The sequence below is a fragment of the Lepidochelys kempii genome, chromosome 1, assembly GCF_965140265.1.
Source record: "Lepidochelys kempii isolate rLepKem1 chromosome 1, rLepKem1.hap2, whole genome shotgun sequence".
NCBI lineage: Eukaryota > Metazoa > Chordata > Testudines > Cheloniidae > Lepidochelys > Lepidochelys kempii.
This window is the reverse complement of record NC_133256.1, coordinates 281,978,104-282,089,234: the sequence shown is the minus strand read 5'-3', so window position 1 is coordinate 282,089,234 and position 111,131 is coordinate 281,978,104. Positions and strand designations below refer to the sequence as shown.

At 44.9% G+C, this 111,131-nt stretch overlaps 2 protein-coding genes across 2 annotated transcripts; one reads left to right on the top strand and one right to left on the bottom strand.

The window, feature by feature from the left end:
- Window positions 1-20,076: 20,076 nt before the first annotated feature.
- On the bottom strand, window positions 20,077-38,821 carry CCDC107 (coiled-coil domain containing 107). The gene is made up of 8 exons (XM_073327735.1): window positions 38,567-38,821; window positions 32,251-32,456; window positions 32,110-32,161; window positions 29,596-29,759; window positions 27,548-27,614; window positions 23,145-23,235; window positions 21,560-21,669; window positions 20,077-20,683 (listed from the first exon to the last, which is right to left on the bottom strand). Exons 1-8 carry the CDS (start codon window positions 38,727-38,729, stop codon window positions 20,391-20,393), a joined length of 1,146 nt encoding a protein of 381 aa, XP_073183836.1. The 5' UTR covers window positions 38,730-38,821; the 3' UTR covers window positions 20,077-20,390.
- A 1,931-nt stretch (window positions 38,822-40,752) lies between these two features.
- Window positions 40,753-104,368, top strand: LOC140906735 (glioma pathogenesis-related protein 1-like). The gene is made up of 6 exons (XM_073331276.1): window positions 40,753-40,938; window positions 51,771-52,016; window positions 60,944-61,047; window positions 90,149-90,234; window positions 104,093-104,119; window positions 104,214-104,368. The coding sequence occupies exons 1-6, from the start codon at window positions 40,753-40,755 to the stop codon at window positions 104,366-104,368; spliced, it is 804 nt and encodes a 267-aa protein (XP_073187377.1).
- Window positions 104,369-111,131: the final 6,763 nt, after the last annotated feature.

Here is a 111,131-nt window from a genome sequence, read left to right as displayed (position 1 = left end):
ACATATAGAACAGTGGTGAATATGTGGGTAGGGGGGTTACATGGGGTACAATGTCACAACCACAAACACACCGGGCACTGCACAGTTCCACATAAACATCACCCCCAGTCCTGAAGCACTTACAGCCTAAAGGCTAAAAGCTCGCACACACACGCAGACCACTGTGTGTGTGTGTGTGTGTGTGTGTATTGGGGCAGGGGTGATGACTACACTTAAAAAGATAGTAGCTGTTTAATTTCACTTTAATGAGTAGTTTTATACCATGGCAAAGTTTGTCCACATTTAACAAAAGAGAAACAAGTTTCTGTTCCAAATTCAGTGTTTATTTATTAGCATGCCCCCACTCATCTATGCCCATCCAGGGAATGGTGTGGCCATGAGATAGGGAGACAGCCACAATGCCCAAGTATCCTTGTCCCCTCTGGCACTGGTAGCCACACACAATCACCACCAAAAAGGCATCAAGGCCATCCTACATAGTTCCAAGCCCCCCACCAGATTTCCGGTTCTCTCACTGGAATTTACTAATCTCTGTAGGAGGTGTTGCTTTATTTGAGACTGTTTCTTAATAAACTTCTGTAGCATCCTCTCCTGCTCTACCTGCCAGCCCAAGAGCGCTTGCCTCTCTGCCTGCTGGGCTTCTATATTTCTGTCAGTTGCTCACTAGCCAGCCCAGCATCTCCTTCACTGAGTCCAGATCCCACTACCCTCACACTGGTTACCTCTTCAGTCACCTTCTCTCAGTCAAGTGTGTTAAACTGACAGACAAGCATGTCTCAGGGTATTCTTTCAGCTATTCAGTGTGCTGCACTGTCTAGCCTGTTTCTGCCACCTCATGCTGGACTGTTTTCCTTTCATCACATGTACCTTTTATTCCTCTGCTCATCTACACACAGAACATAACACACACCTTATGAAAGGCACTTTCCACACAACCGTCCCCCTCAGCACATCTTACCTTTAGAGCCTCTGCTTGCTTCCTGTTCCTTCTACTTATATCCTCCAATTATATCATTATCCCAGTAATTACCACACGGGTGCACATGGTACCTGACATCATGTGTTTATTGGTCACAGCTGAGCCTGCAGTCTTCTTTATGCTGCCGCAACATCAGTGATTATGATGCTGCTGATAGCACTCTGTCACAAACACATTTATTGCAAATGGCTTTATTGCCAGAGTGAACAACAGGGGGAATGACAGGAAAACCTGTCTCATACCACCTAGATGAATTAAAAGGAGGGAATTTGATTACCATTAATCAAAGTACATGCCCAAGGATGAGTATATAGGGCAGATATGCCCCTATAAAACTGATTTCCAAAACCAAACCTTATCAAAATCAGTCTGAAGTTCTCCCACTCCAGCCAGTCAAAGCTTTCTTGGCATCTAAAGTAAGTAGCACACAGGAAGAATTACTCGAATTATTATATTATATATCAAATTCAGAATTATTTTGATATTATCAGATAGATCCCTGCCAGCAACAAACCCAGATTGGTCAGGGTGAACATATTTGGACAAGTTGACACTCAATCTGTTTGCCAGCATGTTAGCATAAGTTTTAGCATCCACGTTAATTAAAGAAATAGGTCCACATGATGTACAATTGGTAATATCTTTTCCTTTTTGAGACTGACAACAATTTTTCCCTCTTTTTAGGAATCTGGACTCTCATTCCCCTGCAATATAGCATTAAACAATTCAGTTAAAAAAAGGACCAACTCCTGCTTTAGCGTTCTATAATACTCCCAGAAAACCCATCGGGACCTAGAGCTTTACTGGATTTTAAATTCTTAATTACATCTTCAATTTCCTCTGCAGCAATTTGCCTATCTAGAGCTGCCACATCATCCTCTGAGAGGTGAGGTAGTCTCACACTTCTCAAATATCTATTAATAAATTCTGGATTGGTTTTTTTTTTTTTTTTTGAAGCATACAAAATATAGGAAAAAGTTAGCAAATGCTTCAGAGATTTGTTTGATGCCAATGAATAAATCTCTCTTTTTATTTCTAATCAGAGGCATGACAGATTTATCCTGTTGTTGTTTTTTTTTTTTTTTACTTTCTGGCTAAAAACCTATCAACTTAATTGCCCTTTTCATAATATTTTTGTTTAATATATCTAAGTGTTTGCTCAGCCTTCCTTGTTTGTAATAGGTTAATCTTCCTTCTTTTCTCATACACCCTTTTAGATCCTGTAGATTTATGTCTACCTTCCAAATTAGAAAGTTCTTTAACCAAACACTCTTCTTCAAGAGCTCTCATCTTTTTGAGGTATGATGTTTTATAAGGATCCCCTCATTACTGCCTTTCCAGTGTCCCAGAAAACACTGTTATTGATCCCTTCCTTATCATTTTCTTCTATGTGTTTCTGAAAATTTTCTTCCAGCTCTTGAATTCTAAGATGGTGTCATACAGTAAAGCTCTATTCAACCACCAGGCACTTTGTTTTTCCACTGAATCCCAATTTTTAATGTAATATATGCAGGGGCATGATCAGACCAAGTTATAATTCCCAGATCAGCTTTTTTTGACCAAATTAGCCCAATGTCCTAGAAAAGAAAATCATATCAAGACTGGAATAAGATTTATTAGTAGCAGAATAATAGGCATAATCCCGGACATCCAGATTTATCTCCAGCTAGACATCTGCCAGATCATCATTTTCTAAGTGATGCAACACATTTGTACTTGCTACCCCTGGATGCCGTCTGAGCACAGTCAATCAATTCAAAAGGGGATTAAGCACCTCATTAACACCCGCCACTCCCCCTGGAGTAATATCACCTTCCCTAAAACTTCCTAAACTAGAAACTGCTTTTAAAACAGGAAGTTTGCCCTTGATTGAGAGTATATAATTAGCTATGATGAGAAATTTACCTTTCAAGGACCCCTTAACTAAAATATATCTGCCCTCTGTAACTGTAAATTGTGCTGAAACAAGAAAAGGGAAGTGTTTAGCAAAGAGTACTGCCATCCCTATTCTATTATATTGCCCTGGAGAGACATATGGTAGCTGTATCCAAGAAGCATTCAGGTATTTATCAATATTTTTCTTCCGGTGTATTTACTCTAAATAGATTATCCTAAGATTATACTCTTTCAGTGAGCAGAATACCCTTCTCCATTTTGTTGGATTGTTCATTCCCTTAACATTATCAATCATGACATTATTAAACTCATCCTTGAGTACCAAGGCTACTCTGGCCCAGTATAACACCCTTTGTTAAAAAGGTCCCCATTACATTTGCACCCCCTTCTTTAAATAAGACATTTTTGGTAGAGTTCCCATCATACACACAGTAATTTTAAAACTCCCACATATATTGCTTTTCTTTTTTAATACCTATATTATTGTACCCTCATCCTGAGTCTGATTTGCCATAATTTTTTAATTATTTTTATTAATATAATCATTCTATTAAAACATAAAAGGACATTTAACATCTGGTTTTGGTGTTGGTAAATTTGTACAGTCAATTGCTTGACCACACTTTGGTTCATTATGAAATATACTCAAGAGATCAAATAACCAATAACAGTCACCTTTATTGCTAAAAGTCAATAATATTATAGTACAAGGGGAAAGGTTCTGTACCGTACCAGTGTGCAGGAAACCATCTCTTGGAGCATTGTTCAATACACTTACACAGAAGGCATTCTTCCAAAGTTACACATTTCAGCTAAGAGTATTTATAGGATGATTTTACAAGCTACAAAACTCTTTGCATATCACTAAAATCCAACCCTTCAGTTTGTCCCAGGTCCTTATCTTGTTGTTCTGTACCTTCCTTAGCTTTGGATTGGATACTAGTATTCCAGGTACTGATCTGTGAAGGTATCTCCCTAGCTTGTACCAGGGCAAAACATTAAAGTATTTAGCCTTTGACAAATTTTCTGTTTTCTAATGCCAATGCTAATTTCAGCTTTTTAAACTGTTGTGGGATACTTAGCATAAGAAAACAGGATTATGAAAAGACATATAGCCTGAACTGGCTTATAACTGCTAGAAATAAATAATGGTATATTGATAGTGTGCTGAATATATATTAATATATGGGTATGAATAATACATATTGATATGCTATATATATATATATGGTAGCCCAGCATATATATTGGTCCACAGGTCCCCCGCTTGTTGCTTTGACAGTTGTTATTAACAGGCAACCCTTTTGTCAAATTAATACATGAAGCAGTGGTGAAGGCATTTATATGTGATTTATACCATCTCAACAAACCGCATAAGTGGCAATACATAATTCACACAACTAAAACTAATACTTGTCATACAAGCAAAGCTTTAAATGCAACTTTTATCCAAGTGTGGGAAATCAGCATTTTAAGATTCCCATCACAGTTAAGGTCTTTTGAGGCTTGCTTTGCCTTGTACATGTCCTTGCTAGTCTGAATCATGTGTGTGTCTTTTTGATCTGATAATGTTACTAAATTTAAAGGAAGTGGGTCAATGTGCACATTAAAAATTGTTAGATACTTTTCGAATTCATCTCTGATACTGGGGTTCACTTTGGATCATAGATTCATTTTGAAAATCTGGGATAGGCATTTTTATAGTGTGTTTGTGTTGCTGTGTGATACTCCTGTAGTTGAGATAGATCCAGTCATTACTGTTAGATGCCACTTTCCTGGTAACCTACTGAATGGACTGTAGTTAATGTATTAAATATCGCTGTGTGAGGATCCAATATTGGTAACGGTACCATAAAAGAAATCTACATAGAACCAGACGCAGAGCAAGATTATTTTGAATAACGTGTGCCTCAGCTAGGATGCAATGTCGCTGATCCCAGATTACAAATGGTACTAAAGTGGAATTTATCTACAACGTTCAATACATTGCCAATTCACAATAACTTATATTATGCACTGAGGACAATACCATTTGTCTAATTGCTCATCATTGATAAGATCAAGCAATAAATTTATTTTCTATTTGTCAATACTGTTCTCTGATCCCCATTTCCCTCCTTCCTTGTGCATTTCCCCCATTGTCACTTGATCCCCTCTAGCTATGGGAGCCTGGACTCTCCTTACTTCCCCCATGGGCATGTTAGTTCTCTGTTGGTGGGTTTTGTTTTTGTTTGTTTGTAATATGTATGTATTCTTAAGAACTAAGCCTTACCTAATCTTATCAAACATCTTCATAACATTGGAAATTATGAGACTATTGCACCATATCTGAGTTCACTTATTCTTAAAATTTTCCATGATAGGTGACCTTTCTTCATTTAATATAAATTTTGGAATATTTTTTTCTAAAGTCAAATTTACCTCAATAGGGGAGACCTAGGTCTCTTGCTATTAACTTTGTTTATGTTTATAATACAAATCACAATAAATTAAATGTAATGTTATACCTGTTAAGTATACTTAGACTTGGAAGGATTAGGTTTTTGATTGGTAAATGTTGATTTCACAGTACACAAACTGACAAAAAATATTTCCATCAAAAATAATTGAAATTGCCAGATAGGCAAAGAAAGAAAAATGCTGCTTGAGAACTTATTAGAATTTGATTTAAGGATACTTAGGCTGTGTCTATACTGCCACTTTCAGTGCTAACACTTTAGTTGTTCAGGGGTGTGAAAAAAGCCACACCCCTGAGCAACAAAAGTTTAGTACCGAAAAGCGCTAGTATAGACAGCACTTTATCCCTGGCGATAAAGCTACCACCCCTCAGTCAGGGTGGTGTTTTTTTTTTTAGATCGCCAGGAGAGCTCTCCCCTGGCGCTAAAGTGTGACTACACTGCCCACATCACAGCACTGTAACATGGGCAGTGTAGACATACCCTTACTTTGTATATTTTGACATGCAATGCTGACAATTTGTGTTTTAACAGTTTATAAAGTTTAACTTCTTGAATTTCAATGCCTACTGTTATTAAATAATTACTGTCTGACCTTTCCTCAATTTCCTGAAACTCTAATCATTTTGATTTTTAAATATTGAAAAAATGCTTATAACACATAATTTTGTGCAACTAAAAATTGATAAAATAATGCTTAAAAATAAAGATAGTATGTCAAAGTTATACAAAAAAAAATTCTTCCAAGCCTAAGTATACTGTATCTACATAGAGTGAAATATCCTGGATGGTATACAGCCCAGCTTCCATTTAAGTATATACTTTTATCATTATAATCACATGGATTTATCATCTATTATTTATTGTAATGTCTTATTTTTCCTGGACCTGGATTGTTTCTTCTGCTCTCATATTTGTCCTGTTGTCTTGACGTTGCATCTTTTTGTGCTGTTCTGGCTCTTTGATCTCACTGATTTGTTGGTGACCTATAGGACCAATGCCTTTGATCCCATTCAGATTGTTCTTGACCTGTTTTGCCTGTTCGCATGTCCACAAGTACCCGTTTCACTTCTTTTTGTTTAAGATAGATATCTATCTGCCCTTCCAGTTAAAGAAGTGATTTTTCAACCTTTTTTCATTTATGGACCCCTAAAATATTTCAAATGGCGGTGCAGTCCCCTTTGGAAATCTTAGACATAGTCTACAGGACCCCCACAAGTCCACAGACCACAGGTTGAAAACCACTGTTCTATGATAACAAAAATCTTTTGTGGACCCCTTAGATGTAGTCTGCTGACAAGGGGTCCACAAACCACAGGTTGAAAACCACTGCTTTAAAGGTTTCAGAGTAGCAGCTGTGTTAGTCTGTATTCGCAAAAAGAAAAGGAGTACTTGTGGCACCTTAGAGACTGAGCTGTAGCTCACGAAAGCTTATGCTCAAATAAATTGGTTAGTCTCTAAGGTGCCACAAGTACTCCTTTTCTTACTGCTTTAAAGGACAGTCTAAATGGGAACCCACATTTGTACCTTGTTATTTCTGCGAACTGTGGTAACCTGGTATAGTTCTCTTCACTTTCTAAGGGTTGAGGTTGCCAGATGAGGGAACAGATCACTTGATGATTACCTGTTCGGATGACCCAGCACATGTTGTTCATTTTAAGAACACTTTCACTGCAGATTTGACAAAATGCAAAGAATGTACCAATGTGAAATTTCTAAAGATAGCTACATCACTCGATCCAAGGTTTAAGAATCTGAAATGCCTTCCAAAATCTGAGACAAGGTGTGGAGCATGCTTTCAGAAGTCTTAGAAGAGCAATCCTGTGATGTGGAAACTACAGAACCCAAACCACCAAAAAAGAAAATAAACCTTCTGCTGGTGGCATCTGACTCAGATAACGAAAATGAACATGTGTCGGTCCATACTGCTTTCGATAGTGATCGAGCAGAACCTGTCATCAGCATGGACGCATGTACCCTGGAATGGTGATTGAAGCCTGAAGGGACATATGAATCTTTAGCGCATCTGGCACGTAAATATCTTGTGACGCCGGCTACAACAGTGCCATGAGAATGCCTGTTCTCACTTTCAGGTGGCATTGTAAACAGGAAGTGGGCAGTATTATCTTCTGCAAATGTAAACAAGCTTGTTTGTCTGAGCGATTGGCTGAACAAGAAGTAGGACTGAATGGACTTGTAAACTCTAAAATTTTACATTTTTATTTTTGAATGTAGGGATTGGTATTTTTTTTTACATAATTCTACATTTGTAAGTTCAACTTTCATGATAAAAGATTTCACTACAGTACTTGTATTAAGTGAATTGAAAAATACTATTTCTTTTGTTTTTTTTTACAGTGCAAATACTTGTAATCAAAAATATAAAGTGAGCACTGTACACTTTGTATTGTGTTGTAATTGAAATCAATGTATTTTAAAATGTAGAAAACATCCAAAAATATTTTAAAAGGTATTAACAGTACAATTAATTTTAATAGCTTGACAGCCTTAAAAAAAAAAAAACACCAAAAATCCCCCCAAACCCTGATACACAATCCCTTATTGCAAGTTAAAGAGCATTCAAACTACAATAGCATATCATTCAAATGATTCTAAGCAAAGGGATTTGTTACAAGTGGTCAGTTTGTAACAAATTACTGACAGCAGTTCTAAAATTGCTTTAAAGTTTACATAGATTGTTGCAATTAAAAGCTGAATTTTATGCATTTTTATAAATACACACACACGCTAAATATATCTATCCTACACAATACTTATACTATGATATAATTAAAAGAACAGGTTTACTTTTATAAATCTGTTGGTATTGCTTTATAAATTCTTTAGAATTTTTCCTCTAGTCCCTGTTGCTGTTCAGTTCGTGGTCAGTCAGCTTTGGTCTTCTTTCTTGCTCTCTGGCACAGATTTTCTGACTTCTTTCCACCAGCTTTTCTTTGGCTCCTCTTGCTGGTTTTCATCTTCTCCCGATCATACGACTCTCTCTCTCTCTCGTTGACTCAGGGTCAGACTCAAACTGCCTGCTGGCAGCTGGCCTTTTAAGCTACATTGTCGCTCCCTTCTAATATAGGTTTTTATTTTTTTGAAGCAATTATCTCACTCGCACTTGCCCAGTATTAACTATTACTTCAGAATTCTGAACAACAGTTCTGACCTTTGTTTTAAAGTTGTGACCGGTTTGAGTGGGCTCCAACCAGCTAGCTACTCAGTTAACTGACCTCTCTGTCATCTCTTACTGCACATGCTTAGTAGCCACCAATCTTTCACATGCTCACTGTTGTCATTTGCCTCAGAGCTATGATTCTGCTGATCCACACATACTTGGCTTTTTGCAATGGCACCATTTTAGAAATCCTGGGTTCTCCCTGAGCATGCTCAGGGTCCACAGTGTTCAACTCAAGGTGGAGTGACTTTTGCTTATTTAGAATAGAGAATAGAAAAGCAAAGTGGAGATTGGAGAATTTCTTTAGTAATACAGGAAGCCAGCATCTTGAGCTTCAGGAAGGATTCCATTGTTTTGTTAAGTGCTAGAATACAGCAGTTTTCAAACTTTAGCAACCCTAGAATCCCCATTTTGATTTAAAAATTTTCATGGACCCCTAAGCCAACTTTAATTTTCCCGAGGGGTGCTCAACCCCTGCTTGGCCCCAGGCCCTGCCCCAACTCCACCCTTTCCCCCCCAAGGTCCCACCCCTTCCTGCCCCCTCCGTGCTCCTCCTCTTCCTTGTCTCTTTCCATCCCCTCCCCCAAGCACACCCCTTCCCCGCTCTCCTCTTCCCTCCCAGTGCCTCCTGCATGTCACGGAACAGCTATTCCACTGTGTGCAGGAGGCACTGGGAGGGTGGGAGAGGAGTTGATCAGAGGGGCTGGCAGCACCAGACATGACTCATGGACCCCCTGGAGCCAGACATGACTTGCGGACCCCCTAGAGTACCCTTGCAGACCCCAGTTTGAGAACCACTGCCATAATAGATTCCTGGAAGTAATCTAGTCTTACATCAGACCTACACTTTTAACTTTAGTATTTCCAAGGTCCTGGTGTCTCATTTCCCAACTAGAGACATTTGTTGAGGCTGTGGCTGATGTTCTTCTCTTAGCTTGGTGAAACTTTAGTGTTAAAAAAAAAATCCGGCTTTAGAAAAAAAAATGTAATATTTTAGTGGAAAATGTTTTCCAACACTCTTCTAGAAGAAAAAGGACGAACGCCATGTATATTGCCAACTTACAGGACAAAATAAACCGTACCTAAAATTATTTCTTTGCTTTAGCTCTTGCATATTTAATCCCTCTTTAGATATTTAATGTGAATGTTTGTGCTTTTTTTTTTTAAAGAGATTCAAAGCATTCACACTTGCATATGATTAAATACAATTGATTTCACTTAAAGCAGCTTCTGAGTTATAGAAGTGTGAATAAGGATGAAGCCAATGCACAATTAACGATGATGGAGTCTCCTATTGAGTTTAATGGATGAGCTAGTCAGTCACTTATTGTGGGTCGTGAGATGAGACCCAAGACCAATTTCAGCCCTCCAGCCCTATCCACAAGTGCCACAGGTAAAAACAAATAATTGCAGATAAGTGTGCACTGCTTTTAGTTTTGTGCCCTGCATAGCTCTCCTTGATAGCAGCAATCCATGAGCTCTCAAAGTCTTTCAGTTAGAGATGGCAGAGCTACCGCCATCGGATCTTGTCATGGTCTTAGACTCCTAGGTGTTGACATCAACTTTGCAAGACTGGAGGTTAGCTTTGAGTCTTTGGAATGTTTCCTTAGTCTGCCTCTAAAACAAGTTCCAGCCTGCAATTCTCTGTAGAAGACAGCTTTCGGTATTCTATCATCAGACATACAGACCACACTACCACACCTTCTGAGCTGCACTTCACTATAAAAGATTCAATGCCTGTGATGCTGCAGCACTTGAGAACCTTGGTGTTTGGAATCAAATATGGTCATTTAATTCTCCTTATCCACCATAGACATCTTAGTGGAACTGGTCTAAGAATTTTAGGTGGCATTGATAAGTAATTCATGATTTGCAGCTGTAGAGGAGCATGATGCTGTTGACATCACAGTAAACATCTGTTTGTTTGCAGACTGATAGCATATTTGTCTCAGAGATGATGCTGAAGTTTTCCAAAGACATCCCTGGCTGCACCAAGGTGCTTCATAATGTTGTCATCAAACCATGCATCTCATGAAATGACACTGCCTACATAGCACAATTTGTCACTACCTTGAGTGGTACATTGTGGATGGACAAAACTAGAGTGGTTGCACCACTTCCTGATTGAGGATGTACCATGACTTTGGTCTTCTTTAGGCCGATTGTTAAGTCAAAACATTTTGGTGCATGTGCAAAACAATCTGTAAGCAATGTCAAGGTGAATGTCCCTGAGTATATAGGTCAATGAAGTATCATCATAAATGGAAAGTAATTCATGAATAATTGTTTTCATAACTTTTGTCTTCTCACACAGTGTAGATTCAACACACCACTATCCATACAATACTGGTGACAAAGGGACTTGAGAAGCAGCCTTGGTCAAGGACATGAACCACCATTCCTGCCTGAAAAGATTTAATAATTTTCACAAACTTATCGGGACAACCAAACTTGCAGAGGACGGTCACAGGCCATCTTGATTTACAAAAATCAAAGGCATTAGTAAGATTGACAAAAACTACACATAGGTTTTGATTGTGTTCTCCTGAATTTGCCCGAGTACAAATCATGTATGAAGCACCATGCCCAGAATGGAAGCCACACTGGCTTTCAGGGAGTATCTTGCAATTTAAGAAAAAAAAAGTGATAAAAAGTTAGTCCTGGACAGAGATTTCATATGCCAAAACTCTGTCCAAAGCAAGTGATAGCTGAGTTATAAACTTTCAGAAAAGGTTATTTCTAATAATCTGACACAAACTACATCAGCCCTGAAATACCACTGTAATTATGGGGTTAATCCTGGTTTTTTTCTGGCACACGGTCACCAAACCTGCTCATAACATTTTGAGAAAAGTAAAGTGGAACAGAATTAGAACACTTTAGCTTTTCATCGTAATTGTTAGACATTAACTTTTTAAGCAGCATTTGTTAATGGTGAGTGTGTGTTGCTTAGAAAGCTGTTCATTACTAGATTGAATATTTTACTTTTACATATTTGTTTCCTTGTACTTATTAAATGAGTTTGCCATATGGCATCCATAATTATTTAATCAAGTTCATTTGCTTCTTACCCTGTTTACTATACTCTTATTGTATGACATCAAATGGAGTTCTTTATACTAGTTATGTCCTGAGAAATTATATAGATTAGAAAACAGTAAACTGAGAAGCAATTGCCATATGGAAGATAATTTTGCATTTTTCTATTATTTTGGATTGTTCTTGAAAGTTTGTTTTAAATGAGCATTTTTGCTATAGCTCAACCACTTTTAGAAATATGCTAGATAGACCTTTATCAGACTTCAAGAAATCCAGGTGTTTTCACGTATTGTCTATAGTACAATATTAATATTTAACAATTTATTTGCCAAACATGTATGTGATGGTTTGGACCCCTTAAGGTGTCACCTGATGTGCTGAAATAATGCTGAGCCTGCTTGTTAAGCCAGCCTGGGCACCCCTTTTACCTGTCTTGCTGAGCCAAGCTGTTAAGCCTCTTCCAGCACACGCACAGGCAGGGCCATACCCAACTGCAGAACAAAACAGACTCTGAGATCAGTTCTGGGAAGGCTCAGTGTAAGGGACTTGCCCTCAGCACTCTGGTGTCCACTTTCCTTGAGATGCAGAACCAAAGCTATATTATGAAATCTGCCTCCTCCCTCAATATGGAGGAAGGTATGCACAGCCTCTTTCCCTGCTCCCAATTATTAATTGTACGCACAGGGTTATTATTATAAACAAAACTATAAAAAGTGAATTTGATGTGAATAAAAGCAACAACAGACAGAACAAAGCAGATTACTGAGCAAACAAAACAAAATATGGAAGCTAAGCTCAATATACTTAAACAGGTTACAAAATGCAATTTTACCCTAAATGTTATTTTAGGCAGGTTGCAAAGTCTCTGTGGTTTAGAGTTCCAGTTATATTTCTTTTCAGACTGGATCCCTGTCTCAGTCTGGACTCCCCCTTTGCCTTCCCTTCAGGTGTCTTTAGCAGTCTTTTTTCTTGGGCAGGCAGGCAGGCCATGGAGAGGAGTCCCCCCATTTGCCTTCCTCCCCACCCTTAAATTAGATTTAGATGAGGCGGGAATCCTTTGTTTCCCAAACTTGACTCCCCTTCCCTTTCAATGGAAAGTTACAAGAAGTATCAGTTGACAAGACCACCTGACCTAGTAGTGTCACAGTTAGGTCCCCAGACACCTTCCAGAAGGGACAGAGATTAGTATCTTCATAGTCTTGTTGTTCCTTCCTGATGATCCATCAAATGTGATGGCTGATCATCTCGTGGGTGTCTTCCCAATATACACCCAGTTGTAATTGTAATGTAGTCCATATTCGTAACATTAGATACAGAAATGATACATGCATACAAATTGGATAATCACATTCAGTAAATCATAGTCTTTCCAATGATACTTTACAAGACCCATCTTGCATAATATATCAGTTATGTTATATCCATATTATAAGCATATTTCCATAAAGAATATGGAGTGTAATGCCACAATGTATATTTGTTAACATAGAAGTGTTTTTGTATTTTCCCTACTATATTTATTTTACATGACAAAAATGTATGCAGATTGTCTGTCTGTCTTCACAGGAATTACTATATCAGGAAAGTATCCTGCTTCTACCATTAAGTCACACTACCCAGATGCAACAGAGGAAGGAAAACTGGGTCCTTCAACCATTCAATAATCTTCATGCAAATTTATTCCTGATTGCACCTGGTAATCACCTTATTCCAGAAAGCTAAAGGAATAACAGCCAATCATTTAAAGTCTATCTAGTAGAACCAGTTTTACATTACAAATAATACTTTTTGAGAGTTGATTTATACAGTGTAGATTCTTGTATGTTGGCTAGGCTTATCACTGTGGCTATCCAGTACGAAGCTTCCCATAAGGAAGACCTCAAAGCTTCAACTCTATTGTAATACTCAAACTTATATTGTACCCAGAAAAAAAGCTGAGACTGGAAGAAACAGCTGTTGAATTGCAACTGGATTCAAAACTTGGAGACTAGCCTGGTACAGAATTCTGTGTTTCCGTTAGGTCAGTGTAACAGGAAATATATTATAGCAGTAAAAAACCAACATCTGCAAAGTTTTAAAACTTGGATGCCTAAGGCACTTATGTAGGAGTGTGTATTTCCAGATGTGCTGACCACCTGAAACTACCATTAACTTTAACGGGCTTTGGGGAGGTTAAGTGTTTCTGGAAGTCACACCACTTAGAGGCCTAATGATGGCAACCAAGGTTTGAAAACTTGCCACAATGTAGACTGTTATTCTCCAGCTGGATCTTTGCAGCCAATTTAGAAAGGTTTCTGGTTTTGAATGTGAAGCTGAATTGTGATAAAGATATTACAACTATGTTTTACACAGTGAGAAATGAAAGGCAAACTATCAATTTGAGTATTTTAAGTGCTAATCTGGCTCCTTTAACATAAATTGTTCTCCCATTTTTTGGGTCCCATTTGGTATCTCTGCTTCAGAGGCCTATCCCTGTCATACTTCAAAAGATTTTTAGGTTAGTACTGCACAACATCTAGCTTAATTTTCCTAAGGAGGGGCAACCTGTAAGATTATAGATTTTAAGGCCATAAGGGACCATCATGATGATCTAATCTGATCTCCTGCATATCATAGGCCACAGAAGCTTATCCACCCAGTCGTGTAAAAGACCTATAACTTCTGGCTGAGTTACTGAAGTCTCAAACATTGATTTAAAGACTTCAAGTTACAGAGAATCCACCATTTACACTAGTTTAAACCTGCAAGTGACTCATGCCCCATGTTGCAGAGGAAGGCGAAAAAACCCCCAGGGTCTCTGCCAATCTGACCTGGGTGAAAATTCCTTCCCAACCCCAAATATGACCATCAGTTAGACCATGAGCATGTGGGCAAGACCCAACACCTGGGAAAGAATTCTATGTAGTGTTCCATCACCAGCCATTGGAGATATTTACTGTTAGCAGTTGCAGATCAGCTACATGCTATTGTAGGCAATCATCATACCATCCCCTCCATAAATTTATCAAGCTCCATCTTGAAGCCAGTTAGATTTTTTTGCCCCGTCAAGGTTCCTTCCCCACTCTGAACTCTAGGGTACAGATGTGGGGACCTGCATGAAAACCCCCTAAGCTTATTTTTACCAGCTTAGGTTAAAACTTCCCCAAGGTACAAACTATTTTACCTTTTACTCTTGGACTTTATTGCTGCCACCACCAAGCGTCTAACATACATACAGGTACAGAGAAGGGCTACTAGGATGATCCGAGGAATGGAAAACTTGTCTTATGAAAGGAGACTCAGGGAGCTTGGCTTGTTTAGCCTAACTAAAAGAAGGTTGAGGGGAGATATGATTGCTCTCTATAAATATATCAGAGGGATAAATACCGGAGAGGAATTATTTAAACTCAGTACCAATATGGACACAAGAACAAATGGATATAAACTGGCCACTAGAAAATTTAGATTAGAAATTAGACGAAGGTTTCTAACCATCAGAGGAGTGAAGTTTTGGTATAGCCTTCCAAGGGAAGCAGTGGGGGCAAAAGATCTATCTGGCTTTAAGATTAAACTCGATAAGTTTATGGAGGAAATGGTATGATGGGATAAGATGGTTTTGGTAATTAAATATTCATGGTAAATAGGCCCAATGGCCTGTGATGGGTTATTAGATGGGGTAAGATCTGAGTTACCCAGGAAAGAATTTTCTGTAGTATCTGGCTGATGAATCTTGCCCATATGCTCAGGGTTTAGCTGATCGCCATATTTGGGGTCGGGAAGGAATTTTCCTCCAGGGCAGATTGGAAGGCCCTGGAGGTTTTTCACCTTCCTCTGCAGCATGGGGCACAGGTCACTTGCTGGAGGATTCTCTGCTCCTTGAAGTCTTTAAACTACAATTTGAGGACTTCAATAGCACAGATATAGGTGTGAGGGTTTTTTTTTTTTGTAGGAGTGGTGGGTGAAATTCTGTGGCCTGCGTTGTGCAGGAGGTCAGACTAGATCATAATGGTCCCTTCTGACCTAAATATCTATGGATTGGCTACATAACAGGGAAAGAGCCCGCTTGGAAACTTCTTTCCCCCAACATCCTCCCCAAACCTACACCCCCTTTCCCGGGGAAGGCTTGATAAAAATCCTCATCAATTTGCATAGGTGAACACAGATCCAAACCCTTGGATCTTAAGAACAATGAAAAAGCAATCAGGTTCTTAAAAGAAGAATTTTAATTGAAGAAAAAAAGTAAAAGAATCACCTCTGTAAAATCAGGATGGTGAATACCTTACAGGGTAATCAGATTCAAAACATAGAGAATCCCTCTAGGCAAAACCTTAAGTTACAAAAAGACAGAAAAACAGGAATATACATTCCATTCAGCACAGCTTATTTTATCAGCCATTTAAACAAAACAGAATCTAACGCATATCTAGCTAGATTACTTACTAAGTTCTAAGACTCCATTCCTTTTCTGTTCCCAGCAAAAGCAACACAGACAGAGAGCCTTTTCCCCCCCCCTCTAGCTTTGAAAGTATCTTGTCTCCTCATTGGTCATTTTGGTCAGGTGCCAGCGAGGTTATCCTAGCTTCTTAACCCTTTACAGGTGAAAGGGTTTTTCCTCTGGCCAGGAGGGATTTTAAAGGTGTTTACCCTTCCCTTTGTGACACCCCCCCTTAGTAGATTATTCCAGAACTTCACTCCTCTGATGGTTAGAAACCTTTGTCTAATTTCAAGCCTAAACTTGTTAATGGCCAGTTTATATCCATTTGTTCTTATGTCTACATTGCCATTTAACTTAAGTAACTCCTCTGTAAATACATCAAAGAGATAAATACAAGGGTGGGAGAGAGCAACCATATCTCCCCTCAGCCTTCATTTAGTTAGGCTAAACAAGCCAAGGTCTTTGAATCTCCTCTCATAAGGTAGGTTTTCCATTCCTCAGATCATCCTAGTAGCCCTTCTCTGCACCTGATCCCGTTTGAATTCATTTTTCTTAAACATGGCAGACCAGAACTGCACACAGTATTCAAGGTGTGGTCTCACCAGTGCCTTATACCATGGTACTTACACTTCCCTGTCTCTACTGGAAATACCCTGCCTGATGCATTTTTGGACTGCATGATCCTTTTCACAGCTCAGTCATCCTGTGATCAACTAATTCACCCATGTCTTTCTCCTCCTCCTGTCGCTTCCCACTGATAAATCCTCAGCTTATAGCAAAAATTCTTGTTGTTAGTCCTTAAGTGTATGACATTGTACTCTTCATTATTAAGTTTTATCCCATTTCTATTCCAGTTTTCAAGGTCATCCAGACCTTCTTGTATGGTATTACGGTCCTCCTCCATATTGAACTTCTGAACTTCATGTCATCCACGGATTTTATTAGCACAATCCCAGTTTTTGTGCCAAGATCATTAATGAAGTTAAAATAGGTCCAAAAACCAATCCCTGAAGAACTCCACTCATAACCTCCCTCCATCCTGACAGTTCACCTTTTAGTATGACTCCTTGTAGTCTCCCCTTTAACCAGTTCCTCACCCAACTTTCTGCCAACACAGTAATCCCCCATCTTCTGTAATTTAATAATTTCCCATGTGGAACTGGATCGAATGCCTTACTAAAATCCAGGTAGATGTGAACTGATTTTTGTAGACAAAGAACATGCAGATATCTTAAAGAATGAGATCACATTGGTCTGGCACAATCTACCTTTTGTAAAACCATGTTATATTCTATCCCAATTACCATTTACCTCTATGTCCTTAACTACTTCCTCTTTCAAAATTTGTTCCAAGACCTTACATACAACTGAGGTCAACCTAATGGGCCTGCAGTTTCTTAAAAATAGATACTATATTAGCAATTCTGTAGTCATAGGGTACAACCCCCGAGTTCACGGATTCATTAAAAATCCTTGCTATTGGGCTTGAAATTTCATGTGCCAGTTCCTTTAATATTCTTGGATGGAGATTATCCAGCCCCCTGATTTAGTCCCATTAAGCTGTTTGACTTCCACCTCAGATGTGGAAATTTCCACTTCCATATCCTCATTCCCATTAGCCACCCTTGCACTATCCCGAAGAACCTTATTACCACTTAGACACTTTGCCTCAGTTTAAGTGTTGTCACGCCTAGATTATCTTTAATTTCCACCCCATTCTCAGTGCTCAGCAGTCCCACTTCTTCTTTCCTTAGTTTCTTTCTACTTATATGGCTACAGAACCTTTTATTATTGGTTTTAATCTTCTTTGCAAGGTCCAACTCTGCTTGGCTTTTGACAGCTCTCTTTTCTGACCTCCAAGAGGAATCATCTTTCCTTGCTGATCTAGCCCATTCTGCTTTCTCTTAATACCCTCTTTGAGACGCTTATCCATTCAGCTTGGTCTGCAACCCTTCCCTACAAATGTTTTCCCCTTGCTTGCGATGCAGGCTTCAGACAGTTTTTGCAATGGTGACAAAGTAATTCCAAGCCTCCACCACATTCAGAACCTTGAGTTCAGTCCAGTCCACTTCCCTAACAAATTCCCTTAATTTTTTAAAGTTTGCCCTTTTGTAAATCAAGGACCCTAGAAGCATATCTATTTTTGTTTATCCTTCCATTTAGTTTAAACTGAATTAGCTCATGATGACTTGAACCAAGGTTGTCCCTACAATCAGCTCGTCTGTGAGGTCCTTACGACTCACCAATACCAAATCTAAAATGGCATCACCTTCAGTTGGTGCAGTGATTCACACCCAGGAAAATCTGGGCCCTACTACTAGTAGTAACACTCGTCCTCCAATCTGTGTGTGATTATGGGAAACTAACTTCCCAGATAATTCCCAGTATTTATTTCATTAAAAACATTAAAGAGGTCTCTATCCATATCCAAATTGGATTCTGGGGGTTCTGTAGCATACCCCAAGCACTAGTCCTGGGGAACCTCTGGTAGTTCTTCCTCAGTGATTTTTGACCCAAAACAGACAGTCTTATCCATCACTTCCTTTATTTAGTCTACCTTGTAAAGGTGGTGGAGTAGTATATTAATGACATTTATTTCTGTCTTTCTTGAACAGCACATACCCTTCAATACCTGTACTCCAGTCATGACGACTATTCTACCACATTTGCTATCCTTACAATACCTGGTTTCACTTCCTGCATGAGTAGTTCTAGTTCCTCCATTTTGTTATCCAGGCTCCTTGCATTGGTGTACAAACATTTTAATTGTTTCTGCTTGGCTTTGCCCAGATTCCTCACCCAATTGGGTACAGCCATTTTACTGCCAGTGTCACCTACCTGTTAGCTTAATTGATATGAGCACTCTTTCCTCTTAACGTTCATTCTTCTACCCCCTGCTGTTCCTTTCTCCATTGCTGCATTCTCTTTCTTGATTTTCCTCCATCAACATTAGAATCAGACATGAAGATTACACGATCATCTCCCAACCATCTCCTCTGAGTTCCTAGTTTAAAGCTCTTTTAATCATTTGTGCCAACCTCCAACCCAGATGTCTATTTCCCTCCCTACTCAGGTGGAGTCTGTCCCATGACAACAGTCCTCTGTCCCTGAATACTTCCCAGTGGTCAAACACTCCAAAACCCACCTTATAGCACCACTGCCTGAGCCATCTGTTGATCATCATACCTTTGAGATCTGGATGCACTGGGCTTGGGGGGTGGAGAAGGAGTGCTGTTCCTAGGTGCAGGGGCAACGGGACTCAGCAGGGGATCCCGGTGAAGATGGTTGGAGCTCAGCAGGGAGGTCTGGGTGTGGGGGCTCAGTGGGGAGGTTCGGGTGCTGGGGTAGTGGGGCTTGATAGGGTGGGGATCGAGGCGCAGCAGGTCGGGGATCAGTGGGGTGGAGGGGGCTCAGAGGGGTCCAGGTGTATGGCAGTAGGGATTGTCAGAGTGAGAGTTTGATGGGCCTGCTTAACAGGGGAGCCCCAGCTGCTGCCGAGGGGATACTGCATGCCAGACTCTTGCTTCTCCCCACAATTCCCCTATCCCCTTTCTTCTCTATCCCCCTCCCCTCACTCCCACGTTCCCCTCCCCCTGCTCTATTCCACCCCTTCCTTCCTCACTGCCTCTTCCCCAACCCCCGCTTACCCAGCCCCACCGCAGGCACTCACTGTTGCACAGAAAACAGGAAAGCTCCCAGCACACACAAAGGGAGCACAAATACCACTCGGACTCAGGAGGCGGTGTTCAGCTGCAGAGGCAGCAGAGCGGAAAGCAGCCTCCTTCAGCTGGATAGCTGTGTGCTTGCAGAAATGAGGGCAGGCAGTGGCATAGAACCCTGTGTGTCTCCCCTGTGCCTCACTCTGTTTGGAGGGGGCAATCCCCCCCAAAAAACTGCAGCCATGGTCACCCCACCTCCCTCCTCCAGCGTGGCTTCCCTTTGCTTCCCTGCCATTTTCTGCAGGGAAGCCCAGGAATTCTACAGGAGAGCCATTTTTAGTGGGCATGCAGAATCTCCCAGGCAGTATACTTCCTTCAGTTTGCATGTGAAACTCCAGAAAAAGACCTGTAAATTACTCTACGATTTCTATATTTAAAATAATCACTATGAGTTATATCTATTCCTCTTAGTTTTAATTAGAGTATGAAAACAAATATTGTATTAAGAAACCCTGATGCTTTAGTGAAGCACCATGTGTAATTTCAGTGTATTATATACAGATAGTACAGATATATTTTCTATAGGAAAAATGAACAGAAATATATGTGTAAACATTCTCTGTGAAAGCCTGCCACCCACTGAAGTCAACTGCAGAACTCCCATTGACTTCAGTGGGGCAGGATTTCACCTCTAAAGCATATAGCAGTGACAGAATATTTTAAAAGTGCATACGTTATGTGCAACAATTCTTTAATTTTGAACATTTTATATAAGCATATTTAATTCATATCTATTACGCCTCCTTAATTCAGTCTCTTCTGGTTCCAGTATCTCTCTATTTATTATTTCTTGAACTTCTATCACCTTTGGCTCAATCAGCTGACTAAGTGTGAATTCATCATCACACAGTTCATACTCTTCCTTTCTGTAACAACCATCAGTATCTTCAAGCACATCTTCAATACTATGATCTTCTTTGTCATCTGCTTTTTCCTGAGTGTGTCTGCCAAACGACTGAATGAGATCTTCAAGTTTCTCATTACACGTGTGATTAACATCTTAGTTTACAAAACAAGAAAATGGAGATTTAAGATTAGTGATAGAGTTTTCAGTTTCAGAAGTCATTCTTAGACGTTTCAGTTTGAATTCCTCCAAAAAATCTGACTAATGCATTAGAGACCTATTGAGGCTGAGAACTCATGATGCAGTCAGACAATTCCAGTCTCACTAATAAAGCAGCAGAGGACTTCTGGCTCTAAATGCAGCAGTGTATCCTGGTAGGATTGAACTGTGTTCCCACCTCTAAAGATCCAACATCTCAATTTGTAACTAGGTACCCCACAGGTAAGAAGTGAGCTGCTACTTTTATAGACTACAACAAGTGGCAAAAAATAAGATTTTAAAATACTGTCTGATAATATTCACCAGTATGGAAAGTAAGAACCATATTGCATCCAAGATGTATGAACTGAACATTCAATTATTTACAACTTAAGTAAGCTAAACACTGATTTTACTGTAATAAGGATCTACAACAGGGGTCTCAAACACGCAGTCCGCAGAGCTATTAGCTGTGGCCCGCCAAGTTCTCTGTATCCCCTCCCAGTTATTTCCTGCAGCTACCAAGCTCCCCTCCCCCGCCGCCTCTCCAATGCGCCTCATCCCTGCTCCTCTACCTACCTCCAGGCTCTTCCAGCCGCCAAACAAAGTGCTGTTTGGCAGCACTTAGCGGTTTCCAGGAGGGGCGGCGGGAGCGGGGAGCTGTGTGCTCAGGAGAGGAGGCGGATAAGAGGCGGGGCAGGGATTTGGGGAAGGGGTAGCGGGCAGTGTCAGTGATGCGGCCCACAGGTCAATGTATTAGTCTTCATGTGGCCCTCCTCGTAATTTGAGTTTAAGATCCCTGATCTACAACATTGACTGAAAACTAGAAGTACCTTTTAGTTTCATTTCTGATTTATCCAATCCACTTTCCTTCATCAGCTGTCTAATGGACTGGAGCTGTGTCATTATTTCATCTTTCTGTTCACAAGCCAAAGCATTAACACTGAAATGAAGAAAGACACAAGAAGCTGAAGGTTCACCTGAGCTACAACTGGAAATGAATACTTGTCAAAATTGCATTGAAAATATTATTCTGACTCCAGAATAGATCGAACTATTTTTTCCAGGTGAATTACTACTACCATGGTTGGAGTGACTAAACAGTTTGAAAACTTGTTGGCAACCATCATTACATTTCCTCTGAAGATTGAGGGAGAAAAAAGCAAAACTGAAATATAGCTACTGGCTGATTTCATTACTGAATTTTTATGATGGGTGTTCCAGATTAAGTGCCCAATGAAACATGAAATTAACGATGAAAGCTATTCTAGACAACTTGTCTAAAGACCTCAGAAGGGGAACATTACAGCTTCGATAAGAGTGTTTTATCAAGATGTTTTGTTTTGAAGAGATTGCCGTTAGAGTATTAGCCAATTGCAAGTTTGTCATTTAATTTTCTGGATTTAATAAGTTTCAACACATGCAGTACCTGTTAAATTTAATAATGTATTGAAAGTTAAGTTCAAGAACAGCACTGAGGTAATACATTTGCTTTAATTGAATAATGTAGTTCTCATGAAAGATGTCAAATCAACACCCAGTACTCAGTTCACATGCAGATAGGGACTCTTGATTGCTGATGTACAACACTCCCAATTAGTGTGCCTCAACCCTACTTCAGGGGAGGTACTTTTCTAGAGGTATAGGGAATAACTAACATGAGCTACTTATTTTCTACTGAAACTACCAATGGATCAGAAATTATGATAATTCCCTATGATATACATTCATAGCCACCTAAACCAAATAAGTTAAGTTAATAAAGGCCAAATATGGTTGCTATCAAATGGTAGTTACTTTTGGTCACTACCCATGATCTGGAAGGGGAAGAAACTCCATATTATGTTAAGTCATGAGCCATCCAATCCCCAGCAAAGAATTTCAAATGCTATTTAGGTTTACTTTGTATTTAGAAGAGATTTCACTAAACTATACTTACTTCTCCTTCCTCAGAATCAGTATTAAGTTTCAATTAAGATCAGTTTTTCTACAACTGGGCTTTCCATAATTTTGAAGACAATCTTTAATAAAAATCATTTAAGAAACCAGGAATTTTACTTAGTACTTAAGATAATATTGTTTCTAAAGAACTGAAGCAAAATTGGTGAACGTGTTTTATATGGATGTTTTGAATGTGGCAAGACATGAAAATACCACTTTGCAGTATTATCATCCCATTACTATGCAGCTTACATCTGTATGTCAAAAAGGGAGCTGTCTGTAGGAATGCCTGTTTAAATCTGAAGAGTTGGCTACTGTCTGTACAGCATTATACAAATGCTACATTACAAACAAGGTTTCTCAGTACCTCATAAATAAGATAATCTTGATGTTTGTAACTCCCTAAAAAAGTTAGAAGTCAATTAGTATAACTTTATTTAAGGCATAACCTGTATTCCTTATCCTGGAATTACTCACCAGTTTGACAGTGGGTCTAACTGAGTCAATAAAGAATTTAAAATTTTCTCTGTCTGTGCTAGATGCTGCTCCAGTTCCAAAAGCTGATGTTCTAAAAGAAAAGAGTGTATTAGACATGTGTTCGCACTGCAAAATGGCAGCAAAGAAATAAAAACCAATTATATTTCTGGTTGGGTATATATCAAAGAAATAAAGTAACCCCGTCTCTGTAAAACTTTGGAGTGACTGTGTGTAAAAGTTGCTCAGCTCTTGGCACTATCTTACTAAAAAAAGGAGGAACTGAGTTCAGAAAAAGTAACTCCAGTTATCAGACAAATGCGGGAAAAAATTGACGAATGAAAAAGAAAAACTATACACACAATTATTTTTCTAAGCATGATGGGGAGGACACCCTAATAAGTTATAGGGATTTGAAGGATGTAAACACCAGCAAAGGCACAGGAGTTGGTTAGGGTAGTAAATAAAAAGCAATGTAACTAGGAGCAATAAAGGGGAAATCATGACTACAAAGGCAAAACATCCTGAGAGTAAATATTAAGCTCTCTTGCAGGTTCCCCAAAGGACGTAACAGAAACCACATTACTTGGCATTTAGACTAGGCTCAAAAAGACACTAGAAAGTGTGTTGTGGGAACAATCCTTTATTAATATGCAGTGGTAATGGATTACTCCATTACTCCTTACTACATCTCTTCTATAAAGCTGTTAAACTTTATAGTATAGTTAAAAATCATGACATGCCCAGTCTGACCTACTCTAAAAAATGACATTAGTACACATTGATCTTCTGCTCTAGAGTGCAAGACCCAAGAAAACAGATTGTAATCTACTTAAACTGCCAAACTCCCACTCTCAAAATTACTTTATTGGAGAATATTCAACCAACCATAACGGGTGGGCAAACTATGGCCTGGGGGCCACATCCAGCCCTTCAGATGTTTTAATCTGGCCCTCGAGCTCCCGCTAGGGAGCAGGGTCATGGGCTTGCCCCACTCCGCATGCGTCATGGCTCCCAAAAGCAGCAGCATGTCCCCCCTCCGGCTCCTACGTGACCAATGGGAGCTGCAGGGGTGGTGCCTGCGGACAGGGCAGCGCACAGAGCCGCCTAGCCACTTCTTAATGTGGAAGACAGAGCGGGGTCCCAGCCCAGAGAACTCTCTTGCACCCGCAACCCCATCCCAGAGCCCGCATCCCCAGCCAGAGCTCCCTCCTGTACCCTAAACTCACCATTTCTGGCCCCACCCCAGAGCCTGCACCCCCAGCCGGAGCCCTCACCCTAACCCCCAATTTCGTGAGCAATCATGGCCTGCCACACAATTTCCATACCCAGATGTGGCCCTTGGGCCAAAGAGTTTGCACACCCCTGAACCATAATAATGGCCATCCTGGATCAGACCAATGGTCCATCTAGACCCGTATCCTGTCTTCCAACAGTGGCCAATGTCAGGTGCTTCAGAGGGAATGAACAAAATGGGGCAATTATCAAGTGATTCATCCCCTGACGTCCACTCCCAGCATCTCATAGTCAGAGGCCAGGGACACCCCCTAGAGCACAGGATTGCATCCCTGACCATCTTGGCTAATACCCACTGATGGGTATTATAATAGTATTATAATATCCTCCATGAACTTATTGATCTCATTTTTGAACTGAGTTATACTTTTGGCCTTCACAACATCCCCTGGCAATGAGTTGCACAGGTTGGCTGTGCACTGCGTGAAGAAGTACTTCCATTTGTTTGTTTTAAACCTACTGCCTATTAATTTCATTGGGTTACCCCCTGGTTCTAGTGTTATGTGAAGGAGTAAATACCACTTATTTACTTTCTCCACACCAGTCACAATCATATTCCCCCTTCATCATCATCATCTCCTCTTTTCAAAACTGAGGAGTCACAGTCTTATTAAACTCTCCTCATATGGAAGCTGTTCTATACCCCTAATCATTTTTGTTGCCCTTCTCTGTACTTTTTCCAATTCTAATAGATCTTTGAGATGGGGTGACCAGAACGAGACATAGTATTCAAGGTATGGGCATACCATGGATTTATATAATGGCATCTAATTTACTATCTTATCTTCTATCCTTTTCCTAATTATTCCTAACGTTCGGTTCACTTTTTGGAATGCGACTGTGCATTGAGTGGACGTTTTCACAGAACTATCCATAATGACTCCAAGATCTCTTAAGTGGTAATAGCGAATTTAGATCCCATTGTCTTGTATGTACAATTGGGATTAGGTTTTCCAGTGTGCATTACTTTGCATTTATCAACCAAGAATGTCCTGTTACAGCAAGTTATTCTAAATGTATATTGTGTCCTCATTGCCAAAAAGAACAAGCCAACCAATAAACAAAAGTCATGCCCTTAGCATTTTGAAACCAAAGGCTCACAAATAGCTCCTTTACCTGAAAAATGAAAAAAAGAATTCTATAAATGTAGAAACAGACAAATTGCTAAGGATGGACAGACAAGAACAGCACAAGCATGTAGAGACAAAAATCAGAACGCCTAAGACAAAAATGTGTTACGTCTAGCAAGAAACAAAAGGCAATATGAAGAGGTTCTAGAAATACATTAGGAGGAAGAGAAAGTACTGGACCACAGCTTAGCTGGAGAAGGAGAACTAAGAACACATGACATCAAGAAGGCTGAGGTGTTTAATGCCTGTTTTGCTTAAGTCTTCCATAAAAAGGTTAACACAATATTAACAATAAGAGGGAAGGAACAAGTTAGAGAATATTTAGATAAATTAGATGCATTCAAGATGGCAGGGCCTGACAAAGTTTACCCTAAGGAACTGAAGGAATTAGACATAGCAATCTCAGAATCATTGGGAATTATCTTCAAAAATTCACGGAGGACGGGTACGGTCCCAGAAGCCTGGAAAACAGCAAACATAGTACATATCTTTAAAAAGGCGAACAAAGGACTCAGCTAATTAGAGACCAGTCAGCCTAACTTTGATACTTGTAAAAATACTGGAACAAGTTATTAAAACAATCAATCAGTTTGTAAGTGCCTACAGGATAATAGGGTTTCATGTAATAGTCCACATGGATTCATCAAAAATAAATCCTGACAGGCTCCTTCTTCGATAGGGTTACTGGCCCACTGGCTGGGGTGGAAGTAGCATGTGTGATAGATCTTGATGTTAGTAAAGCTTTTGACACAGTCCCACATGACAGTCTATTAAGCAAACTAGGGAAATGTAGTCTAGAAGAAGTTACTATAGGGTGGATGCACAGCTGGTTGAAAGACCATTCTCAAATAGTAGTTAACAACAGTTCACTTGGAATGAAGTGGAGAATATGCTCGTAAAGTCTAAGGAGGACATCAAGCTGGGAGGGGTTTCAAACACTTTGAAGGACAGGATTAGAATTAAAAACAAAACTGAAGAACTGGTCTGGAATCAACAAGATGAAATTCAATAAAGACAAAAGCAAAGTACTGCACTTTGGAAGGAAAAAAATCAAATGTGTGAACACAAATTGGGAAATAACTTGCTAGGCAGTAGTATTGCAGAAAAGGATGAGGGTGTTATAGTGGATCATAAATTGAAAATGAGCCAACAATGTGAATCAGTTTCAAGAAACTCAAATGTCATTCTGGGACGTATTAAGAAGGGTTGTATGCAACACAGGAGGTAATTGTCCCACTCTAGTTAGCAATGGTAGGCCTCAGCTAAAGTTGTGTGTCCAATTTTGGGCACCACACTTTAAGAAATATGTGGACAAGCTAGAGAGTCCTGGGGAAAGCAACAAAAAGGATAAGAAGTTTAGAAAACCTGAACTATCAGGAAAGGTAAAACAATGGGACATATTTAGTCTTGAGAAAAGAAAGCTGAGGGAGGACTTCAGTCTTCAAATATGTTAAGGGCTGTTATAAAGAAAGACGACAGTGATGAATTGTTCTCCATGTACACTCAAGGCAGGACAAGAAGTCAATTGTTTAATCTGCAGCAACGGAGATTTAGGGTGGATATTAAGAAAAACACTCACTAAAACAATAGGTAAGCTCTGGACTAGGCTTCCAAAGAAGGTTGCGAAATCCCTACCATTGGAGGCTTTTAGGAACAGGTTGGACAAACACCTGTCAGGTATGATCTTGGTATGCTTGGTGCTGCCTCAGCACAGTGGGTGGGCTAGAAAGCTGCTCCGAGTCCCTTCCAGACCCACATTTCTCTGACTGTAAGTATGCCACTACTGAGCACTGCTCTATGCCTATCACATACCCAAGCACCTAATTTTAAATTAACAGTCTTGCTAATGTTCTTCAAAGCATTTTAATAAACTAAGGGATTGGGTTTTGTTCTGCAACATATCAATGAATGCATATGGTTTTATTTTAGAAGGAAAACTATGCATTTTGCAATTATGCAGGTTCTGAACTGATGCCTTGCCTGTTTCTTTTGCCTTATCTTCTGTATTTTTCTGTTTCTTGGAAGAACTTCCTTCTTGAGATTTCATCTAAAAAAAAGTGAAGTTACACTTAACCCAACATAATAGCTTAATATATGTTTTAGAAGATAGAAACCTTATTTAAGCATCTAAATCTATTAAAAGTCTCAGCTACTGTTTACTTTGTGATATTTTCATTCACCCTTGATCCCCCCACTCCTCAAATGCAGCAAAGCTCTCACTGAAACTATCCAAAGCTTTTTGCTAAAGGGACATTTTAACATTTGTGAAATAATATCCATAAAACGTTTGTCCAAATCACTCTAGTTTTGCTAGTGTAGTAGGTGTCCTGTTGCTTTCAGCAGATGCATTATATGAAACAAAATAATTTTATTTGTTTCAGATTATCTCACCAGAAGTACTCACTTCAGAATCAGGCAATTTATTTCAGAAGCTGCCAGAAAACAAGCCAAGGATAACAAAGATGCGTGTATAAAACTACGTTCAAGATCTTACATATGTTCATCGATCCAAAATATTTTGACTTCTACCTCAAATATGTCATTGTAAGCACATAGAAAAAAAACACTGATTTACACTGCTACCTTAAACTAGGTGCCACATTTTTGTCAAAATGGTTTACAGAATTTCTCAAGTCACTGTATGAACAATGCATGAAAATTGCTATACGGCTATTCAATTGTGCAAATACACAAATTGGTCTCAAATTTATTAAGGGGAATTTGTTTTAGCAGACACATTAACACCTTCAATTTACATTTAACCACAAAAATCTTCAGAAATTTAACCTCCTAGACCATATAATTATGCAAGACAATTAAGACTCCATTTCTGATCAATGTATGCTAACTGCCTCAACAACAGTAGGTTAATAAATCTCCAAGTATGTGAAGACTATAAACACCAAGAATGCTGAGGAATGCCAGCATACAGGGTGGTAGGGAGAAATCTCAATGGGAATGATACCTTTATTTAAAAAAAAAAAAAAAAAAAAGTTATGCTGAATGTCAGGAAAATTTTCTTGATAAGGTCTTTCGGGCCCTGGAATTCTCCCCCAAGAAAAGTGGTGGAAGCCCTATCTATATCTAGGGCTTCCGCTATTTTTCTTGGGAAAAATTCCAGGGCCTGAAAGATCTTATCAAGGAAAACAAAAATATATATATAATATAATATCTGGGGCATTTAAAAGGCAAAGGGGGGAGGTTTTGCTTTTAATACTGGATAAGCAACCTCTAGCAATGACCTTTTCTCTCCAACCATACAGTTAAGCCTCTTGTAGCACAGGCCCTCATCCTGAATCTCAATTACCACTACCTTTTCTTCTCCAGCTTTGAGAAATGCAGTCTGCCCTGCTTATATCGCTGCAAAAATAGTTTTCATGGCTCACCACTTTGAGTAGGTCAGCCCCCTTTGCATTCCTCCTTCTCCTCACAGCAAACACGCTACTCATCTTTTCTTTTAAGGCCCTCCGTGATACTTCTGCAGGAATTCTATGCCAAAAAATTCTGCATATTTTGTCAAAATAACACAATATAATCATGCTTATGTCAATTATTTTGGTAATACAGCAAGTATGTCTGTAATAATTGCTGGAAAGGAGCCTGGGAGTGAACCTGGAGGGTTGTTGGGTGTGGGTGGGAGAGTATGGAACAGGGTGTTTGTTTGTTTGTTTTGAGGGGGGTGGATTGTTAGGCAGTTCGGAAGCATCCCCCACACTGACCCTAGCCTCTCACCCTCACTCAGCCACCCTCCCATGCCCCCTGGGGTCCTACAACACCTCCCTCACTCAGCCACCCACCCATACGCCCTGCCTGCCCCATCACCCTGCACCCCCATGTCCCCTGGGGTTCCCCTCATCACCCTGCACCTCCAGTCCTAGTCAGCCCCTAGCTCAATGCTGTCACCCCAGTAGCTCCTGTGCCCCCACCCCAGTCTGTCCCCCACACCCTTCTGAACCCCAGTCTATGTGACCCCCAGCAGCCCTGTGTGCCCTGCTCTGTCCATCCCTCCATATCCTGAGTCTCCTCACCTGGCCCTGTTGGCAGGGCACTGTGAGGAATGCAGTCTCTCCCCTCCTCCCCATCTGCAGCTGGCTGCTCCAGCCTGAGTCAGCTGCCCTCTGTTCTGGCATCACAGCAGCCCCTGGTGGGTAAAATGTGTAACCACAGCACCTCTCCAGCAGAATTCTATTTTCTGCAGAGAAAAAAAAAAAAAAATCTGTGAGGGACATGAATTCTCCACATGTGCAGTGGCACAGAATTCCCCAGAAGTACCTTCGAGGCCTGTCCTCCATTATCTCCTATGCACATGAAGATGTCAACTTCAGCAGCATCCGCTTTGATAATGACACCAACCTTTGTAAATTTAACAAATGTGTTACAAACAAGCACCTTCACGCTCTCTCCCATATTGCTTCTCATGCATGGGAGGAGGTTCCCGATAAACACCCACAAGGCCAACTGATCAGCCTCCTTAAAACTCTCTTCTCTCACGATGTCCATAAAAGAAACTTACACCAGCTGCTGACTGCTGTTAAACGTGACAACTACTTTTCATGCTGACCAGTTTTGACTTATTACCTTATGCTCCTTGTTTGTTGTACTCACCTGTAGTCTCTGGTCTCATTTAGACTGTAATCACTTCAGAAAAGCGACTGTCATTTTATTATGTGTTTGTATAGTGCCCAGAATGGTTTTCTCCAGTTCTAGGACTAGAGATCTTAGTAGCTACCACAATGCAAATAAATATCAGGTCCTCACTACACTAGAAAACTGGATTACCACCTCTCTTTTGGCACTAAAAATACATATGGTGTTCTATTTTTTAAACAAAATTCCCCATTGTTGCTGCATAACTGATGGGAGGAAAAAAGTCTAGACTTTTCTTACCGCTAAAGATTTCAGGGCGTGTCTATACAGTGCTCCTAGCATGCTCTAGAAGGTACCTAGTGACATGAATTAGGTACCTTTAGACCCTGCTGGCATGTTCTAAGACAAGGCAGATAGATTTACTCCTGAGAGAATTTTACAGAAAAAAAATTAAAAATTCTACCTATTTTGTCTGTCAGACCACCACCACCACACCATTTTCAATTATTTGCTGAAAAGTATTTTGAAATAAATTACCTAAATAACTGAAAATGGTGTGGTTCATAGAATCATAGAATATCAGGGTTGGAAGAGACCTCAGGAGGTCATCTAGTCCAACCCCCTGCTGAAAGCAGGACCAATCCCCAATTTTTGCCCCAGATCCCTAAATGGCCCCCTCAGGGATTGAACTCACAACCCTGGGTTTAGCAGGTCAAAGCTCAAACCACTGAGCTATCCTCCATTGTGTTACTGTGTTATTTTGACAAATAAAATAGGCAGCATTTTGCAGAAATTAAAGTTTTTAGGCACAGAATTTTTAATTTTAGGTTCAGCATTCCCTCAAGAGTACCAGGGTTCTGTGTGCTACAATTTAGATGCAGGCAGCTCTGTGGGAAATCCAGGTGCAAGGGGGATCTGTATGCACAGGGACTCGTTGTGGGGTTCTGGGTGCAGGGGAGTCTAGGTGAAGATGGTTAGGGCTCAGTGCTGGGGGGTCCGGATGCTGGGGCAGTGGTTGAGGTTTGAGGGGGTGGAGGGCTCTGGATGCAGGGAAGTCTGAGGGTGGGGGGCTCCTGATGCAAGGGGTGAGGCTTGGCAGGGTGGGAATTCCGGAGGGGGCAGGGGAGCTGGGACTGGTCCAGATGCACAAAGGTTGGGTAGACAGGGGGAACAGCTCCCCATACAGTGACCCCTTTCCTCGCGGAGGAGGAACAGTGGGGCTAAGAAATGGGGGGATGGGTCACTGTACGGGGAGCTGCTCCCCGTCTGACCAACCCCCATGCATCTAGACTCACCCCACATACCCAAACCCCTCACTGAGCCTCACTCTCCCACATGCAGAACTCCCAAACACTGAGCCTCACCCTCTGCACCCACACCCCTCCGCCATTCAGAGCTTCCTGCAGCTTGGGGGAGGTTTCTGGGGGGTTGATCTGACCCAACCCTACTTGCTCCATGTGGGGGAGGGGGAACTTCATCTCCATGTCGTCCTCCTCCCCCATCCCCTGCCCAGCTGGGACTAATGTCCTTGTGCAGCCAGGGCACCTCCAGACACCTCCAGCCCCTTTCCCTCCAGCAGTGAGACTTACCTATCCCCCAGCTGCTCCAGGTGCCTGGACAAATGCATCTGCACTGCCAGGACGTGAGCACTGGTACAGCTTCTCTTTGCTTCACCACAGAAACCATTTTTCTGCAGGGAAGCAAAGAGAATCTGCAGGGGGACACATTTCTATGTGGGAAGAGAGAGAGAGAGAGAGAGTTTGAGCTGCTGCTTAGATTATGAATAGTACTATTATATGAGGCTGTATCTCCAAAGTCTTGCCCAAGACCCAGAGAGGGAAGTTAGGATCTTAGATTTTAAATGTAAAAGACAAGAGGAAAAATGAAGAGTTAGAAAGTCTCCATACACACAAAAAAAAAGCAGTAAACAGCACAGTTTTTACTTTGCAGCTCACCTTTGAAACGACACTGGGCAAAAACCAAAATAGGAGTATTTTGAAGAACAATCTGCATGGACACAGGGGAGGAACAAATGACCTGTTAGGTCTTCACAATCTCTCACTTCTATGGTTAAGATATTTATATTTAATATTTACCTTTAGGAATTTGTATGCTGCAAACACCCCCACACCAATAGCATACAAGGGCATGAGAGTAAAAGCTAAGTCTTTGCCACTTCCTCTAGTTCTCTCACTCTTCCTGTCCTTTTCCCTTACATGCCTCATCTGCTGAAAGCTTTGGTATGCTTTACTTTCAGAACCTCCTGAATTCAGATGAGACTGATGAACTCTCTCAGAGGCACCTGCAAAATGAAATATTTTAAAAGAAAAAGTTTAGCCTTGTAGTTAATTTCAAAATGAGACTGTTCTGAGATTTTCCTCCTTGTAGATTCACCATTTCTTTAATATTGTGTCAACTGAAAGCTATTATAAAACAACCACATACAAGACTACACTAGACCACCCTTTCACATATGCACAGTAAAGGTTATCTTTAAAAAATTCTCAAAGTAAAACACTCTTTCTTCAAAGCTACTAAATTAAACACAGTACAAGATACTAGGCGATTTCTTTCTTACCAATGGAAATAATTTGGCAAAGTAATTGCAAACTGCAGTTAAGTTAGATATAACCAGTAATACACTGACATTAAAATGAAAATGCAAATAGCAATCTGGCATTGAACTTAAACCTACTGGAACTGATTTTTATTATTAGGATCAAACTTTCACTAATTTTTCCCATAAAAAGAGCTTTGATTTCAGTATTATCTATCTTTAGAAACAGAAATTTAATGTCTCCCTGTCTAAGCAAGAGATATTCACTGAAATAACCAGATCAACATATGTAAAATACAGGTTTTAGCTCTAGGTTCAGTGTCATTGTGAATGCTCTTACGCACGTGTAGGAGTGTCATATCTCAGTACAGTTAAATATATAGTATTACACATATGCAGTACACATTTTCCAAACACTTAACTCTATTTCTAAAAAGGCTTTCCATGTGTCTTATTAAGATGTCCTATTGACAACTGAATCAACAAGGAGTCTGAAGTTTCAAAATTAGCGTCTTTGAAATGTGAATTGAGGAGAGCAAGAATTGTATTGAAGCATGAAAAGTCTGCCTCCCACATACCAATATGATCTAGAAAATGGAAAATGAAATTTTAGCAACCTTTATATGGCTAACCAATATATACCCTTAAGATGAAAAGAAGCATGAAGTTTCAGACTACAGTGTAATTCTTCCCCCAGAAATAAGTAACAAATGCATTCTTAGCTCAAGTGGCACCTCCCAGTCACAACTTCTAATATCCTTCAGAACACCAACACAGCTGAGGATTTCTAGTGAGAGTAACGAAGAACATAATTATAGACAGTTCTCATGTGAATCATAGTAAGCTTACTACTTCTGCCAATAGTTGCTAGCCTATGGCCATATTTTGCTGCCTATTGAACAATGTGCCTTAAAGTTTCCAGAGATGTGAGCCTTGTTTCATTTAACACCACTTCACAAGAAGGTGATACTGTACTTGAAAAAAAACACTCCCTGGTATTATCTTACATCAAGATAGCCGTGTCCAGTGAATGTACAACAAGTGGGATTCAAGCCTTAAACAAAAATAGACATTGCAATTTTGTCACAGTCAAAGGAGAAAGATTACTAAAATAGATTCCTCTAGGTGGAGGAGTGGTTTTGATAAAAAAAAAAAATTGTAAGTCAAGAAGTGAAAACATGAACTTAGATGCAGGGAGACTAAATCATGATATTTTGTAAATCTAGAATACAATGTCTAATGTGAGAATAATTCTTAGGGGTTTTAGAATTATCTTAAAATGCCAAAGCCCTCACCAAAAAACATTCAGACCTCTAATGATGAATTGGCAGTATAGTTGAGATTAATATCAGCTCTTCAGTGGAGCGGTTCTCAACAACCCTTCAAGTTCTGTCATATTTAATCAGTTTGCAGCATCTGAAATTTGAGCAAGTTTTACATATCCAATTGTTGTTCCTTGGAACATGAAGTAGAGCCGGGTACCCATATTAAGATATCACATGAGCTACTCCAACTAATGCAGACAGAACTCAAGACAGCACAAACAGCTACCTCAATCAAGTTCATGGATATCCTGACAAAGCTAAAGAGTTTAAAATGACATTGGCAGGTAGCAAACAACGTTTGAATAAAACAGTTAAGTCATTAGGCCATTTTGTATTAACTCAAACCCAGGTAGATTTTGGGTTTAAGGTTCTTATCAAACCTTTGGCATAGCTCTGATTAAGGGATTGGTACTCAAAATTAGAAAGCCTGCTTTTTATAGCGCCGCAGTATTTTTAATATAGTGTCCAAAAGTCACTAGATTCTTTCCTAACATATGAATGACAAAAATTTACAGTCTTAACAAACCAAAAAGGGTAAGGTGACATGGAAGAAATAGCATGCAATAATTATTTTTAAGATATATATTTTCCTTCACCTCGTTATTTTGCCCATTAATAGTTAGTCTTTACTTTCTGTTGCTTTAACTTGTGCTCAGTCATAGCCATTTGTACCTATTTCCAGTTTTGTTCGTTTTCAAAACATTTAAGTTACTTTAATCTCTTATTTCCTTTTTTTTTTTTTAAAGCCATTTATGTAAACATTTCTACACGCTTAAACTTTGTTTAAATCAATCATCTTGTGTAGTCCTCATGACGAAGGCTACGATTTAGTCATGGGTATTTTTAGTAAAAGTCATGAACAGGTCATAGGCAATAAACAAAAATTCATGGCCAGTGACCTTTCTAAGGCTTTTACTAAAAATATCCACGACTAAATGGGTGGGGGCCGGGGGAGGGGGGAGACGCTGATGCGGGGGGGGCCGGCTGCTGCTGCTCAGGGGGAACACCACTTCAGCAGCGGCCAGTGCACCGAGCTGCGGGGCTGCCTGAGCAGCTGGGTGCAGAGCTGGTCCAGCAACTGCTGGTGTGGCTGTCCCCAGAGCCACTGAGCAGCTGGTCCCGGAGTCAGCTGCCTGAGCCACCCTGGGGTCAGCCACACTGGCCGCTGCAGAAGTCACAGAACCTGTGACTTCTGCAACCTTTGAGAAAACACATGGACAAGTTAAAGCACTTTCTTCGGTCTTCTTTCTTTTGCATAAATAACCAATGGGAAAACAGGCAGCATGATTTACTGACCAAACATCCAAGATGTGCAAGGGTCTTACCTAACGTATGAGTCAGAGTCTGGATATCTTCTGAATTGGCACAGGGAACTGAATATGTGGGAACTGCACAGCCAGCTAAAGAGTTTATTTTACTGTGTTACCATACCAAAACACTGGCTCCAGTAGGTAATGCACAGAAATGTGGGCCAAATGCTGGCCTCCAGTCAAACAGGATGAATTGATTTAACTCATTGATTTTGATCATGATTTAAATCAGCAAGCAGGAAATTTTTATTTAAATAAAGAATTTTAATCTCATTTTGCATTTGCACTTTTTAGTCCTTCTAATGAAAAGTTGAATCTCATTGGTTGGTAAATATATTGATTTTTAATTAAATATAGTCTTTACTCTAAGTTTGGTGGTACTTTTTGCTAATAAGGAGGAAATGCTATATCTATTTAATTATATAGCTTAAGACATTTATTCAGATTCTTATTTTTATTATGTTAAAAATGGCCTCTGGCATCTTATTTACTAAATGATTAATATGTTGCGTGTGATGTTTTTCCAGCTGCATGTAGATGGAAAATTAGAATTAAAGATAACTTGAAAATGGCGGGGTTTTGTGTTTTTTGTTAAATACAACCCATCTTAAATTCACTGCATAGGCAAGAAAAAAAGTTTATCAAGATATATTTTATATTTAAAACTAACTTATTTATTAAATAAAAGGAAGTATTAGCTATAGTTCCAATTGTTTCTGGTCTTCATGTACTTCAAGATTTTAAAACTAGTACATCGCATCCCAATTTTATTCATAGATTGGAAGAGAAAAACAAGCTTTCCCGCTTTTTCAGCTGCCAATCAGTATCTCAGTTTTGAACGGATTAGTCAGTGAAATGAAATACATGAATAAACTGAAATGGAGTGTGTTCTCTACACCTGAAGAGACTACTGCTATCAAAAGGTAGTTTAGCGCTCCAGCAAACTCTGATTCCAGGTGCTTAGCCAGTGACTTTCAACATTTCAGCAACATGACTCTTTAAATTTTACCAGCAAATATGTGCTGCTTGAATATTTAATTTAATTTAAATGGTTTTAAATAGATTATAATAAATTCAGGTCTTAACATAGGTTGTCAATCTCAAATTAATTTTGAATAGTTTTTTTTTAAATGTAATTTAAATTTTAAAAATCCATTTTTTAAAGTATTGATTTTTATCCACCCTGCAGCCGAGAACTCATCTTCAGTAATCGGCATGGAACATACTCAGATGTAGAAGGGATCTCTTGTAGTTCAGTGCAAACCCCTGTGACAGTGCCCCCCATAAGGCTTTATGGAAATACGCTTATGCATATATATGACATAACTGGAATATATTCTATGCTACATACGCCATGTAACATGTCTATATAAAGGTTATGATCTACTGCATCTATTAATCCTACTTGGGGGGCAAACAGCTGTGCATATCTCTCTATCAATGTTCTAGAGGGCAAACAATTTATGAGTTTACCCTGTATAAGATTTATTCAGGGTTTGGGCCCCACTGGGAGTTGGGCGTCTGAGTGTCAAGGACAGGAACACTTCTGTAAACTGCTTTCAGTTAAGCCTACAGCTGTTAGGGGACATGGTTCAGACCTGGGTCTGGGTTTGCAGCAGGCTAGCGGGTCTGGCTCAAACCAGGCAGGGCACTGAAGTCCTAAACTGACAGGGCAGGAAAGCAGGAGCAGAAGTAGTCTTGTTATTTCTTCTGGTTTATAACTGCCTTCAATTTATCAAATCCTAAGGCTGTCTCAAGAAGTTAAATTGATCTAATTAATTACAAATATTAAAATGGAGCACTTGCCTTTAGATATATAGGGTCAAATCCTTGGCTGGCATAAATTAGCACAGTTCCATACCAATTTAGACCAGACAAGGATTTGGATTTAGTGAACAGCTCCAATCTCAGCACAGATGAAGATTATTAGTTTTAAACAAACATCACCCCCAATGCCTGTTTGCAGAAGTAAATACTAGCATATTATCCACCAATCAACATTATTTGATTTCCTTATTGAGATTGTAACACTCAGCTTTTTCACACTTCCCTGCATCCTGTTTTTACCATTTATTTGGAATAAAAATAAGACTAAGACCACCAGTTGGTTACAAGCAATACCTCGTTAGCCTAATAAAATGTGTGCTTTTGAGAACAGAGCATCATCTACACTTTTAGGAGAGGGGGAAATGCTCCCAGTTACCTCCTCTCTATTAAATGAAACAAAGTGTGTCTTAGCAATGTCTCTATCTTGTGATTCCTTTATAATCACTTCATTCTGTTGACTGCAAATAGTTATGTTTATTTTATGCACCAGAACACTGGGGGAGTGTAGGAAGTTAGATAGTTTGACTTATTCAGAGTTGATTGTCACAAAACTCTTTTCAAGCTAGCCTCCGATGTGTAACTCTAAACATGAAAACACAAAGCAATTCCAACTATTGGCCACATATAAGTGTTTACAGAGAGGGAGGCAAAGGCCAAAGCCTGGTCTACACTATAGGGTTGCCTTGACACAAGCGGTCTTACATCACCTAGCTGTGGAAGTCTTCACTTACATTTGACTTCAGCTGACATAAGTGCCTCACTACACCAATTTAGTCACATCACCTCCCCAAGCAGCCTAGAATCAGGGTCAATGTAATTAGGTCAGCATCCGTGTAAACACGGAGTTGCTTACATCAACTACTAGATGCTTTCGGGAGCCACCCCACAATGCCCCACACTGGCGATAAAATTGGTAGAAGGGCTCCTGGTGGTGTCGAGGACCCACACCGCCAACACAAGGAGCCAAGCCTGCACAAGAACACAGGAGCGATCTGTGGCTGTATGCCAACATAAGATAGGTCGACATAATTGTGTTGGGTAGACACGGCCTAAAAAGGCTGTGGCTTCACCCCATTCCACAAACCCTCCTGACTGGAGACCAGGGTCACAGATTGCGCCATCTCTCACACCCCCAAGCTAACCCCCCGCGGGGGGAGGGGAATAGCATAAGAGAAATCGCTGCCTGTTACCCTTTCTCCCACCACCTCTCCTCCAGCTAGGGGGACAAGGGGGGGTTCAGCCTGTTACCCAAAGCCGGCCCACCGGCCTAAGGAGGACGCTTAACAACAAGTGGCGCCGCCAGTCTCCGCTGCTGCCGGGACACAAGGGAGGCTCGGGCGGCGGCTCCTCCGGAGACAAGTCGCAGCGCCCGGCGGGAGGGGGCGGTCTGTACCTGTGGGGGGCGGATAGGGACCGTAGCGACCGGGGCCAGCCTTGCCCCCCCGCAAGGCTCTGCCTGCTCCTCCTCCGCCCCCGAACAGCCTGGGCACCGCCACGAAGAGGCAGAGCAGCAGCACGACAGAGACCATGCCCTGCTGCAGCGCAGAGCCCGCCATGGCTGAGCCGCGCGCGCGCGCCCACACGCCCGCTGCGACGCCCTGGCCCGCTGTCGCTTCAGGAGGAAGGAGTCGGACCTGCCGAGGAGCTGCCAGGGAGCCCGGGATGAGAGGCGGCCCCAGCCCTGCTGCGGCTCCTCCTCCCCTGTCGGTATCGCCCCCCTGCGGGCTCCAGCCTCTCCTTGGCTAGCAGCAGGATCTGGTTCAGACAGCGCTGCAGTCACAGACTGTCCCCCAGCCCTGTCATGGGTCCCGCTCCCTCATTGCAAAACAGCCCCCAAACACCCCTGCACAGAGCCAGGGTCGCGCCTTACAGTCCTCCTAATACACCCACCACAGGAACACCACGTGGTGCAGTACAGCCCTGTTACACCCACCCACTGAAACACCACGATAGGAGCTGCTCAGTGCTCCAGTCAGGTCACACAGAAACACCACGATACGGAGCCTTTCAGTGCAGAATTTGTGTGTGTGTGTGTGGGGGGGGGGGGGGTGGAGGGTGAGAAAACCTGGATTTGTGCTGGAAATGGCCCACCTGATGATCACTTTAGATAAGCTATTACCAGCAGGACAGTGGGGTGGGAGGAGGTATTGGTTCATATTCTCTGTGTATATATAAAGTCTGCTGCAGTTTCCACGATATGCATCTGAGGAAGTGAGCTGTAGCTCACGAAAGCTTATGCTCTAATAAATTGGTTAGTCTCTAAGGTGCCACAAGTACTCCTTTTCTTTTTGCAAATACAGACTAACACGGCTGTTACTCTGAAACAGTGCAGTACAGTTATAATAAACACACATTCTTTAATGCAAAATAAAAATTAAGACATTATAAATACGCCTCATCCACAAAAAAGCAAGATTTAGTAATGCCAAATGCCTTTCCCCATGAGTGTTTTAGACTGAGATAGATGAAATCTTTAATAAATAAAATAAAATAAAACACGAATAATTAATTATTATTATTTATTGGACTATTGTAGCTGAATAGACGAGAAATTTCATTCCGTAATGGGAAATATTTACAATTTCAAAATATTTTCTCTCTCTCTCTCTTCACCCCCCCTACACACGCACACACACACTTACTTTTAATTCAGCATATATCCTTCTTATTACTCAACAGTGGAAAATGTAATTAGACAAGAACTCGAACTGTTCAGGTAGTTAGAAAGAATGGGGATGGAAAACCTCTGCGCTATAAGAAGTATATTGGGAATGCTGGAGTGGACTTGACACATTTTTGGAGGCTATGCAAATGTTTCCAGACTGGACCTGTTTCAAACATTTTCCAAGAAAGATCTCCAGAGTCTAAGCCCTCTCTGATCCGAAAGCCACCGCAAATTTAACTCCTCATCCTGACATCTGTTTGTCAGGAGCTATATGTTTTTACCAAGATGCAGGAGGTACCTATGCATTCCAGGGAGGCAAAGATTATTCTCATTCATACGTCTACAGACTTGGTGGCAACCAGGGGGTGACAAATGCACAGGGGACGGGACTCTTTGCTGCTGCAGAGCCTTGCAATTAATATCAGGTTGGAGGAAGGGATGGTTTTCAGGGAGAGCAGTAGAGTTAGTGATGCCATTATGTGTGAGTTCCAGGAAATCTGCAGGTGTCAGAGTGCTGTAGCTCGATGTCAACGGGAGGGAAAGAGGGCTATGTTAGTGCTTCCAGATTACTCTTTCGGAGGGGGATACAGAAAATGCTGCTGGGGAGGAATCCTGATGCGGAGTAGAATCTATACTGTGGACGAGTGGCGGGGACGACTTAGTGGGAGACTGTCAATGCATGCATGTTGTGAGGGGGCCCAGCCAGTGCTGTGTGTGTGGACGGGTCCCCGGAGGCGGAGGGGCTCAGTCAGAGCGGGGGGTCGGGCTCGCCTGGGGGCGGGAGAGTCTCTCTGGGACCGTTGCAGTCACAGCGCGAGCGCGCCCGGGGAGCCGTTTGAGAACTTGACTGGTGCCGCTCCCGGCGCCGGGTAGAGGCCGCCTGCGACCGCTGCCTCGCTCGGACCGGCGGCGCCATGCGGCTGTGGCTGCTGGCCGTGCTGGGGCTGGGAGTGCTGGCGGATGTCTGCCGCGTACAGGGCAGGAGCGCCAGGTCGGTCCTGCCGACCATCACCAACCAAACGTTCATCAACGCGTGCGTGCGGGAGCACAACAAGCACCGCACCGCCGTCCGGCCCGCGGCCGCCAACATGCTATACATGGTAGGGAGGGGCCGCTGGGCCCGGGTGATAAAGGGCGGGCGCAGCTGGGCGGGCTGCGGCCCCCTGGGAGACAAGAGGAGGACTGGTTGGAGGGCGCGCTGCCCCACGGGGGACGTTGGAGGAGGGGCTGGTTGGAGGGGCCGCTGCCCCACGGGGGACGTTGGAGGAGGGGCTGGTTGGAGGGGCCGCTGCCCCACGGGGGACGTTGGAGGAGGGGCTGGTTGGAGGGGCCGCTGTCCCATAGCGCCTATGACAGATCAAGGCTGGAACCAACCTAAGAGTCAGAAATGAAAAATAAAAATATTAATGAATAATTGACACCTAAATGGCTGGTGCTGCGAAAGCATTTTATAAAGGGAATGGTGAAGTGTAATTGTTCCTATTTTACAGATTAGACAAAAAGGCCACATCTACAATGTAGATCCAACAGGTGGGGAGCCATTTACACTACCATTCAATACAGATCAACTGCGTGCCGTGGGCAGGACCAAAACATATTTTAACATTTCCACCGCATAAAGCTTCAGCCTTGAGCTGTGCAGAGTTGCTGCCTATTTCAGGAACACCATTCAACCCTCTCACTGCAAAAGTAAACCATACCGTACCAGGGGCTACCCGGTTCTAACTGGGCCCCCCCGGCCCTGTCGGATTCGCAGTGTACAGAGGACCTTTCTTGTTTAGACCCAGGTATTGGAAAGGGGGCAGGCAATTCTCCTTTACTGCAGTGGAAGCTGCAGCCTCACCTCAGGATCAGTCCCACACGTTACATTCATCAGGTTTGAGTGTGAGGGAGTGATTAATTTATAATTATATTTAATTATTTAAATATCTTATTTAATGGCAGCTAAGGAAACTTGATAAGAGAGATCTTAAGAGAGGGAAATTCAAGCTACCTCTAGGATTGGGAGGTGCCACAGGGCATCATGGGGATTGTAGTCTTTGATGGTCCCTGGGTCTCTCTCTCTCTCTCACAGGTTTCAGAGTAACAGCCTGTTAGTCTGTATTCGCAAAAAGAAAAGGAGTACTTGTGGCACCTTAGAGACTAACCAATTTATTTGAGCATGAGCTTTCGTGAGCTACAGCTCACTTCATCCGATGAAGCTCACGAAAGCTCATGCTCAAATAAATTGGTTAGTCTCTAAGGTGCCACAAGTACTCCTTTTCTCTCTCTCACACACACACACTCTCTCACTCTCTCTCACACACACTCTCTCTATCTCTCCCTCCCTCCCCCTAGGTGATCAGTTCCTTGCCCTCCTCACAGCACAGACAGGCCTTGGAACATCTGTGGCCAGCAAGATAGAAACTAGATAAATCCAACATGAGGGCAGGATCCTATCACGGCGAACAATGGATGTGAAAATAAAAAGTCAAGCTGCTTAACTGGGGAGAAATGTTTAGGGGTCAAACTGTGCATTGTTACTATAGCCATGTTGGTCCCAGCATATTAGAGAGACAAGGTGGGTGAGATAATATCTTTTATTGGATCAACTTCTGTTGGTGAGAGAGACAAGCTTTCAGGGCAAGCTAACACAGAGCTCTTAAGACTTCAGGTCTGGGAAAGGTACTCCCAACATCACAGCTAAGTACAAGGGAACAGATTGTTTAGTATAAGTAGTTAACACAAATTTCAAGGGACTATTCAAAGTGAAGTGGCCAGTTAACACTAGGTCAAATTACAAAGGATGAATATAAACAAACAACAAGCATAAAGGGACAAAATTAGAAAGGCCAAAGCACAAAACAAGATTAAACTAGCTAGAGACATAAAGGGTAACAAGAAAACATTCTACAAATACATTAGAAGCAACAGAAGACCAAGGGCAGGGGAGGCCCTTTGTTCAGTGAGGGGGGAAAAGACAATAACAAAAAATGTGGAAATGTCAGTTTTAAGCAAAAAATTAAGTAGTGATTGGATGTCTAATATAGTGAACGCCAGTGAAAATGAGGTAGGATCTCAGGCTAAAATAGGGAAAGAACAAGTTAAAGATTATTTAGACAAGTTAGATGTCTAGTCAGCAGGGCTTGATGAAATACATCCTAGAATACTGAAGGAGCTGACTGCAGAGATATCCTGAGCCATTAGCAGTTATCTTTAAAAACTCATGGAAAACAGACTAAGTTCTCTGTAAGCTGCACAGCCACGCAGCAGCCTATTTAGTGCCATGCAGGCACTCAGGGAACCTGTCCAGGGACCTGTCAGGGGAGGGGCACCTCTCCCCCGGCCCCAACATAGGCCAGCCCCCAACCTGCCATGGCAGCCCCCTAGCCCCAACTATGCCACAGCCTGGACCTGCTGCGGCTGGGGCAACCCCCCAGCTGCAACTATGCTGCGGCTTGGACCTGCCACGACTGGGGTGCCCCAACTCCGGCCTGGAGCCAGCCGCAGCTGGCGCAGCACGGCCCGAACCTGGGTGGCCCTAGCCACTGCAGCCCAGCCCATACCTGTCGTGGGGCCCCCCTCCCTGAACCCAGCCCCGTCTGGACCATGGGGGCCAGGGGAAGGATGGCTATCTTGCGGCCCCAGCCCTGGAGCTGCCACGGTGGGGAGAGATGCCTCTCCCCCCCAGCCCAGGTGTTGCTATGGGGAGAGAGAGCTGGGGGGAGTCCTCTCTCCCTGCCGTAGCCCCAGAGCACCCTCCTGAACCTCTAACAACCTCATCCTCCGTGTCCCGCCAGAGCCTACACCCCCATCCGGAGCCCTCATGCCCCTGTACCCCAACCCTCTGCCCCAGTTCTGAGCCCCTTCCCACATTCTGAACCCCTTGGCCCCACCTCCACCACATGAATTTTTTTATGTGCATCGATATGAAGGTGATGTGTCACACATCACCTCCATATTGGTGCACATAACAATTCATTCTGCACATGGGTGGGAAAAATTAGAGGGAACACTGATGATGGGAGAGATTCCACAGGACTGGAAGAGGGCACATGGTCAATTTATAAAAAGGGGAATAAGGACAACCCAGGGAATTACAGACCAGTTAGCTTAACATCAGTACCCAGAAAGATAATGGAGCAAATAATCAATTTGCAAACATCTAAAAAATAATAAGGTGATAAGTAACAGTCAACATGGATTTGTCAAGAACATATCATGTCAAACTAACCTAATAGCTTTCTTTGACAGGGTAACAATCCTTGTGGATGGGGGGAAGTGGTAGATGTGGTATATCTTGACTTTAGTAAGGCTTTTGATGCGATCTTCCATGACCTTCTCATAAACAAACTAGGGAAATACAACCTAGATGGAGTTACTATAAGCTGGGTGCATAACTGGTTGTAAAACTGTTCCCAGAGAGCAGTTATCAGTGGTTCACAAGCCAGAAGTTCCTATCAAGTGGGATCCCATAGGGATCAGTTCTGGGTCTGGTTCTGTTCAATATCTTCAGAAATTATTTAGATAGTGCAGGCAATACCAAGCTGGGAGGGGTTGCCAGTACTTTGGAGGATAGGATTAAAACTCAAAATGATCTGGACAAACTGGAGAAATTATCTGAAGTAAATAGGATGAAATTCAATAGAATAAATGCAAAATACTCCACTTAGGAAGGAACTATCAGTTGCACACATACAAAATGGGAAATGACTGCCTAGAAAGGAGTACTGCAGAAAGGGATCTGGATTATAGTGGATCACAAGCTAACTATGAGTCACCAGGGTAACACTGTTGCAAAAAAAAATTTAAAAAAGCAAACATCATTTTGGGATGTATTAGCAAGAATATTGTAAGCAAGACATGAGAAGTAATTCTTCCACTCTACTTCATGCTGATAAGTCCTCAGCTAGAGTATTGAATCCAGTTCTGGGTGCCACATTTCAGGAAAGATGTGGACAAAGTGGAGAAAGTCCAGAGGAGAGCAACAAAAATTGATTAAAGGTCTAGAAATCATGACCCATGAGGACAGATTGAAAAAATTGGGTTTGTTTAGTCTGGAGAAGAGAAGACTGAGGTGGGACATGATAACAATTTTCAAGTACATACAGTACAATTTTCAAGTACATACAGTAAATCTTATACGGCCCTTTACTAACTGGAAAGCTCTATAAACTGGCATTTCTAATCTTCATAGAAAGTCCGGCTTATAGTACGGTTGGTGCGGGGCCAGCAGGCTACCTACCTGGCTCCGCGTGGCTCCCTGGAAGCAGCGACATGTCCCTGCTGCTCCTAGGCTGAGGAACGGCCACGAGGAGTTCGGAGTACAGGAAGGGGTGCAGTGCTGCGAGTTGGGGCGTGGGAGGGGTGCGGGGCATGGGCTGTGGGAGGGAGTTTGGGTGTGGGAGGAGGCTTGGGGGAGGGGGTTGGGGCATGCGGGGGGTGGGGTACTAGATCCGAGGGGGGACTCACCTCCTGCGGCTCCCCGCAAGCAGCGACCTGTCCCCGCTGCTCCTAGGCAGAGGTGTGGCAGGCAGCTCTGCGTGCTGTCTCTGCCCGCAGGCGCCACCTCCCCAGCTCCCATTGGCCGCGGTTCCTGGCCAATGGGAGCTATAGAGCCAGAGCTCGGGGCGGGGTGGGGGCAGTGCGCAGAGCCCCCTCCTGCACCCAACTCCCTCCCAAAGCCCACACCGCACACTCCCTCCTGAACCCCAACCCCCAGCCCTGCACCCCTTCCATACTCAAACTTCCTCCCTCTTAGTTAACCGGAATTTTTCACTTTCCAGCACCCCCCATTTCCCCAACATGCTGTATAAAAAAGCATTTACTTTAAAAGGCTGTTAGAAGGAGGAGGGCAAAAAAATGTTGTCATTAACCTCTGGACAAGAAGCAATGGGCTTAAATTGCAGCAAGGGAGGTTTAGGTTGGACATTAAGAAAAACTTCCTAACTGTCAGGGTAGTTAAGCACTGGAACAAATTTCCAGGGAGGTTATGGAATCTCTGTTATTAGAGGTTTTTAAGAACAGATTAGACAACACCTGTCAGGGATAGTCTAGTTAATACTTAGTCCTGTCTTGAATGCAGTGGACTGGACTAGATGACCTCTTGAGGTCCTTTCTTGTCCTATACTTCTATGATTCTATGTAGGTAGACATGGCTACAGTTTTTGTACTGATTTTTCTAGATTGGTTTAGAAGACGCCACAGTTAAATCAGTGCAACCTGCTAGCATGGCCACAATTATATAGAGGGGCTTATATTGGTAAAGCTGTATAGTAAATTTTCAGAAATAACAATACCAATATAAGCATTATTAGAGCAGTAGAATTGCATCCACACCAGAGGATTGCACTGATTTAACCATAACTGTTTCTAATCCGATAGTTAAAGCAGTGCAAAAACTGAATGTGGACAAGCTCAAGGCTAAGGAAAGCCAAGTATTGCAAAGTATTCAGGTGAGGTATGTTATGTTGTGGGGGGAGTGGGCCTCCCTAGACCCTCCCCAGGTTCCGCTGTCCATTGTTTATCCTTGCTTCCTCCTCCCCCCATTGGCAGCACTGGGGGGGAGCTCTATGACTCTGTGGCAACTGCACACAGGCAGAGGGTCAGGCTCCTCCCCTTCCCTTCCCCTTGCAAGGGATAAGGATCTGCCTGGAAAGAGGGCCAGACAGCCCCAGGATATTCAGTTCTAAGGGCGTAGGCTCCCAGAGACTATTGCCTCTTTGCGGCGTTTACCTTCTACCCCTCTTCCTGGGGTGTATTGCCTCACTATCAGTCAGGGCACTGCTGGGAGTGGTGCATCTTGCAACTGTCTTCTCCTCAGCTGGACTACCTTATGTTACCAGCATGGAGCAGCCTTCTTCCTGTTCATCTCTCCTTCCTGTGGTAAGTTTCCCCCTTTTAAGGTCCTCCTCCTCCAGGCTGAACAAGTCTTGTAGGTACATCTTGTTAGTGTGGAAGTCTTACCTGCACAAAATTCTCTGTTACTCACACTCTCTAGGGGCACCCACCTTTACTCATTTCCTAGGGCTCAAGGAGTAACCCTCTTAATTGAGGCACCCATCCTTACCCCATTCCTAGGGCTCAAGCATAACCTTACACTTTAGGGCACCCACCCTTACCCTGTTTCTGGGGCTCAGGCATAACCCCGTCAATTTAGGTACCCACCCTCACCCTTCTGTGGGCTCAGGAATAACCTTACACTCTGCGGGTTTGCAGGGTCTTTTACCGGTGAAAGAGCCTTACACACTAATATCCTAATTCTCTATTTATTAACAATCACCAAAAACAGAATGCACACACTACACATACAATGCTCACCACTCCCAATAAGACAGGTGAACTTTTCTTGATGGCCAGTCAGGATCAGGTTCATCTGGGGGACTCCAGCTTCTGCACAATGTCATTGGCAGTGTTGAGGTCTGGCAGGTCTATTTGAGGCTGTGTCCTGGAGTTGATTTCCAAAGAACTCCCTTTTGGACCCCAGTTTACATAGTGTAATTTGAGTCCTTTTTAGCTATACCTTAACCAATCATTATTCTAAAATTTTACTAACCAATCCTAACATAGTGTAACAACATTCTCTAACCAGTCCTACCCCACCAACTTAATTAATTTACACCTAGCAAAATTAATTATGTAACAGACAGAAACAATTAAAGAACCAGACTGAGACCATACAGATAAACAATAGGGAAGTGGGGACCATAATGACAAAACAATAAAGAAATGAGGATTTCACAGCCACAACTATTGATAAGTCATTTCTTGACAGACAGAATGCTATCAAACTAAGTTTTGTTTAACCATCTTAAGATCTGTTTCTTTATCTGGTGATAGTGGGTGCTATTAGGAGAGGGTCTCCTTACCAGCCCGATACTACATTGTTTTAATGTAGTTTAGATGGAATGTGAGGATGTGACTTCCTCCTTCTCAGCTAATGGCTGCTGCTCAGCTGCTCTTTTAATCTGGCCGCAGACGAAGGCTTTAGGCCAGTGGTGGGCAACCTGCGGCCCGTCAGGATAATCAGCTGGCAGGCCACGAGACAGTTTGTTTACATTGACCCGCCGCAGGCGTGGCCGCCTGCAGCTCCTAGTGGCCGCGGTTTGCTGTTCCCGGCCAATGGGAGCTGCGGGAAGCGGCAGCTGGCTGTGCCTGCGGACAGTCAATGTAAACAAACTGTCTCGCGGCCCGTAAGTTGGTTAACCTGATGGGCCGCAGGTTGCCCACCAGTGCCTTAGGCCTTACAACATGGTTGCAGACAAAGGCCTTATCCTTACAGAACAGGCCCAGAAGAGCTCATTAGCCTCCTCCATACTAATGTGAGGTCATGCTCCTTCAGATATGCAAACTGTTTCTTTTGTTTTACAACTTACCGTTTTCTCTCTATTAATAAATCTGTTTTTTAAGAAAACTATTGTTGTATGTGTGATTTCACACAGATGGCCCACAAAAATCCCCCACGAATCCCTCATTCCGTAAGGACAAGTGCTGAATAGTAAGAAATTTCAGGAACCTAATCCCTCCTCTCATGGTCTTGGTAACATGGGGCAAGGAGAGGAAAATGTCCTCTCCCTTTAATGCATATCTGGCAACACAGGAGAGAAACCTAGTGTTCAAGGAGATGTGCATTGGTGAGGGCTCAGCTAACATTAATATTCCACTGTGAGAATTATCCCAACCAGAGTCAGTCACTTGTGGTGGAGTCAGTTCTGAATGTGCCTTAATCAACAACATTTATCCCATTAAACAGATACCAGGATATTCTGGCCACAATTTCCTGGTATTTTCATGGTTTCAGTTACAACTAATGGACTGCATTCATTTAAGATAGTTTTCTTCACAGTAAGACTACACAACCAAGCCAATCCTTATTCTCCAAGAAACAAAGGATTAGAGTAGCCAATATAGTGGTGGGGGAATGCAGTGAAGGCAAGCTTGTTTCTACAGTTATCTTCCTTTCGTGGGTGATGGTCCCCAAACTGTGGGGCATTTCCCCCAAGGGCAGCATGGAGAAACATTCGGGGGAGGGAGAGATAGTGGGGCCCAACCCTGCTCTGACCTAAGCTATGTTCCAGTCCCACCTCAGCCCTGGCTGTGGCTTTGCTCCCAGCTGCAGCCGCAGCTCCAGCCCCACTCCCAGGCGTGGCCCCACTCCTGGCCCCTGACCATGGCCCCCGGATCCTGGAGGCAGGATGTGGACTGGTAAGAGGGGGCACAAGCAAAAAAGTTAGGGGACCCCTGGCATGGGGTGACCGTACGTCCTGTTTTGACCCCAGATGTCCCAACTTTTTTGGCAAAACTGGTAATCAGTTGGCAAGAGCAAATGGGACAAATGCCCAGTTTTACCAAAAAGAGGCTTTGGGGGGGTGAGCAGCAGGGCTCGTGGGGGAGGAGTGGGGGGGGGGCTTGGGCCAGCCCTGTGCGAGGGAGGAGGGTGGCTTGGGTGAGTGGCTCAGGCTAGTCCAACATAGGGGTAGGGGAGAGGGGTTTGGGCTAGTGCTGTGCCGAACGGGGAAATGGGGGCCCCCTCAGGCCAGCTGTGTGCCACATGGTGGGGCCCCTCAGGCCAGCTCCACATCGCGCAGGGAAAGGGGGACCCCTCAGCCAGCTCTGTGCGGGGCTTGGGTGAGCAGCTCCACACAAGGGGTCAATATGCTCATCCTACCACAGACTGCACCTGGGCCCAGTCACAGGGTGGGGTTTCAGGGAGAAGAAGAGGAACAGGGCAGTGGGGCACCAGTTAGAGAGGAGGAGCAGGGGCCGGGGCCTGGTTCTGGTGCTCCTGCAGGGCCCCCAAATTGGCCGGGGCCCCTAGGCACAGTGCCCGTTGGCCCATTTGATAATATGCCGCGGGCTGGAGGATTTTATGTTTATTTACCTGTTTCCATAAGCTCTGTTTCAGAAAATGTGTTTTTTAAGAAGTAATAGACACAGAACTGAAACTATGTTATGTATGCAATTTGACATTTCCTTGATTGATATGTAAACACTAAAACTCCCAAATAAACTACTTGACCAAAAACAAAACAAAGAACAAAAGAACAGTTGTGTGTGTAAAGTAATGTAAATTATGTCATTTCTTACTTAAAGATAAAATGCATTTTTAAAATGTTATGCACTGATTAAAAAAAGTTGCCACCACTGGGATACTCAGGATCTCTTTTAATGTCAACAACATCAGGTGCCCAGGCACACAGGTGAGTGTTGCCTGCTCTCAAGTAACCCAGGGAAGAAAGGGGTGGGGGTTTACACACACTTACCCAAGGTTCCTTCCCCTGCATTGGGCTCACTGGTGGGACTGGCTGGACTGCAGTGGGGTCAAAAACAGATCCTGGCTCACTCTGCAGCTGGTTCCCCTGGCTGCCTGTCTTCCATACACCTCCTCCTCCCTGTTCACGGCAGGGGCCTGTGACTCGGGCTCTTTGGAGGTATCCACAGTGCTGTAAGGGTGGTAGTGGAGTCTCTGCCAAGTAGGGCATGCATCTTTTGTAAAAGTGGGCAGGTCTGCAGACCGATTGTTGGCCTCCCTAGCCTTCTGGTATGCCTACCAAAGCTCCTTGGCTTTCACGCAGCATTGCTGGTCCTGTTGTAGCCCCTGTCCTGATTCCCCAAGCAATCTGCTCATAGATATCCACCATTCTATGTCTGGAGATCCAATATTTCCTGTCTGCGCATCTGGAGGCAGAGCATGTAGCTGGCATGGTCAGCTTGGCAGTTGCACTCAACAGTGGAGAGCTGCTAGGTGTCCTCTCTAAGCCAGGCAATCTGGAAAAGGAATTTCAAAAATTAACAGGGCTTTAAAGGGAAGGGTGGGCTTCCAGACTCTGTGACCTTTGGCAGCAGAGTTCACAATGGTGACCAGAGCGGTCAGCACTGGGCATTGTGGAACAGCTGCTGGGGGACAATAAAGGTCGACTTAAGTAATGCAATATCTACACTCACACTGCATTGACCTAAGTACATCAACCTTGGCTCTATGTCACATGGGAACATGGCGTTATTAAGTTGGCGTAATGGGGCTCTTATGTTGGTGGGAGCCAAATTTAAGTGTAGAGTCATGACTAGGTCAACGTAAGGTCAACATAAGCTGCCTTGTGTTGACCTAACTTTGTAGTGTAGACCAGACCTAAGTTTTCTACAGCAACACAAGAAAAAAAAAGAAAATGTTGCAATGAGTCATAGAAGGTGATTCATTCTATAACACAACAACTGTCTTTGTTCTACATCTGCAGAAGTGTTAACTGCCCACTTCACTTTGAATGGTCTCTTGCAACAATCTTTTCCTCTTTGTATTTAGCTGACACACTCTGGATATGTCTACTTAGCAACTGACACTTATGGCTGGCCCATGCCATCCAGCTCAGGCTCACAGGGCTCAGGCTGTGGGGATGTTTCATTCTAGGCTCTGGCTGGTGCCCAGGCTCTAGGACCCTGTGAGCGGGAGGGTCCTAGGGCTGTTGCTGCAGCTCGAACCCGGAAGTCTACACAGCAATGAAACAACCCTGTGGCCCGAGCCCTGCAAGACCGAGTCAGTTGGCATGAACCAGATGGAGGCATCTAGTTGCTGTGTAGTCGTACCCTCTGAGTACCTTTCCCTGACCTAACAAATAGCTCTATGCAGGCTCAAAAGCTTGTCTCTTTCACCTGCAGAAGTTGATTCAATAATCATCAATAATCATTTCTTGTCACTCTTCTATGAGTAAGTCAGTTTACATTTCTATACAGCTACCCTAAAGTTCACTGGTAAGTTAAAGACAGGATTTTGGAGTGCTTGACTGGATGACAGAAGGGGAACAAAATATTTGTATTGTATAATTTTACAGAATTTACAGACAATTTTAGTTAAATTCAATTTATAGCTATTCATTTTCTACTTTAATTTGTCTGATGGATACAAATGCCATTGTAATTTAATTCTCTGCATAGCTTCTTCAACTTTACTGTTTTGCAGACTTGGGATGCAGCTTTAGCACGGACTGCCAGGGCATGGGCAAAAAAATGCCTTTTTAAACATAGTCCATATTTAACAAAAAAATTTATGTCCCATCCTCATTATGGGCATGTTGGAGAAAATATCTGGACTGGACATTACGGGATATTTGGTGTCCCTGAAGCCATCAAATTATGGACCGATGAAGTCCGGCACTACAATCTTCAGACTCACAAGTGTACTAAAACATGTGGTCATTATACTCAGGTAACAATTTTCATTGCTAAAACAGTTTACGCAGCTCAAAGCACAATCCCAAGAATTAGAATTGGTGGACACAATAAATAATTACCAGTTAGTGGCAAATAGCTGTTATAATGAGTGACCCATACCCCACTTTCTTTCAATGTTCCATTTAGATACTTGTACAGCCCCCATCATCATACTGTCTGCTAACTCTTAAGATACAGTTTGAAAACGATCACCCTCGGTTGCACAACAACTGTGAAAGACTTCCTAGCTAATACTGTGATTATGTTAACTGTTGTAAACAGAAATTTTCTCTAACTTGGTGTTCAATCTAGCCAAAGCACCTCACTCCTCTTTTCTAAGTTTTTCAATCTTATAAGAAATAAAGAAAATTCTGTAGCGGAAAATGGGGAGTGTGACGGGGCTCCACTCATCACACTGGTGACTCCTGCTGGCTGTCTTTGGGATTAGCTCCGTAGGTCAGTATGCCCACTCCCGGTGGTGCCTTGTCTGCCGTCACTTTTGCTCCTGGACCCACGTCACCCCAAGGACTGCGGCGTCTTCTTCATGAGCATCTGTATCATGCTCTGTGCTCCCCCCTTCCAGGGGTCAGTACTGCAACCCAACTGTTCCAGCACTTCCCCAGTTGCGATGGGGGAGGGTAGGGGGACCTGGACCCACCCATTACTCCGTGTCCCGGCACAGGGACCCTGTAGATGGCAGCCATGTGCTGCATCCCCTCCAGCTCATCAGTACCTTTCCCTGGACCACTTTCCTGCGGCCCCAGGACCCTCTTCGACCTTGCCTCAGGGCCTCAGCCTGCAAATCCCAGCTGCCAGCCAGAAGCTCTCTCTAGCTCTCCTGGTCCCTGCTAGCAGCACTGCTTTGTCTAGGGTGCTAGCTTCTTTCTGCCTGACTAGGAGCCTGATTTTCCCTCCGTGAACTCCAGGCAGCTACTGAATCCACTCTGCCCTGCAGTCTTCTTCTATATGCCTGCCAGGCCCTGATTGGCTGCTTCTTGCAGCCCCTCTCCTATTGGCTGCTTCTCTCTCAGCCTCCCTAGGGCTCTATTAACCCCTTACAGGCCAGTGTGGGGCAGATGCCCCATCACAGGGGGGAAGAAAAGAGATAACTGGTTATTTGACAGAAATATAACTCTGTTTTATTTGTATCAAAAAGGTAAATAAACTTTATGAAAATCTTAAATGATTGTGAATCCACATGAACTTTGAAACAGAATTGTTTTCCAGTATTGCAGATATAGTCACATTTTACCTCTCTGAAGCAGTAGTTAATTTTGTCAGGCTCAAATTGTTAGCTAACAGCCAATAGAAGTGGGTATTTAAAAGAAAGACTTCATCCTTTATTTTTAATTATGAAACACCAGATTGTGAGTTATGCTTATATGTTGATCTTGCATTTTTTCATGTAGTGAAACCTATTAACAGCCACTGGAGTGACTACCAGTTCATCAAGTGGCTTCTGCACTTATGGGACCAAGGCAGCTGTATTGTGAGCTTCCAGAAGCTTTTACAGAGAAGTAAAGGGCCACTCACCTCTTCCCTTCCCTCATGTAGAGTTCTGAGGTTATAAAAGGGGGAGTTAGTCCCAACTGCCTGTTTCTTCTAATTGCCAAGGGTGCCATATCATCTAATTGCCAGATCACACTCAATATCCTCAGTGCTTACTTTGGTTCCATGGTCCTTTTAAGATCCTGCAACAGGTTAATCCAGTCACTTTTGAACTCCAGAGAGCGGGGTAGTTGAAGATTCATTTGGTGATTCATGTATCACTTTTGAAACCCTACACGGAAACCCTTTCCCTCACAGGACCTAGCCACCTCCTCCATCAGTACAGGTACAGGGTCACAAGAATTATTTATTTAATGAGATCCTGGACTCTAAATGTAAACATGTCAGACTCTGGTATCTTGTTGACTGGGAGGGGTGCAGGCCTGAGGAGCACACCTCGGAATGTGCAGAAAATGTACATGCTACCACACTTGTGCGGGTGTTCCACAGGAATCATCCTGAAAAGCCTGGTTTCACATCACCCTGAGAGTGCTCCTTGGGGAGGTGGTGATGTCATCAGAGACCACAGGGCTATTAGGAGCTTGTACGTTCCAGCCTGCCATCCGGTGACCTACTAACAGTTTTCAGAATTGAAGCTGAACTCCAAAAGAGGTTTACAGTCCTGGAATCTAATTGGCAGAACGCTGAGGGACCTGATTGGTTCACAGCTTCTATATAAATCCAGCACAGGAACAGGAAGTTGTCTTTGCAACTAGAATCTCCCTGCTTAGGACTGCTTCCACTGCAATACCTGTTCTTGCTACTTGCCACTGATCTCCTGGTAACCTGACCCTGCCTGCCTCCTGACACCTGACTCTCAGTTTTGCCCTTTAGCTTGCCTTGAACTCTGTCCTTCTAGTATCTGACCTGGCCTGACTCCTGACTCCCAACGCCTGCTCTGACCACTAGATCAAACTGCCCATGCTCTGGTCGTTACAAAGGCCTCAGTTCCCTTGATTGTATATGCCACAAACGGTACTGAAATCTATGGACCTGAGTGGGTTGACGGAGTCTGGTGCTTATGGTCAAGCTTTGCAAAGAGCTGCTCAGTATCATGGCTCCATATCTGGATGGACTTGGAGGTCTGTGTTGGGGTTTCTCAGTGATCTGACTTTCATCCTAACATTCCTGGCCAGACCACAACTTGGGTTTTATCCTAGAACAGCAGGGTCAAGTCCCCCGTCTCCCAGTCAAGTCTTACTCACAGTCCTGGTCTTTCCCCCATAGTTCACTGTCTCAGCTGCTACAGCGTCTGTCTTCTTGCAGCCAGTCTCTCATCCACTATCCCCCTGCACTTGACTGCCAGAGCTTCCTTTTAAGCAGGTCCTCCATAGGAAGCATACCTGGCAGCTGCTGGGGACAGGGCCTTCTTAGTCCAATACTGCTCCACCACTCCTTTTAACCTTAGTGTGGGGGCTGTAAGCCCCATCACAAGGACACAGAGCTTTCTCAGAAGCTGGTCAAGGACTCAAGGTGCATTTCTTTAACTTTGCCTATAAATAGATAGCAGTGTACATATTTATTTAAAAGAAAAAACAGTTACCAAAACACTCCACTTCACAATACTGGAGTTTAGTGACTGATTTAGTGATAGTCTTCGTCTTGGATCAGCGGCGACTGGGGTCGAAGAGCTTGCCGTCCATTCTGTATTAGATGTGAAGTACAGAGGGGAGCTTGTCAGCGATGAGAAGGAGGATGACAGCAATGAAGATAAAGGGGTTGGAGCGATGACATAGCCTTTCTTTACTCCTGTCTTGACTAGGAAGGGGTCCGTTTTGTATCCATTGTTGGTGTGGAGGAGTTGGAAGACGGCAACAAATTTTGGCGGGCATCCAAATCTAAGGAGAATTCTCTACATAGCCTCATGATTGATGGAGTCAAATGCTTTCTTGAAGTCGATGAAAGCCATGTACAGAGGTTGATGTTGCTCACGGCACTTTTCCTGAAGTTGGCAGGCAGTGAAGATTATGTCAGTGGTACCATAAGGTGGCCTGAATCCACATTGTGACCTTGGGAGGATTTCTTCTGCCAAGGGAAGCAGCTGGTTGAGGAGAATTCTGGCAAAAATCTTTCCGGAAATGAACAACACGGCGATTGCTGGATAGTTTGCACAATCTGATTTGTCTCCTTTCTTGAAGATGGTCATGATCATAACATCCCTAAAATCAACTGGGATTTCTTCTGAATTCCAAATCTTGAGGATTAAGATGTGAGGCTGGTGAGCCAGTTCTTCTGCTCCTTCTTCCATCAGGTCCAGATGCCTTATTGTTCTTCATCTGTTTGATGACTTTTTTTTACCTCGACGAATATTGGTGGGGTTCTGAGGTCATCCTTGATTGACTTAATCCCTTAATATCCTATGATGCTTTCGTCAGCATTGGAGTCATGATTCAGGAGGTCTTTGAAGTATTCCTTCCATCATGCATTGATTGATTCATTGTCCTAAGGAGGTTGGCTCCATCCCTGGATCTGAGACGGGGTTAGCCCTTGGGTCCGAAGAGGGCTTTGATGGCATTGAAGAATCCGCTCATTTCATGGGTGTTGATGAGTTGTTGGATCTCCTTCGCATTGTTCTCCCACCACCTGTTCTTCATTTCCTTTGAACCTCAGCTTTCAGTTGATGGTGGATGTATTGCTTCTGGTTGGAATTGATGTAATTCTGCCAAGCACAGAAGGCCTTGTACTTATGTTTGATCAGGTCTTGGATTTCCTGATTGTTCTTGTCAAACCGATCTTGGTGCTTCCTGTTTGAGAAGCCCAGTGTTCCCTCACACACAACATGGACAGCCAATTTGAGCACTTTCCAGTGATCTTTGGGGTTTTCCATCTTGATTTTGATATTCATCAGTTTCTTGGTGAGGCACTGCTGTAAAAGGTCATGGTATAGTTGGGTCCTTAGGACTCTCGACATTGATCTTCTGTCTGGCTGATTTCTTCTGCATTTTTTGTTTCAGTGCGAGTTTGATGGAAATAATGGAGCAGATAAGGTTATGGTCTATCCAACAATTGCTGCACAAGTCAGCACTTTGTTGATGTAAAGTCTTCACAGTTACGAGCACGGACAATGACATAGTCAATCAGATGCCAATACTTAGATCGTGGGTGTTCCCACAAGGTCTTGTACTTGTTATTTTGGCAGAATGTGGTGTTCGTGAAAATTAGGTCATGTTCTGTGCATATGGTCAGAAGAATTCTGTTGGAATTGGTCTTGCCCACTCCTTTATTTCCAATTGTGCCATTCCAAAGGTCCGAGTCACATCCAACTTTTTTGTTAAAATCACCAAGGAGTATGAGCTTGTCCTCTTTGCAGATGGTGGAGAGAATTTGATCAAGGTTGGTTTAGAATCCCTTTTTGATTTCATTGTCAGCATCAAGGTTGGATCGTATGCACTGTTGAGTGTTGCATGCTGGTTCCTGGCAAGTTTAAGGTGGAGGGTCATGAGTAATTCATTGATGCTAACAGTCATTGAACTCCAGAATGCATATAACTGTGCCCTGTGTGCTCAGTAAGAAGAATATCTTCAAAAAATATTTCACATTTCCTCTGAAGCCTACAACCAACTTGACATCACACTCAACACCAAGAAAATGTAAGTACTCGACCAGCAGGCTCCGAATCACAAGGATGCTGCTCCCATAATTCAGATCAATAAAGAGACCCTGGAGAACATGGAGCACTTTTACCTTGGCAGCTATCTGTCGCAGAAAGCTGACATTGACGAGAAAATTTGACACCACCTTCAATGCGCCAATGCAGTTTTCGGACTCTTGAGAAAATGAGTCTTTGAAAATTGTGATCTCAAGAATCAAACCAAGCTTCTCATGTACCAGGCCATTGTTATCCATGCTTTTTTGTACATGATCGAGGTTTTGGCACCGTACAGTAGATACCTCAAAGTTCTTGAACAATACCATCAACAGTGCATCCGCAAGATCTTCTGAATCAAGTGGGATGACCAATGCACCAACATCAGTGTTTTGTCCCAAGCCAAAACCTCCAGCATTGAAGCGGTGATCATCTGCCACCAACTCCATAGGGGTGGTCACATGCTTTGAATGCCAGAGAATCTACTCCCTAAGCAAGTTGTCACAATGGAGCAATGGCCAGCGGATGAGGGGTGGGCAAAAAAAGCACTTCAAAGACACCCTCAAAGTTAACATGAAGAAGTTCAACACTGACATAAACTCGTGGGAAACGCAAGCCCTCAACCGACCAAAATGGAAAAGGACCTTTTAGCAAGGATCCGAGTATTTTGAGATCCAACGGAGACAACAGGAAATGGAGAAATGGGAAAGGAGGAAAGAATGCACCACAGCCTGACTCAACAATCCAGATCTACCCCTTCCATCGGGAAATGTCTGCCCCAACTACGACAAGATCTGTGGATTGGTCTCATTAGCCGTCTGAAGATCCACCAGTAATAAGTAGCTATCATTTTATGGAAGACAATTATCCTTGAATTCCGAGGGATTGACCACTCCACAAACAGTTTCCCCCCTGAAGAGAGGAAATGTAGTACATGTGACAGATGTTAGCCATGTTGCTTTATGCGTTACTGGAAGAGGTTCAAACACTACAGTGATAAGGTTGGTACAAGAAACTATAGAGAATAGAATAGAATACCTAGTTCTGGTACTGGCTACTACCATCAGTGCTGTTTCGTGTGTTGCTGAGCCCTGCCTTGGTGCTACAGACACCAAAGAACTCTCATCCTGGGTCTTCACTGAGCCCTTCTTTGGATGTGAGGAGTAAACAAGCTTCACATTTGAGAGGGTCTCTGTACTTCAGCTTCAAATCCCCCCATCTTGGAGGTGGCAGCTATTCTGTTTTTGGACCCTGAGAAGTGATGAATATTTTTACACTCATCTGAACTTAGGTAGTGACTTTGGCCAATGGGAAAAAACAGTAAGCTGGAACTCTTGGATTCACACTTAGGGGTAAAGACACCAGTTACCCAGCTTATTGGTCTGTAGGGTATATTCCTTGCCCCTGCATCCCCTTCTGCAGGTGAGAATTGCCTGCTATAAAGCAGAGTTGGCTATATGACTTCCTCATCTCGGGATGCATTACCTTGTCATGTCATCTCTCACGGAGCTGATTCAAGACAAAATCACTTTTCTGTGGGTGCCAGAGATAGACCTCTTGATTATTTCCAATCAGAAATATTTCTTCTGCCTATGGTGTCTTCCCATCAATCCCACTGAGCTAAAAGCAGCTCAAAAAACATATATTTTTATATCTTAATCTGTCTATTCCAGTGAATGTACTCTGGTTTGCATAGTAGGAGACCTCTATCAATGAAGCTGTATCCTACACTTTGGCCTTTATACGGCACCAAGAGTTTTCACCAATTGCCAGACTGACATAACTATTTTTTATCAGCTGTCAGGACATCCAAATCTATATCCAGACTTTGGCCCTCAAGAAAGTGTGCAGGTTCTTCTAGTCCTTGGAACTTCACACACACAAATAATGCTTTACTTTGATCCAAAAGCAAAAGGTGGCTAGCCCTGCATATGCCATATTCTATATGGAAAATGTGATCTTATTTGCATCATCATCCTAATTGATATCTAAAAAGGTGTCTGATTTCAGTTGCTTTCAGGTTACTAGCCTCTTTATTTCATCAAGATTCATTCACATCCAGGAAGGTAGGCACCATAACTTGAATGTCCAAAGGTCCTTAAGTTATCCATCTGGAACCAACCTGGGGGACTGGATAGAGTCACTTCTCCCTTTCCCTTCCTTTTTCCCCCCTTCCCGCCTCTTCACTACTCTGCACAGACCTGATTGGCTAGAGGGAGTGCCATTCCAAAACAAGGCCACACAATTAAGTACAGACCACCTGAGAGGGTTTGAGCCAGTGAGGAGATGGCTGGGGAGAGGCAGGACAGGGAACAAGCCTGGAAAGATTTAGAAAGAGAAGAAAGAAAGAAGAAAACATAAGCAGCAACTCTGAGCTAGGGCAGAGACGGAGACACCACCAGAGTGCAGGAATGCAGAGCCTGAACTAGGAGCTGCGTGGAGGAGAGCCAGCTGCTGCACTGTGGCTTGCAAAATAGGACTCTTACAGCTTGAAGCCAACAGGACAGCTGAGACCACACAGCAAGACCCACCTTCACAATGCATGCCAGTATCAAAGTGCACAAACAGGTTTGGGGGGGTTGTATTGGAGCAGAGCAGACAGTCAGTATGTGTCTAGCTGGCAGGGTGTGTGTGCATCTGTGTGCTGTATACTGTATCGGGGGCAAAGGAGTCTGGCTAGCCCCTGCTACAGATCCTGACCTGGGCCTGTTCTTGGCTTTGCCGGGGTTAAGTAAAAGGGCTGTTCTATTGTTAGGTGTGGTACTTGTTCCAGTGGTTAACTCTGACCCCCTCAGAGGGAGGGTTGGTGTTTGTGCAGAGATTTATGGGTGGGACCTGGGGCCCTTCATCCAATCCTGGCATTCCCCTACACAACAAACCTAACCACAAGTTCCCTATACTATTAGGGGGATGAAATCAGGGATCAGTCCATCACAACTCAGAGACTCGCCAGGTCACTCAGACTATGAATCACAATTCTTATGACCTAGCATATATTCAACTACTTGGAGATATCAAAGTGTACTCAACTAGATCTCAGGCAGGTTCAATAGCATTCCCTCACATTGTTGTCATCATAAAAATGTAGAGGGATGTTAAGCAAAATTCTATACATGCATCAGGTAGCTCTTTTTGGCAGCTGAGGCTTCATTTAGGAGAGCGAGAGATGCTGTCACTTCTAGTACACTCTTGACCTGGGATCCAGAGCTGATGCTTGTTTTGGCAGTTCTGCTGTTTTTGTCACCTAGAACTCCTCAACTCACATTCCCGGTGGTTGTACTACTCGCTAAACTCCCATAAGTGGGAATGTGCAAAGGCCATTTGAAGAAGAAATGGTTATTTACCAGTAACAAGTTTTTTCAAGATGAGCTTGTGTACATTTACACATCTCACCCACTTTCCCGGAGTCTTGGATTAAGAATTCCTAAAATTAGTGGAAGGAATTGAGGAGTAGACCACTTTCCCCTTTTTACTGTGGGAACCCTACATAAGGGGAGGGGGAAACAGAGAGTGAGTGACCAACTGACACTGCTGCGTAGAAGATTCTGGAAACTTCTGGTACACGTTCCTTGATCCGACAAGTGCAAATGTACAGAAGCTCATCCTAAAGAACTCCAGTAACTGGTAAGTAATTTTTATTTTTCTGTGTACTGTAACAGGTGGCTGTACAAAGCAAATAAATCGAAGAACTCTTATGAGAACTGAGATTCTCCTGGCTCTTAGAATAGTTCACAGTGAGCACAGTTTAAGCTTTATTTTGTAAAAGAAAAAATTCTTATTTCTTCTAGGTTGTTTGGGATAATTCTCATAAGGTGGGCTGTGCTGTTGTTTTTTGTCGTAAGGCTGCAGGAGTAAGAGATGCAGCACATTTTATATGCAACTATGTACCAAGGTAAGTTATTTTTAAAACATTTTAAAATGAAGAGAGTATTCATAATATTTTATTCCTCTAAAAATAAATTGGAATCCATACACATCAGTAGTTTAGTGTGTGGAATCAGGGAAATGATTCATCACTCAGTTAATTCAGGCATCTAAGGACCCATGAACTCTGATTAATGGTGCCTGGCAGAGGTTGGCTGACCCTCTAAACTGGTCAGAGGACCAGCCTACCTCTGACAGGCTCCACAAGGGAGAATGGGGTAGCTCAGGTTCACCTGGGAGTAGTTAACTGATTGAGTAACAGGAGGTAGTTAATTAGACAGGGAAGCACTTAGGCATGATAAAAGGTTAAGGACCTCAAAGGAGGAACTCCTGAGGAGAAAGGCAGTTTCCAGAGAGAGGATCCCTCCAACAGACTGGTGAGAAACTGCCTGAGAAGCAACACTCCAAAGAGGGAGAAGAAGGGTGAGAGGCTTGGGAAGCCTACAGAGGAGGAGACGTAGCTCAAGAAGTGGCCAGGGACTGAGAAGGATTGGTTGTGGCTGTTCCAAACAGAGAGCCTGAGCTGGAACCCAGTGGAGTGGGTGGGTCTTGGCGTCCCCTACCTACTCCAGCCAAGAACTTTGAAGAAGAAGGCTTTAAACCCAGAAGACTTAGGGCTGTTTAGCCACCACTAGAACCATGGAACTTCCAACTCTCCATTATCTTGAAGGGGACAGAGACTATTAAGAACTTGTGCAGAGGGCTGGAAGATGAACAACTGAGTGTGATGACATAAGGGGGATGGTGTCAGCTGGTGTAGCTTCCCATCTTGCCACAAAGGGGTGCTAAGGGATAAAGGCCCCATATAATACCACCTGTCAGTAGTTTTGATTTTGTGAGCTTTGTTAGTAAATCTTACACCTTCTAACAAAGGAGGGAACTTCTGCACTAGGAGAGGCCTTACATTGTAGACTCTCTATGTGGAGTAATTTCTAAATGCATGAACCAGATAATTGGTTCAAAGGTAGATGGGTGTTTCTGTGCCTGTAGCAAGATGGAGTGGCCTCCTTCTGAGACTGACAGGGAGGAACCACTCTCTGCTTTCTGGTGAGCAGAGCCAGGCTGGGCCCACCCCTCATGCCAGAAGTGGAGGTGTGGAACAGGAAGTATAAGAGGAGGGGCTTCCAGCTCAGTTGAGCCAAAGCAGGAGCTGGACACCTCTGCCTTGCTGCTGGCCACTGCACCAGAGACTGAGCTGTACCAACCCTACCCCTGGAGGAGGGCCCTGAGGGAAGGAACAGACATCTGCTGAGTACCCCAAGGAGCTGCTGGGACTGCTGGCTGCCAGGCACCCTGAGAAGACTGAGAACCCACGAGCAACAGAGCCCTACAGATGGGTAGGAAGTAGCCCAGAGAAACCAGACATTACTCTTGTGTTGCTGAAACCACAGTTTGTGTGTTTCGGTAGGCTTCCCGCTGACTCAGTGGTGGGATTCTGCATCACTGTTAAGGTCCTGGACTAGGATCTGGTGGAGTAGGGTGGACCGCTACCTCCTGCTGCCAACCCCACCCCTAAGATGGCAGCCTACCCACTTTAGGCTGGATGTCCTGCATTTGCTTGATATCTGCCCCAGCCACGGAGCTGGGCCAGAGACCACTACTGCACGGTCATGTCCAGAGAGCTTGAGCCTGACTGTTTGCTGTCTGCTTCAGCCCAGGAGCTGGGTTGAAGACTAATTGCCCTGCCCTGCCCCAGTGGACCAGAGCCCTAGACTCTTTGCTGACACTTAGCCAATGGACACATTTAGCAGGGTATCGGTTACTAGATGGTGTAGTGAGGCGGAGTGGCCTCCCTCAGAGGCCGACAGGCAGGAACCACTTGAAGCTACTGCAGTACCTTAATACACCTTCTGTCTGAGCAATTTAGGCCCATCTGAAATGGATAATGTGTAGCCCAGTCATGTTAACTGTTTTTATATAAACAAAAAACCTAATGTTTTAACTATAGTAGAGAATCGTGTTTTAACCTGGCACAGTGCTTAGGTTAAAATATGGTCTCTTAAAATGGTCATAGTTTTTCTGTGCACAGAGAAAAAACCCTCATGTTGTAACCCAGCAGGTGAGTAGGGCTACAATCTTGTTACACAATCATATTAAGAGAGTTATTTTGGTAATCTAGACAAGCGATTAAGCTATGCTATAGTTTGTGGATCAGTCAATTGGTATTTGTGTTCCATCTTACCTCCTCAAACCACATTATTAAACCTTGAATATTTACTTTCCTAAACCTCATAGGAAACTTGTAAATCTGTTTTTAATCCTTTTGTTATCTGACTGAGAAGATATTAATTTGGGTATAACAGAAAATCCTCAGTTCATTTGCAAACTGTTAGTCAAATCAGTTACCCCAAAACCAAACCTGGATAATGTGCTGTGCTCCAGTCGACTCCTCTGACTTGGCCCACCTCACTGGGCTTTAGAAATAGTCAAGAGCAGAGTCAGGGTACAGCATAAGCAGAATAGGCACATAACATCAGATTTTAAACTGAATAATTTTCTTGGAAATTTCTTGGTAAAATCCTTGGAAACTGAATACTTCCTTTTGACTTCTCTTGGGAACTGTAGTTACCTTCACCTATTTCCCACAAACTCCTAGTTTAACATGTCTTCCCCAAACCTAAAACTTTCTATTACCAACCTGGTTCTCTTATGCTTATAGCATCAATCATCTTTTTGGTATACTCTTCACTTCAGAGTTCATCAGAGCCTAGCAGACTTAAATATTTCTTCTCTCCACCATCTTCTCAGCTACCAATTGGGATTCCTTAGTTTTTTTCCAAAAAGTTATCTACCATGCTTGCAAGAGCTGATGCCTATTGATGAAAATGTTAAGGTCTCACAAACCCAGCTGCCAGTATGCTTGGTAACTACAATATCCTCGTGTAGATAATGGACTATTTTAATTTGATTTTGCACCTGAGATGTTAAGATAAGTGTTAAGCAAAAATGTATGATGGGGTATATTGTGGGATGAAAACCAAAAAGAACTGAAGCTGCTGGGTACCTAGAGGCTTGCACTCATGGATGGAAGCTCCAGTCAGATTACCTTTTTAGAATTTTGTGGGTGTCGAATGTGAAGGATCATTGCTTGGCTCTTGAGGGGAGAGAATATGATCACAGAGGGGACTGGGGACCTAGACTATGATCAGGAAGGGAATCATTGTTAGGCTCTTATAAATCAGGCTTTTCCTCTACTACTTATTCCACAAGGGTTACTGAAAGCTATTATGTACTATTATCTTTAATCTAGTTAAACAAAAGTTTAGTAATCAGTGGGTGAGGTTTTGAAGAGAGCTCCAGGGCCCTTGAGACAGAGTTAAGAAAAGCAGCCAGGATTGCCTAATATTTATAAGCAAGTGTCCTGAGAGGAAGATCAGAGGGGTAGAAGGGCTGTACTAGTGACCCAAAGGCACCAATGTAGAACAAACTGTGTGCCCAGAAAGGGGCAGGTGGTGACACCTTAAAAAAGGGATACCCAAATGTAGTGGTACCAATGGCCCCATTGACAACCGTTGAGAAACTTGAAGACCATACCTAATCTGTATGATCATTTTATACATTTTCCATGAATGTGTAAATTCTTCGAGCAATGTTCCTGTCAGTGCTCCACTTCAGGTGTGCATGCACCCTGCACCTTTGATCAGAGATTTTGGTAGTGGTGCCCGTTCAGGCCATGTATGCACCTTACACATCCTCATGCTGCATAGTGAGGCTGTATAGGGCTGGGAGAGCAAACTGCCCTCACTTCCTTTGCCCAGAGATGGAGTTTGTGTGCCTGTTTTTTTCCTTTAGAGTTAGAATATACTACACAGTGTTAGTTTATAGGATTCTTACAACTTGTATAGTTATTAGAACTGTTGTTCCTGTTTTCTTACAAAAAATAAAAGCTATTTAACCCCTTATCAATGGGTCAAAGGGGATGCCGGGCTCTATGAGTTTTAAAATGTGCCTATTCTGTCAAGAAGTGATTCCCATCAGCAACTGGCATTTTCAGTATATTTGTTGCTTGAAGAAAAGGAGTACTTGTGGCATCTTAGACTAACCAATTTATTTGAGCATGAGCTTTTGTGAGCTACAGCTCACTTCATCGGATGCATACCGTGGAAACTGCAGAAGACATTATATACACACAGAAAATATGAAACAATACCTCCTCCCACCCCACTGTCCTGCTGGTAATAGCTTATCTAAAGTGATCATCAAGTTGGGCCATTTCCAGCACAAATCCAGGTTTTCCTCACCCTCCGCACCCCCCCCCCCACAAACTCACTCTCCTGCTGGTAATAGCCCATCCAAAGTGACCACTCTCTTCACAATGTGTATGATAATCAAGGTGGGCCATTTCCTGCATAAATCCAGGTTCTCTCACTCCCTCACCCCCCTCCAAAAACCACACACACAAACTCACTCTCCTGCTGGTAATAGCTTATCCAAAGTGATCACTCTCCCTACAATGTGCATGATAATCAAGGTGGGCCATTTCCAGCACAAATCCAGGTTTTCTCACCCCCCCACCCCTATACACACACAAACTCACTCTCTTGCTGGTAATAGCTTATCCAAAGTGACCACTCTCCCTACAATGTGCATGGTAATCAAGGTGGGCCATTTCCCAGCACAAATCCAGGCTCTCTCACCCCCCCCCCCCGGGGAACGAACACACACACACAAACTCACTCTCCTGCTGGCAATAGCTCATCCAAACTGACCACTGTCCAAGTTTAAATCCAAGTTTAACCAGAACGTCGGGGGGGGGAAGGTAGGAAAAAACAAGGGCAAATAGGCTACCTTACATAATGACTTAGAGACTGGGAGTGGCTATTTAAGCCTAAATTAATAGTATCCAATTTGCAAATGAATTCCAATTCAGCAGTTTCTCGCTGGAGTCTGGATTTGAAGTTTTTTGTTGTAAGATAGCGACCTTCATGTCTGTGATTGCGTGACCAGAGAGATTGAAGTGTTCTCCAACTGGTTTATGAATGTTATAATTCTTGACATCTGATTTGTGTCCATTTATTCTTTTACGTAGAGACTGTCCAGTTTGACCAATGTAAATGGCAGAGGGGCATTGCTGGCACATGATGGCATATATCACATTGGTGGATGTGCAGGTGAACGAGCCTCTGATAGTGTGGCTGATGTTATTAGGCCCTAGGATGGTGTCCCCTGAATAGATATGTGGGCACAGTTGGCAACGGGCTTTATGCAAGGATAGGTTCCTGGGTTAGTGGTTCTGTTGTGTGGTATGTGGTTGTTGGTGAGTATTTGCTTCAGGTTGCGGGGCTGTCTGTAGGCAAGGACTGGCCTGTCTCCCAAGATTTGAGAGAGTGTTGGGTCATCCTTCAGGATAGGTTGTAGATCCTTAATAATGCGTTGGAGGGGTTTTAGTTGGGGGCTGAAGGTGACAGCTAGTGGCGTTCTGTTATTTTCTTTGTTAGGCCTGTCCTGTAGTAGGTGACTTCTGGGAACTCTTCTGGCTTTATCAATCTGTTTCTTCACTTCCGCAGGTGGGTATTGTAGTTGTAAGAAAGCTTGTCAGAGATCTTGTAGGTGTTTGTCTCTGTCTGAGGGGTTGGAGCAAATGCGGTTGTATCGCAGAGCTTGGCTGTAGACGATGGATCGTGTGGTATGGTCAGGGTGAAAGCTGGAGGCATGTAGGTAGGAATAGCGGTCAGTAGGTTTCCGGTATAGGGTGGTATTTATGTGACCATTGTTTATTAGCACTGTAGTGTCCAGGAAGTGGATCTCGTGTGGACTGGACCAGGCTGAGGTTGATGGTGGGATGGAAATTGTTGAAATCATGGTGGAATTCCTCAAGGGCTTCTTTTCCATGGGTCCAGCTGATGAAGATGTCATCAATATAGCGCAAGTAGAGTAGGGGCTTTAGGGGACGAGAGCTGAGGAAGCGTTGTTCTAAATCAGCCATAAAAATGTTGGCATACTGTGGGGCCATGCGGATACCCATAGCAGTGCCGCTGATCTGAAGGTATACATTGCCCCCAAATGTAAAATATAGTTATGGGTAAGGACAAAGTCACAAAGTTCAGCCACCAGGTTAGCCGTGACATTATCGGGGATAGTGTTCTTGACGGCTTGTAGTCCATCTTTGTGTGGAATGTTGGTGTAGAGGGCTTCTACATCCATAGTGGCCAGGATGGTGTTATCAGGAAGATCACCGATGGATTGAAGTTTCCTCAGGAAGTCAGTGGTGTCTCAAAGGTAGCTGGGAGTGCTGGTAGCGTAGGGCCTGAGGAGGGAGTCTACATAGCCAGACAATCCTGCTGTCAGGGTGCCAATGCCTGAGATGATGGGGTGCCCAGGATTGCTTGAGAGACTCATATCCCCAGAAAGTGCAAGATTTACACTTCTTTTAAGGGAAGGTTCCATAAAAACAGGACAACGAAGTATAGATGACTAATGGTGGAGCAAGCCTTAAGTCCAGCTTCAGAGCAGGTACAGAGAATCTCCAGGAGCCTGTAGTTCTGTTAGTGCCAGTCTACATCGAGATAAGTCGCTGAGAGCTTCCAAGGTGAAGGCAGCATCAAAACCCTGGGCTCCAGCATGCTTTAAGTACTGACTGAGACCTACTGAATTTGTTACTGATGGTTTGCCATTAAGGAGGGGGATAAGAAGAACAGAACAGAGTTCCTCCTCAAAGAAAGCTTGGTCACTGGAGACCTCAGGCCCAGAGAGGAGTGCTATGAGGCTCTGAGTCCTTTGGCTAACATGATGCACTATAAGACTTCATCTAAGTCCCATACCTTGGCAGTAAAGAGCATGATACTGAAGACTACTATTATGGCTACCATCAGTGCCCATGATGGTAAATAGAGTAGCCTCATTAGAATCTGTGGTACCATAAGCAGCACCTCAGACAGGATCAACTAAATCTACCCCCTCGCCTGGGGCCATTGGGGGGAGGGGTCAAGCTCTGAGCCCCCTGCCCCCCCGCTGGGGCCAGCCATGAAGGGGGAGGGGCTGAGAACAGCAAGAGGGGCATAGCCTCTGCTGTAAGTAGTGGGGCATGGGGCTAGCTTCCTCAAGGGGAAGCTTCACCCATGGACCTCTTGGTACCTAATGAGCCTGAGTCTCCCCTCGTTGCAACTTCCAGACACCTCTCGATACTGATATCTGGTTGGTCACCAACTGCACATGTACAATTGAGCTCACTACTTCTCAACATCTACCGTTCAAGAAGAGGTATTGTCGCCTTCTTTACAATATGTGGGAGGGCATTCTGACTCAGAGCTTTCTATTCAAAGCACTCAAGCTTATTCGAAGAGATGTTGTTCTTCTCTGCAGATACAAGACCTGTGCCTATCAATACTTGGGTCAATGAATGATGGCTACCTCCCCTTTGCATTATGGTCCTTCTCATTGGCCTTATTAGAACCCATGGGCAGTGTACCTCCAGCAGTTTCACCAGGCCCCACTATTCTCACAAGAACATAGAAAAACTAGTTCTCTGATACTTTCCATCCCTCCTCCCCACTCTGAATCAATAGATGAGACATTTTGAGGAGCAAGAGGCGAGGGCCGACCAGGAAGTCACCCCCACCCCTTTACAAATGTCTTCATCGCCTGATGAGACAGTAATGCTGCTGCCGCCACTACCACCATCATTAGCTGATGACTTTTGACAGTTCCAGGACCCGAAGAAATGGGTTGAGGACACACTTCAGATTCTCCTGGGACAAGTTCCCATCATAAGCTCCTGGACATATTGCATGCTTCCACTTCAGCAGGGATAGAAACTACCAGTTAATGAAGCTCTCCTGGAGCCAGCCAAGACCATCTGGCAAACAGGAACATGGAGATCCGTTTTAGTGCCGAAATAAAGGAGGGTCAGCTCGTGGCCAAGACATCTTTGCAGGCTTCACTTTGTAGGCGTGACTTGACATGACTAAACATGGGGAAGGCCTCATTTCTTGGAAGACAGGATTAGAGAGGTGACTAGGTCAGTAGGCTGAAAATGGAATGTTTGTGCTAATAAGTAAATGGGTCAGTAAGCTAGAAGACACTGTCTGAGTTAGCTAAGATAAGAAGGAACACTCAGCGAACCATTTACTAAGAACAATACTAATTTATTCTGTCCAATTTAGCGAAAGGGTGAAAAGTATATAGAAGACTAACAATGCATAGACAGAGCATGCTGCACAAGGACTTGGTCCTGCAAAGTAACCAAGCCAATGTGTGATGCAATGTATATAAAGGGAGAGTATGTCTGTGTAACTTTGAAATTATAACCTGCATCGACCCTGCCCAATGACTCATTTGAGGCTGATCAGCTCAGTGTAGCATTGCTGTATGCTAAATAAAGATACATAACTGATGAAGTCTAGAGTCAAACTGAGTTCTTGGGAAGCTGAGTAGAAAGAGGTCTTTGAGGGAATCCCTACACGCTTGATGCAACGGCAGTGCAGCCAGGTCTATTTCAACCACGATAGTGATGAGATGAGCTTTCAGAGTGGTAGCCGTGTTAGTCTATATCAGCAAAAATAATGAGGAGTCCTTGTGGCACCTTAGAGACTAACAAATTTATTTGGGAATAAGCTTTTGTGGGCTAAAACCCACTTCATCAGATGCATGGAGTGAAAAATACAGTAAGCAGTGTGAGTGTTTGTGTGTGTGTGTGTGTATATATACACACACAGCGCACATGAAAAGATGGGAGTTGCTTTACCTAGTGGGGGGTCAGTGCTAACGAGGCCAATGCAATCAAGGTGGACATCACCCATTTCCAACAGTTGACAAGAAGGTGCGAGTATCAGCAGAGGGAAAATTATTTTGTAATGACCCATCCACTCCCAGTCTTTATTCAGGCCTAATTTGATGGTGTCCAGTTTGCAAATTAATTCCAATTCTGCAGTTTCTTGTTGAAGTCTGTTTTTGACGTTTTTTTGTTGAAGAATTGCCACTTAAGTATGTTATTGAGTGTCCAGGGAGATTGAAGTGCTCTCCTACTGGTTTTTGAATGTTACAATTCTTGATGTCAGATTTGTGTCCATTTATTCTTTTGCGTAGAGACTGTCCGGTTTGGCCAATGTACATGGCAGAGGGGCATTGCTGGCACATGATGGCATATCACAATGGTAGATGTGCAGGTGAATGAGCCCCTGATGGTTAGGTCTTATAATGGTGTCCCTTGAACAGATATGCGGACAAAGTTGGCAACAGGATTTGTTGCAGGGATTGATTCCTGGGTTAGTGTTTTTGTTGTGTGGTGTGTAGTTGCTGGTGAGTATTTGCTTCAGGTTGGGGGGCTGTCTGTAAGCAAGGACTGGCCTTTCTCCCAAGGTCTGTGAGAGTGAGGGATTGTCCTTCAAGATAGGTTGTAGAACCTTGATGATGCGCTGGAGAGGTTTTAATTGGGGGCTGTAGGTGAGGCCTAATGGTGTTCTGTTTCTTTGTTGGGCCTGTCCTGAGCTTTGTTGCTTCAGTTGTCTTTTTAACCCGGGAGGTACAGTTGACTATTAAGCATTCATCATTTAATGGCCACCAGCTCTTTGTGGACTCAGACAACTCACTTCATGCCCTAAAGTACTCTACAGCTACACTTAGATCCCCGGGGATATACACACCTGGAAAGAAAAGGAAATTCAGCAGGTCTCAATCAGCACAAAGATCCCATCCTGCTCAATTTTCCACCTTCCGCTTTGCTTCGCTGTTCTCTCTGTGGGACTTTTTCTGTTCCTTCTCTACTGCAGACTTGGGGAGGCCAGCATCACATATAAGAAAAAAATTGATCCTTCAATAAGGGGTAAAGCAATTTTTTTTCCTAAGAAAAACAGGAACAATTCCAACAATTATAAAAATACTAATACTATAAACTAACTAAAGAACTAACACTATATGCTATATTCTAACTCTAAAGAGAAAACAGGCACACACTAAACTACATCTCTGGCCGAAGGCAGTTGAGAAGAAACGGTGGGCGGTTCACTCACACAGCCCTGTATAGCCTCAGTAGGGGGCATGAAGATGCATAGGGCACATGTATGGGCTGAACGGTCACCGCTACCAAAGAGATCCAGTCAAAAGGCACAGGGTGCAAGTGTACCTGAAGTGGAGTACCCATACACATCTCTGAGAACTTCAGTTACTGCACAAGGTGAGCAACCTCTCTTTTCCTCTTTTTTCCTCAGCCTTGGATGACCTTTAGAATAAAACAAATGTCTAAATCTAGCTTACTAAATTTAAACTTGTTTTGCTCTTCTTTGTTTAATTCTCCTTCCCTCCCTCTCAACTGCTTCCTCATTTCCAAACTATTTACTTTGTTTTACTTCTCCTTTCTAGTGTTTTCTTCTTTTCCTCTTACTGGATTACTTTTTCCTTCTTCAAGTACTCATCCCCATTTTCCCCCTCTGCTCTCATTTCTGCAAGTATTCCCCCCCACTCATGCTTCTTTCACTTTTGTCCTTAATATCCTTCCATTCTCCTGTTGCAGATTGGAAACTGGCTGAAGGATTGTAAGTAAAAAAAGGTATGAAGTTGGGAAGGTGTAGAGTGGGGGACAGTAGGGATCAGTGTAGGTCATCTTATTTAGTATCTTCATTACTGGTAAAAAAGGCTGCCTGCACATAAATGGAATTTGCAGAGGATGCTTGTGTTTTTGAAAGTAATCTAAAACCCATAGATATGCAATGGAAGAGAGAATCCTGCAAATAAGTAAAGCTGTGGGAGTGGCAATAGTGGACAACAAATTAGACCTGAGTTTGCAATGTGATAATGTAGCAAAAAACTCCATAAGGTCAATGCAATATTTGGCTGCATACATAGAGGTTAAGTAGTAGAGATAATAGACCATTTAATATGGTACTGGTGCAAGAGCATCAGAATATTCCATTCATTTCTTAGCATCACATTACCAGCGAGATGGTTGACAAACAGGGAGAGCAACAACAGTTATGAGGAGACTAGATTGACAAATTATATAGCTTAAAACTACTAACGGGATGTGGACATCAAAACAGTCTACAAATGCTTGAAGTGTTCAGACATTAAAGCAAGGCAGAGGAATTATTTAGGGAGGTGCGAGGGGCTATAACTATGCAGGGGAAAAAAGGAAAAACTTAAGGTGAATATCAGGCAAAACCTTCCCTGATAATAAGATCTATTAAGATGTTCAAAGACAACTTGGGACACTTTAAAGTGAACAAGACAAAATACTACAAACTGTACTGAACTCTCCAGCATTGACCAGGAGAACACCTGCATCGTAATTCTCCATTTCTAATGTCTGATTTAATTGCTTCTAGTTTCTGCATTCTTTGACCTACTATTAGGGTTCTTTCTGATATCCTGGGTCTTTATTGCCACAGAATACTATCCAAAGTAGGCTCCCAAATTACAGGGACTTTTTGGCCATAGTCTTTATTTTGTTCAATGTAACAAATATAGAAGGATCATGTAAAAATAATAAGACAATGCAACATATGTAGGGGAACATAAGAGTTTGGAAAAATTGTAGACAGGATCTGTTGTGTGACTGTGAATTTTGTAACAAGGTGTCATCTAGTGGTGGAGGAAGAAATGTTCATCCATATTTCTTATGCTTTGTCTGAGGATGGTTTGTAGTTCTAAAAATTGTAAATATCCACACTTAATTCAAATTTTCATCTCATACCTCTGAAGGATTCAAGCCACATGGAGGGATGCGGGCCACTGTATAAATTTGAAGTGCATGGTTTTAAGTTAGTAGGACCTTTGGTTCCTAACTCCTGTGTCTGTATACTACCTATTTGTATTTGAAGGATTTAACTGACTTCATGTACAAAATGCAAGATAACATACCCTCTGTACTGTATTTGAAATTAGAATTTTACTTATATTCCTGGATACAAACTACATGAAAAGAATTCAGACTGAGAATATAGATATCAACCATTTAGAGTAATGGGGAATTGCGATTACCCCAAAATAAGCATTTTAAAACCAGGAAATTCAAAGTTAAGGTTAATCTTAAAATAAATGCAAACATCTTGTGTCACAGAAATGCACAGTTAAGGCACCCAAATAGCCTTAACTCTGTCCTGTAGGAACACCATGCAATAACCATACAGTTAAGATTAATGCATCTTTAGTGTTTGTAGTCCTAGATTAAATTTCATGATTTCTTTTTCTATCCACCCTCCTCCCCTCCCATGGTATCACTATATGGCAGAGTTAAGGTTGTGTGGGTCCCTTAACTCTGTCAAACCTGAGAAAAGGCAATATCTATAAGAACATGCATAATGAAAGTCTCTGTGGGGGATGGGAGGGACTGTTAAAACATACTTCACTATGAGAATACCCCACATCCTATATGGCTTATTAAAATACTGCTCTATTAAGTATGACAAAGTTCCTGTTCTTCCTTGGTGGGTCTTGCGCTTATTGGCGGATTTGCTCGCCTTGGAGCTTCACAGCAGCCCTCAGCTTGGCCATTTTTCTTAACCCGCAGTCCAGGTCGACTCCTCCTGTGTCTGACCAGGAGTTGGGAGGATTTGAGGGGAACCCGGGCCCGCCCTCTACTCCGGATTCCAGCCCAGGGCCCTGTGGAATGCAGCTGTCTAGAGTGCCTCCTGGAACAGCTGTGCGACAGCTACAACTCCCTGGGCTACTTCCCCATGGCCTCCTCCCAACACCTTCTTTATCCTCACCATAGGACCTTCCTCCTGGGGTCTGATAATGCTTGTACACAACAGTCCGCATTCTCACTCTCAGCTCCCAGTGCCGCTTGCTCCCAGCTCCTCACACGCACACCACAAACTGAAGTAAGCTCCTTTTTAAAACCCAGGTGCCCTGATGGCCTGCCTTCATTGATTCTAGCAGCTTCTTGATTGGCTGTAGGTGTTCTAATCAGCCTGTCTTAATTGTCTCCAGAAGGTTCCTGATTGTTCTGCAACCTTCCCTGTTACCTTACGCAGGGAAAAGGGACTTACTTAACCTGGGGCTAATATATCTGCCTTCTGTTACTCTTCTGTAGCCATCTGGCCCGACCCTGTCACACTATATATTTCACCTTTCCCTGAAAAGCTAAATTTAGCTCATCTACACCAAATGTAGAAGAATAAAATATGGTGTAATCAAAAAAAAAAAAAAAAACAAAAAAAAAACCAAAACCTTCCCTGTTACCTTACGCAGGGAAAAGGGACCTACTTAGCCTGCTTTCCTGCTGCTGCCCTCTGGCCTGGCTTTCCTTGCTTTCTGCCCCTGCTTTCGGCTTTCCCCCTTTTCTTTTCGTTGTTGTTTTTTTTTTCCTTTCTCTGCTGTTGCTAGAGTGCTGGCCGGCTGTTAGCCCCTCCCGCCCGCCCTCGGACACTGCTGCGCTCCTGCTGAACCCCCCCGCGAGAGGGGGGGGCCTGCCGACCTGCTTCCCCAGAGGGGGAGAGTGGAAGGACCCAGCCTCCAGACCCAGCTGCTTGCTGTTTGTCTGCAGACCCGTCTCCGGTCGAGAGGACTTTTATCACTTGCTCCGGCATTTCTGGAATGCAAAAAAGAAAGCCCGGAACAGACAGAGAAAAAGCCGTCCACCGGAGGAACGCCGCCCGGGGAATCTATAAATCGCCGTGGAGGGGGCCTAAGACTGAGTAACTTTCGAACTGTGCTCTTGTGTGGGGGGAGGCCTTGACTGTGTCTTAACTGTGTTTGTAGGGACACAGGGGGTGTGGCACAGAGCTGCCCCTCCGATCCATCCGTGTCCTCCCAACCCCCACACTACGATCTTCACCCTCCCCCCACATCATCTTTGCTGGCTGTCCAACATCTGCCTCTGGACTAAGCTGCTTGTCCTGATTCCACCGCATGGGCCAGAAGCACCAGCCACCCAAACAGAACTCTCTGGACAAGCGTACGGTGGTTCATGTGCCTCCCCCCCAAATTGTCCACCCCACAGCTTGTCCCTTTCTACCTGACCCCAACTCCTATTAATCACCTGCCACCGCCCCCGCTGGGGCATCGGCAATGGAGGGCACCGGGGTGACCTCCGCCGCTGCCAGGCCCGTCGCCTCCCCCAGACTCTAGGGAAGCTCCCCCCAGCCGGCGGGAAAGGCCAAGGCAAGAAGAAGGGGAAGGACCCCGCTAAAACCACCAGGCCCTCCATGACAGGGACCACCCCCGCTGCTGCAGCCCTGCCACCGACCATGGCATCCTCCCCCGCTGCTCCCTCCACGAGCTCTGCGGAGTCCCTCCCTCAGCCCCCAGGACGTATGCCCGGGTGATGGCAGCCCCTTCCTGCCTGCCGCCTCGTCATCTCTCCCGCCCACCGCCTGCGCCACCATCAATAGCGGCTGGGGCCCCTTTCCCACCATGACAAGAAAGCACGGTGTCCGACGCCTCTTGGTGCCCGCCTTGCCCCACGTGGAGACCTACGTGCAGGCGTTAGCGAGGGTGGTGGGGCCCTCGGCCATTGTGGCGGCCTCCAAAATGTACAGGAAGGTAGTTTTCTTCTTAACATTGGAGGCTGCCGCCCAGGGAGCAGTGGAGAGGGGCCTGGCGGTGGGAGGGGAGGGGGTGCTTGTCCCCCTAGAGCCGCTAGAGGACCTGGGTGTCCGCCTGGTCCTGACCTCTGTCCCTCCTTTTCTCCCCAATGCTGCCCTGCTACCCGCCCTTTCCACCCTGGGGAAACCTGTTTCTGTTATTAGCCCTCTCCTGTTCGGCTGCAAGGACCCCACCCTCCGTCACATTTTTTCCTTCCGCTGGCAAGTGCGACTTTTACTGCTGTCAGCGGCGCATGACGGAGTGGTGCTCGAAGGGTCCTTCCTAGTCCCCCCACCAGGGGACCCGTTACCGGGTGTACTTTTCCACAGGGGAAGCCTGTGCTACCTCTGCCGGGCGTCGGGGCATGTCCGGAAGGACTGCCCCTTAGCCCGGGAAGGAGGGGCACCTGGGATCCCCAAGACCCGACAGGACATCGGCCCCGTCATGGCCGATGCCCCTGGCTGCCCAGAACCCGAATCCGCCCCCCCTCCTCTTCGGACCACCACGACTCCCGCTCAGGCCCAAGGGGCACCTCCCCTACAATGCCCAGATGAGTGGGAGAGCCCTGCCCTCGCTGCTGACAATCTAGCGGGGCCTACAGAGGAGGGTGTGGCAGAGATACCACCAGGCACAGGAGAGAGCCTGCCCCAGGGAGAATCCTCCCTCCCTTATGCTGCCCACCGTCCCCACCCCAAGTCCCTGAGCCATCGCCTTTACCCCCTGACATGACCCCTGCTAACCAGCCCCCAGCTGATGCCATGGAGGGCTGGGCCCTAGTCCAGGGGAAGCGAGGCAAGCGGAAGGCTCGAGCTCTGCCTCATCTACCCGAGGCGGAGGCCCCCTGGAAGACCAGGAAGGGGGGCACCGATGCCGAACCTTCCGCCTTGCCCACGAGTGCGTCCCATCCACCGATGTCAGCCAAGAAAGACGTGGCAGCACCGGAGGGTAGTCTCTCCCCTCCACGGGAGACCCTCCCCTCCGAGACCCTCGAGGAAGTCCCTTCTGTCCTGACGCCACCCGAAGTCCCCGTGAACCCCAAGGCAACCGTCGTGGCAGGTGCCGGCGGGAAGAACCTCGGGGCGGTGGAAGGTGTCCTCTCCTCCATGTTCGAGGAGATCGAGGCCTTAGATCTGACCCCGGTCGCCCAGGGGGAGGGCTTTTTGCCAGCAAAACTTTTTGCCAGCAAATGTCGATCTGGGCGACCTCATTCCACCCCTCTTTTCCCCATGCTCCATCCCCTTGACTGCTGCTTCCGCGCCCACCTCGAGGAGTCCCTGGACTTCTCCACCCACCCGGCCACTGATGGCACCCCACTGATGACCACCGAGCCTGCTCAGGTGACAGCCAGCACCACGCGGCCGGGGCACGAGTCGCCAGGGGCACCCCCCGTTGGTGCGGAGAAATCGACTTCCTTCCCGGGTGGGGGCCCTACAGAAGATAATCCACATCCTGATGCTGTGGCCGCTAAATCCACCACAGAGTACGCGCCCAGTGTCACTGAGAGCTCCCTCCCCACCCCCTTAACCCTTGAGCCTGATCGGGAGGCGCCATCATCCAGCTGCTTGCCTCCCAAAACCCAGAACCTCGCCCCTGCCCCTACCCAATTTACCTCATGCAATGTCATTGCCGCCCCCAGGGCTGTCTCCTTCCCTTTCCCAACTGATGACCCCCAGGGAGCGGCGTTTGTGTTCTCCTGCCGCAACCCATTAGGAGCTGCTATTTTCCCCTCCACCGTCCCCTATCGCCCCAGAGCTTGAGGCAGGCCTAGAAGCTCCAGCCCATCAGGCACCCCGTTGGGGGTCCACACCCTGCTTGTCCGTTTTAGTGGACCACAGGGCTGCACCAAGGACCCCGCCGGGGAACAACCGGGAAACCGTAACCCCACCCCCCCATGAGCTGCGAGGAGAGCTGCGGAAGTTTTTAGAGGATGTCCGTGGCTCCTGCAACAAGGTACAACTTGCTCTCCAGCGATGGGGGAACTTTTCTCAAATCCTCCGGGCCACAAGGGCTCTCATGGGGGAAGGTAAAGGGACGGGGAAGCAGGATGCCACGGCCTACTGGCGGGTCCATGTCTTCCGTGAACAATTACTCACCTACGGGATGGGTCACGGACTGCTGGGTGGCCCACTGGGAAATGCGAGCATCCCTGCCAGTGAGAACCCCCCCGACCCTCCCCATGACACCTCTCACCATCACAATGTTGAACACCCGGGGTTGTAGGATGGCTCTCCGCAGGTCCCAGGTGCTCTCCTTCCTTCGGGAGGGAGGGTACTCTGTGGTTTTCCTGCAGGAGACCCATACGGACCCGACCGACGAAGACAGTTGACAGCTGGAGTGGGGGGGACAGGGTCAACTTTAGCCATGCCACAGTTCGACAGGCTGGAGTGGCGACCCTGTTCTCCCCTGACCTATGGCCCAAGGTGCTAGGGGTCGCCAAGGCCGTGCCGGATCGCCTGCTGCATCTCGGGTCCGTATGGAGGGGCTCGTGGTTAACCTCGTTAATGTCTATCCCCCGACATCGGGCCTGGAGCAGCTGCAATTCTACCAGCGGGCATCCGCCTTCCTCGGCGCTTTAGATTCTCACGAGTGCCTGGTCTTGGGAGGGGACTTCAATACCACCCTCGAGGAACAGGACCACTCGGGGACCGAGCAGAGCCCGGCTGCCGCGGACATCCTCTGGGAGATAGTCGAATATCACTCCCTAGTGGACATCTGGCATGACCACCACCCGGATGACACTTCCACGTTCACCTTTGTCCGGGTAGAAGTCCATTGGTCAAGCCACTCCCGGTTGGACCGCATTTATTTATCACGCTTCCATCTCTTATGAGCCCACTCCTCCAGCATTCGGCTGGCCCCATTTTCTGACCATCATCTAGCCACTGTGCGGAGAGGCCGGGGCCAGCCTACTGGCATTTTAACAACAGCTTGTTGGAGGATGAGGGCTTCGTGATGTCCTTCCGGGAATTCTGGCTGGCCTGGCGAGGGCAGCTGTGTGCCTTTCCCTTGGCGCGGCAATGGTGGGACCTGGGGAAAGTGCGCGCCAGGCTTTTCTGCTGCGACTACACCCAGGGCACCAGCCAATGGAGAAATGTGGCAATAGAGCAGTTGGAACGGGAGGTCTTAGAGCTGGAGAGGCATCTGGCCGCCAGCCCCGAGGACCCGCTCCTCTGCAGAGCGTGCCGGGAGAAGCGGGAGGAGCTCCGGGCCCTCGAGGACCATTGGGGCCGGGGTGCCTTTGTTCGATCCACATCCGCCTCCTTTGGGAGATGGATCGCGGCTCTCACTTCTTCTATGCCCTGGAGAAAATGAGGGGGGCCAAGAAACACGTCACCTGCCTCCTGGCAGAAGACGGCACCCCCCTCACGGAACCGGTGGAGATATGCGGGAGGCCCGAGCCTTCTATGCAAGTCTTTTTCTCTCCGGATCCGACTGACCGTGGCACTTGCAGAGTGCTCTGGGAGGAGCTCCCTACGGTCAGCACGAGCGACCGAGACCGGCTAGAGTTGCCTCTCACTCTGGCCGAGTTCTCGGAAGCCCTCCGTCGTATGCCCACCAATAAGTCTCCAGGCATGGACGGGCTGACCATGGAGTTCTACCGCATGTTTTGGGACGTCCTCGGCCCAGACTTAGTCACTGTCTGGGCCGAGTCTCTGCAGAGCAGTGTCCTCCCTCTTTCGTGCAGGCGAGCGGTGCTCGCCTTGTTGCTGAAGAAGGGGGACCTCCGCGATTTACAAAACTGGCGTCCCGTCTCACTCCTTAGCACGGATTACAAAATCGTAGCGAAAGCAATCTCGCTGCGGCTAGGGTCCGTGATGGCGGACGTGATCTACCCAGACCAGACCCGGGTCGCAGCATTTTTGACAACCTATTTCTAGTCCGAGACCTTTTGGAACTCGGGCGGAGAGATGGTCTGTCGTTCGCCCTCCTGTCTCTTGATCAGGAGAAGGCGTTCGATAGGGTGGACCACGGGTACCTCCTGAACACTCTGCGAGCATTTGGCTTCGGACCCCAGTTTGTGGTTTTCTCCGGGTGCTGTACGCCTCCTCAGAGTGTCTGGGTTAAGCTCAACTGGACCCTAACTGAACTGGTCAACTTCAGGTGAGGAGTACGGCAGGGGTGCCCCCTCTTGGGCCAGCTGTATGCTCTGGCGATCGAGCCCTTCCTCTGCCTCCTCCACAGGAGGTTGACAGGGTTGGTGCTGCGGGAGCAGGAGCTGCGGCTGGTCCTGTCGGTGTACGCTGATGACGTGCTCCTCGTGGTCCAGGACTCGGGCGACTTGGTGCGGGTGGAAGCTTGCCAGGCCATCTATTCGGCAGCCTCCTTTGCCCGGGTCAACTGGGTCAAGAGCTCTGGCTTGGCGGTAGGAGACTGGCGGCAGGCGAGCTCCCTCCCACCCGCGCTTCAGACTATCCGGTGGAGCGTGGGTCCGCTGTTCTTCCTCAGCATTTACCTTTCTGCCACGCATCCCTCTCCGCCGGAGAACTGGGAAAATTTAGAGGGCAGGATGATAGAGCGGCTCCAGAAATGGACGGGGCTACTCTGATGTCTCTCCCTTTGTGGGAGAGCGCTGGTGCTTAATCAGCTAGTCCTGTCCAAGCTCTGGTACTGGCTCAACACCCTGGTCCCGGCCCTGGGTTTCCTGACCAACCTCCGGACATCGATTCTGGGGTTCTTTTGGTCAGGAATGCACTGGGCCCCTGTAGAGGTTCTTCAGGCCCTGTTCTCCTTCCTTCAGGGGTAGATGAAGTGTCTGCACACTCAGGTCTGCATCTTCTGCCTCCAGGCCCTACAGAGGCTCCTTTATAGTGCAGGCAGTTCGGCATGGAGCATACTGGCGCCCACCATCCTGCGCTGCATCCGAGGGCTCTGATATGATCAGCAGCTCTTTTATCTCTGTCTGGGAGGTCTTCCGCGAGACCTCTCCGGGCTGTCGGTCTTCTTCCAGGACCTCCTCTGGACTTGGAAATGGTTTTTAATGACCAGGTCCGTGGTAGCCACCGAGGGAACAGATCTCCTCGAGGAGCCCCTGCTACACAACCCCCAGCTCTGTGTGCAGGTGGTGGAGTCCCACTCGGTGCGCCAGAGCTTGATCCTGGCAGAAGTCACGAGAGTCGGAGACCTCCTGGACTACGACCGGGGAGACTGGCTGGATCCCCTGACGCTCACTCGGCTCATGGGGCTCTCCAGTCTTCTTACCCCCCGCCGTGTACTTCAGGAGGTGAAGGCCGCTTTGCTGCCCGCTACTAGAGCTTACCTCGATCGGGTCCTGCTCGAGGGCACGCCCCGCCCACCCTCTACCCCAGGCCCGCCGGACCTTTTCATTGGTCCCCTGCCCCGTAGACCCAATTGACCCCCTCACTCCTTTACGGCGAGCCGGCTGCATGAACTGCAGCCAGCATGCTTCCAAACCGCGCCAAGGAAACATCTGTACACGCTCGTGCTCCACCCCCTTCACGCCCTCACCCGTGTCCCGCCCCGACACAAAGTGGCGAGACCTTCTACCACCTTTGAAGATTGAGCAGCCGCAGAAGGCCAACTTATATTCCACCTTGGTTCCGAGGCCTGCTGGGGACATCAGTTGGCGGCTCCTTCACGGAGCTGTGAGCACGGGCACGTACTTGGCGCGGTTTAACCCCATCCCAGATACTTGTCCCTTTTGTGGTGTGAGGGAAACCCTGGCGCACATATATTTGGAGTGCGCCAGGCTGCAGCCCCTGTTCCGGCTCCTCACAAATCTTTTATTATGTTTTTGGTTGCATTTTTCCCTCACCTTTTTATTTATGCACTTCCCATCTGTGGCCTCACAAAGTCGCTGGATCTCCTAGTTAACCTCCTCCTGGCCCTGGCTAAAACGGCCATCTATAAAACCAGAGAGAGGAGGTTGGCCGATGGAGTTTCCTGTGACTGTGGGGCCGTTTTCCGATCCTTGCTCCGTTCATGTATCTGGGCGGAGTTCCTCTGGGCGGCGTCCACTGACTCCCTTGATGCTTTTGAGGAGCGGTGGGCGCCGTCTGAGGCTCTCTGCTCCATGTCCCCGTCTGGCTCCCTTTGTTTTGACCCTTTGATTGTGGGAGAGAGTAAGGGACCCCAGCCCCAGCCATTGCTGCTGTGGACACCACCACCTTAGAGGGGTCCTTTCACATGTGGGTGTACGTGCCCCCCGGCGAGTTGTCCACCCCACAGGCTGCCCCTTTTGTTGGGTGCTTTCAGAGGAGGGAATTGTTGGTCACACTTGGGCGTGGCACCAGGTAACTCAAGGGGGTGGCAGACCTTGAGAGTCGATGAAGGCCCCTCGCTCTGGACCACCAGGTAACTTGGAAGGGTGGAAGACCACGAGAGTTCAGGAAGCCCCCCGCTCTGGGCCCAGGCAAGCTTGAACACTTCCCTGCCCTGAAGCTAATGAGAAAACAATTGTGATTGGTTGCTGTGTTACACATTGCATATGCTGTTGTTTTGTAAGTGTGTTATGCAAATAAAAAAAACCTTTTTTGCTTCAAAAAAAAAAAAAAATTACTCTCCTATAGCCATCTGGCCTGCCCTGTCACATAAGTTACACTAGGGTAAAATTGGATCATTTAGAAAAATTGCTGGGTAGTTTCCCCATTTTCTGTGACCAGAAGTAATCTAACCAAGGGAAACATTTTCATTAAAGAATGTGAAGCTATTGAACTCCTGGGCCTAGCTATAGAACTCTATGGGTATGTCTACACTATGGAATAAGGTCGAATTTATAGAAGTCTTTTTTTAGAAATCGGTTTTATATATTCGAGTGTGTGTGTCCTCACAGAAAATGCTCTAAGTGCATTAAGTGCATTAACTCGGCGGAGCGCTTCCACAGTACCGAGGCTAGAGTCGACTTCCGGAGTGTTGCATTGTGGGTAGCTATCCCACAGTTCCCACAGTCTCCGCTGCCCATTGGAATTCTGGGTTGAGATCCCAATGCCTGATGGGCTAAAACATTGTCGTGGGCGGTTCTGGGTACATATCGTCAGGCCCCCGTTCCCTCCCTCCCTCCGTGAAAGGAAGGGCAGACAATCGTTTCGTGCCTTTTTTCCTGAGTTACCTGTGCAGACGCCATACCATGGCAAGCATGGAGCCTGCTCAGGTAACCGTCACCCTATGTCTCCTGGGTGCTGGCAGACGCGGTACGGCTTTGCTACACAGTAGCAGCAACCCATTGCCTTCTGGCAGCAGACGGTGCAGTATGGCTGGTAGTCGTCCTCGTCATGTCCGAGGTGCTCCTGGCCACGTCGGCTGAGAGCGCCTGGGCAGACATGGGCGCAGGGACTAAATTTGGAGTGACTTGACCAGGTCATTCTCTTTAGTCCTGCAGTCAGTCCTATTGAACCGTCTTATGGTAAGCAGGCAGGCGATACGGATTGCTAGCAGTCGTACTGTACCATCTTCTGCCAGGCAGGCAAGAGATGTGGATGGCATGCAGTCCTTCTGCACCGTCTGCTGCCAGCCAAAGATGTAAAAGATAGATGGAGTGGATCAAAACAAGAAATAGACCAGATTTGTTTTGTACTCATTTGCTTCCTCCCCTCCCCTGTCTAGGGGACTCATTCCTCTAGGTCACACTGCAGTCACTCACAGAGAAGGTGCAGCGAGGTAAATCTAGCCATGTATCAATCAGAGGCCAGGCTAACCTCCTTGTTCCAATAAGAACAATAACTTAGGTGCACCATTTCTTATTGGAACCCTCCGTGAAGTCCTGCCTGAAATACTCCTTGATGTAAAGCCACCCCCTTTGTTGATTTTAGCTCCCTGAAGCCAACCCTGTAAGCCGTGTCATCAGTCGCCCCTCCCTCCGTCAGAGCAACGGCAGACAATCGTTCCGCGCCTTTTTTCTGTGCGGACGCCATACCAAGGCGAGCATGGAGGCCGCTCAGCTCACTTTGGCAATTAGGAGCACATTAAACACCACACGCATTATCCAGCAGTATATGCAGTACCGGAGCCTGGCAAAACGATACCGGACGAGGAGGCGACGTCAGCGTGGTCACGTGAGTGATCAGGACATGGACACAGATTTCTCTGAAAGCATGGGCCCTGCCAATGCATGCATCTTGGTGCTAATGGGGCAGGTTCATGCTGTGGAACGCCGATTCTGGGCTCGGGAAACAAGCACAGACTGGTGGGACCGCATAGTGTTGCGGGTCTGGGACGATTCCCAGTGCCTGCGAAACTTTTGAATGCGTAAGGGCACTTTCATGGAACTTTGTGACTTGCTTTCCCCTGCCCTGAAGCACATGAATACCAAGATGAGAGCAGCCCTCACAGTTGAGAAGTGAGTGGCGATAGCCCTGTGGAAGCTTGCAAGGCCAGACAGCTACCGGTCAGTTGGGAATCAATTTGGAGTGGGCAAACAATGTGAAGCATTGGCATTTTAGGGGGTTCAGCCACCACTACCCCAGCTGTGTTGTTTGACTCCTTCAATGGAGATGGAGGCAATACGGAAGCAGGTTTTGGGGACGAAGAAGATGCTGCTGATGATGATGAGGTTGTAGATAGCTCACAGCAAGCAAGCGGAGAAACCAGTTTTCCCGGCAGCCAGGAACTGTTGCTTCACATTGTTGCTTCACATTCATGCATTCTTTATTCATTCATCACACAAATAGGGGGATGACTACCAAGGTAGCCCAGGAGGGGTGGTGGAGGAGGGAAGGAAAATGCCACACAGCACTTTAAAAGTTTACAACTTTAAAATTTATTGAATGCCAGCCTTCTGTTTTTTGGGCAATCCTCCGTGGTGGGGTGGCTGGTTGGCTGGAGGCCCCCCCCACCACGTTCTTGGGCGTCTGGGTGTGGAGGCTATGGAACTTGGGGAGGAGGGCGGTTGGTTACTCAGGGGCTGCAGTGGCAGTCTGTGCTCCAGCTGCGTTTGCTGCAGCTCAACCATACACTGGAGCATACTGGTTTGATCCTCCAGCAGCCTCAGCATTGAATCCTGCCTCCTCTCATCACGCTGCCTCCACATTTGAGCTTCAGCCCTCTCTTCAGCCCGCCACCTCTCCTCCCGGTCATTTTGTGCTTTCCTGCACTCTGACATTATTTGTCTCCACGCATTCGTCTGTGCTCTGTCAGTGTGGGAGGACAGCATGAGCTCGGAGAACATTTCATCGCGAGCGCGTTTTTTTTTTTTCTTTCTAAGCTTCACTAGCCCCTGGGAAGGAGAAGATCCTGTGATCATTGAAACACATGCAGCTGGTGGAGAAAAAAAAAAAAGGGACAGCGGTATTTAAAAAGACACATTTTATAAAACAGTGGCTACACTCTTTCAGGGTAATCCTTGCTGTTAACATTACATACATAGCACATGTGCTTTCGTTACAAGGTCGCATTTTGCCTCCCCCCACCGCGTGGCTACCCCCTCAACCCTCCCCCCTCCCTGTGACTAACAGTGGGGAACATTTCTGTTTAGCCACAGGCAAACAGCCCAGCAGGAATGGGCTCCTCTGACTGTCCCCTGAAGAAAAGCACTCTATTTCAACCAGGTGACCATGAATTATATCTCACTCTCCTGAGGATAACACAGAGAGATAAAGAACGGATGTTGTTTGAATGCCAGCAAACATACACTGCAATGCTTTGTTCTACAGTGATTCCCGAGTACGTGTTACTGGCCTGGAGTGGTAAAGTGTCCTACCATTAAGGACACAATAAGGCTGCCCTCCCCAGAAACCTTTTGCAAAGGCTTTAGGAGTACATCTAGGAGAACCGTGAATGCCAGGGCAAAGTAATCCTTTCACATGCTTGCTTTTAAACCATGTATAGTATTTTAAAAAGGTACACTCACCAGAGGTCCCTTCTCTGCCTGCTGGGTCCAGGAGGCAGCCTTGGGTGGGTTCGGGGGGTACTGGCTCCAGGTCCAGGGTGAGAAACAGTTCCTGGCTGTCGGGAAAACCGGTTTCTCTGCTTGCTTGCTGTGAGCTATCTACAACCTCATCATCATCATCATCATCATCTTCTTCGTCCCCAAAACCTGCTTCCGTATTGCCTCCATCTCCATTGAAGGAGTCAAACAACACAGCTGGGGTAGTGGTGGCTGAACCCCCTAAAATGGCATGCAGCTCATCATAGAAGCGGCATGTTTGGGGCTATGACCCGGAGCGGCCGTTCGCCTCTCTGGTTTTCTGGTAGGCTTGCCTCAGCTCCTTCAGTTTCACGCGGCACTGCTTCGGGTCCCTGTTATGGCCTCTGTCCTTCATGCCCTGGGAGATTTTGACAAAGGTTTTGGCATTTCGAAAACTGGAACGGAGTTCTGATAGCACGGATTCCTCTCCCCAAACAGCGATCAGATCCCGTACCTCCCGTTCGGTCCATGCTGGAGCTCTTTTGCGATTCTGGGACTCCATCATCGTCACCTGCACCTTGCCACGCTGGCCAAACAGGAAATGAGATTTAAAAGTTCGCGGTTCTTTTCCTGTCTACCTGGCCAGTGCATCTGAGTTGAGAGTGCTGTCCAGAGCGGTCACAATGGAGCACTCTGGGATAGCTCCCGGAGGCCAATACCATCGAATTGTGTCCACTGTACCCCAAATTCGAGCTGGCAATGTCGATTTAAGTGCTAATCCACTTGTCAGGGGTGGAGTAAGGAAATCGATTTTAAGAGCCCTTTAAGTCGAAATAAAGGGCTTCATTGTGTGGACGGGTGCAGGTTTACATCGATTTAACGCTGCTAAATTCGACCTAAAGTCCTAGTGTAGACCAGGGCTAAGAAGGAAAGGTGTCTGCAAAAGGGGAGAGGACAAGAAGGGAGGCACTTGGATCCTGAGAGATTGCAAGGGTTATGACGGTCATTGAACTGAAAACAAGCAAGTATCTGGCCCCAAAAGATTTCCCAACAGCATAATGCTAGGAGTTGCGTCCTAATAGTTTCCATATCTGCACCCAGAGGTGCCACAGTTTTGTTTTATTTTTAATTTTTAGCAGACAGAAGGACGGACACCTTAAGCGCAGTCTCTGACCAAACAGCTGTAATTCAGGACTCAGCAATTATCCACATGTAAAAACATCTCTGGTGAATTTTAAAAGTGCAAATTCTTTCATTTAGCCAATGTTCCTGTCTTTACAGAGTATCTGGGAAGGAAGACATTTTTATGCAGTTTGTTTGTTTTGTCCCAGAATATATAAAGGTATACAACTGGAAAACAAAGATAATATTTCATCTCCAGTTGTGTGGAAGTGTCTGGGACTCTAGGTTTCCAACCACTGGAGGCAGTGGGGAAGAACATCTACAAGCAGCAAGGGGCACAAATATTACAGTTCAGGACATTGCTGCTTTATTTTCACCAGAAAATAATCTAGCCAACATGTCACTAGACTGAAAAAGCTTGAGAAGCATAACTGTGAAATGGCCTACTGGCTGCCAAAGAATATGAAGGGGGAGAGAAGGTCCTACTAAATCAGGAATTTGAAGGCATGTTGGACCTGGGTTTTACATAGGGATTCTACACATTAGATCTTTAAAATAAAAGACTAGGAAATTAATAGGAAGGTGTGTGAATGTATTTCACTGGTATCCCCCAACAAATCATTTTGCAGTCAAATTTGAGTTTAAGTTTACCCTTATTCTAGAAGGATGTTGCTTTCAGAGGTTTTTTTTATTTTTGACAAGCTTTCTTAATACATTAGATTTTTACCATCTGAGTTTTCCTCTCCATTTCACCACTTGACTTATAGGGGTATCTGCTTTGTATGAAATTACTTCCACTTTGCCTTCCAGAGTGATATTCAGGCATTAATCTTACAGGCAGATGAATTTATCAGATCCAGCATACTTCAGTTAAACAGCCTTCGTATAAATCTTTCATCAAGAGTTAGGATGATATCCTAATTTTCAACTCAGCCTGCACTGACATGAGAGAAGTCGGAGCTGTTGGTCTGGTCTTTTATTAAGCACTTTGGTCCCAATTAAGCAAGGCAGTTAAGCATATTCTAACTTTAAGTCCCATTGACTGCAGTAGGATTACTCGCATCAAGTTAAGCAAGTTCTTAAATATTTTGTGAATCAAAGCTTTATCTCAGGAATTTAAATCAGTTGTAAAAAGCATGCAAATCTCTTTGCTGAAAGAGATCTTGGGAGTGTATTGAGTTTTCTGCCTACAGAAAACTCGCAATTATATTTACCTTAGTTGCAGCCAAACTCTACTGCTAGATATTCATTTTAAAGAAATTTGTACACTTATGCAGGGTTTGATTTATAAATCATTAGCTTTTTCTTTTTGGAAAAAGGTAGAATTTTAATGCAGTTGTCTTTAATAGAGGAAGGAGAACAGTGAACACAAGGAATGGTTTCAAGAATGTTTGTTTTCCCATGAGGTTTTACCAGTTGTTAAAATATGCTAAGAAGTTTATATTAATGTATTCAGAGCTGGCCTTTGGCTGTCCAGACCCCTGCCCAGGGCAGCCCACCAAAGAGGGCCAGGGCCAGATTAACCTTTTGTGGGCCCAGCGTCAAACATATTTGTGGGCCCCCATGGGGGCAATGGAGTGTGGGGACTGACGTCCTTGCACCAGAGCGAGTGGCCAGCCAGGGGCAATGACATGTGGCACAGCAGGGGTGACCCCGCTCTGCCCAGCCCAGTGCGAGGGCACTGTTTACAAACTGGCAGTATCCAGACGCACAGTGCCCCGCCTGGTCTTGTGCTGCCAGCATGCCCCTTCCCCTCGAGGCTGGGGCCAGGCCCATGCCGTGCCACACAGTCCCCCCCCCCCCCCCAATAGCCCATAGGTGCCAACTCCATGGGGGATAAAGAGCTGGAACACCCACAGGAAAAAAAAATAGTGTGTACTGAGCACCCACCGGCAACCCCGCCAATCAGCTCCTCCCCCTTGCCCACAACACCTCCCGTGCACTACTGATCAGCGGTGGGCAGGAGGCACTGGGGGGAGTGGACAGGGGAGGAACAGGGGCAGGAAGAGTCAGAGTGAAGGCAGGGGGGCACTCGGGAGAGGGTGTGGGATGGGGCAGAAAGAGGCCAGCATCTCTCTGCCCACAGCCCCACCACAACTGCCCAGCACCCCACACAGAACCCTCACTCCCTAATGCCCCAAAACACACACAGATGTTCCCTGCCCTCTCACAGCCCAGTACGCCCCCAGGCCCTACTGAGACCCACTCCCCCATGCCTTGTCTCCCAGCCACACTCACCCGCCCTGCTGGGAGGCAACTGTCTGCCAGGCTGAGCTGGCAGCACAACCAGGGGTGGTCATCGCTCCAGCCCCTTGGGAGTAGCGCGATCTGGGCTCCCTCAGGAGCCACTTGCCTGGAGGAACCCAGCCAAGCCCCCGACACTGTCGCCCCACAACTGGCCAGGCTTCTGCACCAGACCCAGGCAGCTCAGCTCCAGGGAGGCAGGTAGGGCCCCACAGTGGGTGAGAAGCAGAGACTGCCTGGAACTGGAGGTGCACTGGGGTCTGGCCAGGAAGCGGAGAGGAGCCCTCGGCTGAGCTGGCCGAGAGGAGCAAGAGGGGGGAGCCAGTGAGCTGGCGGGGTCTTAAGGCACAGTCAGAAGGGGCCCCGGCCTGCTCCGCTTGGGCATGGACCCGGCTCCATGTGACCATTGGCGCTATTGTAAACCCAGCACTGAAGAGGACGCTGTGCACAGGGTTTGGATTTCCACCTGACCTGCCAGAGCCAGCTGGGCTGACAGAAGTGGCTGGAGAGGGGGCTGGTGTGGGTGGGGGAGGGAGACCTGAGCTGCAGGGGGCAGTTGGACAACCAGCCCTCTGAGCCAGATGACTCCTCCGGAGCAGGGATTCCCCTCCTCCACCTGCGAAGCTGCTGCTGTCCCTGCCTCCCTGGCCACTCGAGACTGGGAGTGTCTGCCTGTCTGCTGTGGGGTGGCGGGGGCTGATGTCAGGGTGTCTCCCCCCCCTCCCACACACACACACCTGTGCACCCAATTTTCACTGAGCTGGGGTGACAGGACAGGGGGAAATCTGTGTCCCTGCTGCTGCCTCTCTGGGTTTAGAGCTGCTGGCCGCTGCTTGTATCTGAACACAAGCCTTCAGGATCTTGACCTTGAATGCTTTTTTAAAGAGACAGCACACTCATATACTTAGGCACACACACAACACCAGGGCTCCCTGCATTCAGGTCACTTCCCCACCTGGGCTGTGCTGAGGCATCAGCAGCTGCTACTCTCCTGCCCTCTCCGTAGGCAGCCCCGGGGGTGGGGGGGTGCATGGGGCGGAGGAGCAGCAGTCCAGTGGAGGAGTGAGCAGAAATGCCAACTGTTTTGTACATCCAGGTGGGTCAGTTTCCCCACGTGGGTGCAGGAGGGAGATGCAGGGTAGGGGGCTCAGGAGGGAGAAGGGAGAAGCGAAGGAGGCATAGTGCAGGGGTTAGGGGCACAGGATAGGAGTGAAGGGGTGCAGGGCTTAGGGGGCATGGGAGGGGAGAGCAGGGATTAGGGTTGAAGGTGGCACAGTGCAGGGGTTGGGGAGCACCATGCCCATGGGCACCAAAATGCAAGTTCGCCCAGGGTGCCATTTTCCTTAAGGCCGGCCCTGAATGTGTTTAATACCTTAAATGTAGGATCTTATTAAAATTGTACACAGTGAAATTCATCTAACAGAATTTTCTTCTGCCTTTGTAGCGGCAATTACCCAAGAAAACCTTATAAAGCAGGAGCATCATGTAGTCAGTGCTCAAAAGAGGACACCTGTGTGGACAATCTATGTAGTAAGTAAAAGTGAATTTATTAGGGACTAGGAAAAGGCAAACAATATCACCCTATTGATAAACTGTTCCTTATATTCTTTATACCATCTCAGGACTCTCTCAGGCCACAATTCAACAAAGCACTTTAGTGTATACTCAAGTCCATTCCTATTCAGTAAAGCACCTAATTAAGTACTTCATGTCTTACTGAATTAGTATCTCAATAAGGATTGCAAACTACCAGATTGGTTTTAGCCAGTTATTACTGTCATTGGGACAAGATGCTACCAATCACTGACTTTCTGTTAAAGGCTAATAACCAATTTAAAAATCACTGATTCAAGAAAGTAAAGTTCCAGCTAAGCACTCTTTGGGCAGCTTACAGTATATCTGACATTTGTTCACTAGCATCCAGTCACTTTTGGGAAACGGTTGTGACTAATTCATGCCAGGATGTAAAAGAGTGACTTATCCCTGCAGATGTGCAGCCTGCAGACAATTAATCTATAGGAGTGTGCCATTCTTCACAGGGCTGTTTCATATAAATTTAACATCCTTGCAGGGAGGGAAATACCAAAGAAACCCAACAGAGTAGCAGTTAACTTCAAAAGGGGGAACTGTATAAAAATGAGAAGGCTAGTTAAATAGAAATTAAAAGAAACTGTCAGTAGTGTGAAATGCTCACAAGCTGCATGGAAATCTTTTAAAAACCACCATAATAGAGGCTCAAACTGAATGTATACCCAAATAAATAAAAAACCACACTACAGGAAGAGGGCCAAAAAAAAAAAATGCAACCACGACTAAACAAAGTAAAAGAGGCGGTTAAAGGCAAAATATATTTTTAAACTTGGAAGTCAAATCCTACAGAGAAAGATAAAAAGGAGCATAAATTCTGGCAAGTAAAGTATAATTAGGTAGGCCAAAAAATTTGAAGAGCTACTTGCAAAAGCCACAAACTAACAGCAACATTTTTTGTTTAAGTACATCAGAAGCAGGAACCCTGGAATCCAATCTATTAAGGCACTCAGATACTATGGCGATGAGTGCAGTATAGAAAGCTATAGAGAATATCAGGGTTGGAAGGGACCTCAGGAGGTCATCTAGTCCAACCCCCTGCTCAAAGTAGTACCAATCCCAACTAAATCATCCCAGCCAGGGCTTTGTCAAGCCTGACCTTAAAAACCTCCAAGGAAGGAGATTCCACCCCCTTCCTAGGTAACCCATTCCAGTGATTCACCACCCTCCAGGTGAAAAAGTTTTTCTTAATATCCAACCTAAACCTCCCCCACTGCAACTTGAGACCATTACTCCTTGTTCTGTCATCTGCTACCACTGAGAACAGTCTAGATCCATCCTTTTTGGAACCCCCGTTCAGGTAGTTGAAAACAGCTATCAAATCCCCCCTCATTCTTCTCTTCTGCAGACTAAATAATCCCAGTTCCCTCAGTCTCTCCTCATAAATCACATGCTCCAGCCCCCTAATCATTTTTATTTTCCCACATCCTTCTTGTAGTGTGGGGCCCAAAACTGGACACAGTACTCCAAATGAGGCCTCACCAATGCCAAATAGAGGGGAACGATCATGTCCCTCGATCTGCTGGCAATGCTCCTACTTATACAACACAAAATGCTGTTAGCCTTCTTGGCAACAAGGGCACACTGATTCATAATCCAGCTTCTCGTCCACTGTAACCTCTAGGTCCTTTTCTGAAGAACTGCTGTCTAGCCAGTTGGTTTCCAGCCTGTAGCAGTGTATGGGATTCTTTCTTCCTAAGTGCAGGACTCTGCACTTGTCCTTGTTGAACCTCATCAGATTTCTTTTGGCCCAATCCTCTAATTTGTCTAGGTCCCTTTGTACCCTATCCCTACCCTCCAGAGCATCTACCACTCCTCCCAGTTTAGTGTCATCTGCAAACTTGCTGAGGGTACAATCCATGCCATCCTCTAGATCATTAGTGAAGATACTGAACAAAACTGGCCCCAGGACCAACCTTTGGGGCACTCCGCTGGACACCAGCTGCCCACTAGACATGGAGCCATTGATCACTACCTGTTGAGCCCAATGATCTAGCCAGCTTTCTATCCACCTTATAGTCCATTCATCCAGCCCATACTTCTTTAACTCGCTGGCAAGAATACTGTGGGAGACCGTACCAAAAGCTTTCGCTAAAGTCAAGGAATAGCATATCCACTGCTTTCCCCTCATCCACAGAGCCAGTTATCTCATCATAGAAGGCAATTAGGTTAGAATAGATCTTATTTCAAAAGGCTCCTACAGATATGCAAAAGAATGACAATGCTAAAGGCCACAAACTAGAGGTCTCCCGATGCTGCATAGATGTCAAAATAAAGTGAGGACTTGAGCTTGGCAAAATTTTTGGCTACATTTTCTTTTTCTACCAAGAAAATGCAGATTCAGGTTGACTGAAGCATTTTGTGAATTGGTGTTGATTTCAGTAGTTATTTTGACCAAAAGAAAGAAATTTTGAATATTGTTAAAATGAACTATTTTGACATTAATGAAACAGCTTGTTTTGATTTTCTGGGCTAGACTCACAAAGGAATTTAAGTACAAAAATAGTTGGTGGAGGGGGTGGTGCCCCCCAACTGTCCAGGGGGGAAGGAGCAGTTTGTCCTAGTTCTCTATTCCAGAAGGTTCTCAAGCCCTTTGAGTGTGTGGTGTTGCGATCTGGTGCACAGAGTTGCAGTGCCAGTCAGTGCTAAACTTCAGGGGTGCTTGTGACCCTGTGTGCCCGGCCTCAGTGCCCAGTGTGGGGAGCCAGTCTTGTCCCTGTGGGACAGGAGCCATTGATGCACGGTGAATGCAGGGCAGACTCACTCTCCAACCCTCCACCCCACCCTGAGGCCTCCCCTCAGGGGTTTTTTCACCCTTAGAAGGGGGCGGCCCTCACTTTCAGATTTTTCCCCAGGCCCCTACAGTCCCCTAAAGCTCTATGTAGTCCTGTCGCCACCCCTTCCCGAGTAACCTTTAGCACAGTGGTTAGGGCACTCCTCTTGGGAAGCCTAGGTTTGAACCCAGGTCTCTTCTCCCCCCACTTCAGTGAGTGCTCCAAACACCACCCAAGTTCTGGTCCAGGGGTCAGCAACCTTCAGCACATAGCCCATCAGGGTTATCCGCCGGTAGACCACGAGACATTTTGTTTATGTTGACCATCCGCAGGTACGGAATCCCGCAGCTCCCCATGGCTGCAGTTCACTGCTTCCAGCCAATAGGAGCTCCAGGAAGCGGTGGCAGCCAGCACATCCCTGCAGCCCGCACCGCTTCCTACAGCTCCCATTGACCAGTAACGGCAAACCACGGCCACTGGGAGCTGCAGGCAGCCATGCCTGCAGATGGTCAACGTAAACAAAATGTCTTGCGGCCTGCCAATGGATTAACCTGATGGGCCGTGTGCCGAAGATTGCCGACCCCTGTTCTAGTCCCCACTCCACTAAATATTTAAGTATTTATACAAAGTGGAACATCCTCAACGGGAGTGATTGAAAAAACAACCCACCCAGAATACCCTATAGCCTGGTGATTAGGGTGCTCACCTGGGAGTTGGGGGACACATCTGGGTTTAAGTTCTTACTCCCAACAGGGGATTTGAACCCGAGTTTTTCCCCTCCCATGAGAATACCCTCACCACTGAGCTAAAGGTTATAAGGATGTTTTGTTTTGTGAATCTATCCAATCATTTCCTTTGCCTTTCTTAAATACCTGAACCAAAATGTTCCATTCAACCCAAACATACTTTTGTATCTTATTTTTCAGAATTGCCAGTGAGCCAAACTAGTTATTTACCCAGCTCTAGTTAGGACATTTATTTTCTGTTTCAATTGAGAGGTACAGACTGAAATCAAGACTGGGCACTAGGAAAGGCCTGGGTTCTCTTTGACAATTGCTCATTGCCTTGATTAAGTTACATATAGATTCATAGTCTAAGGCCAGAAAGAACCATTGTAATCATCTACTATTACCTTCCTAATAGCACAGGCCAGAGAACTTCCCCAACATAATTTCTAGAGCATATCTTTTAGGAAACGCCCCCCTTCTTGATTTGAAAATTGTCAATGAGGGAGAATCCATCCAATGATTAATTATTCTCACTGTTTAAAAATTTACCTTATTTCCAGTCTGAATTTGTTTAGCTTCAACTTCCAGCCATTTGATCATGTTATACCTGTCTCCTTAATCAAGAGGAGAACATCATTAAATATTTGTTTTCTATGTAGATCCTTATAGACTGTAATCAATTCACCCCCTAGCCTTCTCTTTGTTATGTTAAATAGATTGATAGACTCGAGTTATAAGGCATGTTTTCAGAGAAAAGCCACAAGAATGATGAAAGGATTAGAACTCTCTCCACTTTATCAACATCCTTCTTGAATTGTGGTCACCAGAACTGGACACAGTGTTCCAGCAGCAGTTGCACCAGTGTCAAACATAGAAATACAATAAACTCTCTACTCCTATTCAAGATTTCCCTGTTTATGCATCCTAGGATCGTACTAGCTCTTTTGGCCACAGCATCACACTAGGAGTTCATGTTCAGCTGTTTATCCACCATGACCCCCAAATCTTTGTCAGTCACTACTTCCCAGAATAGAGTCCCCCTTTGTGTAAGTATGGCTATATTCTGTGTTCTCAGATGTGTACATTAACATGTAGCAATATTAAAATACATACTGTTTGCTTGTATCCAGTTTATCAAGCGATCCAGATTGCTCTGAATCAGTAACCTGTCCTCTTCATTGCTTACCACACCCCCAAATCTTGCATCATCTGCAAACTTCCTCAGCGATGATTGTGTGTTTTCTGCCAGGTCATTGATAAAGGCTTTGGCCTGGAGTTTGCTACTGACCACTGGGGCGCTGCCTTAGGATTAGCACACTACTAGCCTGACATCCCTACCTTCAGTTTCTTGCCCCATGGTCTCACACTCACGCTTTCTGAAGTCAGATTATTTCCTCTCCCTTGCTCAGGGTGCTCTCTCTTCAGAGCTTGGCCCTATAGCTAGGTCACTATAATCCTCCCCTTCTGGGGTATCAAAGTCCTACCGGACAAACCATCTCAGGCAGTCTTAAATGCCACTGCCCAGTCAGTGCCATTTCTCCAGTGATTGTTATGGAAACCTGGGCCCAGCCATTACTCTGGATTCCAGCCCAGGGACACTACAACCCACAGCCAAAAGCTGCACTGTCCCAAACATCACTGCTGTTTCCCTGGGCTGCTTCCTACTTAGCCTTGATCAGGTTCCTTCTCCACCCTTCTCTCAGGGCCAGGGTCCCAGAGCTTTTATTGTCCCTCAGGTTTCCTCCTTTACCTCTTTAAGCCCAGAGAGTGACTGCAGATCTTTTCTGCTGCAGCCCCCTTCTTATACTCCATTTCCTGGTTTTATCGCAGCTCAGCCTGACCATTGCCCAGCTGCACTTCATCATCAATTAAAAGCTTATCAGCCCTGACTCTCCCCCAGGTGCAGCCTGTTGCAGGCTTAATTGGCCCTTTCTCTCTACTCAGGCCTGTTGTGGGGTAGGCACCCATCACAATGTTAAATAGGGTAGGGTGAAGAACAGCAGGACCCTGCTGGGAACACACCTGCTCAATGTTGATTCCCCATTTACAGTTACATTTTGAGACCTATCACTTAGCCAGTTTTTAATCCATTTAATGTGCATCATGTTAACCTAGAACTATATAAAATTTTTAAATCAAAATGTCATGTGGTACCAAGTCAAATGCTTTACAGAAGTCTAAGTCTAAGAATATTACATCAAACTATTATTATTAAGTATATTGTTATCTTTATCAACCAACTGTGTAATTTCATTAAAAAAATCAAGTTAGTTTAACAGGCTCTATTTCCCATAAACCAGGTTGTTTTGCATTAATTACATTACCCTCCTTGAGTTCTTTATTAATCAAGTACCATATCAGCTGCTCCTTTATTTTGTCAGGATCAGTGTCAGGCTCACAGGCCTATAATTACCCATGTCACCCAGTTTACTGTTTTTTAAAAATTGGCACATTAGCTTTCTTCTAGTCTTCTGGAACTTCCCCAGTGTTCCAAGACTTATTGAAAATAAACATGAATGGTCCAGCACACTCCTTTATCAGCTCTTTTAAAACTCTTGGATGCAAGTCATCTGGACTTGCTGATTTAAAAATGTCTGACTTTAGTAGCTTCTGTTTAACATCCCCCAAAGACACTAGTGGAATGGAAAGACAGTCTCATCATATGGTGATAATACTATCTTTTTTCCCAAATAAAGAATAAATATTAATTGAACACTTCTGCTATTTCTTCATTATTATTGATAATTCTACCACTTCCGCCTAGTAATTGACCAGTACTATTGTCAGGATTCTTTTTGTTCCTCATATATTATTGTCCTTAACTGTGGTGTCCAGAGAGTTCTCTGTACATCCCTTGGCTTCCCTTAACTTTCTAAAATTCCTAACTTCTGATTTATATTAATTATTATTAACTTCCCCATTCTTCTGTTAGTTATATATTTATTGTTTACAGCTGCCTTCACGTCCCCTCTAAACCAGGATTGTTTTTTTTAAAACCAGCAGTCTTCTTCCTCAGTTGTGGCACTGGAGTATCTAGTACGGTGTTCTTAAATGGTTCCCAAATATCACATATTTCTGATTAAATTCTTTCTCTGTTGAAGTAGCTCATAATTGTTTTCAGCTTTGTGAAAGTAGATCTATTAAAAGTACCGTGTGTGTGTGTGTATATATATATATATATATATATATATATATATTATTACTGGTCTGGACTTTATTTTGCATGCACATTGTAAATGTGGTCAAGTGATTGTCACTTGTATCTAAGCTGCCACTAACTTTTAGTTTTGTAATCAGTTCCTCTTTATCTGTTAGGACAATATCTGATATAGAATTCCTTTGTGTTTGTTGCAACATTTTTTGAGTTAGAAAATTGTCATCTATAATGTTTAGAAATTCTAAGGATGCTTTAGTACTGGCAGAATGAGACCTCCAGTGTGTGTCACTCAAGTTGAAATTCCCCCATGATCACCTAATATTATGTTGGTTTTTTGCCTCCCACCCCCACCTACACATTATAGAGGGTGCGTAAGGAGGCAGTTATCTTGTTCCCCAGTGTGATTTGTGGTCTGTAGCAGACACTGACTAGTATCTCATCTTGTGCTTTATCTGTTAAGACATTGATCCATGATTCAAAAACATTTTCTTCCAAGCTATCAGTGACTTATACAGGTAATGCCATTTTTGACAAAGTGCCACTCCCCTTCCCCTTTTGCCATTTGATCCTTCATAAATAGGTTATAACCATTGATTTTTAACATTCCAATTGTGGACTCATTCTACCAGGTTTCAGTAATACCAACTAGATTAAATTTATGATAATAAATTAGCAATTCCAATTCCTCTTGTGTGTTACCCAAGCTTCTAGCATTAATGTATAGGCAGTTAAAGAATTTCTTGATGTCCTTTGGTTCCTTGGTTAATTTTGTTCTCAACATCTCAATTTTGTGCTGAGTTCTCATATCTTCCCTCTTTTTTTTTACCCTCCCCTATTGCTATTAATTTAACCCCCTCCTAACTACTCTAGTCAGCCTATCCACAAGGAGATTGGTCTTCTTTCTACTGAGGTAGAAGCCATCCAACCTATATAACCCCTTCTCCCCCTGGAAGATGGATTAGTGCTCCATAAAACCCAAGCCCTCCATGCTACATCACTTATTTAGGCAGTGATTCACTTCCAAAATCTTATGCCTTCTGTCTTCCTTTGCTCAGGGGACAGAAAGATATCAGATTAGCTTTATTTTCAGAATCAGTCACTAATCCTTTGAATCTGAATTTTTAAGTGACCAGCTTGAAACACATTAGCTACAGTTCTTCTTCGAGTGTCAATTCCAGTCAGGTGTGTGTACGCGCACGTGCACAGTAGCCGGATAATTTTTCCATTAGCAGCATCTGTAGGTCGGCCTAGGTGCCCCCTGGAGTCACAACTTCATGGCGCTCAATATAGAGCCCGGCCGATCCGCCACCCCCTCAGTTCCTTCTTACCGCCAGTGCCAGTAGCTGGTACTTCCCCTTGCTCTTACTTTGGCAAGCAGCTTAGCAGTTCTTTACTTACGCTATACATAGTTAAGTTTCCAGTTTAGTAAGTTAGTATAGTCTAGTAGTAGTTCTATAAATTTCAGTTACGGCGGTGGGGGGGATTCCCCCCGTTTCACCCCCATTTGTTACCGGGGCATGCTGCAATCCTTGGGCTTTAAGACTTGCCGGCTCTGCGTGAAGCACATGCCCAAAAATGACCCCCACACCTCTTGTTTACGGTGCCTGGGTGAGGGTCACCAAAAAGAACGCTGCAAGATTTGTTGGGAATTCTGACCGAGAACCCTTAAAGAGATGGAGCAGTGTCTCAAAATTCTCCTCGTGGAGGCATCTCACCAACCTCAGTTGGACACAGGCCCTGGAGATCCCGCTCCCAGCGTGTCATCTTTGACGTGAAGCACTCCGGTGCCATCCTTGAAAGATCCAGCATTGAAGAAAGACACTGGCAAGGAAGCTCGGCAATGTCATGGAGCCCCTCAGGGGCACTCCAGCTTTCAGCACCGGTCCCAGTCGCCAGCGCAGAAGAAAAAGAGATCAGAGAGGAAGATCCCCCTCAGCAAGACCCAGGACCAGCCACATTGACTCCTGCCCAGGTGAGGCAGTTGAGTCCGGGCCTGTCTTGCTCACCGAACCCATCGGAGCACCTGCCACTCCCATCCACCCCAGAGGCTTTTGTAGTGGCGCAGGACCTGCTCAGACTCATGGTACTGTTCTCGCCGCCAAGACAGGAGGACGTGCTGGTACCGCAGGCTCCATCCTGGCACCCTGGACAGTCTAAGGGAAAGCTGGTGATGATGGCATGTCGTTCCCCATCACCTCGGCACCCCTCCATGCCAGCACCTCCATCAAGGCAGAGTGGTCAGTCCCCTGGTTCTTGACGCTCTACGTTGAGAGGAGCTGCGCCACCCTGATCCTCCTATTCCGAGTCGGAGTCTGACTCATACTGCTCCAACTATAGTAGGAGAAGAAGATCCACCTCTTGGCACCATAGGATGCCCAATGCAGTGGCCCCCTTATTGGCAAAATCTGTCTCAGTGGCCCTTTTGGACTCAGTGGGCCTTTCATCAAGCCCAGGGTCGGAGGCATGAGTCCTGCTCGGGAACAGCATCAGTGGCGTCCGCGACATTCATTCTGCGACAATCAGCAACGGCACCAACACCGACAGCTGCGGTGCCGTCCTCAGCATTGACACCGACCGATGGCGCCCACCTCAACCACACCTTCGGCACCGGAGAGGTCAGGTACAACACCAGCACTGGTGTGGGGGCACAATGCTGGTACCAACCATCACGCCTCTCGCGGCACTGGGACCAGGCAGGCCTATCGCAGTCCCCCCCAGGTTCATGAGATCACTCAGGTGGGGATGGTAGGGAGCAACCACCTCCCCTGCTGGCCTCCTCCCCCTCCTCACCTGATTGGGCCCTGGTGGGCACTTCAGTAACCCCAGCTCTGGAAGACTTCAGGGTGTTGCAGCAGCTGCTGCGCCGGGTTGCAGGGGTTGGGCATTAAGGCGGAGGAAGTTGTAGACGATGCAGACCCTATGGTCAACATCCTGGCCCCCTCTGGCGCTTCCCATATCGCCTTGCCATTAATCAAAACAATTACGGATATGAATAAGACCTTGTGGCAGACCCCGGCCTTGCTGCCACCTACTGCAAAGCGTAATGAGCGCCGATACTTTGTACCCTCCAAGGGCTACAAACATTTCTTTTCTCACCCCCAGCCTGACTTTCTGGTGGTGGATGCTGCTAATCAGTGGGAGAGGCAAGGCTTCCAAGGCCCTTCCCCCAAGAACAGGGACGCAAAAAGTTAGATCTCTTCGGACGAAAGGTTTACTCCATTGGGGGATTACAACTCCGAATATCCAACCAGCAGGTCATAGTCATCAGATAGTCTTAATTCACGGAGTTGGTCCCCTCAGACTTCCGTGCTGAGTTTTCAGCGTTGGTTGAGGAAGGGAGACTGATCTCAAGGGCATCCCTTCAGGTGGCACTTGACAGGGCAGATGTGGTCACAAGGGTTATGGCCACAGGAGTGTCTATGAGAAGGGGCTCGTGGCTCCAGGATTCTGGCCTCCCCTCCAAGGTACAGCAAACCATTCAGGATCTGCCTTTTGAGTGTGAGAGTCTCTTCTCAGAGAAAACTGACAAAAGGCTAAACAGCCTTAAAGACTCCAGAGCCACCCTCAGGTTCCTGGGCCTCTATACACCTTCAACGCAGAGGAGACACTTCTGTCCACAGCCTCCTCAGTGGTTCGATCATCAGAACCACCAAGATGGCTCCTGAAGGAGAAATCGGAGTGGCAGGAGAAGGTCATGTTAACCCTCTGGCCAGGGCTTGGCACAACCCAAGCAATGTTCAGGGGAAACTGGCCTTTTGATGGTGCAGTCAAGGACAACGTACCAGAGCAAGATCTGGATCCACCCTGCCTTACCTTTTCGTCCCAACTATCTCTTTCTACCGAGCATAGTCGCATATTATTTCAGACCGCTGGGTGCTCCACATGGTAGAGAGGGGATACTCCATCCAATTCTGTGCCCTCCTGCCCTTCCAGCCCCCTTCCCCGTCCCTCTTCAGAGACCCCTCTCATGAGCAACTCCTTATACAGGAGGTGCACTCACTCCTATTGCTAGGGGCAGTGGAAGAGGTTCCTCAGGAGCAGAAGGGCAAGGGCTTCTATTCCTGGTATTTCCTAATACTGAAAGCCAAAGGTGGCCTCAGGCCCATCTTGGATCTGCAATAAGTCAACAAGTTCATGAAGAAACTCAAGTTCCGGCAAGGTCTCTTTGGCCTCCTTCATCCCTTCATTGGATCCATCAGACTGGTATGCTGCCCTTGACTTGGAAGGACGCGTATTTTCATATTGCAATCACTCAGCCCCACAGAAAGTATCTCAGGTTTGTAGTGAACAATACCCACTACCAATTCACAGTCCTTCCATTCGGCCTGTCAGCAGTACCGCAAGTCTTCACCAAGTGCATGACGGTCATCGCCACATTCCTGCGTAGGCACCAGCTACAGGCGTTTCCGTGTCTCAGTGATTGGCTGATCAAGGGCTGCTCCAGGACCCAAGTGGAACCTCATGTCAGATTCATCAGAGCCACCTTCAACAGCCTGGGTCTCCTTCTAAACGAAGCAAAATCGATTCTGTCCCCTGTCCAGAGGATAGCGTTTATAGGGGCAGTACAGGACTCGACCCAAGCCAGGGCATATCTGCCGGAAGCTTGGTTTCAGGCCCTGGCCAACATCATTTGAGGCCTCAGACAGTTTCTCACCACCACAGCAAGAAACTGCCTGAAGCTTCTGGGACACATGGCTGCCTGTACCTATGTGGTACAGCACGCCAGACTCAGGCTTTGACCTCTTCAGTCGTGGCTCGCGTCAGTGTATCACCCAGCCTGGGACAGCATGGACAGGATAGTGACCCTGCCTTGCCTGGTCCTCGACTCCCTCCTGTGGTAGCTCAACCCTCAGGAGGTATGCTCAGGGGTCCCCTTAGTCAGTCCACAACCATCTCTTTCTCTAGTGACGGACGCATCAGACTTGGTGGGGGAGCACATCGAGGAGACCACAGGACTCAAGGTGTCTGGTCTCCACATCAACATCAGAGAGGTGAGAGTGGTGTGCTTAGCATGCCAGACCTTCCGGGCATACTTAACGAGACAGTGTGTATCAGTCCTGATGGACAACATAACAGCAATGTTCTATAGCAACAAACGTGGGTGCATGCTCTTTTCCCCTGTGCCAGGAAGCTGTGTGTCCCTGTTGTAGCCTCTGTCCATCATGCCCTTGGAGATTTTGGCAAATATATTGGCATTTCGTCTTTTGGAACAGAGTTCTGCCTGCACGGATTCCTCTCCCCATACAGCGATCAGATCCAGTACCTCCTGTTCAGTCCATGCTGGAGCTCTTTTGCGATTCTGGGACTCCATGGTCACCTGTGCTGATAAGCTCTGCATGGTCACCTGTGCTGATCAGCTCTCCATGCTGGCCAAACAAGAAATGAAATTCAAAAGTTCCTGGGGCTTTTCCTGTCTACCTGGCCAGTGCATCTGAGCTGAGAGTGCTGTCCAGAGCAGTCACAATGGAGCACTCTGGGATAGCTCCTGGAGGTCAATACCGTCGAATTGCATCCACGCTACCCCAAATTCGACCCAGCAAAGTCAATTTTAATGCTAAACCCCTCGCCGGGGAGGAGTATAGAAATCGATTTTAAGAGCCCTTTAAGTCAAGAAAACAGGCTTGGTCATGTGGACAGGTGCAGGGTTAAATCGACCTAATGCTCCTAAATTCGGCCTAAACTCGTAGTGTAGACCAGAGCTCAGACACCTCAGAGGAGTCAGTTACCACTGCTGTCTGTGGGAGAAAGGAGCATCGCTTCTCATCTCTGGTACTGGGCAAGAGGAATCTAGAGTTGTTATTCTAGATAACTCTGTAGCAAAGCCAGTACCACCCTCAACATCAGTCCTAAAACCATTCTCTTCTGAATAGCTGTCAGTACGGATGATTATGATACCATCTCTCACATCAGTATCTACAGTAATGACAACAAGTACCCAAATTTATTCCAAAAGTAGTCTCAGACTTTCAGACCAACCGTTAGATATGTTTACCAGGGTTCTTTCTGAAACCTCATTCATCTCCAGGTGAGACAAGATTACACACCGTAGATGTAAAGGGAGCTATTACCTACACACAAAAAACTCTTTTGCAAATCAGCAAGATTATTTGTGGCACATGGAAGCAAATCTAAATCTCTCATCTCAAAGATTTTTGAAATAGTTATTAAACTTTATTAGAACAGCCTGTAACATTAGCAAGTTGACTTCTCTGTCTCATGTTAGATATCATTTTACTAGAGCACAGGCAACCTCAGCAGCTTATCTTAGTAGTGCTCCCATAGCTGCTATCTGTTGGGCAACTACTTGGAGCTAAGTTCATATATTCACGAGCCACTATTCATTGATGTCTGGTGTCAGATGTGATGCCAAATTTGGTTGGATTATACTGCAATCATTATTTAGGGCTTGTCTACACTACACAACGGATCAGCAGGCAGCGATCGATCCAGCGGGGGTTGATTTATCGTGTCTCGTAAAGACACGATAAAATAGACCACTGAGCGCTCTCCTGTTGACTCCGGTATTCCACCAAAACGAGGAGCGCAAGCAGAGTTGACAGGAGAGCGTCAGCTGTCAACTTACCACAGTGAAGACACCGTGGTAAGTAGATCTAAGTACGTCAGCTTCAGCTACGCTATTCATGTAGCTGAAGTTTAGTATCTTAGATCGACCCCGTGCGGTTGTGTAGACAAGCCCTTAGATAACTCCTTTAGGAAGCAGGGGATAGGAACTTAACCACTAGCTCATGACCAGGATTGGGATACGCAAATACAGACTCTCAAAGAAGAAAGAATTGTTACTTTACAGTAACTGATTCTTTGAGATGTTCTGGACATGTGGATCCCACGACCTGTTCTCCTTCTCTGTAGCTTGGAATCTTTCATTTGGATTCTGGGTGGTGAAACACCAAAATAGCAATTGGTGTCCCTATGCCCTTTCTGCCCTTGAGTGGGGGAGCGCAAAGGAGAGGGCAACCCCAGTGGACACTGCTGGTCAATTAACTCTGAACTCTTGTGCATGTAGAGCATGTGCAGTAAGAGTGGGATCCACATGAATCATCTCAAAGAATCACAGTGACTGTATGGTGAGTAACTATTTGTTCCTAGCTGATTAAACTATTTCTTTCTTTTTTCCCTCCTAGGAAATCCAAAACGTGATAAAATTATACGTATGTATTACAATTCTACACTATTACTTCAAGTTTAGTTCTTTATAAGCATGTTGTGCCCAATAAGAATTTGTGTTTGTATGCTTGTTTATAGGTTACACAAGATGGTATCCACCCTGGGAGAATAGGATCGTATGTGATGAGTCCTGTATTGCTGTTGTGGTTTTAAGACCATCACTGATGTTAATGGCTTTTCTAATTGTTTTTCTTATGCAGAAGCGTTATTCAAATATGAGTATATCTAAATAATCTATTTGAAATATATATTTCGTGAAAAGTTATGACAAGTCTTTAAAAGATTAATAGGTCACACCCACCTGTTAATCAAGAGAATTCTCTTGATTGATATTTTTACAGTGAATTTGATAATTTAAAACAGATCATAAAGTGTTACGGATGTTTAATGGGTTATAAAGAGTAAATTATTTTTGCTCTAAGCCCTTACTTAGGGTATTTATAAATATAGATAAATATATTGTATTAAAGATGTGAAAATAATAAAAAAGGCAAAATTTTAAGTTAAAGGTGACAGTCTGGCAAGAGTCATCAGAGGGATATCTAGTAAATGTTTTTTCCATGATGACATTTTAACAAATAAAGAGGAACACCTGGCATCTGGAATTCAGTAAGTAAATTAAAACAATGTTTCCACTGTATAGTATTTGTAGTTTCCACTATATAAATATTTGAAGTGGTGACTGCTTAATTTAGATGTCTGTCTACAGAATCATACTGTTATGGACCTAATCCTACTTTTCTGGAGTCAAGTCAAAACTCCAAGTAAAATGGGAACAGAATCAGATATCAATTCTATAAAAAGAAAGCATTTTATAAATATTCAATAGTACTAGTATAGCTCTAGAAAATTTAGATACATTTGTAAATGGCAGCTATTCATTAAGGTTTCAACTATTAAAAATTATCCTTCAATTAATTTGTTCCTAACTTATTTTGAACTTAGGAAAAAGTGAGTAAAATGCTCCAGTTTATACTTTTCTTGTAGTTCCTGGTTTGCTGTCACAACCATTGTTATTTAAATATGGATACCTTATCTGTTTTTAATGTAAAACAATACGGAATTTTATCTGAGAACCATTCCAAACCCTCTGATAAATATATATGTACCTGTATTTTATCCAAGAGACTTTAAAGGCATTAAAGGTATCCTATTTAGATGTATGTTAACTTGAATTGCTGCAAAAGAGCATATGTATTGACTCAGGGATGTTAAAGTATTTTTCTTTTGCTATGTAGTAAATTCTAGAGCCACGATTGGTCCAATATGTCTAATATTTAGTGAGGGCTTGTCTACACAAAAACACTTACTTTGCAGCGAACTGGGGTGTAAATCTACCCAGCAGTAGCCTGCTGCACACTAAATGTCCATGAGGATCATGCTGCCACACACTAGAAGTTCTGTAGTGTGCTTTAATCTTCTCTGCTTTGAAATGGGAGTAGATTAAAGTGCACCACAGAATTTTTAGTGCACAGCAGCAAAGTCCACACAGACACAGTGTGCAGCAGGTTAGCACAGGATAGATTTACACCCCAGCTCACTGCAAACTAAAGTGTTTGTGTAGACAAGCACTGAGATTGCTTAAAGCAATTCTAGTCTACATGGTAAATATGTAACTTTTTACAAAATGTGTATTGTCTCAGAAATCTTTATTATTTCAAAAGCTTAATTGATAGTTTTTTGTTTATGTGTTTGTTTGTTTTTTAAAGCACAGGGTCAAATTCTGCCATGTTTTCATGCCCAGAGCTCAGGATGAAGTTAATGGGACCTTCACACATGTTCATTTTAGGGAACAGTTGGCCCATAATACCTTTATATATTCCATTGTAGTTCTAAAACATTATACTTGTCCTATAATACTATATTCAGAATTGTATTGATTCATCTTATAAAGTATCCCAGAATAAAAATGATTCTGTTCATAAAAACTTATTTAAAAAACAGTTATTGGACATAAATGCTTTTACATTTCTAAACATTTAGAACGTACCTGTTTCAAAACTAAAGTTACCAAGAGGGTTGCTAATTTTTTTAACTTGGGCAAAATTTTTCACAAATGGGTGCCTAAAGTTGGGCAGGCAAAGCCATACTTAGGGACCTAAATAAAAGTTGCCCAATATTCAAAGTTGCTCAACATCTGTAGCTCCCAATAACTTCAATGAATTTCAGATGCTCACACCTTTGAAAATGAGTTTACTTATTTAGGTGCCTAAATATGGCTTAAAGAGCCTAATTGTAGACATCTGGTTTTGGAGAAAGAAAAAAAAAAGTCCTTAATCCCTAACATACAAACGGTTTATATTTGTAATAAAGCGGTTTAAAGTTTTAAGCTTCCCGTTTAATGTTATTGCATAACTTTAAGGCACTACCTTTCTTGCAAGCAACAACAAAAATCTAGTAATATTCAAACATTACTCAACGTAGGATTACTTAGTTGTGGAAGATAATATAATTAGGGAAGATAATACAATTATACCTACTCAAACCACCAGGGGGAACTCCATCATCACTTAGTAGCTCCCCTTGTAACAAAATTTGAGAATTCACTTATCTCGTATGTCTCTCTGAAAACAAAAGAAACTAGTTTGAGAGCAAAGGAGGGAGGGAGGAGATCTGTTGTCTTCTAAGTTGTGTGAACACCCTCAGCACATATTGGCCAGACTTCTGCCAGCATGGTTTGAGGCTTGTAAACCGTAAACTCAAGGCACAGCTTAAGTGGGTTTGAGGATTGCTCTGTATTTCTTGGAGAGCTCTAGTTACGAAGTCCTAAACGAAAACATGTGAGTCATACAACTGCTTAACTAGCAGATAGTGGTGCCTACCTGATTAGGAGACAATTACTTTTCCATCAATTCCTTTTTCAGTGGGAAAGTTTTCTGTATGCGTGAAGCTTATTTTTCACATCTCAGATGCTGAGCCTAGCATGTAATTGTTCTTTAGCTGTTTTCAATTTAGCTGTTTCTTTGTTAGTGAAGATAAAGAGTGAGACTGGAAGATGCCTACAGGTTTATCAAAATGGGGATTAGGATATGATTAATGTGCTTTACACAATGCATGGTTGTCAGCTAACTAAGCTTTTTCTGAAGGGGAGACATACCATTTTGTGACAATCATTCCATGTTCAGTTCAAATCTCATACAGAATGGGAATGTGTACTCCAGATGGCATTGCACCTTTGTGAGCATGAAAAATTTGAAATGGATGGCCAAAGACACTCACCCTAAAAAGGCCTCCACACCTTCTGAGCCCTTCACATGCCATCTCAAAAGATAAGAGAGATGAACTAAGAGTCCTGAGTTTTTATCCCAACTTTTCTGCTATTTGTATGTTTGTTTATATAGTGTTAGTATCTGAAATTGTACAAGACAACAAATGTTTTATTTGCTGTAGATGACAACTTTATTTCCATGTTTGTTTCAAATAAATTCTTTTCACCTTCACAGACCGCATTTTATTTTACCATAGTCTGTGTGTCCATTGTAGTCACCTAAGAAAGAATGACACTTGCAGTAATTAATTGAAAAGTAAAGGAGTACTTGTGGCACCTTAGAGACTAACAAATTTATTTGAGCATAAGCTTTCGTGAGCTACAGCTCACTTCATTGGATGCGTTCAGTGGAAAATACAGTTTCCTCTCAGTGGACTTTGATTCTTTGATTGTGCATAGTTACTTTATTCATAGTAGTTAAGTTTTGGTTGTTAAGTTAGGTAGTTAGATTAGCGAGCCCCGCTGGGGCATGCCTAGGTCTCAGGGGTTTAAGCAATGTGCTTAATGCCACAAGCCTATGCCTGTCAATGATGCCCACTGCAGTTCCCTTAAGTGTCCGGGGGAAGCTCACGTGCGGGAGCACTGCAAAATCTGCAGAAACTTCAGGCCCTGCACCAGGCTTAGGTTCCTCCTCACAGAGGCAACAGTTGGCCCTCCCTTGGAGCCTAGTCACTCCGACTCAGCATTGAGTACTTCAGCCTCAGGAAGAAGTGCCCGGGCTTCTATTAGTGATACTCAGTGCTGTTCTATATCTCCAGGGCCAAAAAAAGACACTTCTGCTTCTTGGGACTCCTGGCACCATCAGTCAACCCCAGTGCCGAAGAAGATCACTCTGGCAAGGGACTCTCCATCATCAGTGCCATGGCGGTGGGTATAATAGGCCAGGGAAGGCTCTGCCTCCCCTGACGCTGCCACTGGACCCCTGGTTGTGGGATACTGGGGGAAGTTTTTGCTTTATTATGCCCCATGCAGGTTCTGAAGCCGCTGAGGAGGCGGTATGGGCTATTCAGCTTCCTGGGTTCTTCAGTAATCTCTCTGGACTCCAGGGCGATTACGGACAGACCCAGGAAGGTGAGTAGCAAATACCGCCTCCTCAGCGGCCTCAGAACCTGCATGGGGCATATCAAAAGCTTCTTCAGATGAGAGTGAGAGGCAACCACATGTGAGGAGCGACAGGGCTTTTCCCAGGGCTGTGCTGCAGCCAAAGCCTTTAGGAAGGAGAAGAGAGCAAGGAGCGGTGTTGCCTGGTGGGGTACATGGTGTGGTGTAAGCTGGCCATAGCTGGTCTCCTAGAGTTCTGAGCAGTACAAGGCCCTGCCTTGTTAGTGTAGTGGTGAGTATCCCTGCATACCCTACAGGAGACTGGGGTTCAATTTCCCAGTGGGGAGAATCGCACCTTTCAAATGGGAAGAAAAACACCTTGTCTGGCCAGCACAGTCCACATTTCCTGCTTCTATGGCAACTTCCATTCACAGCCTGCAATGTTGATTTTCACCTCCTGCGAGACAATTAGCCCACAAGGCCACCCCTGCCTACTTGCCCTAGTGAAAACCTCTACTTTGCCTTCCACCACTGGGCCCAGCTTCAAGATCTGCATGTCAGGGCACGTTTCAGAGTGGCAAAGGGAAATAGCCCTGTGACAAAGGACATGAGGACAATCACCCAGCCAAACAGGGGGGCAGCTGGTCAAGGGGCAAGGAAAAGACAAAAGCGGACAGGCAGCAGACTGGCCTCCTGTCTTTTTTCCTTTGATTACGATTTTAACTGTAATGGGGAGACTTGAGAAATACCTGTGGCCATTGGTGAGGTAGGTGGCTTCCCGAAAGCGCAGACCTGAGCATTTTAGGCTCAGCTGCTATGTAACTTGGCAGCTGGTCATGATCGTATGCTGTTAGTACTCTGTGCTGTGGCCGCAGCAACCTCGGCTCAAATCCAAGTCACGGCCTTGCTTTTTGGTGGTGGATCTCCTGACACGCACCTAGTGGCTCAGCCTGATCGTATCCATTTGCAAAGACAGACAGAAGTTGGTTCCTAGTTTCTGCTTGGTAAAGGAAAGTCAAGCAGGTAAATCAATCAGAAAAAGAGTTACAGGAATTCTTCCTGGGCGCCAATGTCCGGAAGCAACATATTCCATCCTGGAAATGGCTGTGTTTTGCATGTCCGGCCACTGCACGTTGAAAGGAAGGAGCTGCAGGCCTGAGAAGCTGCAGCCCTCAAGAGGCGCTTCTAAAGCCAAAGGGGCCTTGGCTGAGTTTGTGATGGTGTGACTTTGAGGAGCATCTGAAGTGTGGAAGGGGGAGGGTAGAAAGAGACGGTTGTTATGAGAGGAAGAAGGTGCTGAACAGCCCATCATTGAGGGAAAGGTCCCAGACAGGTGTTGTGGGAGGAGCTGTGTAGCCCCCAAAAGCAGCCTGCAGCCAAAGCCTTTGGGAAGGAGAAGAGAGAGTCTTCTAGGACCTCTCCTGTCATCCATGAGTTTGTAAATATTGTTTGCACTGGAGATAGAGAGTTCTTCCCTTCCCAGGAGACCTGTGGCCATGTTGGGGCTCCCTGACAGTTCAGAATGGGGTGCTGCTCCAACCAGACCATTATACACATGGTAGCCAACCATACCATTTCTGGGGAATAAAGTCAGCATAGCCTCTGTGCTGCCTCAGTGCTGAGGCCTTGCAGTGAACCTGTGGGCCAAATGCACAATATTATGCCCTCCCAATCACAGTGAGAGGGGGCTTCTCCAGAACTGACTGGTGTAAATATGTGCCCCTCCTCCAGTTACCTGGAAGGGTAGTGCCCTCCTCCCCCCAGCCTGGCTATATTCTTTCTTGCCCCATCCAGGAAAGCATTCCCTTCCATCTCCTATTTCAGAGCACGCTCATATGGAGTAACAACCCCTTTTCTTCCAGCCAGCCGGACAAAGGAAGGCCCCACAACATATAGTTGTGGTGAGCACATTTTTGCTTTCATCTAGGCATCCAAACAAAACAATAATCTAAAGAATTATGAGGCTCCTTTAACAACTAAATAGTTCAGTTGTACAATGCTTTAAAGCTATGAAGTGATAGAAAAAGTTATTTTCTTCTTGGAAAACTTCTAAAAGAGTTAAACACATATTTTATGTTGTTGTTTTTTAAAAAGACATAATCCAGTCTCATAATCAAGGACATTTTTAATGTAAATTATATTTAGTTTAGAGAGGAAGGAGAGTGAAGTGGTTAGGGTGCTAGTCTAGGGCTGGCAAAATTTGAGTGCCACAGATGTGTGTAACCTTAAGCAAGCCACTTAGTCTCTCTGTGTCTCAGTCCCCCCACCCCTTTACAATGTGGTAATAATACTGTTCTACCTCACAGAGGTGTAGTAAGGATAAATACATTAAAGACTGTGAGGTGTGTAGATACTACAGTAATGAGGACCATTATATCATTTTGTTTTCAAGGCCTCCATAAACATTAGCTAATTCTGCTAACAGCCCTATTGGTTAAGCACTACCCCCAAGCTGACAAGCTACACCAAATTCTGAGGTTCAGGTCATGAAATCCAGCACTTCCCATGGGATTCTTTTGTAAATCAGAGTGGGGCAACACAAATCTCCTGGAGGAGAGGTAGGGCCTCCTTGATTTCCAAAGATTAGCTGACCTAGAAATCCCATCCACGTTTCCTCATTTGTAAAGAAGGATAATGTGACATGAGGTCTTGTAGGAGGGGATTGAACTGTGGTCTCAAAAAGGTAA

Excerpts from the sequence above, each read along its gene's own strand:
- CCDC107 (XM_073327735.1), bottom strand. The coding sequence starts at position 38,729 with ATGGCGGGCTCTGCGCTGCAGCAGGGCATGGTCTCTGTCGTGCTGCTG. Across the intron at positions 32,457-38,566 it reads TCCCTATCCGCCCCCCACAG|GTGCCTCTGAGAGAGTTCAT; the intron begins GTACAGACCGCC and ends TTCATTTTGCAG. Across the intron at positions 32,162-32,250 it reads CAGCATACAAATTCCTAAAG|ATTGTTCTTCAAAATACTCC; the intron begins GTAAATATTAAA and ends GTGTCCATGCAG.
- LOC140906735 (XM_073331276.1), top strand. The coding sequence starts at position 40,753 with ATGCGGCTGTGGCTGCTGGCCGTGCTGGGGCTGGGAGTGCTGGCGGAT. Across the intron at positions 40,939-51,770 it reads CCGCCAACATGCTATACATG|ACTTGGGATGCAGCTTTAGC; the intron begins GTAGGGAGGGGC and ends ACTGTTTTGCAG. Across the intron at positions 61,048-90,148 it reads ATATGCAACTATGTACCAAG|CGGCAATTACCCAAGAAAAC; the intron begins GTAAGTTATTTT and ends CTGCCTTTGTAG.